General features: G+C 33.7%; 6 protein-coding genes, 2 long non-coding RNA genes and 4 pseudogenes across 22 annotated transcripts; 6 read left to right on the top strand and 6 right to left on the bottom strand.

The window, feature by feature from the left end:
- The first annotated feature begins 3,374 nt into the window (after positions 1–3,374).
- On the top strand, positions 3,375–4,972 carry LOC146904617 (uncharacterized). The gene is made up of 2 exons (XR_015019898.1): positions 3,375–4,070; positions 4,381–4,972. It is a non-coding gene; the product is annotated as an uncharacterized LOC146904617 (long non-coding RNA).
- An 827-nt stretch (positions 4,973–5,799) lies between these two features.
- LOC146904616 (phosphatidylinositol 4-kinase gamma 6 pseudogene) lies at positions 5,800–8,685 on the bottom strand (annotated as a pseudogene). 8 transcript variants are annotated; one of them, XR_015019890.1, is made up of 3 exons: positions 8,578–8,685; positions 8,381–8,429; positions 5,800–8,149 (listed from the first exon to the last, which is right to left on the bottom strand). The product of XR_015019890.1 is annotated as a phosphatidylinositol 4-kinase gamma 6 pseudogene, transcript variant X1 (transcript). The 8 variants fall into 8 exon arrangements; XR_015019897.1 differs by having other exon boundaries at positions 5,800–8,136; XR_015019892.1 differs by having other exon boundaries at positions 5,800–8,136; positions 8,419–8,429.
- A 14,520-nt stretch (positions 8,686–23,205) lies between these two features.
- LOC146904615 (O-fucosyltransferase family protein) lies at positions 23,206–28,918 on the top strand. The gene is made up of 10 exons (XM_085727860.1): positions 23,206–23,592; positions 24,053–24,137; positions 25,545–25,615; positions 25,704–25,792; positions 26,178–26,421; positions 26,611–26,723; positions 26,825–26,915; positions 27,006–27,134; positions 27,249–27,796; positions 27,922–28,918. Exons 1-10 carry the CDS (start codon positions 23,401–23,403, stop codon positions 28,361–28,363), a joined length of 2,004 nt encoding a protein of 667 aa, XP_085583986.1. The 5' UTR covers positions 23,206–23,400; the 3' UTR covers positions 28,364–28,918.
- Positions 28,919–30,104: 1,186 nt separating this feature from the next.
- Positions 30,105–36,113, bottom strand: LOC146904614 (transcription factor BIM3-like). Of its 2 annotated transcripts, none has more exons than XM_085727861.1 (7): positions 35,921–36,113; positions 35,661–35,757; positions 34,985–35,054; positions 34,776–34,871; positions 33,296–33,726; positions 31,541–31,670; positions 30,105–30,432 (listed from the first exon to the last, which is right to left on the bottom strand). In XM_085727861.1, the coding sequence occupies exons 1-7, from the start codon at positions 36,033–36,035 to the stop codon at positions 30,322–30,324; spliced, it is 1,050 nt and encodes a 349-aa protein (XP_085583987.1). In that variant the 5' UTR covers positions 36,036–36,113; the 3' UTR covers positions 30,105–30,321. The 2 variants fall into 2 exon arrangements, with proteins under 2 accessions (XP_085583987.1, XP_085583988.1); XM_085727862.1 differs by having other exon boundaries at positions 35,661–35,758; positions 35,931–36,113.
- An 11,417-nt stretch (positions 36,114–47,530) lies between these two features.
- On the top strand, positions 47,531–48,775 carry LOC146904613 (putative F-box protein At3g16210; annotated as a pseudogene).
- Positions 48,776–52,791: 4,016 nt separating this feature from the next.
- LOC146904612 (uncharacterized) lies at positions 52,792–53,223 on the top strand. Its single transcript, XM_085728327.1, has one exon. It carries the CDS (start codon positions 52,792–52,794, stop codon positions 53,221–53,223), a length of 432 nt encoding a protein of 143 aa, XP_085584453.1.
- A 1,655-nt stretch (positions 53,224–54,878) lies between these two features.
- LOC146904611 (putative F-box protein At3g16210) lies at positions 54,879–56,145 on the top strand (annotated as a pseudogene).
- Positions 56,146–57,790: 1,645 nt separating this feature from the next.
- Positions 57,791–60,898, bottom strand: LOC146904610 (uncharacterized; annotated as a pseudogene).
- A 21,447-nt stretch (positions 60,899–82,345) lies between these two features.
- Positions 82,346–83,398, bottom strand: LOC146904609 (uncharacterized). The gene has a single exon (XM_085728325.1). The coding sequence runs from the start codon at positions 83,396–83,398 to the stop codon at positions 82,346–82,348; it is 1,053 nt and encodes a 350-aa protein (XP_085584451.1).
- Positions 83,399–89,468: 6,070 nt separating this feature from the next.
- LOC146904608 (uncharacterized) lies at positions 89,469–93,316 on the bottom strand. Of its 4 annotated transcripts, none has more exons than XR_015020661.1 (7): positions 92,989–93,316; positions 92,276–92,717; positions 92,020–92,103; positions 91,728–91,921; positions 91,269–91,352; positions 90,604–90,698; positions 89,469–89,870 (listed from the first exon to the last, which is right to left on the bottom strand). It is a non-coding gene; the product is annotated as an uncharacterized LOC146904608 (long non-coding RNA). The 4 variants fall into 4 exon arrangements; XR_015020663.1 differs by having other exon boundaries at positions 92,372–92,717; XR_015020662.1 differs by lacking the exon at positions 92,020–92,103.
- A 1,329-nt stretch (positions 93,317–94,645) lies between these two features.
- LOC146904607 (F-box/FBD/LRR-repeat protein At3g26920-like) lies at positions 94,646–99,602 on the bottom strand. 3 transcript variants are annotated; one of them, XM_085730862.1, is made up of 4 exons: positions 99,426–99,602; positions 97,575–99,000; positions 96,280–96,429; positions 94,646–95,112 (listed from the first exon to the last, which is right to left on the bottom strand). In XM_085730862.1, the coding sequence occupies exons 2-4, from the start codon at positions 98,856–98,858 to the stop codon at positions 95,059–95,061; spliced, it is 1,488 nt and encodes a 495-aa protein (XP_085586988.1). In that variant the 5' UTR covers positions 98,859–99,000; positions 99,426–99,602; the 3' UTR covers positions 94,646–95,058. The 3 variants fall into 3 exon arrangements, with proteins under 3 accessions (XP_085586988.1, XP_085586986.1, XP_085586987.1); XM_085730860.1 differs by lacking the exon at positions 94,646–95,112 and adding an exon at positions 95,444–95,893; XM_085730861.1 differs by lacking the exon at positions 94,646–95,112 and adding an exon at positions 95,444–95,893 and having other exon boundaries at positions 97,575–98,997.
- A 23,369-nt stretch (positions 99,603–122,971) lies between these two features.
- Positions 122,972–124,849, top strand: LOC146904606 (uncharacterized). The gene has a single exon (XM_085728324.1). It carries the CDS (start codon positions 122,972–122,974, stop codon positions 124,847–124,849), a length of 1,878 nt encoding a protein of 625 aa, XP_085584450.1.
- The last annotated feature ends 18,147 nt before the right edge of the window (positions 124,850–142,996 follow it).

Genomic DNA, 142,996 nt, shown 5'->3' with positions numbered 1-142,996 from the left:
TGATTTTTGTGACTGGTGAATGAATGTCGAAGAAGTCTATATTTTTCTCTTTCTAAAACCTTTGACTACAAGGAGAGCCTTGTATTCATCAACCGTTCCATCAAGTTTTAGTTCCTTTTTCCAAAATCCAAATACAACCGATTGATTTTGCAACTATGAGACAAGTCAATCAAGTGTCATGTTTTGTTAGACTCTAGAAGATTCATTTCATCGTTTATTGCTTTTTGCCATAATGCAGCATCCAATGAGGATATAACTTCTTTAAGGCTTAATGAATCTTCTTCCAATGTATAAACCAAGTTCATACTCTTTAGCATTTTTAGCTTTCTTACCTCCTTGAGGTTTTATAACATCTCGTATGATGTTTTCATAACTATTTCTAATTACATGAATGTGATTAGATATAATGCTCCCACTAGTTCTTAGTTTTTAGAAGGGAATTTAGTTTACCCCCACTAGTGCCCCCACTATTCTTTAATTTACAGGGGTACTTACTTCATAGAAATCAGCATCCTTTAATTCTATGATCACTTTAACATTTAGGTCCTAAAACATATATGCTTCGTTATTTATAACATACCTAATGAATACACATTCATAGGCTCTACTAGTGAGTTTAACTCTCTTGGGGTCCTGAAGCCAAATATAGTCCGGACAATCCCAAGTTCAAAAATAAGACAAGTTGGATTGTCTTTTCTTCAAAAATTTCTTAATTGGAATTTTTGTTCTTAGACTTGGGTACTCTATAAATTTCAATTTTCGTTATAAAAATTGAACATTCAAGCATATCAATTTTATTTTCCAAAATTCACAGTCATCAATAAATATGATAAAAACATCATTTTATCATTTCTAATTTATGTGTCATCAAATTCACACATATCATAATTTATTATGTTTAGAGATTCATATTCTCTAAATTCTGATTTAAATGAATTTTTGGTTCATATTTCTTGACTGCAATAAATAAAATTGTCTAATCATATAACGTTGGAATTAAGTCCAAGTTACTCAAGTTTAAAATTAAACGCTTGTTCACACAATAAATTTTGATATGTCAAATATTAAAATCACACAACTAATAAAATAGGAGGAGAGTTTAATTTTGAACATATCATCAAAGGTGCAATCTTTTTGCACAAGAATGTATGGTACACAAGTCTTTCTTTAAGTCTGAGTTAACCCAGTCTTATTCAATAGAAATCTGAAATTCAGATTCTTTCTTATTTTTATACAAAATATTTGGAAAAAATTTCTCAAATAATTTGTTTTAAAAGAAAATTGATCCCTTCTTTGATTTTTGTAACAAATTTAAACTCGTTTGGTTCTGTAACAAATAATTTGTTTTCTAACAAATTATTGTTTCACTATATGGCTTTGATTTCGAAACCATATTTCAAACAAATTCAACGTATTTGAATTTTTTAGTGTTGTTATTTAAAACAACAATCACTTCATCGTTTCAGTCAAAAGATGTAAATCTATAGCTTGATTTATCCTTAATGTATTTAAGGACAATTGAACCTCAATAAGTAACTTCTTCGGTAGACATATCATATCGAAACGTCTTAAAATTGTTGTTTTTGGATTTCCAAACTATTGTATTTGGATTTCCAAATTCTATTATCTACCGAAGTTGTTACTAGGTTGAGTCACTACCAGGTCGCTCTCTTTAAGACGTTTCGTGGTACTACCCAAAGTTGTGCAAGGTAGACTATCAACCACGCCGCCTCCAGGATAAAACAAGCTCAGCTACAACTATTCGATTAACTACTGCACTGTAGAAAAATCGTTCGAGAATTACACCGTCAAATATGGTACTAAGACCACTCTTTAATACTGAAACCACTTTAATATGGTACTTTTACCACTCTATTATGGTGCTAAGACCACTCAAATATGGTGTTTCCACCATTCTAACCTTAATTTCTCCAAAGTATCAATATGGTACTACGACCACTCAAATATGGTGTTACCACCATTTCTCCTCAAATAAAATTATTGAATAATTTTTATATACCGTTAAGATCATTCTTGATTCCGACGGGACATTGTTTATTCCAAATAAGGACTATGATCTTAAAAGTACTCTTTATTCCGAAGGGACATATATTATCGAAGGGACTATGAACTTAATAGTACTCTATATTCCGAAGGGACTATGAACTTAAGACCACTCTTAATTCCGAAGGGACATTAAACCGAAGAAGGGACTATGGTCTTAAGAACACTCTTAATTCCGAAGGGACAGAAAGGAGTAGAAAAAGGAGAAGGACTTGTTAAACAAGTCGAAGGAGGGAGAAGAGATGAAAGACTCGTCAACACAAGTCAAAAAAGGGAGAAGAGAGAAAGAGTTCCCGACAACTCAATGAAACTCTTTGGTGTGTGGAATGTACTGTGTGAGCTCTCTATTTATAGAAAAAATTTACAACTAATAAGTGAGAAACTTTGGGAACAAGTAATACATTACTTTGTCATTAAGTAATTCACATATTAGATCTAGTACAAAAATATCTTAATTGAGTACCAAAATATATTAACTTTAGTACAAAAATATATTATATTATGTACCAAAATATTTTAGCAAAACTTGGGGACTAAGAAAGCACTTTCTAATAATGATTAAATTAATTATTTAATTTATCATTTCCAAATAATAAAATATATATATATATCAATATATATTTTTTCTCTAGTGCTTATGTACCCCCATTAATTAGAGGTACACCCCCACTATATAAACACTACTAATGTGTGTGTTCCATCCGATGTGGGACTTCCACTTTTTTCAATTCACACAACACTAGTTCTACCCAACATGGGAATTTGTGTTTAGTCTTTTTTACTCAATTTCCACACATGTTCCAACACTCTTTGTATGCAACAGGTAGCCAAAAAAAAGTTTACAACCAAAGCAATGCATTTCATATATCCATGTCTTAGCATTTCATGTAATTATCCAATAAATTAAACTAGGGTTAAATAAGTAAATGGTCCCCCTAAATATACTAACATTACATTTTAGCCCCTCTAAAATAATCCTTAGGCTTTTGGTCCCCCCAAAATTTTCCATAAAAAATTAGAATTTTTTTAACAAAACATGAATTTAATATGAATTTTTTAAAAGCCCAAGTAACTACCATGTCAAAAGTGTACAAGAGAAGTTTATGAGTTGGTTACAACAATGATAACTTCATTTTAGAAGTTAGCAAAGACAAAAATTTGAAGATAAGAAACTTGCAACGGAAGTTTTTAAGTAGTTAAGAAGACATGTTTCATTCATACAAAATCTAAAGTTAGTTTCTTCTCTTTTTCTATAAATAGCTAATTGTTCTCCATGGAAAGGAATTCAGTTTTGTTCGATAAATTAGACTATAATAGAATACACATTCTCCCACATAGGATAAAATATCTTACTGGTTGTTCAATCGAACGATGTACATAACTCAATCTTGTTTATAATAGCACCATTATATTTTACTTTTGTTCTTACTTTTATGTACTTTTATGATTCATGTTCTTATTCTTGCATTTTTACGACTTTTGTCCATCATTATATATTCTTGCACAACAAACAAAGACTTGAGACAATAAACCTATCAACTAAGAACTCAATCAGGAATTAACTTGAATCCTAGATTGATCATCGAGTTCATTTGTTGAAGAGATATTTTTCTCCGTCAACACGGTCAAATCATGAAAAGTTAAAAACCAGTTATGGTAGTAAAATTGTACCTCATTTGAATTAAAATGAGATTTCGAGCAACATGATGGCCACGTTCAATCATTGTAGTCCATACCAACCGGTTCCCTGGCATTGTTTTTTCTTTAGTCACTTGATTGTAGTTTAGCATATTCATTTGTAGTTTAACATACCAATTGGAATTATGCCAGGCTAGCTTTAACTAGGTTTTGAACTTTGAACTCTTCTATAAAACTCTAGTTTTTGCTAGTTAATTTCTCATTCTTAGAAAGCACACTCATGAGTAAAAGAAACACTGAGATGAAGCTCATCTTCATATTGCTCTCAAGCCTTTTACTCGGATGTCTCTTGGTCAGAATTGTTTCAGGTAAAATAATATGTAAAATATTTCTTTACTCCCTCCATCTCCTTTTGTAAGACTAGTTTACAAAAATTATGGGTATTAAGAAAAATCGTTGAAGTAATAAATATGTCACGGATATATTTAATGTTAATTTTTTATATTTTAAGACCAGTACTATTAATATTGCATGATCCGGTTAATTTCTTAGGTTGTTCAAAAACTCAAACCAAACTGAACCGCACCAAAAAAGTACCAAACTATGGTAACGGTTCTGTTCAATTTTCTCCTTGAACCGAATCCTAAAAAATTCTAATTACCACAACCATTACTACAGGCCAAGAATGGAACAAAAACGAGCTTGAGGATGATAAAATCAGAGCTAAATTTGCTCAAAAGGTATATATTTATTGGCTTCAGGTCTACTTAATGTCATCGTTGATTTTGATCTTCAACAACTACTAATTGACAATGTTCACAAAGTGTTATCTATGGAGAAGAGTCTCACCACCAACACGAACACAAAGTGTTCAAAAGATTGTGTTGATGCTGTGCCAATTTACAAGGGCAGCTCAGAGAGATCCTATAGGTATAAACAACAAAATTTTAAAGAACCTCAAGGTATTGATCATACTGCCAAAGGGATGGAAAACATGTTTTATAAGGATTACCATCCCACTCATGGATAGTCAACCTGGCAATTGAAATCTCACATGCAATTTGGTACGTTGTTGTTAACAACTAGTAATGGCCTGTAAAAATAATTGTGAGTAAATCGGACACCCTCTGCATATAAATGCTGAGATTAATTCATCAAGTCTTGTAGAATTAAAATGTGCGGTAAATTCTCTAAAAAATTTATCATTGTTGCATGTTTGAACTTGTTCGAGTCCTATATTTTGACCGACAATGGTATAAAATAATGAAGTAAAGCATTATATAAGTTAGTTTTTTTTTTTTATATACTATGCAAAATTGATTAGACAATCGTCTACTATAAAATATAGGGAAAATATTAGGTGTACATCGACATGAGTGTATATACTAAGAGAGAGAGAGAGAGAGAGAGATAAATGATGAGAGAGAGAGAGAGAGATTTGATTAGACAATCGTCTACTATAAAATATAGGGAAAATATTAGGTGTACATCGACATGAGTGTATATACTAAGAGAGAGAGAGAGAGAGAGAGAGATAAATGATGAGAGAGAGAGAGATTTAAATATGAAAATTGTTCTTAGTAACAAAAAAATCATTTTGTTACAACTTTCTCTTTCATACCTACATTATGTTTTTGCTTTCTCTATTGTTTTGGTTTTCGTATCAATAACTACTTTTTTATCTTTGGTTGTCACATTAATTGTCCCATAATTGATTGTTCAAATAACATTCAAAAAATATATGAAATATTATTAACAATTGTCTTTGGGACGGTGTTTAAGGATATAAAATATAGTAAAAAAAGAAATGCTAGCAAGAGCCTCTTTCTAACATACTACTCTAATATATGAAAACAAGAAGCTCCCAAACTTTTTACAACACTAACATGGAGCACTTCAATGTATGAAAAACTGTTTCAATGACAAAAATTTAAAGAACTAATGTAAAAACACACTAGTCTACTGTTTTTTGTTTTTTTTTGGAAACTAGTCTACTGTTTTTATTATACTTAAGATTTATTCATTTCAACTTGCAAGTCTATACAAGGATAAAGTGACAATTCATCAAAAGAGGGAAAAGTGGAAAACAGAAGAATCTAAAGCCAACAAACGAACCACACATAAAATATCATTTAAATCTCCAGAAAAACATTGGTATACACACTTTTATTATGGCATGTAACCTCGATTATTCAACATTCACACTTTCACTTACCAACTATATATCTATATATAATTCAAGGTATACTGTGACACATTGCACAAGCCTCTAAAACTTTATTGTTTCACACAATATTCATTTATAATACCTCTAAAACTGGCATGATGTTCCAAGTCTCTGTCTCTGCCTCTTTCCCACATTCCTTTCTTTGCAATTAACAAAAGCTGGGACCAATAACCTTTGAAAATTCTCAAGAAACTGGTTCCACTTCTCTTCATCCATATCTGTTAGCTTCACAAAACTTGAACTAGTGATCAACTCATTCACACTAGTATTTCCAGATGATGTCCCTACTAATGATCCACTCCTTTGCTTCACACCCGAGTTCTGCAGACTTCTCCCATCGATCGTTGTGTTTTTCACTGACTCAGATAGCTTTGAAATATTAGGCACCAATTTTCCCATGGAGTTAGTATATGCATCACACTCTTCCTCCTCCTCCTCTTCTATCACACTCTCCTCTAGTTTAGAAAGCTTGAGTCTGGAGTTTCCGTTTTTTGTTCTGAATTGAGGAGGTAGCACTACTGTTGGCTTCTCTTCTATATTTGCAGCGAAATCTGAATCCTGATCATGCTCACAATCTAACTGAAAAACGGTCACATCTTTGTCTCCAAATTTCGTCTCAAAAGAGGAGAAATCTTCATGATCAAACAGTTTCTTTGCCTCAATACATATTAGTTCAAGCTCACTGGGCTCTTCACCATGACAGTGAAATTCCCTACTCATCATATCGCCAATTTCTGCTAGACAAAGACCAAAGGCTGCTGCTTCCTTGAGGAACAAAGTGCAAAGAACCAAAACCCGCAAGCATGCTTCACGAATCATGGGAAGCTCCATTCTAAGCATTTCTGATTCACGAAACGGGTCAAGATGAGATATATACTTGAGTTCATCTTCAGAGAAAGGGATCGAAGCCTGAGGCCAATGAATCCATTCAAAATAAGGATCTTCCAAATTTTCAGGTAGACAAAGACCATGATCGATAGGAAAAAGCTCGACCTGATCAAACCTTCCAAGCCCATCAAGTTTCCTGACAAGAAGATTTCCTGCATGTCTGTCCGTGTTTAAGATTCGTACGTCTAAAATTCCGATCCTGTGAACAGAAGCAACAGGGAAACTAGAAGTTCCATGATCACTTGCATCATAATCATGAGGAATGTACTGCTGCAGCGATGCAATCTTGCTTATTTGCTTCTTGTTTGGATGCATATTACCATTGACCCTATCATTAACATTGAAAATAGTGTGCGTAACCTTCACGAGAGCAGTAGAAGGCACGTTTGCAAAATGATCATGGTCAAGAAGGTAAGCTGCAACTTCTCTGAAACCCGTCTCTCCAACCCTCACTGACCTTTTAAGCCCTGGTTGTCCAAGAGCTTTACCGACAAAACCTTTTGGATTGTTTGGTGCATAAGGTTCCTCGTCAGTTGGTTTCACAATAGCGACATTTTCCCCATAGCAGTTTCTAAAATAATATGCACCTCCTAACCCACTCTGAACAGGGATCGGTTCGACGCCGCCTTTTATTGCCACGACAATATCCTTAACCAGTTGTTTAGTTCCAGATAACAAATCTGAGCAACCAATAATCTCAATCGGTCCACTCTGATCCCTATGCTGAAGATCCCTACCGGTCGGAGAAAGGCACGGTGTAGATGAACTCCTGTGCAGAAAGTTCCTGGCGAGAAGAAGTGGAGAATCATTTCTAACCACACTTAGATCATTTTTCAAGACCGTGTCGCCGCAAATAAGTGAACTTTCCTCAGTTGGGACATTGAATGCTACCTGTAATTTCCTCTTCACAGTATGTGCATTGTCACTTCTTTCTAATTCCATGCCTAGAACACACCCGGTTTCAGTCTGTACAAATACACGTCTTCTACCAGAAGGCTTTCTTTCCATTTTCTTATTCCCGAAACATTCACTAGGATGCCCTTTGAAAGTTGCAGCCGCCATCTCGTGATGTAAACAGGTGTCGGAATCAGGATACATGCAAGGAAAAGGAGAAGAGGCAAACTTGAATACCAGCGGCAGAGAGTTTCTCTCTCAAGCAAACGCCCAACTCAGATGCTGGCACTACTTGAGAAGAGTTTTTTCCATGAACAATCATAGTCCTCTACAAAATTGAAAATACTCCAAAGGATCTTACATATGAGCTGGTTACTCGATAAAACAGATGTCACTCGATAAAACCACTACATTGGAGACGCCACCTGACAACAGAAGCTAACCAAAATAAGAAGAAAAACAAATCACTATACGGTTCGAAATAGAGATCGACAAATAAAGGCAAACTCATACAAAATCTTAATGTTTAGTCAAGTATGGGGAAAAGATGTTTAAACTTTACCCTCTATGCAGTCATTTGAATTAGTAACTATAGGATTAAAGGTAGTAACTAAAGGATTAAAGGTATCAAACCAAATTAATAGAAGAAAAGAATTTGATGTATATTACCTCCATCAGTCAAATATGCAAAAAGAGTGACATCTTACCTTAGTTACTCCTAAGAAATGAAATCAGTGTTGATTAGAGACAGTGGAAAACAGATTAGTGTGAGCTTGTTGACAAAAAAAAAAAAAAAAACGATCCAATTGATATTTCAAATACAAATCAGAGGTAAATAATTGAATTCGACGTCTAGGAAACCATACCCTGATTGGATCGACCGAGTTCATCAGTTTCCAAAGGGGTATAAGGTGCCTGAGTTTGTTCTATTCTATAACTGTTGATGAGAAAGCATGATGTAATTTGTGTTTCATAACATTGTTTGGAAAGGGGTCCAATAATTTCTTTCATTTTTCTCACTCAACCTAATCACAACCACGTCATGAAATGTGTATTTATTCAAGCTAACCTTTCCTATATGAAATAATCACCCAGAAATAAACGGTTTTTTATACCATTATTCTAACCCATAATCAATTAATTACTATATTCCCTAACTACTCAACTAAAGACAAACCGACCATCACTATATAGTGACAATAAATCCTAGCAAAGGAATCATTTCATCTCAAGATTCAAGTCCTAAATAAATTGATGTGAAAAAATTAGACTTTAATCCCTTGGTTCCTTTTAAAGGTCTTTTATAAAATAAAAATAAAAAATCATTTTCTATATCGTTTTCAAAGTTCAAAGTAATATTTAACATTGTTTTGTTAAAATTATTTTTAACAACGGAGTTCAAAACCCTTTGGATATAGTTGTAAAATTGTCATTAATATCACTTTTAATAATAATAATGTTTCCTTCCTCAGATTGTAAGTAACAAATAGTTAAAGATATTAGAAAAATAGATAAGTAGTTAGTTACATCATGATTCATTTCAGGATAGGTGTGAATAACCTTAAAAACAAGTAACAACCACTAAAATAGATCATGCAAATTGGTACTATATCCATATGCCAACAAAACTACATAATAATTAATACTAATAGATTTGGACCCTCCTTATCTTCATAATAATATGATCCTAACAAACCCGACAACAATAACTGGCTAGTACTGATTTTAGGACACAATAATGAAATCCACAAAATAATACTAATACTATTATATTATATTATATTACCTGTTACAAAATGTATAAAATAAAGAAGAATTATAAAATTCAGAGATCCATATGACAAAGACAAAGACTTTGCATATATATTGAATAAAAATAAAAATTGTTACTCATATATTTTTTTAAATTAGGAGATACTATATGACAAAAGGATTTCTTTTAAATATTTATAATTTCGTTTTTTTAATCCCTAAAAAAAAAAAATCAAACTTTTACTCCTCTAACTTGTAGTCCTATGGTTGAAGGAAGTTTGCTTCTCTTCCTTTTGTAAATATTGGTTTGACTTTGTTGTTTTTCCATGGTACCAGAGAGGAGGACATTTGTTGTAGTAATATATTTCATTTTAACCTCTTCAAAAAAAACATTTTTCGACCAAAAATGCAAATGGAGAATTTTACTTGACTAAAAATGTTGATCGAAAATTTTACAAGACTACAAATTCTGATGGAAAATTATAGGGATAAAAACATATTTAACCTTTTTTTAAAAGCAAAAAAAGATTTGGTATAATAATAAGGTTAATTAAGTAAATAGTCAATATAAATATCGAGAATTCATTTTTAGTCCTACGAACCCACAACATTTTTAATTAAGGACCAAAGATACCGACGGAAAATTTTACAAACTAAAAAGTGTGATCTTTTGGGGATTAAAAACGAAATTATAAATATTTATAGGAAATTTTACATATAATATTATTTGGGGAATTAGTCACTTTAGTCCCTGAATGGGGAACGATTCGTCAATTTAGTCCCTGAATGCAGATAAATTGCAAAATAGTCCCTGAATGTAGACTTTGTTAGTCAATTTAGTCCCTGAATGCAGACTTCGTTAGTCAATTTAGTCCCTGAATGTAGACTTCGTTAGTCACTTTAGTCCCTGAAATTGACCATGCAGGGACTGTTTTGCATATTATCTGCATTCAGGGACTAAATTGACGAATCGTTCCTCATTCAGGGACTAAAGTGACTAATTCCCCAATATTATTTTCACTACCCATAAGAAAATAATATCAAAAAATAAACAATAATCATAATAATAATAATTAATTGAATAATTGAAATGAGATAGGATTCTCGCCTGCTTCAACCTGCTGAATGATCAAACATACCGCAAACTTCACTCCTGGTGGCTCCGCCCATCGTCAACTTTACCTTTTCAATAATATTTATCTGCAAATCAAATCGATCGATTCATAGAAAACAAAACAAAAATCCGATCCGGTGCAAATTTTAGATTTCAAATTATTCGGGAAATCACATGAAATGAATGAATATTGAAAATAAAAAAGTATAAAAACCTCGTCGGAGAGAAGTTACGGCGGCGCGTAGAGCGGAGGCTCCGCCGTGAAAGGCGGAGGAGAGATCAGTTCCACCTAGATAATTCTTCAGAGATTATTTTTTGTAATTTTTTCTTACCATACGAAAAGGTTTAACTGATTCTTGTATTCTTATAGATTTTTAATTTTAACTATACGGAGTATCAATTATTTCATATATTTTTTGTTGAAAAATAAAATAAAAAATATAGTACACTGTGGTTCAACAAAGTTAGGACACGTGGGGAAGAAAGGGCCCACCCTATAGTCCGTGGCAGTATTTGAGATGGGTTATGTCATTTCATCTTTTCATTTTCCTTCACTTTATTTTAAGGTTTTACTTTTCAATAAGTACCTTGATGCCGACATATGTTAACAGTAACGGGCCATTGGAATGGCAATTAAGGGTAGATAAATACGTCGATCCGAATTCAACAAGAATACAAAAAAAGCCGGCCCTAGTTTTCTAGTGAGAAAAACTCTAACTTCTCTCTAAACTTTCTTTCTCCTTTGTTCATCGAGGAGGGGTGGTTTTAGGTCATTTTTTGACCTAGAATCATCCCTCTACATCTTTTTTCTCTTTTCTTTCAATCTAAATAAGTGGTTTTCACATATACCAAGTTTTTTCTTTTGTGTTTTTTTTTGTGATTTCGTCGTCTAAGTGCGGCGTTGTGTTGTTCGTCGTCTTGTGCGGCGTTTGATTTCGCGTCTTATCGCGGTGTTTGTTTAGTTCCTATTGAAAGATCGACATCAGTCAATTACAAATTCAACCAATGATTTGGGCGTCAACGTTGCAGATCCGGAAGCATGTGAATTTCGGTGACTTGGGTTTTATCATATTATTTGTAGGCATTTTGCCGTTTTATGCTATTAACTTGGGTGCTGTGAGATTGTTCGCAGATTCACCCTTTACGTTTTTAGCGATGTTTGTATCTAATGTACTCTATCGATTTGAATGAATGAATATCGTTTTGTTTTTGTCAAAAAAAAAAATACATCGATCCGAATGAAATTTGTTGTTCACAATCGTTAGATAGCTAAAACACAATATAAAATGATTTTCTCGGCACTTACTACCTTTGGTTTTAAATTTTTCAGCAGTTAACTGTCGATGCGTTCTTAAATCTGTTGATTTTATCAACCTGCTTCCCTACTCGCTATTTTATCAACTTTTACTCCCCTCTTCAATCTATACCCTCAAATAAAAAAATAAAAATTCCACAATCTTTGCCCAAAATCATTGAAGCATCAATCCTAGCAAGTTTCAACATACTTTTGACGTATAAAAACATGTATTGCTTATTTTAATCCATTTATTTTTGTCTATTTTGTTGTCAGTTTTTTGCAAAATGACTGACATGCACGTATCGGCACCTAATTGCCAAAATATTGAGGCATCGACAGTTAACTGCCGATTGAATTCGGTTGTTAACTACCGATGCGGTAGGCAAAATGGAATATTTCTTTCTTAGACTTGGCTGATTTTTGATGATACAAACTCACATCACAAAAGAAGAAAAACTATGGAGGCACAAGATGAAGATGAAGACTTAGGCTATATAGTTAAAATCTTTTTAAGTATGGTCTTTATCTTTAATTTATCGCTTTCAATAGTTATATAACTTAGAATGCTCATAAATTCATTTGAACTTTATCACAAAAAAATTTCTAATTTAAATAAAAGCGTCCACGTGAAGTAAGCTTTTAAATTGATGAAAAATTGATTTTTACAATGATGTAATCTATTACCACAGTGCAGTAATCGATTACCACCGATTACCACCTTTTGTTTTAAACATTTGTTAGAATAGTAAAAAGTTGTAACTGAAGGGATTTAAGAGAGGTTTTTCAAAATTTTATAATCCTTTTATAATTTTTCTTATGTTTAATGAGTCTCACGATTAATTCACACTTAATGTTATTAAACGGACAAATTATTACAGCGACTTTATTATTTTGAAACAAAACAAAATCAATAAAGAAATGTCTTATTATATAAATATATAATAAAGTGATGATACAAAATCAAATCCAATCAATACAAGATGTATATTAGGGCCTAGTCCAATAATTACAGAGTGGTGAAATTATATTCCAAGTCCCAAGACAAGTTTCTAGGACGAAAACACTAAAAAAGACAACAAAAAAAAGTGAAAAAGCATTGAAAATCAGTCGTGCACGCCCCATGTGTGCTGTTGCGTGCCCCAGGTGTGCAAAAGAATGATGAAAAGCACTATTTTTTGCACTGACATGCTAGGCACGTCATTCCACGTGTCTCTCAGAAAAAACAATTTTTTGTTGTTTTTCTTTCGCAGGTTTGAGGAAAAAACTCAGTTTTTTAGCTCAAACCCACTTGTAAATCAACTTATAAATACAACCCTTCTCCTTCAAAATTATTCATTCAAAAGGAAGTGGTTCAAGAGGAAGGCAAGCATTAAGAGTTTCAAGGGAGGAGTCTCTCTCCTCAACCTTAGTCTCTAGCGTATGTTTTACTCTTCTGTAATTTTGTCTTTACTTACCATGAGTAACTAAACCCTAATTGGTAGGATTCTAAGATGGATCTCTATTTGTTTGTTGGATCTTTTTTTATTTAATTATTTTATTCAATTATCTTATAATTTCTATTTAATTTTCTTATGCAAAAGTCTTAGGGTATGTTTGGTTTGGAAAAGAAGTTGTGAAGAGAGAAATGGGTAAGAGAGTGTGAGAAGAGAGAAATATATGAGAAATAGAGTAGATTTGATGCATGGTATAGTTTAAAAGAAAGATAAGAGAAATAGAAGAGAGAGAAATGTGCTTGTTTTTTATAATGACAAAAATACCCTTAAATAAAAAGCTCAATATATTTTTTATTTTGAATTTGATTTCTTATGAAACTTATTCATTTCTTCAGCATTGCTTTGATTCAACCTAACAAAAACCACGTTTTGAGCAACAAAACTGCCTCTAAGAAATCTGGAAAAACATCACCATCACCATGCAATCGAAAATGCCAAAACAGAGTCTCCAAAGTAATAAGTTTTAAACTTTCACCAACTTTACGAGAAAATACATTAAAACATTTATTCTTACTAATCAACAAATTATATAAAAGAAAAGAAAGAAATTTCATAAGGACTATTGAACTTAGTTTGGGAGGTGGAGATTCAACGGGAAGAGAAGAATATTTTGTATAAAAATCATGGAAATGGTACAAGTGTGAAAAATGGAGAGAGGGAGGGGGGGCACTAATGCAAATTGAATGAAAAGAGCAATTTCTTCTCCCTTTCTTCGCTGGGTTGGGGAGATTGAAAAAAGCAGTGGGTCCCACTGAATTTTGTTTCTCTCTTCACAACTTCTCTCCTATCCAAACAAGAGAAATAGACTATCTCTCTTGTATTTCTTTCTTCTCAACTTTTCTCTCACCTATTTCTCTTAAACCAAACAAAGGCTTAATGTTTTCATTAACCTAGGGAGTGTGACATACCTAGGGTTCCCGTCTGAACACAAAAATAGAGCAAACACTGTTTTCCGAATGTTGCATATTAATTTTATTCTTTTTCCCTTGGTAAGGTAGAATATAGGGCTAACCGTTTGTATAACTACTAAGGTAAGAGAGAGTATGTTATGAACTTCTAAGGTTTCTAGATGAAGTTGGAGCCTTTAGATGACAATTTAAGAATCTCAATTCTTTTATGTTTCAATTATCTTTGAGAGAAGAAGGTCCACTCTAATATTATGTATGTTGGCCTACAGACTACTATAGTATTGACAACCCTTCACCCTGTGTTACATATAACCTTAGAGTGACCAACAAATAAAAATTTACAACTACAGGGACATACTACCCCACATACTCATAACTTAAATAGAACCATTGTCTTATAACTGAATGATGACTTGTCTTTTATATCCAATAAGTAAATATAGGGGATTTGAAGAATCCTAACCGTCGTGAACATTCTGCAATCAAACCAGGTTAATATCTCACATTTGCTTTGCAAAATCAAATCAAACTTACAAAACCCCCTTATTTTCCTGCTTTTATTTATTTTATTTTCTGTGCTAAATAAGTAAAGCTAGTTGCCAAGTTGAAACGACAATCCCTATGGAGACGACCTTACTTATCACTTTATTACTTGTGAACGATTTGATACACTTGCTGAAATTGTCCATCACGGTTAAAGATGAAGACTTTTGGAAAACTGTTTATCATCTTGAGGCTCTTCAGAATGATGACGATGTAGCATCCATGTTTTTGTCGATGCTAGAAAGTAATAAGCTTTATCTTTGCATTCGTTCCAACTGTGATTGCCCAAATTGTCATTAGATCTTTGGTGTCATTTTATGAACTTTTAAGATTTTTATGTATTGATGTGTACTATGTTGGCAAAAATCCATAATGTTGCACTTTTTTTAAATTTCAATCTTTTTGGTATTCTTAACATAATGTCGAATTCATGTAATTTTATTTAATCATGATTGATTATATAATGGTGTGGCTTATGAGTGAGTGTTGTTGTCGAACTCATTGTACTGTTTCTGTAAATTGTGTTTATCGATTACATGTCATTTGTGTCATGTATTAGAGGTAATAAATGTTGTCTGGATGCATACCAAAACCCAAAAATAATAATTAAGGTGAAATGAGTAATTTTCAACTAGAAGAGTATGGTTGAAAATCTCACGCCAACGGGCTAGCTTGTCAATATTTTTATAAAATATAAGAAAATTTCTGTTCACACACATGCAAAGGCTGAAACACATATAAATGACTGAAAATGCCCCGACGATAGTTAACTGCCGAGGAAGGGAACCGGCGGCAGTTAACTGTCGAGGTTCCTTCGGTAGTTAACTGTCGACGATCTATTATAAGAACAAAACAGACATAGGAGTTTCCAGAACTCCATTGTTGCGTTTTTGGAATCCATAGGTGCGAATTTCACAAAGTTTAAGCCATTTCAAGCCAATTTCAAGCACAAAATCAAGTAAGTGTTTTGAATCCTATTGCATTGGTTTTTTGTGATTGAATTGTTAGTTTTTTAGGTTAAATTTCGATTATAGAGGTTTTGTTGATTTTATGATTTGATGTTAGATTAGAGTTGAATCTAATATTTTTGTAGAATTGTTAGGAAATTGTGGTAGAATTTTTAGGATTAGTTTAGGTTTTGATGAATTGTTGTAGAATTGTTAGGATTAGTTGCGGTTTTGATGAATAAATCTACTCAAAATCTACTCAAAAACTATAAAAAAAAAAAGGCTTAATGATGTGTTTCGTCCTTGCAATTAGGCGTCATTTAAAAATTGGTCCCTGTTTTTTTTTTTTTTGAAATGGCAGTGATTAACTGGGAAGAGGGACAAAATTTTAAATGATTAAACATTGCAAGGCTAATTTGCCAAGATTAGCGATTACAGGGACCAATTTTTGCCACGTCACTAATCTAATGAGGTGGCAATGCTAATTGATTCATACGCACGCAAAAAGACCAAAATGCCCTTCTTCTTTCTCTTTCACTTCTAGAAATCCAGAAATCACGGTTCATAACAAGAAGCTGCATCCTTCCATACTTTTCCTTTTCATCAACAAGAACAAAATTCCTTATCTTTTCCATAACCTATTCCTTCTTCTCACAACATTACCAAACCCAGCAGATAACAACTCATGCATTTTCCTTTTCCTTCTTCTTTCACACATAGCACGCAACACACGAACCTAACAAATAACACCACCGGTCCTACTACAATTCACCACCACCACCCACCACCGAGTCGTCGGTCGTCGCTCTCTCCACTCCTCTCTCTCAGTCGGTCACGTAATCTGCTATCCTTATTCTTCATCCCTCTTGCAGAACGAAGCGAAACCAACGCGAGTTCAACAACACAACCCCAAATCCAAAAACTCAAAATCGAAACCAAATATCTTACTACCGCGTTTCACTGTTCATTGGTTCAAACACCGCGTGTTTCCCTATCCGCTCCGCCGTTTCCATTTTCGCTCTCACTGTCAATAGCTTCGTTTGGTGTGCGGCTGTTTTCGGTGGAAAGTGTGAAGAATGAGCCGGATTTAGAAGCTTGATTTGGATTCTTGATTTGGATTTAAAAGCTTGGGTTGTTATTGATTTGGATTTTGTAGATTATGATGTTGTTTTGATATTGTTAATGTTGTTAATGACATATTATGATGTTGTTAATGGCACGTTTTGATTTGAGTTTTTAATGTTGTTGATGTTTTAGGAGATATAGATTGAAAATTGTTGAAGGTGTTTAGATCGGGAATGGCAGGAGGAGAAAGATGAAAGCCAGATAAAGTGTTTTGCTTGAAGATGAATATAGGGGTAAAATGGTCATTTTGTGTGCGTATGAATCAATTAGCAGTGCCACCTCATCATATCAGTGACGTGGCGGTGATTAACTGGGTCAAGGGACAAAATTTTAAATGATTAAACATTGCAAGGCTAATTTTCCAGGATTAGCGATTATAGGGACCAATTTTTAAATGACGCCTAATTGCAAGGACGAAACACATCATTAAGCAAAAAAAAAAAACATTTATAACAACTAAAATGTAAGTTAATAGCATTATGATTATCTACTTGTGATTTTGTTGATTAAATTTGGTCGGGATTTTTAGAGAGATTTTGAGAGAGATTTGAGAAATCTTGAGAGATTGAGAGTGATAATGGATGAGAGAGCTTCTGCCAGTTTTGTATCAGGATCGCATCGGCAGTTAACTGCCGAAAGAACTTCGACAGTTAACTACCGCCGGTTCCCTTCCTCGGCAATTAACTGCCGCCAAGGCTTTTCCGTCATTTATAGGTGTTTTACAGCCCTTTACAAAGTGTCAACAACATTTTTCAAAATATTAATTAAAAAGTCCACAAAATCAATGCAAAAAGTGTAAAAATAAATAAAAATAATAACAATACAAGGAACCAAACATGTAACGAATGAGACCACTAAAATTATGAAAATTATCAGTCAAACATTTATGATTCATCATCTAAAATTCAAGAATAAGTAAACAAGAGAACCAAAATAAAAAAGTTAATGAGTTCGCCAATTGACAAACTATTAGAAAGATCAAATTAAAATCACGAAACCAAAATTATTAAATTAAATTACTTTCTTCTCTCTACCCTATGAGCCAAATATAGGAGAAAAGAAGAAAATGTGCGTGTGTTTGTGTTTTTTTTTTTAAAGAAAAAGAAGAAAAATAGTTGTGACTTAAAGAAGTGAAAAATATTTTATTTTATTTTGATCTGAAGGGTCAACCTGCACCGTTGCCATCTCTTTTTTTTTTTAGCAGATTAGACAAGACCGTAAATCATTAATGACCAGTTCAAAATCTCAAATCTCTTGGTAAAAAAATACGTAAATAGACCGACCCAATAAATTTAACCTGTTTAGTCACACTAACCCCAAACATGATTGTATATATGAAAAAGAATATGATAATTATGGTGTAGACAAATGCATTGGTCCAACAAAATAAAGGACTTCTAACCTTTCCTCAAATAAAAGAGAATAATTCTCAATAAATTAAAACGTTGCTTTCATTTCATTTCTCATACAACATTGCCCTGTTTGCATATAAGAAAATAGTATAGCATTAAATCAATTTCCAATATCTCCTTGTAGAAAAAAAGTCTCTCCTGTAATAGAGTTGCTAAAAAGAAACATCTCTTCCATCTATAGAGAGCCTACAAAGAAAAAAACTGTTGCTTAAAATATGAAACCATTCAAAATGAGCAATAAATAACATCCTTATTAGTCTTTTATCAATTTGTCACAGAATCTCTTTAAGTTTTTTCAGGTCCCACCCACATAAGCCATAGATTACATATTTAGAAATGTGCTATTTTTCAACCCTTTTGTCTTAATTAATGTTCAACATCATGTATATACTTTCTCCATTGCAAAAAAGGTTCCTTTCATTAATCATATCATCAGATCTCAAAAACCCTACTTTTCATTAACCTTTATTTGATCATGCATTTGATCGTCTTACAAATTCCTAAGACATCCATTTTTAGAAGACCCTACACACATATAATTAATCCCAAATGCGAAAGCAAGTAATGCTACTTATGTCCTCTAAAGACTACTAAATACTAGTATTAGTATTTCTTTCAGTACTATTTTATTATAAAAACAATAAATAAATAAATAAATAAATATTTCAGTACTATTTTATTATAAAAACAATGAATAAATAAATAAATAAATAAAACGAAATAAGTACATTTAGAAACATAAAAAGTGTCATCGTAAAAAATGTATAAAATATGCAAGGTCCGGGGTTCGAACCTCGGCCACCACAAAAAAAAAACATAGAAAGTATTCATAAGAAAATAAAGATCATTTTTTTTTTTGGTAAAAGTATATTAGATACGAGCAAATATTGGATTTAAAAGTTTTTTTAATGGTAAACCAAACAGTAAATATCAATATTGGATATGTCTATCTATCTATATTTTTAAGTTCTTTTTGACTCAACTATATTTTAAAGATAAATGCTATATAACAAAAAAAAAAAAGATTTTAAACTTCAAAGAGTTGACCTTAAAAAAATAAAAAAAAACTTTGGTTCAGTGGTAAAAGATAGATCTTCAATCTGAGAGATGTTGGGTTCGAGTCTCGCTAGCGTCTTTGAAGAAAATTAAATATAAATACCTTTTTAAGTGCTCTAATTTAAATTCTAATGTCTTCCTTATCTTAGAATGAGGTACCATCGCGGATCCCTTCACACTAAATTTTTATTAGAATACAAAACATGATTGCGAATAAGTTATCTTTTTTTAGAGAAATAAACTTATGTCATGCCAATAGCAATAATTTGTTCAATACAATCAGGAATAACATCAAAATCATGAGCATCAATTGTATATTAGCGGGTCAAGTTGGCTGATGAGCCACTGCATTAGCTTGTCTCTTAGTGAACTCAACAAAATAACTTGGACTAAAAATAGACAACGAAAAACTACGGTTAAGAATAATAAAACTAAAATAAGATTTTTTTATTCAAATAAAACCATCAAAAGTCACTTTTCTCGCATGAATAAAACCCCCTTCATCACCACATAAATAATTCTTTTAGCTTCAGACTTGCCACGTGTTTAACTTTCTCCATCGTTTATCCAAACATGACATTAATTTAAAGGTCTGTGTTTTAAAGACACACATTAAGAAACTCAATAATGAATTTTTTACATTGAAATTTTTGTATTTATAAGAATTTAAAAAAAGACTTTTAAAATAAAATTAGCATATGTAATTCTCTAACTTACTATGCCTAGCATTTTCCAAAATTTAAATCCTAAACCGCATGGGGATGCACTCAAGCAACAATCTCTACACAAAATTACCATTAACAATGTGAGGAAAAAATTATCATTAGAAAATCCACATTTTGTAGTATTATTTGTTTTTGAAAATTGCGCACAATTATCTATCAGTCCTAGAAAAACTAAAAAACAAAGAAATAGTATCTCAATTATACATCTACCTGCTTCTTGTAACATTGGTTCGTACCAACAACAACCATTAACACAGGGAGCACACCTCACCTTCCAACTTCCAAGATGCTATTCAATCTGACAAAATTTTCCTGGTACTCCATCCATTTCATATAAATAAACAGTACTACTACTAGTACCGTCACAATATTCAGAATATTTAATTGTTTGAAATTGTTTATTATTTTAGAAAATGAGTTTTCTTTTTGAACGGAAATTTTAGAAAATGAGTTACTATATTATATATATGCATTTTTATAATCAACGAGGATTAAATCTAATAGAAGAGGGCAGTTTGCGACGAATTAAAATTTAAATCCCAATTTAAAGAGTTAACCACGTTTAGTGTTCAACACGCTTCAAATAAAATTATCTTTAAATATATTTTTTATTATTAGATAATTTTGGGAAGCATATTCTAAATATAACATCGTAGAAGAAAAAGAGTAAATAGTCACTTTAGTCCCTGACTTTGCACCTCGCTGTCACATAGGTCCCTGACTCAGGATTAAATACAAACAAGTCTCTGACTCTACACTTCCGTTATCACTTTAGTCCCTGCCGTTAAAAAAAACTGTTAAGTGATGATGTGGCACGCTGACAAGGAGTATGACGTGTCACAGGGACTAAAGTGAAAGTAAAAAATGGTCACTTTGGTCCTTGAATCGAAAATCAATATCCTTAATTTACTGTTAGATCCCTGACTGTGTATACTTACTGTCAGTTAGGTCCCTGATTCGAAAATCAATATCCTCAACTTACTGTTAGGTCGTTGACTGTGTATACTTACTGTCAATTAGGTCCTTGACAGTAAACACGAAATTTCACTAAGATCCTTGGCAACTTGTTAGTTTAACATGCTACTTACTGACAACACTAAGGTATTTGTGCTAAATACCAAAATATTATTATAACACTTATAAAAATGATTCCATAGTTTAATAATAGATGTTTCCATAAACATAACTATTAATCAAAAGATTGCATCATATTTGGGCATAAAATTCAACAAGTCATTACATAATGATTCAGCAAAATATTAAACAAAATATTGCACCACAGTTGTGCTTATAATTTAGCAATTTCGGTACATAAATAAACTAACAAACATCACATAGTTGACCTCGGACACATAGTTTAACCATTAATATTTCTATGAAATAAGCATAAAATAAGCACTAATAAGTAGTTAAGGATTAATAAGCATAGGATAAAAAGTAACATGCTTTTTTTATAACAAATACTGAAGGTAGTAATACCAAAATCTCATTTCTTGGTATGTAGACTCACTTAAATCAAATAAGCATTAATAGCAAACTTAAAGATGCATAGAACTCAATGAAGAAACTGCTCTGTAACTATCTTAAACATAAAATCCCTTATATTTCTATGAAATCCAATATAGTTTAAGGGATATACAATTTGTTTTTTAACAACAATTGACTTTGTTTTAATACTTTACAAGTCCCTGCATGTGTCTGATATTGTTAGTTTAAACTATGGAATCATTATAAGCACAACTATGTGTCCGAGGCCAACTATGTGATGTTTGTTAGTTTATTTATGTACCGAAATTGCTAAATTATAAGCACAACTGTGGTGCAATATTTTGTTTAATATTTTGCTGAATCATTACGTAATGACTTGTTGAATTATATGCCCAAATATGGTGCAATCTTTTGATTACTCTATAGTTGACATTAATGACTTAATAGTTATGTTATGGAAACATTTGTTATTAAACTGTGGAATCGTTTTTATAAGCATTATAATAATATTTTGGTATTTAGCACATATACCTTAGTGTTGTCAGTAAGTTGCATGTTAAACTAACAACTTGGCAAGGATCTTAGTGAAATTTCGTGTTTATTGTTAGGGACCTAACTGACAGTAAGTATACACAGTCAAGGACCTAACAGTAAGTTGATGATATTGATTTCGATTCAGGGACCTAACTGACAGTAAGTATACACAGTCAGGGATCTAATAGTAAATTGAGGATATTGATTTTCGATTCAGGGACCAAAGTGACCATTTTTTTACTTTCACTTTAGTCTCTGTGACACGTCATACTCCTTGTCAGTGTGCCACATCATCACTTAACAGTTTTTTTAACGGCAGGGACTAAAGTGATAACGGAAGTGTAGAGTCAGTGACTTGTTTGTATTTAATCCTGAGTCAGGGACCTATGTGACAGCGAGGTGCAGAGTCAGGGACTAAAGTAACTATTTGCTCAGAAGAAAAAAGTTGTCCAATACCTTAAAGATTTGTCATATTCTTTTTCATTCGATACTCATCGTTTTGGGAGTCAAACAAATTCAAAATATACACATCATATTATTTTTGAGGGATTGACACATCATACATAAAATGCCAAAATATTATTGAGGGAGTATAACTTTAAATAATATATTATTATCAGATTATTTCAGTAAATAAAAAGTTAATTTACCAACAATCGATGAAAAGTTCCCCTAAAAAACAATTGATGAAAAGTTCTTAAACAAATGGTTAAATGCTAGATTATTGATCATAATGTATGACGAAAACTCGAATGAAAGAAAAAACTTACCTTATATATTCCATAAATTTCTCAACGAGGATTAATTACTATTAAACGATAGTAAAAACTTCGTAATGACAAGTAAGAAGAAAAGTAATTTTTTATCATAAAAAATTCATACATTCAATAACTTTAATTTTTGAACAACTCAATAACTTTTTATTAAAGAAGTGTATAACTGTAAACTATAAATGTTATTATCAAATAATAAAAAGTTGTATCCAAAAAACAAAAACAAATTAAAATGTAAAATAAAAAGATAGTACAAAGATATAGGGTGTGGTCCTTCTCCTAAATCTTGATCCAACTCATAAAAAAACAGTACACTCTCTCTCTATTGTCTTTGTGGTCAGTGTATCTATCTATGAATTGAAAATCAAAGACATGCTTTAACACGTGCTCTCTCTCTCTCTCTCTCTCTCTCTCATTATACTTTCAAAGACTTTTCTCTTGACTCAGTTACACTTCTCAAGAGGGAAGAGAGAGAAAGAGAGTTTCAGTTTCTGTAACATTTTTAGTTTTGTTACTACAACAATGAAAGGGGAAATAAAAATGAAGTCAAAAATGAAATGGGTTGGTTTAGTTGGGATAGTACTTTCAGCTTTTTCAATCTTCATTCATTTTCTATTAGCTAGATTCACTCAACTTAGTGTTTCTGATTTTCAATCTTCAATCACTATCTTCTCTTGGAGACCCATCTTTGATAAACCAGATTTTCCTACTAATGTATGTAAACTACTAAAAGATCTTCACTTTTTTATTACTTTTTGTACCCCCCGATTTTTTGTTTTTGATTTGGTTATGTCTTATGTTTCTTAAAGTTTTGATTTTTATCAAAAACATATCCCTTTTTTTAAGGGGTTTAGTTTTTTTTTGACTTTTTATTGTACCTTAGAAAATGACAAAGTTGTTGCATTCAGTGTGTAGTTTGAGTATTGGTCATATGAATGTTTTTGTTTTGTTTTGTTTTTCTGTTTTTTGTTAGAAATTAACACACCACTGTCTTTGTTCATTGGTTTGGATCTGTTGTTTTTTGTGAGTTTATAAGCTTATGAGATTTTATTCAATGTTTTAATGTTTTAATGTTTTATGTGTTATTGTTTTTTTGTTGTGTGTATTTTAAGGTTGTTTTTTTTTCTCTTTGTTGTGTATTTTAAGGTTGTTTTTTTTATTGTTTGTGATGCAGAGTGGTTCATATAGAAGATTATGGGGACAGGTAAAGAGTCTTGAATCTTTGTACCCAGATTCAAATCCAAGAGGGTATTATCCAGGTTAGTCCAACTTTTCATCTTGATGCTTTTTCTTATTCTACTGATTCAAATTTATGATTTTTATGCTGTTTTATTGACCATTGATTTATCTTTTGACCAAACTTGTGAACTTTTGGTGTGGGGGTTTAAGGAGAGGGTTGACTATCTATTTTTTCTATTTTTGTCGAATCGAGTTGAGTGTTCGATTCTCATCTGTTTCATGTATGTTTGGAATCAAGGTGGCATTGTGATTTTGTTGAAGTTGCAAAGTGTAGCTTTTGCCAAAAGCATTATGTCACATTGTGATTCCACCAATTTCCTATATGTAGCAATTTCCGGGAAGAATCTTTTGTTTTGTTTTCTAGATTCTTTTGAATCACTATAAGGATGAAGATTCGATTATCCGGTTATGATGCTTTTTATATGAAATTAATGATGGGAGATTATGACTGATACATGTGGTTAGCTCTTGGCTCCATCTAATAGGGAAAAACCTTTGACCGAATCACCAATTTAATCTTTGAAATTGAGGGGTCAGCCAATTTGATCATTGAAATTAAAGAAAATTCGTCATTAGTCCCTGAAATTAATAGCATTCTACCACATTAGTTCTTTGCAATAATTGTAGCGACTAAATGTGATCAATGTGATCGATGTTTTTAAATTTAAAAGATAATTTTGAAAATTTGTTAATTTTGCTAATGATGCTTTTTACGACGAAGCAACTATTATGTAAGCATATGCAATGTCATATGAAGCAGCCATACAATACACAGACAACAATAATAATTTGAGAAAATAAATGTGATCAAATGTGAGCACATGTGCCGGTGTCGGTGCCGTACACTGGACATGCTTTCAATCTATAGTGTCAGTGCTTCATAGGCAATTCTCTACCACACTTATCTGCAGTGTCATTTGAATGAAACTTCGATCAGTATGATTATTTGTTGCCCTGATTTTAGTTTGTCTCAACAGTTTTTAAATTAAAATGGGAAAGGGGATATTATTATATATTTAGTGACTCTAATAGTCATTTTACCACCGTCCGATTTGAACTACGTCCCTTGAGATTATAAGGTCAAACTCTTATCACAGAGTTCGCGCCTCACGGACCAACACTTGCACATGTATTTTATGTCATTTTGTGATGTTTTATGTATACAGCATATATGAATAATGTCGGATCTTTGTTGCTCATAAAATTCTCACTAAGAATAGTTGGATCTTCACATTTGCTCACCATTCAGCATATGCATTCGGTCTTATTTTTTGATACAATTTTATGTATGATTTAGCATAACTTAAATACCATTCTTTTATGTCCGTATACTCTGGTTAGATGTAAAACCAGTCAAAGTCTTTATATATAGTCTCTTTCTAATATTCGCCTAAAAGGTTAAAAAAAACTCTTATCTTTCCTGACAGATCCTGGTTCACAATCAAATGGATTTATTTTTGTCCGGATACAAGGTGGTTTTCATGAGATCAGGAATTCGGTGAGGTTATTTATTGTTTAAGGTTCTGTAACATTAGATATTTAAATGACATTCAACTCAATGTGTTTTATCATCTGTTCTTTTTTAGATAAGTGATGTGGTTGTTATTGCTCGACTTCTCAATGCTACATTAGCAATGCCTGAAATCCAATCAACAACCAGCAGCAAGGGAATAAGGTTCGTCATATTTTCTTACAAATAGAAGCTTGCATTTAACTCTGGTCCTTTTTGGATAAACAATTTAATAAACCACTTATGGCATAAGCACTTATCATATAAGCGGTTATGTATAAACTATTTCTATAACTAAAGATAAAACAAAGGCAAACTATTCTCATATGAGCTATAAGTTGTTTTTATTAGCTATCATAGAGAGCCTATGGAAATAAGCTAAAAATAGGTTATAGACATAACTGTCATATGGTGTTTTCATAAGCTGTCCCAAACAGTCTCAGAAGTGCTTATGCCAGTAGATAAACTCAAATAAATCAATTCAAACATGCCCTAAATCTCATATGCTCTATATTTACTTACTCTTTCTTTTTATAATTATTTTATCCAGCTCGCAGTTCAAGAGTTTTGCATACCTATATAATGAGGACCAATTTATATTCTCATTAGCAAAAGATGTCAAAGTAATAAGAACTCTTCCAAAATATCTAAAGGGTGCAAGGAGAAAGAAGGAGATTCCATCGTTTAAAGTGCCGTATTCGGCATCACCTTTTTATTACTTGCATCATGTTCTACCTGTATTAAAGAAGCATTCAGTGGTCGAACTAGTTGTTTCCAACGGCGGATGCTTGCAGGTAAAGACAACATATGGTTCATGTATTAGGTCCATAATTTTTATAGTTATTTTTCCTACCAGAATTCAAATTTTATCTCCGCTTGCTCGACACCATGAAGATTTTTAAATTGGTTCGTATTTTACCTTTATTATATGTACCTATTAATTGTTGTTTCTTTTTGCTTGCCCTTTTCTTTCTTCTTTTCAGGCTACTCTTCCTCCCTCTTTCGAAGAATATCAAAGGCTGAGATGTCGAGTTTCTTTTCATGCTCTTCAGTTCCGACAGGAAGTTCACGAACTTTCTGCTAAAATTTTGCAGAGGCAAGGGAAACTTAATTGTCACATCTTATGATTTTTTTTCTTCTTCACTTCCATAATATTTTATCCCTTTTGGTTTCTGAATTTTCATGACATAATTATAGGTTACGAGCTCCTAGTCGTCCATTCATTGCGTTTGATCCTGGCATGACTAGAGAGTCTTTAGCTTACCACGGCTGTGCTGAACTTTTCCAGGTATGTAATTCTATTTGTGGTAACCGTCTCTCTTAAACTCCTCAGCTTTTCGTATTCGAGCTTCAATAATGGTCTTGGAATCTTTGCTAGGATGTGCATACTGAATTAATTCAACATAAAAGATCATGGATGATAAAACGTGGGATTGTCAAAGGGAAACTTAGAGTCAACTCAGCTGAAGCAAGACTGAATGGATCCTGTCCTTTAATGCCTGAGGAGGTGAGAGAATATGTTTAAACTTCTGACAAGGCTAAAGGCGTGTTTGTTATGGAATATAAAAAAAAAAATGATTTTGACGGTTATCATATAATCCACAATCTTGATTTCTTCCAGATTGGTATACTTCTGCGTGCCTATGGATATTCGAAGGATGCAATTATATATGTATCTGGAGGAGAAGTCTTTGGTGGTCAAAGAACATTGATTCCTCTTCATGCGATGTTTGAAAATGTTGTCGATAGAACTTCTCTTAGTACACCTTGGGAGATGATTAAGATCTATGGACAAGAGGTTAACCTAGTTAATCCTCCTCCCGGACCACCACCTTTCGAGGAAGTTAAAAAACTCGCGGCTTGGAAGAATGCAGGTCCACGTCCTCGTCCACTTCCTCCTCCTCCAGCGAGACCGAAATCGTATAACATAGAGGGTTGGTGGGGCTGGGTAGCCGAAAGTGATAATGAACCTGATAGCACAGTAATGGAACTGAGGACAAATGCTCATAAGTTACTGTGGGAGGCTATTGATTATGCGGTTTGCGTTGAAGCCGATGTGTTCATTCCTGGATTTGACCGTGATGGGAAGGGGCATTCGAATTTTGCTAGCTTGGTGATGGGACACAGGTTATACCAATCGGCTGCGTCAAAGACATTTAGACCTGACAGGTAAATAAACTCTATCCTGATTGATGTTTCTATGTATGTTTTAAATGTGAAGCTGCTAAATTTGTAGACGAGATTCGCGACCACTTGTTTTAATACCTTGCAACCATATACTTCTGCTAATGCAGAAAGGAAGCTGCTAAATTTGTAGACGAGATTCGCGACCACATGTTTCAAGCTAATCGTACGTGGCTAAAATCAGTTCGCAGGCATTTGAGAAAAACATTAATCGATGGAATAATTGAAGCGTCAAGTAAATCAAAACCATTATCCTTTCTCTCTCATCCAGTCCCTGAATGTTCATGTTTGCGGCACGACTCTGAAGCATCAAAGAATTCTTCCATTCCTTTATCTCTTGGTGTTACGCACCAGTGTCCTGCATGGATGGTCACTAGTCCAGTTTCTCAATCGAAAGATAAGGAAAATGAAGATGATGGTGATGACGATGATTCTGTATCTGGTTTATTCTTTAAACAAAGTGGTGGAAATAATGAAGGTGATGCAGAAGTAAACACTAAAGAAGAAAATCAATTCGAGGATCAAGAAGAGCTCGAGGGTGGCGACAGATGACATCCAAGGTAATGTGTTGATGGTTCATCTAACAATCGATAATGGATTCACACTCTCCGGATTCATGTACATAATTGGTTGTTGCTTCCAACCGCTGCATACCGGATTTAGTTTCAGGTGAAGAAAGGAGTAAAGCCTATCCACCTTACTAAGGAACATGGTTTAAATTATGGTTGCAGCTGTGGTTATGCCGCAAATTTTTTAAATGCGGCAAAATGTGGCATGCGGTCGAAATTGTGGTTGCGGTGTTGTTGCAGAGACTTCAAAATCCTTTACATTGCGCCCGCAATTCAAAATCATTTACTAGTAGAGAATAATCTATGTAACATAAAGTCCTTAAATATAAGTTACGTGCTAATTTATTGATAACATATCAGTTTTGGTGTAACCTTGCATGATTCTTCTAGTTAATATTAGGCTTAAGTTCACTTTGGCTGTATTTAAGTGATGTAGCAATGAGAACTTAGCTCCATTTTTGTATCTGATAAGATTAGTAATTCATCCTTTTCATATATTGAATGAAAAGAATTAAGAAATGGCAATGTGGTTTTATAATCGTTCTTCTATCTTTTCTTTTTTTACATGTATTATGATGGAACAAGTAATAATGCTTGTAACAATATCTATACTTTTCATCATGAACATGTAAGAGTCTTTGTGAGTGTCTTATATTCTTTTGGTGGATTCCTTGGTAGCAAACATGAAAAAAGTTTCATATTTGCTGATGCAAGATGTTGAGTAGTATGAAAAGCAATTTGGACCTTTCTCGCTAAAATTATAAATTTAAGTGATATTTTTACTTTTTTTTTCCTTCCTGTTTTCTTACTTACATGATTTGATTTTGGTAAGGAAGTTTTTAAATCACACTCCATATCATGAATCTTACCATACATGCAAGCCCTTATCCAGACTTCATAAATCAGATCACAGAGGGTTCTAAATTAACTAACAAATGGTAAACATAGATTTCACTAACCAAGATAACTGTAAAAAATTGATAGCAAAACATGATCTAAACCATTAATACATGCCCTAAAGTTTTTGTATTTTTTGAAATACCAAAAATATTATTAAAATCCTATCATATTCATGAGAAAAAAAAAAGACTAAGAAATAAAAAAGTATATCCTGGTTTAGATCATGAAGAAGTGCATAATTAAATCACAAATAAAAAACAAATCTGCCCATGCTTAAGGGACACCCCACCCACTGTCAATACACCATAAAGCCTTATAATATCAAGCATACTTTTAGCCATTAAAATAAAAAAAAATAAAAAATGAGTAGAAGCACAAAACCATTTAAAGTTTGTTGAATAATAAATAAATAAGAAATATTAAGCTATTTTCATATATGTTATAGGTTTACTTACTGCCCCTTTGTGACAGATTACTTAAGAAAATAATCACCTTTTGCAACAATTTTTTTTATTTAGTAATAAAAATGACAAGTTTTTCTATTAAAAATGAGAAGTTTTACAACTTTAGAAAAATCAAGTCTGATTTTCATAAATATGATAGATAAGAGGGAAGATTAAAACAATGATTTTCCTTATTATACACAAACAAAAATAAGTTTTTTATTTCAAATAAAAATCTCTGTAAATGATCTAGAGATTATTATTTCTCATAATCACTTTTATTTTAATATTTCTCATAATCACTTTTATTTTAATCTATTTAAAATAAGCTAAAACTATTATAAACATGATAAATTCTCCCAAATACTTACACAAGTTAGGTGTCATAACTCCAAACAAGTTATAAATAAGCTCTTCCAAACGTTTATTCTAAAATGTCCTTGTTTCAAAACCAGAATCATAAAATATACATTTTAATCTAGATCTACCCAGCATGAAAAAAATAACCTGACCTACCCTCAATCCCACTTTCACTTGGCTCAACATCAAAAAATAATAATATTTAAACAGAACAAAATGAACATGAGGAGAAGAATCACTAGCTTGCTTCTCTTCTGAACCTCTTTGGACTTTGTTCAGAATCCTCACTGAAGTAATTCATTCCTGAACATGCCATTGCTTGATTGCTGACAAATTGATTTTCATTACTCTGCAACAAAAAAAAAAAAAAAAAAATTGGTATAAGATGATTTTTAAGGAGAAAAGAAACAATACAAGGCCATGCCAAGTCTGTATCCTTAGAAACGGACTAAAGATCGAACCGGTGAGACTTTCGAGTCGTAGTTCAACCGGTTCAATTGGTTTAACCACGGTTGAACTAGATGACAAATAAATAAATAAAAAGTATTATAAAAGTATAATAATTAATAAAAATTGCTAAGAATAAAAACCGATTGAACCAGCCGCAGTTGAACTGTGGTTTCAACCGCTTTAACCCCGGTTCAATCCAACAACAATATAACTGATCAAAGCAACTGTGAAATGGCCCGTTTCCAGTTAAATTGGTTGAACCGGCCGGTTCAGCTCAGTTTTTAAAACATTGAGTAGAACAGATAATGGTGACATATTTAGGGGTGTTTGGTTAAGTAGCATAATTAAGTGTTTATTATGAGCTATGAGTTTGTGTGATAATCACTTAAATACAATAAGCTATCTGTTTTTGGATAAATAAATCGAAAAGTAATTTGCATTCTCAGACATTAGTTTATTATATGAGAGTTTATGTGATAATTACTTAAATTCAATAAGCTATTTGTATTTGGATATCATGTTGTAAAGTAATTTGCTTTCTCTGACATTTGTTTTCATTGAAAATAAAATTTGAGGCAGATGGAAAACAACGAGGTAATTAAGCTTGTAATCTCTGCATACACTATTTCCATATGCTATCTTGAATAAGTTACAAAAATATACTGAAAAGTGAAAACATCTAATGAAGTATCATAAATTATGTTTATAAGTTCATCCAAAAACTTACATAAGTACTTATATGATTATATCATGTGGCAAACTCAAATAAACTCAACAACGTTTTTCAAACGCCACCATCACCTACTAGTCCTAAACTGACTCTGTCCAAATATAAGGCTTATACATTGGCAATTTCTTCTTCCTACATCCTTTTTAATGCATTCTGGTAACACTAGATCATCTAATTCAATCTCTTCAGTGCAATAAAAAGTCCTCTCAAATAAACATAAAAGAATGAATAAACTTTGCAGGGCCATAGAATGAAGAAAAATGACGCATAAACAAACCTTTGAGCTATATTGACAGGGGGTAAATCCAGTATTTGTTCGTCTACCAACATCAATTTCCACCGAGACATTGGTCTGGGACAAATCTACACCTGAAGATTGTAGCGCTTGGGTGAGAGTACCTAATATTCTGTTTAAACATGAAACCAGTCAACATCATATATTGACATGAATATAATAAAATGTACTCATATTGATTCATGTGTGGAAGAATTAATATCCTGGAAAATGTATTGTTGCACCACTTATTTTGAAAATTATATGATACATGAAGATGTTAAAAGAAAACAATGTCAAATTGTCAACTGCAATAAGACATTCTGGAACGAACCCTTGAACATTTTCTTGTCAATATTTTTTTCTTTATTTCAAGAACCGAATCTTGTGCACGATTGTAAACCAAGTGGCGCTCTAATAATTTTGTCGGATGGGTCATATAATTTTTTTTGGATCAGTGATATGTCATAAGAATTATGAAGAGTAGTTGACAAGACTCAAGCGAGTAAAATGGTGATCGACAAATCATATGAATGTGGAATGGAAAATTTCAGCAGATTTTCGATAGAAGAAACCTTCTGTCAGCTTTAAGTAATAAATTTCTAACACTAATAATACATACAGCTATGTTGTTAATCTCAAACAGTGGTGTAAAGTGACAAACCCCGAAACTGATATAGCGGATAGCCGCTATTGCGAAGACTAAACAACAGTGTACAAACACAGGGTACATATAGATACTAAAAAATTAAAGGAGTATCATAGTCATACTTAATAGTTAATAATTAAAGAGGTAACAATTTTTTTATTGTTAATGTCCTTCAAAGAATTCCATTCCCAAGCCACTTCAAGGTTGTCACCAGTCGGCTTAAATTAACCTTTATTCTTGGAGGTTGGTGTTTCAGACGAGGAGGATGCCATTGTTCTCGCAGAAAACTCAAAGATCAGAGCAAAGGAAGCCAAAAAACAGAGAAGGAATAGTGGAGAAACAGGAGAAACATAGGCTTTCTCCGTTCGCAGGAAGAAGAATGGCTTCCCTTCGCAGTTTGCATGCAGAAGAATGAGAATGGGTATGGAGCTTCACAGAAGAAGAAGAGTTGCACGAAGCATGGGGGAGAAAGAGTCACAGAAAGCAAGCACAAAAATAGAAGACGTGAAGAATAATAAAATATAATGAAATGACCTATATACCCTTAAAAAATAAAACAGTTAAAACTATTGGGTATTCGAGGGATATCACCCATTAAATCCTAATTGCAGATGCGCAGGAGCGACGGGGACGCAATAATGATGTGATAAAGGCATGATTTGCAGCCACGACCGACACAACGGACCACATTGCTGCTACTCGAGTCCGTGATAGCGCGCTATAGTGCTGCAATTGACAACATAGACATACAATATACCAATGCTGTCCATCGCGGATCGCAGAAAACAGATTTGTTCAAATTCCACAATGTTACAATGCTATAGCCTCTATTTGACAACACTGCGGTATACAGCTATGAAGAGACACTCCTACTGGCTACTGCTGCGGCTGTTAACCAATCCAACATTATGATCGAATAACTTAAAAACTCGCAAACATAACTTAAAAGTAGAATTATGATAATCTAAAAATGAATACAAGAACATTATCATTTCATTTTGTAACACACACAAAATGAGTTCACACTCTCTCAATAAAGTAGTTTCAAGCACATAGTTAACATGAAATCAGGCAAGAAATACTGCTCTAAATTTATCAAAAAAACTGACCTTTGAGAGTAGGCACTTGAGATGCTATCTGATTCTGATCCACTATCAATTTTCAAATCCTCTTTTTCTCTCAATGTATTATCTGAAACAATATGATTGTCCTTGTTTGGTTTGCTAAGCCATACTTGAGGCTGGAGATTTGAAGCCATGTCAGGATTAGATACAGGCAACTCCAGCATCTGTTGAGTCACCATACCACCGCTAACAACCGGATCAAACATGTCCAATCGCATTTGCATGGTCAGGGGAACTACTTCTGTGGATGAACCAGGGATGCAACCTTTCTGAATAGTTGTGGAGGGGTCAGACATTATTGGGTTCTGTACATTTTTAGGCAATGATGGAGAGACGTTATTTTTTCCATCAACAGACCCATTTTGAATAGCTCGAGAATGATCTGTAGTATTTTCGGAAGGTCCGTGATGATTTCTCTGAAAAAAAAAAAGTTGAACACAATAAAATTTTAGATGAAGAGCCAGTGCTATTATTCCAAGGCTTTACATTGCAACTAATCATTGTGAGAACTTGCCAAATGCCATAAGATGGTAAAATCTTAAGCACCACAGAATTAAATTCTTGAATGATAAATTTTATGCACTTGACATCATGAAACATGACATACACAATCAAGTATATTGGCATGACAATGACAATATATGCAGCCCTGCTTGGTAGGAATAAGAGTTAGAGGTTGGCGTTGTTTCTTTTGCATTCAAATCAGGAATAGGATAAGACGAGTATGTAAACATAAATTCTCATACAATTAGAGAATCACAAGTTTATGTTATGCAACTTAGTATTTCAAGTTAGAGTGTCATGACAAGATCAAATTTTAGATCAGGTTTGTCGATGGCAAATCGCAAAAAATAGCAATCTGTTCAAATACCAATACGCTACAATGCTATAGCACTATTGTAACTGCTAACTGGCAACACTATATTAAAGCTTGTATCACAAAATAACAGTAGTTTGTTAAAATTCTGCTACGCTATATCACCACTATAGCCGTTATTTAACAACATTGTTTTAGATGAGGTTGCATCACTTGAATCCGAACAGTTTCCCATATATTCATAGAATGGTACAAATATATAACCAGGGGAAACAATGTCGAGATCCCTGAATTTTAGGATCAAGGCTCAAGTTGAGCTGGATTCTAGCTTATAGGAGCTTCTCTACTAAAATAAGTTCTTCACTTACGTAAAAGGCCATATAATCTTACATATGTGTATGGATAACTTAAACGAGTAATTCACTTTACAGGGTAAAATAACTAATCTCAACCCATATACTAATCAATCAACGGTTGATATTTTAATACATTCATAAATTGATATGCACACACACATAATATCATTCATGGCTTTATTCATCAACATTTGCATTTAAATGTACTTCACCCACAAATGCATACTTCTATGGTCATGCATTGGCAATCAAAGTAAAAAATGAACACAAACAATATTCCAAATAACTTTACCCATGGAATTAATTTAGTTGGCTCCTGATTCCATCCTTCATAAGGATGTTCATAAATTTGTAACTTTTCCTGTAAGAAATGAATATACTCAATAACCTGCACATAAGACAAAAACAAAGGACAACAAAGATCAAAATTCCCAATTTAATTTACAAGAATTTAAATAATCATTAAGATGAATACATGAAGCAAATGATGGAATCAAGTACCTCCAATAAAAAGGAAGCTTTATCTCTTTTTGAATCATTTTCAGGAATGAGATCTCTCAGAGCCTGAAATCTGTCACAAAAATATATATTTATTCAAACATCCAATCATCACCTATGAAGCACAAACACCGAACACAACACTAACACGTCGACGTTGATAGTAATTTAAGTGTATATTTGGTTTCACATAAAGAGGGGCCAAAATTGATTCTAGAAGTTTATAATTGATTCTGACATGTTTGGTTGCTCTTGAGTAGAATTAATTTTGCCTCAAAAATTGATTCTACTTGAAGCTAGAAATTGGAGCTTTTGATTATATAATTGATATTAACACTTTTTGTTCAACTATCCGAACATAAATAACTTTACCTTCAACTCACTTTTAACCAGAATCAATTTTACACAATCAATTCACTCAAAACCAATTTTTGTCAACACAAAACCAAACATATACTAAGAAAATGACATAATTGAATGTAATTACATGTGTCGACGTCAGACACAGACACATGTCAGACACCGGACATGCCAAAGTGTCGGTGCTACAAAGATCATAACTAAATATTAATTAATATTAACAAATAAGAAAAACATAATTTGACTCAAAATATAAACATAATACAACAATTAATAAAAAAAATCTTATTTCTTATAACATTTTAACATGAAAATTTACCTCTCATTAATTTTACTTCTTCTACGCTGCTCAGTTTCTGAATGCTTAGAACGATGAGGGTTAGCCCTTTTCCCTCTGATGGGTTCATCCACCTTCACTGCCAAGTCACAACACAAAAATTGCATTTTTTACATAAAATTGAATTGCAGAACACAATTAAAATGGAAAAAGAGAAGAAATTTGAAACACCCATTAATCAAGGAATTGTGAATCATTGTTGGGTATTGTAGAGAGAGAAAAAGAAGAGAGAGAGAGAGTACCATTGTTATTATTGTTGTTGTTGAGAGAGGAAGATGTGTTTGGTGTGAAGATGTCTTGATCGTCATCATCATCAACCAATTCTTCATCTTGATGGCCTTTAGCAGACCTAGCCATTTTCCTTTTCTTCAACAAAATTTTCTCGAGAAAATCCAAAGTTAGAGAAAAAAAATAATAGTGTAAGCTTAGTAATGTGTGCATTTGGTTATTTTTTGTTTATTTTATCATTTTTACAAAAGTTACTATTTGTTTTTTCGCGTTAAGCCTCCTGTTTCCGGTTAAAAAGAGAATAAGTTAGGTTCATTTAACAACATTTTCATTTCTTTCATTTAGAAAGTAAAAGACACAAAAAGGTTTGAAGATAATTATAAGATAATTAATAGTGGTGAGGATTCACTTTTACTTTTGATGAACGAAGATCTGGGAAAAGGATTCGATAGTTCGATCGTGAATTTAGTATAGTCTGACAAAAAATTGTTTCAACCAGTTCTTTTCGAACAATTTGTCATTTGTTGGAACTTATCAATCACCTAGTCTAATGACTTCGTTACAAAAGTTATACGTTGATGACTATAAAAAGTGTTACATTTTGATGGAACTAGACACAAGATTATAGAGTTTTTTTTATGTAAAAATCCGAGGGCTAACCTAAAAGAAATATAAACGCTTTAATGAGATGTAAAAAGAGAGGTCTTGGATCGGGATGTTACGGATCTTGGTCTTGTAGTGTCTTTGAAGAAAGATAAATATAAATATCTTTGTAAGCGTTTTTTGAGTTTGAAGCTTTTTTTTCTACTTTAGACTGTCGTATATTAATATTTCATTACAATCCCATTCATATTGTGGAAGCTCGTGGCCATGTTTGGGAGGTTTTTGGGCTCTTGTGTATACTAGTTATTCTACTCAGATCATATTGTCCATCATGTCTTTATCCCTTATTTGATTACTTTTGATGTTGGAACTAGCAACACTAGATGGTCTTGCACGGCTGTATAATATGCAAGTCATACTCCTACAATTAGCATTGAGTTTGGGAGCATTTGTGCACCTTGAATTCCCTTATCATCATCCCATGGGATGTGTGAGGTAGCATTTTCTCTTACTCTAACCATCATTCACTGCTTCTTAGGATGAATGGGAAACCTAATAGAAGGGCACATCCTTATCCTTTTTGCTTTGAAACTTCCTAGATTGTGCATAAAAATTACCAACAAAATGTGAAAGATGCTTGGATGTTAAGGCATCTTTAGGCTCGTTTGTATGTGTTGTGAAAGTGACTCAAAATTGGAGAAATTGAAGTCTGGAAGCTGTCAACATCGTAGCACGATTTGAAAATCGTAGTACGATTTTTGGACCAGGTTTGGCAATTTCATTCTGGAAAAATCGTAGTACGATGTGGAAAATCGTACTACGATGGTACGCTGATGTATAAAATAAAAACATATTTTTCAGCGTGAGATTTGGTTCCAATTTATGAGGGATTGCTTTTACTATAAATATATGCATTGTATCAGTGTAAACCTTGAGATAGAGGGGGCTGAAACAAGGGTTTAGAAAGGCAACAACAAAACTAGGGTTTGTATAGAGTTTGTCTCTTTGGAACAAACACTAGGTTTTGAGGGTTGATTCACCTTGGGAAACACTATTAGGATTGAGTCTCTTGGTTACGGGAAGAGGCTGGGTTTTGGGTAGAATTAGGCGGGAGACTTATTCTTGTAACCCATTGAAATCTCTTTGTAACGTTACTCATCATATAGTGGAACGGAGGGCTGCTCTCTCCCCCAGACTAGGTCAATTTGGACCGAACTGGGTCAACAAATTCTTTGTGTTCTCTCTTCCTTTTCTCTCGCTGTTGTTTTCTACTTTTGGCTTATGATTATAATTGTTCCATACACTTTGATTTTGGTTGCTTAATTATCCCTTGCTCCACACATCAAGTTGTTATTGGTGTGAGTTTTTCATCGAATTCGACAACAATTGGCGCCCACCGTGGGGCAAAGGGTCAAAGGATAATCTAGTACCATGGGTTCGAAGTGGGATATTGAGAAGTTTACCGGAGATAACGATTTTGGGTTATGGAAGGTAAAGATGGAAGCGGTCTTAATACAGCAGAAGTGTGAGAAAGCTTTGAAGGGTGAAGGTTCGTTACCGGTCACCATGTCACGAGCGGAGAAGAACGAGACGGTGGACAAGGCCAGGAGTGCCATTGTCTTGTGCCTCAGAGATAAAGTTTTGAGAGAAGTAGCAAAGGAACCAACCGCGGCATCAATGTGGGCAAAGTTGGAATCTTTGTATATGACAAAGTCTTTGGCTCATCGGCAATTCCTAAAGCAACTACTCTACTCATTCAAGATGGCGGAGTCAAAGGCCATCATGGAGCAACTTACGGAGTTCAACAAAATCCTTGATGACTTGGAGAATATTGAGGTGCAACTTGAGGATGAAGATAAAGCTATACTCTTGTTGTGTGCTCTACCAAAATCTTATGAATCGTTCAAAGATACCATGCTCTATGGCAAAGAAGGCACTGTTACCTTGGAAGAAGTTCAAGCGGCTTTGAGAACCAAGGAGTTGACCAAGTCCAAGGACTTGAGAGTTCATGAAAACGGTGAAGGCCTAAGTGTCTCAAGAGGGAATGGTGGAGGTAGAGGTAACTGGAGAAAGAGTGGAAAGAAGTCAAAGTCTGAATGATTTAACTGTCATAAGATGGGTCACTTCATTAAGGATTGTCCGGAGATTAATGGTAACTCCGCACAAATTGTCACTGAGGGTTATGAGGATGCAGGTGCTCTGATGGTGTGGTGTTGTTTGGAGGATGAAGGTGATATTGGTTACCTTGGGATTGATGTCTAGTGGAGCGGTGTTCGTCTGGAGAGACGTTAAACACTCAACATCAGCCTGGAGAGGCGGTGGTAAGAATACTCATGATCAGTCTGGAGAGGCGGAGACAACAATACTCATGATCTACTTGTTGAGGTGGAGTTTCAAGGTTGAAGACATAGTGGGATGTACGCATTTGCTAGTTGAGGTAGAGTACGCTCAGCTTGAGGTGGAGTTGAACACACCGGTAATGGTACGACTATGGAGGACCTTGGGTGCTATGCTCTATGGTGAGCAAGGGATTTCTTCATGAAGACGGAAGGCGTTTCGGAGGTTGAAGAATGTATAGCACGGCTTGCGGGATTACCCTAAAAAAAAGGCCAAGGGTGATTGGATGCAAGGTGATCTTCAAGGAAGCGGGAGATGTCCTGTGTTGAAGATGTCATGGTGAATGCTTGTGGAACTACCTAAAACTCCTAGTGTAGTTGGACTGCAAGGACTCTTCGAGAAGACGGAAGACGTTCCGATGGCTGAAGAGGTTGAGGTAAAGGCTTGTGGAACTACCTAAAATTCCTAGCGTAGTTGGACTACAAGTACCTTCGAGAAGGCGGAAGACATTCCGATGGCTGAAGGGGTTAAGGTGTAAACTTGTGGAGCTACTTGGTGTAGTGGGAACAAGGGAAAGAGCAGCATGGTGGTTGATGGTTTGGCATCAGCACTAATTTGGAGTTAAGGTGGAGATTGTTGTGAAAGTGACTCAAAATTGGAGAAATTGAAGTCTGGAAGCTGTCAACATCGTAGCACGATTTGGAAAATCGTAGTACGATTTTTGGACCAGGTTTGGCAATTTCATTCTGGAAAAATCGTAGTACGATGTGGAAAATCGTACTACGATGGTACGCTGATGCATAAAATAAAAACATATTTTTCAGCGTGAGATTTGGTTCCAATTTATGAGGGATTGCTTTTACTATAAATATAGGCATTGTATCAGTGTAAACCTTGAGATAGAGGGGGCTGAAACAAGGGTTTAGAAAGGCAACAACAAAACTAGGGTTTGTATAGAGTTTGTCTCTTTGGAACAAACACTAGGTTTTGAGGGTTGATTCACCTTGGGAAACACTATTTGGATTGAGTCTCTTGGTTACGGGAAGAGGCTGGGTTTTGGGTAGAATTAGGCAGGAGACTTATTCTTGTAACCCATTGAAATCTCTTTGTAACGTTACTCATCATATAGTGGAACGGAGGGCTGCTCTCTCCCCCAGACTAGGTCAATTTGGACCGAACTGGGTCAACAAATTCTTTGTGTTCTCTCTTCCTTTTCTCTCGCTGTTGTTTTCTACTTTTGGCTTATGATTATAATTGTTCCATACACTTTGATTTTGGTTGCTTAATTATCCCTTGCTCCACACATCAAGTTGTTATTGGTGTGAGTTTTTCATCGAATTCGGCAACAGTATGTATTCAAAAGCTTTGGAGAATGTTGATTATGCTTTTCTTGTGAATTTGGAACACTAACTTCAACATGAAATTAATCAAATTCTCTTCCAATATGAGCTCCTTTGTAATAAAAAAACCAAGGGAAAATAGCGTTCAGCTTGGTCATAAGAATACAACATTCTTTCATGCCTAGACAGTGGTGTAGCATAGAAGAAACAAGTTTCCTATATAGGAACCTTGTATAGAAACAAGCATTCCATGAAGCCTTATAAATTTCCTGATCCTTATGTTTTCCATGACATTTTCTTTAAACAATATTAGGACATTGTTGGTGATAATGGGTAGCATCTTCTTCAAATTGCATTTACCTTTGGTACTTTTGATTTTTCTTTATCATAAACTTTGATTGCTGTCATCCTCAAGGTGGACTCTCATACCAATTTTAAGGAATTTAGACACATCAGTTTGTGCAATTCTCTTCTCTATCTATTTTATGGAATGGTAATAGACTTTAATCCAACATGAGGTCCATGCTAAGGGGAGCAGCTGAAACCTTGAGGAGAATCAAACCTTGAAATCTTGAGGAGAAGCACACTCTCAGGTCCCAAACTAATACCATCAGATCAACCCATATGGGTTGTCTAACAGTCATATATGATTTCACTAGTATTCTTGTTCATCAAAAAAAAGATTTCGCAAGTATTTTGAGTACTGTTTTGTTGTATTTGGCTTTGCTGCATTTTTTTTTATCATTGTTTACTTAATATGGCATGTTATGGTTTTCGAAGACGATCATGCACATCCAAACATCATTCCAAATGTAACTATTGAATTAAAAATATTAGTCACAAGAATTGAGGAGTTTGGATTGGACCCTTTGAAATTTTTGGCTACTTCTCAACCTTGAGAAGAGGTTCAAATTTGATAATCTAAAGTATATTAAAATGAATTTGATACAAGAAGAAATTGAGTGATTGTGCTTGCTTCTGGACTATCAAATAAAGAGATAAAGGATGGAGAAGAAGACACATTGAAGTCATCTTGGTTCACCTTTATACATTAAAGAAGATTAGTGAAGCTTTACAAGTGTACGTAATTGTTTTGTGATCTTGATCTAACAATGATCAATTTTATCTCACAATGACATTTCACCCTTTTCTCTCTAAGTTCAATCTGATCACACTAAGGTGAATCTAAAATTTTTAAATACAATTGTTTTTGTCAAAATTTTCAAATACACTTAAATGATATTCCAAAGATACAATGAAAGCTTGAGTGTATTTGTGTTTACTATCTAATGTTTGAGAATGAATCTCAAGTTAAAAGATGATTATGATTTCTTTCAAGCAATTTTTATTTTTCTACTTCCGATCTTTTTCAGATCAACTGATTATGCTGACACAAAAGATTTTGAAGAGTGTGTGTTGTGGAGAGGTGTGTTCTCATTTGACTGATGATTTCCTTTATAGAACTTCATTCATGGTGAACAAGCAAGGAACTAGCCATTAGAAACTAATCGTTGTTTTGTCCTTTTGTGCTTTGCCTTGATGACCAAGAAACTCTTGAAACTATACACTATGCTTTGCTCCTCAGCTTCTGATCTATGATTATGTTGCACACCCGTGGTTATGTTTCTGTCATCATTCCTTTTAGTGTCTTTTAAATTTCTCATTTTGAAGTTCATTATGATCTTTTTAAAAAATATAATATTTCAATTGATTTTTAATTCATTTTCTAAAATGTCAGTTTTAAAACTGTTAAATATGCAACGACATGGTAGAATTTTCCATACACTAAATTCATTCGCTCTGGACAATGTTTTTTGTTTAATAACTAGTGGTAGTTAAAATAACACCAAGGACTTTTTTTTTAGAAATGTTATTTCGACAAACTTTTAGTTGTTTAACAACGTATTTATATATTGTAAATATATGAGTTTGTTTTTTAATTAGTTTGTTCTCTCTCCTCAAGTCAAATTAATAGTTGCAAAGGATGTATTTTCATACAGTTATCAATTATGTTGTCAAGTTTTGGTTTTTAAAAGAAAGTATTGGTTGTTCAAATAACATTCGCTTTTTTCATAAGACACCTACAACAATTAATAGTAGACCTTAGGGTATTGTTTGGCTTGACAAAAACTAGAAGGAAAGATTCAAATATGCGGGTTGTCCGACTTCACATTGATGGATGTGGTGTTTTGAGACACCATTACTGATTACAACAACATCATCAACAAAATCAACGACGACGACAACAACAACAACAACAACAACTCTCTCAGCGTAAGATATAGCCGTGTGAGGATATATATATATATATATATATATATGCCAAAGTACAAGTATCCATTGAATTTCTTTGTCCTTGAAGTGACAGCTCTGAGAGAATCACTTTTTGTACTTTGAAGATCTTAGTAGCTTTCGAGCAAATCAGATCTAGACCCGTGATCTTCGGTACTTGATCCAAATCATGGTATTGGTATTTGAATATACCAATCATCCAGATGATTGCTTGTCCAAATGATGATATAGGCGTAAATGCAATTGACCACACAAATGATCATCAGGTCCAGACGATGGCTTGGACTTCTTGAAACAAATTATGCACTTGTTTACAATGTGTTGATCAAAGGATTTGCTTGCTTGCTTAAGATCTTGATCAACATGTTTTAGACATAATGACCATTTGTCATTACTTCAAAGATAGTTGTACATCTTTCTTTGCTTGGATGTTCAACTGATTACATTAAGACCAAAAGATGACATTATTCTTTCATTTGTCTTATAACATCCTGCATGCTCATAGATACATTAATAGACAAATTATTTCTTTATTATTAGTCTTGTTATCATTAAAATATAATATAGAGGTAAGGTTTTTTGAACCTACTTGGTTCTAACATATATCTAGTTTCTTACTTAGTTTAGTCTCAACCAAAGGTTTCAAAACAAAATCTCAAGCCATTAAGCCTTTCCAAATCCTCCCTTTTATGTTAGTTACATATGTCCTTTATGTGTATGGATGTCTATTTAATTTAATTTCTATTAGTCGATTGACCATGTTCTCATTATTCTCTTGCTACCTTTACTAATGACAATTTTACTTTGTAGGATCAAATTTTGGGAGGGAGAATTGAAGTCAGATGTGAATCTAATAATCTTTATTATGTCATAAACCCATCAGAAAATTCTCGTCTTACAATACATGCTCAGTTGGGTCACCCAAGTCTTCTCAAAATTCAAAAGTTGGTCCCTAGTCTTTACGATTTATCAGGTTTGCACTTTGATTTGTATCATCTAGGTAAAAACACTCATAGCCATTTTCTATACTCAGTCAATAAACGAGCTTCTATCTCCCTTTTCCTAATTTTATTGTTGATTTTTTCCCCATTGCACGTGGTTATTTGTTGTGAAGATGAATAAATTTGGGGCCTTGCTAACCAGTGCCCTAAGGGTAATGATTAAGGATTCTATTAATAGAAACTTTGCCTTGAAATTACAAGTCTTTACTTTTTTCTTAACAATAATTACACCACCCTCGATGCAAACTTACTTATTTTAGTACTTTAACCAATGTCTCAAGGGTAATGGTTAGCATGTCCCAAGGTTAATGGTTAGCATTCTCCATAAATTTGGGGTTATGAGAACTAAAAAGGTTATCAATTGTATACTCAATGATCTTTCCTTGTTTTGTTAATATTTTATTCACAAAATTACACAATCGTCCCTTAACTTAATTTTAGGTAACACTTTCGTCCTTTATTTTTTTCTTCGATTTAATCTTTTATGTTATAAAATGTCAACATATTTATCCTTTTTTATCATAAAATAATAAAAAACTCCAAAAAAAAATTCATCAAACTCATAAACAAACTCAAATCTTCATCATACAAACCTAGAATATCAGATTTCATTTAAAAAATCTCATAAAAAATAATAATATATTGTCCTTTTATAACATAAAGGACTAAATGAGAATAAAAAAAGATAAAAGATGGAAGTCTTTCATAAAATTAAGTTAAGGGACGGATTGTGTAATTTTTCCTTTTTTTTTATTTTTTTATTTTTTACGTTTAGATTGTTTGTATAATATATTTGTTTGTAAATGAGTTATATCAAAATATTACTTTTATATATTCATAAATTTTGTTTTTTTACCCCTATAATTTATTCCTTATTTCTACCGGAGTTTATCCTTTGAAAATTGTTGTTCACACTTCTTAAAAGGCTGAAAAGCACCGTAAAAGACACAAATGCTCCGACGACAGTTAACTACCGATGCAATGAACCGGCGGCAGTTAACTGCCGATGATCTGTTATAAGAATAGAACTTACATAGAATAATTTATTCCTTATTTCTACCGGAGTTTATCCTTTGAAAATTGTTGTTCACACTTCTTAAAAGGCTGAAAAACACCGTAAAAGACGCAAATGCTCTGACGACAGTTAACTACCGATGCAATGAACCGGCGGTAGTTAACTGCCAATGATCTGTTATAAGAACATAACATACATAGAAATTTCAAAACTCTATTGTTGCGGTTTTGAGATTCTTAAGTGCGATTTTCTCCAAGCTAAAGCCATTCAACGACAATTACAAACACAAAATCAAGTAAGTGCTTATTATCCTATTGCATTGGCTGTTTTTGATTGAATTGTTAGATATTTTTGGATAAATTGTCACATAGTTAGGTTTTGTTTATTTTTGAATTTTGATTTTATGATGTTAGATGTTTATGATTTAATTGATTTGTTAGATGTTGATTAGAGTAGAATTGATTGACATGTGTTAGGAAATGTTAGAAATTGTCAGGTATTGTTGGAAATTGTTAGGAATTGTTAGAAATTGTAAACATTGTTAGGAATTTGTGGTATAATTTTTAGGATTAGAGTAAGTTTTGATTCGATTTTTGCATTGTGTAGATATGTCTAAGAAACAGGGCGATGCTGCTCAATTAAAAAAAGAGGGTGAGAAGAAGAAAGTAAATTTGACATTGACATGGCAAGGAATCGAAGGCGATGGTTCCATTAAAAAATGTTATTCGAAGGTGTCGGTGTACAATCACTCCACGTTGAGGAGCAGCGGAAGGACTTATTTCTTCGGTCCTAAACCAAAAGCAGGTTTCAAAGGGACTGTCGAGGACAACCCAATTTACTTATGTGACGAGGAAGATGATTAAATGTAAATGCTTGTAATGTCTAATTGTTTTGGATGTTTTTTTTAAATTTTTTTTTTTGATATGTTGCGCATTTTGGTACATTTTGGTTTACATTTTGGTACTTTGAATAAAATTGGGTATTGAATAATTTTGAGTAAAGTTGGGTATTGAATAAATTTGATTAAAGTTGCGTATTGAATAATTTTGATTAAAGTTGCGTATTGAATAAATTTGATTAAAGTTGCATATTGAATAAATTCGAATAAAGTTGCACAAATACACAAAATCAATTAAAAAATACACAATTTTATTTAGTTTTATTTTCATCTACATTACATTACATTCCCCCTAAATATGTGGTATCATCATGATGTTGAATTTAAGTTTAATTTTTAGAAGTTTAGTGAAAATATTGGCATTGAAGTGTCGTATACTTCAGGTAGAGATTTGCAGCTTTCTTTGAAAAGTCAAAAAAATGAAGAGAACACAACACATGTATTCTAGCAAATCAACTTTATAGGGTTTCACATCGAATTTCCTCGTATAAGATGAGTCATCACAGAAAGGAATGCATTCCAAGAGGTTGCTTTGAACTTAATTTTACTGCCCTGCCAACTGACAAGTTTCAATTGACAGAGGAGCATGATCAAGCTCAAAAGAACCTCTAAGAGGTGCATTCCCGTCATCACAGAAAATAATGCATTCCAAGAGGTTGCTTTAAATTGAATCTTACTACCCTGCCAACTGACGAGTTTCAATTGACAGAGGAGCACAATCCAATTCAAAGAAACCTCTTAGAGGTGCATTCCCTTCTGTGACACTCATCCTATACGAATGAATTCAATGTGAAAACCTATAAAGTTGATTTGCTAGAATACATGTTGTTTTCTCTTCTTTAACTTTTCAAAGAATCTACAAATCTCTACCCTAAGTATACGACATTTCAATACCAACATCTTCAACAAACTAATAAGAATTAAACTTAAATTCCAACAAAATAAAGACAGTACATAATAAAGATGCTATCTAAACATAATTTTCTGGCAAAATCAAACTCTTGAGAATATCTTTAGGCGATCTCAGCAACGTAACTTCCATCTCAATCCTCGGGAACATGCGTTCTTGATAATATCTGGAGAACATGTTCCTCACGTAGTCATTGTCTGTCAGCATTATCTTTTTTGTCTGCAAATAACCGGGACATGCATACGAAATGTCCTCCACCTTCCTTGTGTCTCCGGGGGTTGAGTCCTTGATTGATTTCGTTCAGTTGATCCTTCAGATCCTTTAGCGTGATATCAACCCGGACCTTGAACAAATGAGTGCTTCCATCGTTGAAACGTACTTGAGCTTTGAACAAATTGTCCATTGTTTCAGATCTACACCATAAGAAATTAAATAGTCAATGAAAAACTCATTCAAACATTTCATCAAACACTTGGAGTGCAAATTATACGTAAACCCTAAAACTTATAACTATAACATAAACATGCAAACATTTTAATTAATCAACTTAAATCTACTTTTTTTTTGTGGTGGCCGAGGTTTGAACCCCGGACCTTGCATATATTATGCATTGTCCCTACCAACTGAGCTAAGCTCACGAGGACACTTAAATCTACTCTAAAAATGAATCATAATATCTTACTTGTAAATATACTAAAACTAAAATTATAAAAAAAAAAGAAAAACGACAAAATCTAAATCAACCTAAAACTAAAATTATAAAAAGGAAAAACAATTATAACAACTAAAATGTATGTTAATAGAACTATGATTAATTACTTGTGATTTTGTTGAATAAATTTGGATGAGATTTTTAGAGAGATTTTGATAGAGATTTTGAGTTGAGAGTAATAATGAATGAGAGAACAATGCTAGTTCTTCCTAGATTTGTATCAGGATCGCAGCGGCAGTTAATTGCCGATGGATGCCGCGGCAATTAACTACCGTCGGTTCTTTGCATCAGCACTTGACTGCCGTCAGGGCATTTGGGTCTTTTGTGGTGTTTTTCAACCTTAACACAAGTGTGAACAACAATTTTCTTATCCTTTTTTATTACTTAAGATGGCCCAACCCAACTTAGCCCAACCCACAATTACAACCCTAATTTTTTATCCGACTTCATTTCTTCTTGTTGCATTAGCCGCCTCCTAATATCTTATCGTTCTCCTCTTATTATTCAAGTGCGAAGATGGCGAAATTTGTGATTGCAAAAAATAAAAAGGTTAGTAATTCTATACCTAATGATCTTGTCCCGTCAATTTTGTCAAATCTATCTATAAAATCTTTGAAACGCTTTGAGTGTGTTTGCAAATCGTGGAGCCTTTTGTTGGAAAACCCTTATTTTAAAAGCTTGTTCCACAAAAGATTTTCCAATAATCATTCTTACTATGATGATATGTCTGTCCTCCTATATCAAGCTATGAATGATAACAAGCTTGAATTGTATTCTCTTTCTGGTGACAAATTTGAGAATAGGGTCAAACTAGATTGGCCAAACCCATTTCAAGAGGATGTTCCTAAATTTCAAATTTCGGGTTCTAGTAGCATTAATGGGATTTTTTGTCTAACTAGTTTTTTCCTACCCATTGTAAGAGTTGTATTGTGGAATCCAGCTATAGAAGAATTCAAGGTTGTTCCTACCAGCCCTATTGAGTCTGTAGCATATGTATCGCTAAATATGGTTTTGGTTATGATTGTGTTATAGATGACTATAAAGTGATTCGACATGTATTCTGTTTTCCGAAAAATGATATTGATGTGATGTTGTTAGAGGATGCAACTTACTACACTTTTTGGGAGATATACAGCTTAAAAAGTAACTCATGGAGGGAACTTGAAGTTGATGTCCCTATCGGTATAGAAGAAAAAGGAGTGTATCTAGATGGAGTGTTTCACTGGTGGGGTCAAAATGAATTTATTGATGATGAAGATGATAAAGCATATCTTTTGTCCTTTGAACTAAGCACCGAGGAGTTCGTTGTAACACCCATACTCTTAGGAGAAGATAGTTTAGACTTTGAATTTTTTTGGAGAGATTTGATGGTGTTAAATGGATCAATTGCTTTGATTACAAATTATTCAAATGTGGATACTTTCCATATATGTATTTTGGGGGAACTTGGTGTGAAGGAATCATGGTATAAACTCTTTATTGTTCGACCATTATCATGTATTGAGTGTCCTATTGGAGTGGGAAAGAAGGCAGACATATTCTTTACAAAAGAAGATGGAAAACTAGTCTATTTTGATTTAAACACTCAGGTGATTGAAGAACTCAGCTTTACAGCAGATGGATTTTGGGACAAGCCTATAATTTACAAAGAAAGTCTTCTTCCAATTGGAGAAATAAATATGTAATTCTTTTCTTGTTTCCACCCAAGAGTCATATGATAGTGGTTATTATGAATTTACCTTGTACTCAAAGAGGCCGGTCTTTCAGTTGTGCATGTCATAATTATTATTGTAGTCTGAAACAAATAAACTTTGTTCATTCATGGTTTATTTTGAATTTTTGTATGAATGGAAAAAAGGGTTTTGTGGACTTATTTATATTTTGTGTAATTTAGGATGTGCTTTTATTAATATAATTATTTGCAATCTTGTATTACAAGAGTAAGTAACCATTATTTGTGTTATATTTTACCATTGTTGGATGAGATGAGTCAAAACTGAAAAAGGTTATGTAACAAGTTAATCAAGAAACTTTTACATTCGTTTGAGTACATTGTAGTGAAATATTGTATCATTAAATATCCTTTATGATGGCATGTGAATTTTTTATTAAAGGATGAGAAAGGTTGATGGTTATTAATTTCTTAATTTCTCTATATAACCACCCATTTGATTTTATATTTGTCCTTAAATGTAAACTCCTTTTCAAATTACTAGATACATTTATTATTATTTTCCTAAACATGCCCCTAATTAATACTACTAACTTGTCTTGAAATATGTAAAGTCAAATTTAATACACATACAAACAAAGAACATTTTGGTAATATTAACACACAAAATAGACACATTAATTATACTAACAACTTTTCTTAAGAAATGTGAAAAAGACAAAGGAGGCTTACATATAGGGACGGAGGGAGTAGTTATTTGATAAATGAAATATTTTGGCATGTTTGTGTCGATGTCTTTTGAATTTTAGAAAATATTGTTTCCTCAATATGTGAAATACTTGGTTTGATACTTCCTAATGCCAACCTGAATATTTTTAGCGATTATCATTACGCATGTAACACCCCAATTTTTGAGATTATGTCGTAGTCTAATCATCCATTAGAGAGATACCTTATCTTGCTTGTAAATAATTATTAATAGTCTTATTTAATTGATATGGTGTGCCTATGGTGTGGATCTAGGTGATTTTGTATTATACTTGGATGTCTTTTTCATTTTTCTGAATTTCTCAAGTGACCTTTGTGTAGTATTAGGATCATATCTCAAGTTCTATTTATCCAATCAATCTGATTATTGTACATTTAGAAATATAATTCAATTCCTTAAAAAAAGAAAGAAATATAATTCAATTATGTACAACTAAGGTCAGAATAGCATTATTACCACCAACCCATAAAGCACGAACATCAAGAATAGCATACAAACTTTCAGAAAACTCTTAAATCCCTTAAAATAGAATTAAAAAAACTTGTTAACTCCACTCCTTGAACCCCCTCCAAACCTTGTTTACCCAAATCGAACGAAGATGGAGAAAACAAATAGATATGGGTTCAATAGTTGTATTAACAGATATGGGTGTTTGATGAATCCTTTATCTAGTTTATAGAATGGCTTGAGGGTATTAGCAGTGGGTGGAATCTCTTGCAAGTTGTAGCATTGAAAACTATAAATTATAAGGTTGAATTTTTGAAGTTATAGTGAAGAACAGTGAAGAGAAAAAAAGAATGTTAAAGATGAATATTGAACGTAGAGAGAAATAAGGAAGAGAAAGAATGGTTGAAACTGATCACATGTCTATTCCTTTTCCATTTCTTTTTATTTATTTTTATATATCAAAAAATACACATGTGGATTTTATATATTTTTTAAATTTGAAAATTACACATGTGGCATCCAACTCACATAAGTGAGGTGCCACCTATGCGTTGACCGGGTCAAAATCAGAAGGGAGCTATCAGTTGCAAAAAAAGGGTAAATTTAGGAGGTTGGAAAGTGATTTTTCTAATAAGGGCCAAAATCGCAACTATGTCAAACATAGGAGGCCAAAAGTGCGTTTTAGTCTTTGTAAAATTTTCATCATTGTTTGAGGATTCTTATTAAAGATAGTGGCATGTTATCTTGTGTTGTATAGAAAATTGTTAGGGAGCCTAGGGGGAGGCTTGCTTGTAACAAAGATTCTAACATAGTGAAATCCTTCAGGGGGTGTGAAGGGACTGGACTACCTTTAGGTTAGAAGGGGAACCAATATACGTCTTCGTGAAGGGATTATGACATCTTTAAAATAACCGAAATGTCCTAAAACCTAATTCACCCTCGCACCCCCTCTTAGATTGCACTCTAAACTTACATAATGTACAAATCCACATACAACATGAGAAGTCCCACCTCTAAAGAAGAACTCTGCCAACAATGTTTGGTCCCATGAGAAGAAAAAATAAGAAAACCTCAAGAATTTCCTAGTGGCCGTCATAGTGTCCGAAAGAAAATTATGTAAATGGGAAGACATATTTCTGTGGTAGAGAAAACCGAAAGTTTGACCGTAGGATGTGATAATATTCTTGCCATCGCAACCGAAAATGAATTAGCACTAAGAGAAAATTATGACTAGTTGTAGATCGCCATTACAACAATTTCCAAACTTTAAAATAAATTTTATTTGGAGACAAGAAAATTATGTCGCCTATACTTTAGCAAGGGTGCCAAAATTGTATGCTAGTTACCATGTTTTTGATTTGATTCCATCTTGTATTACCTCTATTATGTTGAATGAAATAAGAGATATAAGTTACCTTTTGTAAAAAAAAAAAAACTAGAAAGTTATTTTGTTTAACTTATATAAATTCAATGATAAAATAGTTTTCTCACCCTCAGAATTGAAAACAATGCTTAGTTTGAGCAGTCTTATTTTCACTACGTTGGCTATAGTTGCAAGCCAAAATTTAAAGTTTTTGAACATGGAGAAATTTGTGGTTGCGAGAAATAAAAAGGTTATCAATTGTATACTCGATGTTCTTTCCTGGTTTTGTTTACTTTTTATTTATTTATTTTTAATTTTAGATTGATTGCATATATATTTTTTTTTGTTGTAAATGAGTTATATAAAAAATGTTACATTTATATATGTATTGATTTTTTTTCTTCTATACCACCATAGTTTAGTCCTTATTTCGACTATAGTTTATCAGAGATTTACTTTTCCCACCCTATGGATTTCTACCGTGCCCTATTTTTTTTCTTCCAAAAATACCCTTGTTTGGATTATTGGTTCCGAACAGAATTGTTAGACTTTTTCAGATTTATCCGAATTTTAAACTCCAGAATGGTCTTTTTCCAGAACTTTTTTAATTTTAAGCTTTGAAATTCGTAAAATAAATGCAAATAAACATATAAAACAGAAAGAAAAAGACAAAAAGATAAAAAAAACTCATTTTATTGATATATGAATAATACATTACAATAATGTTGAAGCTTTTTAAGCTTATTACATAAGAATCTAAAATTATTTCTAATCTTATTACATAAGAACCTAAAACTATTTATAGGGGGTAAGCTATACCAGTGGTTCCGGCTGATAGGACATACCAGTAGCTTCACTGTTGGAGGGGAGACAGAGGGGGCACAAGGGCCTCTAGGGAGCAAGAGACCATGATGATCAAACTTACGCCCAGACAAACCAACCTCATACCCGGACTGACCCCTTCCCTGTTGACCGATCATATAACCCCTGATGGATTTCCAAAGAGGCATCTTTTTATGAAAGGCCAACGATGGAAACACATTGTTTGTAAGAGGAAGAAGAGGAGAGGGTGGGAGAGGTTTGTGTGAGAAATATTGGAGGTTTAGAGGGTATTCATATAAAGGGAGTGTCAACATAGGTAGCATCTACCATTAATAGGGTCAAAAAACGTGTATTTTACACGTTTTTTAAGTTGACCACCTCCCAAAACGTTTGCAAAACATTTTCTGTGGTGTAGACCACCGTCCAAAAGAAACTGATGCAGTCCGGATTATATAATCTGGAGTATACATGGTTTCCGGATTATATAATCCTGAAAAATACGATACTGGTGAAACTACGGGAAACTTTGTTCTTCATGTAGGGTGATGGATTGTTCAGATTTTGAAATCCGGAAAGCTTCAGCATTGGATTCTTTTGTGTGATCCACATTGCACCAAGAGTTTATGTGGTCCACAACGGCCAGATAACTCTATAAATAGGGGTCCTTGTTTTCATTACAAGTAAACTACGTCTGAAAAAATATCATGGAATTCCCTGGCTTTGATCCGAACATAAAGCTAGCAGCAGTCTACTACATCGAGGGAAAGCAACACCATCTGTTTAGGATTCGCAACAATGTCACCCTCTCCGGGCTGAAGGATAAGCTGGATCAAATCAACCGTCAACTCAACCACAGAGACACATGGAGGGTGGTCGGTGTTGAATATCGATGTCCATTGTCCGACTCAGCCAGATCTCTTCGGTTCAGTCGGATGAAACACACAAACGACGACGACGTGAGAACCATGTTCTCTGTCTTTGGTCTGCACAGTACTAAAGGACCGATCGAGTTGGACGCTTTGTTGGTTAGATCTACTGAACAAATTCTGAAAAGTTCGAACCGGCCCAGGAACTACGAAGAGATCATGGCTCTGCTGGAGGGACCAGATGAAGAAATTAGTTTAGGTGATCCATGATAATGTGTCATGTTTTAATTAATCACGTGTTTTATGTTATTTAATTGCGTGTTAGTTATGTATTGTTGAATTAAGTTGTTGCATTATGTTTTGAATAATATATATATTATTTAAACTTTCATTATGTTTTAATTTACGTCAATGATGTTCATTTAATCGAAAAAATAACCAAACCTATGCGTTCTGGATTACGAAATCCGGATTCACGTATGGCGTAAGTGTATTCCGGAAAACTAAATCTTTAATACTTTAGCATAGGATCCTTTTGTATAGACCACATTGCACCAGGAGTTTATGTGGTCCACAACATCCAAGGACCTCTATAAATAAGTGCTCTCCGGTTTTCAGCTTTAATACCAGCAAAACACACAAACACACCAAAGAAAACCATACAAATTTTTGTCATTAAGCTGAGGATCTTTCTCACGTTGTTGCAAATAGATAGCTCTCTATTTGACAGCGTGATGAAGATCTTCAGCATGCTGTCAAAAATACAAACAAACACACCAAAGAGACCATGCAAATTTTTGTCATTGTGCTGATGATCTTTGTCTTGCTGCCGCAAAATAGATAGCTCTCTATTTGACAAATAGATTGCTCTCTATGTGCCAGCATTATGAAGATCCTCAACATACTTTCAAAAATATATAGATACTTCTTGCTGCCTCCTTGATAGATAGATAACTCAAAAATACCAAGAGGTTGCTATGAGTTAGATCTTGCTGTCTGCCAGATGAATATGTCATTTGGCAAGGCAACAAGATTTAACTCAAAGAAATCATCTTGAAACACCTTCCCAAAAGATTCATCATTTCTGTTATTATGGTTTTTTTAGCTTTTTATTTGTCTTATGTTGCTTCTATTGATGTTATGTACCTTTGTTCTATTTTTTTCCAAGCCATTTGCCACGAAAAACAAGGGCCTGATGCAGTCCGGATAATAAAATCCTGACAAACTTCATGAATTCCGGAATATAAAATCCGGAACACCTCAGTTTTGTTTTGGTTGGTGACGTTTCTCCAAAGGTTTGGACGGTTAGTGGGGTGTTTAATGATTTTTGCACGGTTTAGGTTGTTTAACACGTTTTATTTGACTGTAATTAAGACCTATGACTGTTTTGAGGCTATAAAAAGGCTTGGATATTCACCAATTTCCTTCATTCTTCTTCACCTCTTTCTTACATTATCTTCAATTTTATTTATTTTTAGTTTTCTAGGTAGCTTTTAGGTGTGTCTGTGGTGTCATGGTCATTGTTGACCGTTCATACGACCCCTGCAATTGCATTGCAGCTTATGCGGGGGTTGTATAACGGTCAACAGAGACCCTTGACGTCAAAGAAAGACACAAAATATTCATGTCGTATTTGTCCGGATTTTATTTTTCGGAAAAAGTAACAACCTGGTTCGAATTTTATTTTCCGGACCAGGGGTATTATTGGTATTTTTGCAGGGCGCGCGAGAACGCAGCAGGGTGGGAAAAGTAAAACTCCATTTTTTATTACTTAAGAAGGCCCAACTGAATCCAGCCCAACCCACTATTACAAACCCTAAGTTTTTACATGACTTCCTTTCTTCTTGTTCCATCAGCTGCATCCTTATTTTCTCATCTTTCTCCTCTTATTATTTCCACAGGCGCCTCCTTATTCCAATGTGTAGATGGATACATTTTTGATTGGAAGAAATAAAAAGGTTAGTAATTCTATACATGATCATCTTGCCCCGTCAATTTTGTCAAATCTATCAATAAATCTTTAAAGCGTTTTGAGTGTGTGTGTAAATCTTGGACCCTTTTGTTTCAAACCCCTTATTTCATAAGCTTGTTCCATAGAAGATTCTTTTCCAATAATCATTCTTATTATGATGATACATCTATCCTCCTATATCAAGCTATAAATGATAATAAACCTGTTTTGTATTCTCTTTCTGGTGAGAGATTTGAGAATAGGGCCAAACTCGATTGGCCAAATCCATTTCACGAGGATAATCCTAGATTTCAAATTTCGGGTTCTAGTAGCATCAATGGGATTTTTTGTCTAATCAGTTACTTCCAACCTAATATAAGAGTTATATTGTGGAATCCAGCTACACAAGAATTCAAAGTTGTTCCTACCAGCCCTATTGAGTTTGAATCAGATATGAATGTTGAAATCGCTAAACATGGTTTTGGTTATGATTGTGTTAGAGATGACTATAAAGTGATTCGACGTGTATTATGTTTTCAAAAAAGCGATATTAACGTGATGTTGCCAGAAGATACAACTTACGACCCTTTCTGGGAGATATACAGCTTAAGAAGTAACTCATGAAGCAAAATTGAATTTAATTTTCCTGTTGATTTTGAAGAAAAAGGAGTTTTCCTAAATGGAGTGTTTCACTGGTGGGGTTTAAATGAAATTATTGATGATGAAGCATATCTTTTGTCATTTGACCTAAGCATTGAGGTATTCTATGTAACACCTATACTCTTAGGAGAAGATAGTTTTGATTTTGAGGATGTTTGGAGAGACTTGATGGTGTTAAATGGATCAATTGCTTTGATTTCAAATTATTCAAATGTGGATACTTTCCATATATCTATTTTAGGGGAACTTGGTGTGAAAGAATCGTGGTTTAAACTCTTTATAGTTCGACCATTAGCTTGCATTGAGTGTCCTATTGGTGTAGGAAAGAACAGAAGTATTTTTTTTACAAAAAAAGAGGAAAACTAGTCTATTTTGATTTAAGTACTCAAGTTATTGAGGAGCTTAATTTTACAGGATTTGAATTTTGGGACAAGTCTTCTTTCAATTGGAGAAAGGAATATGTAATTCTTTTCTTGTTTCCACCCATTATTTGTCTCTCCAATTGGAAATATGAAGGAATCATATCACATGCATGTGTATATTACCAAGATCTTGTGCTATATTTTACCATTGTTGGATGAGTTAACTGAAAAAAGATTATGTAACTAGTTAGTTATACTAAAAACTTTTACTTTCGTTTATGTATATTGTAGTGAAATATTATACCGTTCAATGTTTTTTTTGATTGTAAGTCAACTTTTTGATGAAAGGATGAGGAAGGTTGATAATTATTAATTTCTTAACGTATTTTGTGTCGTAATGCATTATTTTTTATTTTTTATGAAAGGGAGGGTCGAAGTACGGAGAAAGAAGTTGTCTATTTTTTTGAATAAGACTCCTACCACTCGCAGTGCTTTCCTTACCACTCGTAATAATATTCACAACCACCAAAGAATCCGCATTTAATTCTACTGCAGTGAACCCAATACGTTTCGAACACCAGCTAGAGACCTTCCAAAACTCCCCATAGCTCTGCAACAAAAGCATTACACTTCCACTAAAATGTGGAGAACCCGACTAATCACTCACCTTCCGAACCTCTAATAAGTCCTCCACACCCCACGATACTACCATCCTTACAAGCACCGTCAATATTGATCTTGACCCACCCAATTTGTGGTTCCTTCCATCCTACTTCCTCCAAATGTCTCGGCTGAGATGCCATAATAACACACTTTGCTATTGCATTGTGATAATCATTAACATAACTCATAATAATATTTTTAGCATGTAAAGGTCTTTGGTAATTATCATTATGAGTTTCCTTGTTTCTTCAATCCCAAATAGCGTGGCAAGTAGTGGCCCAAAAGTCTCCACTCTATATTATGCTTCCACTGGACATTAGTAAACAAATTAAATTTAATCCAACGAGATAAATCACCTTAAAAAAACTTGTTCTTGCAGCAAAGTCCACTACACACAACGAAAGTGCCATGACTTTTGGACAGTCCCTCAATACATGAATTTTAGACTCAATCTCATCAAGATAGAACCTACACATGGGATTACCAATCCCCATCTTATGCTTCCTCAAATTTGTTAACAATCTTCCATGATAGAGCATCCACATAAAATGTTTTATACATGAACTTTAACCAAGTCTCATCTTGTGCAGCATTGTCAAAATTTGACAGCATATGATAAGCTGATGCAATTATGAATTTACCATTTGAAGAAACCGACCACATTTGCTTACCATTACCATCATTATCATCAGGCACCGCAATGGTCATGATCCTCTGTCTGAACTATCATTAAAATCCATTGGTTCAACATTTCAAACATTTCGAAATTCCAATTATCATTAAAATCAACCAGATCTGCAACCTTCATCTCTTTACACTATTGCGGAATATCAATTTCTACCTCGGGCACACAAAACCTCGCCTTGATCCACATTTGACTCCAAGCTCCAACACTTTTTCCATCGCCTATCGACCAAAAAATATTTCGCTCTAACGCAAGCCAAAGCTTTACTAAAGCCTTCCAGAGGCGTGAGTCCGATTGTTTTGCTATAAATAACTCAGCATGAATATCACTTTGCTGTGTAATGGTTCTACTCAATTGGAATTGAAATGCAAACAATATTGTATTAATTCACCAAAAAGCATTGCAACCTTTGTAATTGCAATCTTAGAGAACAATAGGTGAATAAGAAAATGCAGCAACAATAAGAAGAAGAAGAATATAATAGATAGTACAAGGAATAAGAGAGGGACTTGAGAATTAGGGAGAGAAGAAGAATTTCATCATTCATTTCATGCCTTATTTGTTTTGCTTTCTCTTATTTATAAGTGTCCATATTCATATTTACCATATTACCCCTTTCAACCGTTTGACTCATTACATTACCATCCCCTTTAAAATCAACCTTGTCCTCAAGGTTAAAGCCAAGATAATAATGTTGAAGAGTAGTAGTACCAATGACTTTCAAGTAACTGTTAAAGTCACATAAACCTTGCCCTCGAACAAGAGAACATCCACCCGGATCCCATTGTTGGAATTGTTGAGACCCTTTGGTATAGAAAAAATAGCCATTACCATCTATATCCCATTTCTTGGAGTGCTTTGAAAGGATGGTTATATGTTGTAGTATTAACGAATCAGTGGTTTTAGGCCACCAATGGGAAATTTCAATGTTATAGATGTCAGTAACTTCTTTCCTAATTTCCATACTAATAAGAACACTTTAAGGTACATCAAAACATATTCCATCCAAGATGTAACCACAGGGACCAAAGCTTGGCTCACTATAAGGAAATTGAGAAATTGGTACTGAATGTAGAATCCCAAGAAGCACCAAATGCATGTTATAAATACTGATATTGCATAAGTGCAAGCATTGGCAATTCAAGTACCATTGCCAATTAGGAGTAACAACACAATATAATAAGCCCAATCTTGCAATAATGGCAGAAAAATCATCATTGGCTAAGATGCAACTAGACTTAATACCATCACACAATATAGGGAAAGATTGCACATAATGGAGAAATGCAACACTTGTTGTCTCTGTAGCAAAAATCAAGTTCCTAAACCAATCCATATCTAGATAGTTCCTAGTGCATTAAGGTAAATGTATCTCGAAGGCAATAACTGCAGGATACTCAAATAACACCTTCTCATTCTCACATGTTAAATTGAGGACAACCCCAAGGTATACATTCTCAACAAATGAAACAATTAATGTACCACTACTACTGCAATGCATTAGTTTCTGACTCTCTGTGAAACTATTGGCAGCTTCCTCTAGCACTTGGTGGCTGAAAAATTCATCGCTACAAGCACCAAATGTAGCAGCCAACACTATTGATATACTGATGCTACAATCATTGGTTTGGTATGGGCTTGCAACAACGAAATGGAGACGGAAATTCTGCGCAAAGCGTGCAACATCATAAAAAAATAATGTGTAGATACATCAGTCTTAACACATCCATCAGCCCACTCATCTCTTTTCAATTCATGTAAAAACATAAGCTCAAAACCATTCCAACACTTGAAAATTGGGAAACCTTTGAGGTTGCCAAGGCTATAAGCACTAGTAAGGTCATAATCATCACAAGGATCTCCTTGGTTATTGAGGCCACAGAACCAACTAGAGTGATGAGCATTCCATGAGAACTTTGAATTCAAGACAAATTGACTAAGCACCAACTTAAAGCAAGGGAAGAAGCTTCTTTTCTTAGATATCAACCCACATAAAACACAGCCACAACGAGTAATCCATCTCCATTGATCATAAACCTCATATATAAATTGAATAACCACAACAGCAGAACAATTGACGAAAAACTCACATGACACCAATTCTTTCACATTCAATATACCTACTATTTTAAATTCCACACACAGAGAATTAAAACAGTGCACAATCATCTTAGGCATTTCATCAAACATTTGTTGTGCAGTCCCAACATGAGAATTTTTAGAGTCAAAGGCAATGGAAATGACACCCTTTTCGTGGGAGACGAAGGGGTTTAAATTTGTAATTGATTGAATAGAAAAATCATGTGCTTCTAAGATTAAGACATGAGGAACACCTTTTGAAAATGAGATCAGAGCTACACAAGCAATCAGTGAGAGATAAACCCTGAAGATGAAAACTTCACTACACAGAATAAATCTCCAACAGTAACAGATAGCATTCAGAATTACCACTTTGTGACCAATGTTGGGAGGTTCTGGAGGTGGTGGAGCTATAGTGGGGTTCCCGGTCACTTGAAATTCCACAACAATCTTTTGAAAAGCTTCGATCCGGAGGTTTCGGAGGCGGCGGTAGAGTCGGAGTGAAAACACATGGATGTGAAGGTTTCAGCAGTAGTGAATCAAAATTCAAAGATGAAGATGTGATTAATATACTAGAAAGAGGAATCAAAGTTCCTTTGCATCTCCTTAAATCGACAACCTGAAGCACTAAATTCGTCATCTCGGCAAAACGAGTGATAAATTTAGGGATCACACTTACGCTTGGATACCAATAGCTTGCATCTTGGTTGAGAAGAGGCGTACAAACAATTGGTGTCACTGATTCCACCATTGTTGTTCTCGCACCAACCGAATCATCAACTAATTGTTCATCGAATGGTTCCATGGATGGAAAAGTTTCTTCCGAAGTCGGAAGCTCATCCTTTTTGGATTCGGTAGCATCAATCTCCTCTTGCAACAACTCTAGAATTCTTGCAAATGACTCTCGGATTTCTCGTGTGTTTTCAGCCATACGCGAATTGTGTCGTCGGTTCAATTCAGCTTTACCATGATCAAGCTCTCGCGATGATTCAACCCTGGGAGATGTGAATTGTGACTCAACTGGTTGTGTTAAGGTCTCTACCGGCGAGTTCACAGCACCATGGCAAGAGCTCCGTGAGAAGTATCATCGATGCAGATTTGATTTTGCTTCAATTCGGTCCCATACGGTGTATCCCGGTCCGTCTAGATACACCAATTTTGGCCATTCATCGTTATACTCTTCTTCTATTTTTTCCCAATGAGCTCCTACTGATTCAGCCCATGCCATGGTGACAATGAAAGAACCAATGTAATGGTTCTATTCAATTGGAATTGAAATGCAAACAATATTGTATTAATTCACCAAAAAGCATTGCAACCTTTGTAATTACAATCTTAGAGAACAATAGGTGAATAAGAAAATGCAGCAACAATAAGAAGAAGAAGAATAGAACAGAGAGTACAAGGAATAAGAGAGGGACTAGAGAATTAGGGAGAGAAGAAGAATTTCATAATTCATTTCATGCCTTATTTGTTTTGCTTTCTCTTATTTATAAGTGTCCATATTCATATTTACCATATTACCCCTTTCAACCATTTGACTCATTACATGCTGATATTTACCCCTCATAACCTCAACCAATAGAGAAGTTGATCCAGAAATATATACTCCAACCCAGTTTCATTATGCACGCCTTATTACATTGAGTCTCCTTAAGCCTAGACCACCAACGACTTTTGGTTTTGAAACCGTTTCCCAACTAACATCATGGTATCTCTTGCTGTTCTCGTTGTCGCCCCATATGAAATGCCATTGGATTTTATGAATCTCGTCAATACACGCCTTAGGAATAATATTAGTCATAATGGGATATATTGGAACAGCTTCAATTACACTCTTAGCTAGTGTTACCCTCCCAGCAAACGAGAGTTGGTTAGCTTTCCACGCCGCAAGCTTACCAATCACTTGATCAATAACATATTGAAAATCTGCTCGTTTTGGCACTCTTGCAAGCAACGGCACACCTAAATATTTCTCTAAGGGTGTGTTTGGATGGATGGTTTAGGAGGAGACGGGAGGGGATGACTTACTTTTCTTTTTTAAATTACGTACACTATAAAATGATTTTTAGAAAATTGAATTAACAACATGATAAATGATTATATAATACTTCAAAAACACTTAATTTATTTTAAAAAAACATTTTACGTTGTTCGTAATTTAAAAATTAAAAGTGAACCCTCCCCTCCCTTCCCCTTTGTAACGACCCAATTTTTCGGACGTTAATTACCGAAGTTCTTAGTAAAAAGATTAATAATTTTTTAAAAAAATAAAATCTGTAACGTGAAACTCATCAACTCTAAAATAAAACAATAAATAATTTTCTCTTTGAATTTCCAAAATAGTAAATTTTACATAAAAAAATATAATATTCCTAATAACAAGACGCTTAGCCTTTTTCTACCCAAGACTACACTTTTTCTACCCAAGACTACACTAGCTTGTCAAAATTCTGATGCTTGTGAAAAGTTTTCTCGAGGCTAATACCAGTGTCGGAATATGTCAAGCCTCCAAATGTGCACCGTCGTTTTACTTGCGTCTTCTTCTACTAGATCACTTTGCCTCTCTGACGTCACTGTCAAGGAGGAAAGACGGATAAACTGTCATCTGTACAAAAATAAGGGTCATCTCCAACTAACAAACACGATACAAATAGGCATGAAACATAGATTTCATAACAAAAAAAAAAATGAAACATACATGACACATTGCTCCAGTTCCTAATTATCACCCCAAGCACCAAGTTACAATTTGACTAAAATGCGTTAGTCCCTATTGGTCAATCTATATGCAAATGCTTATGATCCGGATTTCACCTCTATACGGAGCCAAATGTCCCACCATTGGACAATATACCCCACCATTGGGCAATACCCCACCGTTGGGTAATAACTCCTAAAAATTCGATGTTCAGTACCCCACCGTTGGACATTATTCTGAAACACCTAATGCATATGAATCGTCACTCCCCCACCGTTGGGTAATAACTCCTAAAACTTGATGTTAAGTACCCCACCATTGAGCATTTGTCTGAGTCATCTAATGCATGATTGTCTCCGTAAATACCCCATCATTGGGTAATCTCCTCAAATCTAGAGTCTAGAATCCCACCTTTGGATATAGTTTTGAATCACCATTTTAGTTAGTTAAGGTTATTCACCCATGCATAAACAAATAATATTTATGTTAAAACATCACCACAAAAACAATGACACGTAATATTCATGCCAAAACAAAACCACCAAGATAACAATCACAACACCAATACATAACAAATAATCATTCATTTCAAAACAACACCACTACCATAATGATCACAACATAAAATATATATACACATATACACGTACCGAAGCGCGTGGATCCTTCACACAGTTTATCAATTCTTCAGCCTTACCTTGTCTCTAGCATTCAAGATTCACACAGTTTGTCTCTAGCATTCTATTATCATCCAATCATTTTATACCTAATCTTCAAACCAATAATTTGTTTTCTAATCATTCCACTATTATAAAATCATTTGAACCATTAAATCATCATAAACAATTTCGATACATTTATATACTCTAAAAATAATCATTTACGTCTATATTCTTTCAAGAATCTATCTACATATTTAGGGAGAGTTTTCAATTGAAAGTTAACATAAGAACGTAAACTCACTTGTTTCTAACAATAGGTTAATAATGAGAAAGAATGACGAGAAAATAGTCTTACTTGGTGATGAAGTCTAATTGCTAGTCCTTAAGGTTGATCCTTCGTCCTCTTTTCTACCTCATCCGAGACTCTCTCTAATGTTTCATTTCTCTCTCAGTTTCAAATACATGTCCCCATTTCTTTTCTACAATTTTGGACCGGTCATTATATTTAATATTAGTTTAATAGTAACAAGTGATAAAGATGAAAATTGGTTTTGCTACACGTACATGCATTGAAAAACAAATGGAACTCAAACCTAGTAACTACCAGTACATAAGACAATTAGGTATCAAGACCAAGTCATTTCCCCTTACCATAATAACATGCATATAAATGGTACACGGTACATTATTTAATAATCAGTGGAATGAATTTAGCTATATAATTTGATGATGGTAATAATAATAGTAGTACCAATACTATCAGATAATAAATCATTTTATTTTTGAGAGAATCAGATAATAAATCATGAAGATAACATATTTTAATGTCGAATTACGATAAAATAATATAGAATAAAAATGGATAAAATATCCGGATACAACACTTGTAACCATGCATGATTAAATCAATCAAAACATCTGGAAAACCAATCTCCTTCATGGTCCTCCAAATAAAATCCCAGTTAATCATGTCATATGCTTTTGCTAAATCAACTTTGATTACAAAATAACATGTTCTTCCTCTCATCCGATTCATGCTATGCGCCAACTCTTGAGCCACAACGATATTCACATGTATACTACGTCACGGAACAAAACCAGTCTGATGCGGTGACACAATATGAGGAATATATTCTTTAAGCCTCCCAACAACAACCTTACTCACTATCTTGTAAATAGTGTTGCAAAGCGATATCGGACGAAATTGATTCACAAATTCCGGTTGATTGATCTTCGGAATGAAGCAAATATCTGTTTTGTTTACCATGCTTGTTTTATTAGGCTCTCTCCACGCATCTCTAACAAACTAACAAATATTCTTTCCTACAATATCCCAAGATTGTTGAAAGAAACCCGTTAGAACACCATCGGGGCCCCGTGCCTTCCAAGGGTTCATACTAAAAAAACGTTCTTTTGACTTCCTCGTCGCCAATTGGAAGCACAAGTTTCTCCATAGCAACAACATCAATTTGATGATACGTAACATCCGTTTGAAACCATCGACCTCCTATTATTATTAGTAAATAAATTCTTATAGAAATCATTTACCAATTTTTGAAGAATAATCGGATTATCAATCCATTCCCCTTCACTGTTTCGCAGCATAATAACATTTTTTCTTCTTCTATTCACAGTCTTCAAGTGATAATAGCGAGTATTAATGCGGTCCCCATCAGCTAGCCATTTCGCTCTTGAACATTGAAACCACATCAGCTCCTCCGTTTTTAAAATTTCTGCTAGTTCATCTTGCAACTTTTTCTCAAGACTAATCAATCCACGATTGTAAGACCCTGGTACCCTCAATCCGCATCATAAATGTTTTTTACGAGAAAGGAGGACATCCAGCGTGTTCCATTTCCACTCCTTAACTTCTCTTTGAAAATTCACAAGATTTTGAGAAATATCACTATTAATATTCCAACAACCAACTAGCATATCATTGTATGAATTTTCCAACAACCATGCACTTTCAAACCTAAAGTGTCTGGGAGCAACATATTGAATATCACCCTTCAGGTAAATAAGCAATAGATGGTGATCTGAAAAATTCACTCTATCGAGAACACGCACATACGCCTAATGCCAATCTGAACATTTTTAATCCAATTTGCCATCTACAACTGGTAGTATTTTTAGAGACTCATTAGGCATGTAACACCCCAATTTTTTAGATTCCGCCACAGTTTAATCATCCAGTAGAGAGATATCTTATGTTGCTAGTAAATAATTATTATTAGTCTTATTTAATTGCTAGGGTGTACCTTTAGATCTATGTGATTTTGTATTATATTTGGATGTCTTTTTTATTTTTCTGAATCTCTCTAGTGACCTTTTTGTATAGTGTTAGGAAATATAATTTAATGTCCACGTGAGCTTAGCTCAGTTGGTATAGACAATGTATAAAATATGCAAGATCTGGGTTTCAATGCCCTGCCACCACAAAAAAAGGAAATATAATTCAATTATCTACGAGTAATGTTTAGGTCAAAATATTTTTCATTTTTGGTTTTAAAACTAAGCGTGCTCTCTGTAAAAAAAAAAAAAAAAAAAAAACTAAGCGGTCATCTGTAGCTTTGACATCCTAGTGTGAGTCTATTACAATTTTTACTTGAGATGCGAGTGGCTCCACTATGGTCCGAAACTTGGTTTCCAAGGTCCTCCTCCTTATGGGACTGATTTTATTTTTGTCGCACTAAATAAGGCTTTTGTTGCTCTTTATCATGCTTGAGAATTGTATATTGTGTTGGAATTTAAGGTCTCCTATCAAATATGGTAGGTCTCCTACCACATAGGCTGGAGCCTCCGGAGGACCAAGGAATCGAAGCTTGGAACTTCAAGGTTCAACAACTCTTTGATGTTGCTTATCTAATAAATGTGTAATTAAACTCTCTCTTATGTTGGGATTAGATGTAAATAGTTAGGAATCTATGTAATACTAGTCTGCCTGTTGTATATTGTTTATATTCTCTATATAATTTTAGTCTAAATCTTTACTTAATGCCTTCGTCAATGTAGTGTGTCACAATTGATCATTTCATTTAGTCAGACCCTTGTAAGGTTGATTATCTAAGAGACATGGTTTACATTATGTATAGGTGCTATCACTTAAGAGATTGAGGGTAGGTCTATATTCATGTATAACTTTTCGAGCATAGGCCATAGAAACAATCGGCTATTTTGCCACCGAGGAACCATATGAGGAATAGTTATTGAGATTCAATCCGAGCATAACTATATCTATATATATTCAATTTAATTTGATTCAAACCACCAAAATCTTTTCTAAAAACTTTTTTGTCAATATAAACTTAAATTAGCTAAGCGCGGTCTTTGTGGATACGATATTTCACTTGTTTGATAAAAACCGACATACTTACCACTGAGCTGGAAAAATACAAAACCAGTTTTTTCCTTTTATCAAAATTTCGCCGTTGTCGGGGACTGCGTCTAATTAGTTTGATTTGAGTTTGTAAAAACAGAGTTTTGTTCAATTCTGTTATGTGATGTTCGTTAAGCATAACTTTTGTGCTTAGTGAACCAGACATAACCTGTATACTATGAAGCCCGGATACGAGATACGATACTGCACCGATACAGAAAAATTTCAAAAATCAAGATACGATACGGCTAGGATACGTTAATAAAAAAAATTATAATTAAATATACAATTTAATTATAACCATTTTTTTAATATGCAAATATAATCTGAAATATGTCAGTATAAATATAAATAATATTGATGATTAAGAGAGTGATGATTAGTCAATTACATACAGAATACACCCTCCGGTCACTATTATAAACAAAACTTTAGATTCATTCATTAAATGATGTATGTGGTTTACAATAAAGACTATATACATCATTAATTGAATGAATCTAAAATGTAAAGTTTTACTTATAATAGTGACCGGAGGGTGTATATCCCAAAAAGAGCATCATCAATGCTATATTAAATGTATATCCAAAAGGAACATTGTTAGTGTTATACTATATCGATCCAAAAAAAGAAACACTATATCCAAAAAAGAACACATCAGTACTCAATAGTTAACTTATTTTGGTTAACATTAATTGGGAAATATTGGGGCCGGTATCGGTGCAGGATAATTATCAGACACTCTCCTGATACGTATCGGGAAGTATCAGATAATTATTTTTTAAAAAATTAAAATTTAATCTTCGATACTCTTCTTATACGTATCGGAAAGTATCAGACAGGTATCAGTGCAGGATACGCAGGAGATACGGTACATAATCCATTTCGAAATATCGGGGCTTCACAGCCTGTATATATAGACTCTTTCCCTAATCGATTCACTAAGCACAACTAGCGTGTTTAGCGAATTCTTCACACTCGTGAATATTTTGTTTTTTTTCTTCTTTTCTTATTTTTAAGTTTTTATTTTCTTTTTACTTAATTTTATAATGCACTTGGCTACTTTAATTTTATTACCGGAAAGTCAGTTGCTTTAGGATTCGAGATCGATAGGACCAGAAGGAAAAATCGAGACAAACTCAAAAACCAAATTCTTCTATTTTTACCGGTCCCAACTCTTGCTTGCTTGCTTCTAGTTGCTTGACACAGTCACTTACTTCAAGATCTTCCTCATCATCACAACTTGCTATAGAATTCACAATTACACGTTCAAGAGGTTGTGTTGGTTGATGTTCGCAAGAGTCATCTTCAACTATTTCTTCAACAACATCAATCCGGTAGCACTTGGGGTTTTCATCTTTATGCTTTATGGCCTCAAATATATTAAACACTACTTGCTCCTTGTGGAATCTCAACATTAGCTCTCCTTTTTCAATATCAATCAAAGCACGACCAGTTGCAAGGAAAGGTCTTCCTAGAATGAGTGGCATTTCTTCATCTTCAGCTATATCTAAGATCACAAAATCTGCTGGAAACACCAAGTCATTAACCTTGACTAGCACATCTTCAAGCACACCGAAAGGATAAGAGATTGACCGATCAGCTAAAGTAATGGTCATTCTTGTTGGTTTTGGTTCCCCACACTCAAGCTTCTTCATCATTGAAAGAGGCATCAAGTTGATACTTGCCCCCAAATCACATAAAGCTCTACCAATGTCTACCGGTCCAATGGAACAAGGGATAGTGAAAGCTCCAGGATCCTTCAGCTTAGGTGGCAGCTTCTTTTGAAGAATAGCACTACAATTCTTAGAAAGTGCTATGTTCTCATCATCCTTAGGCTTCCTTCGTTTAGTTAACAAGTCCTTCATGAACTTAGCATACAACGACATTTGATCGAGAGCTTCACCGAAAGGAATATTCACCTGAAGTTGTGAGAAAAGTTGCATGAACTTCTTGAATTGACCTTCATCCTTTTCTTTCTTCTTTGAAAGGTGAGGGTATGGAAGCTTAACATATGATGGAACAACTTGTGGTTTATCTCCATCTTTCAAGATTTGACTCTTCGACTTCCTCAAGATTGAATCCTCATCAATTAACTTCTCACTTTTCTCTCCCTCTATTTTTTTCTTCCTTTCATTTTCAACTACTTCATGATCACTTTCTTTTTCAACTACACCCTCATCATTCTTTTCAACTTCACCATCTTCCTCCTCCTCAACTACTACATCATCAACCTTCTTTGGAGCTTTTGGAACTAAAGGTGTCAAAACCTTTTTGCTCCTCAATTCAATAGCATTACAAGACTCATTCTTAGGGTTGTCTTTAGTGTTACCTGAGAATCCGCCTTTGTTTTGTTCAGCCAATTGCTTAGCTAATTGCCCCAGTTGAGTTTCAAGCATCTTTCTGGAAGCTTCATTGTTCTTTCTTTCAGCCTCTTGACTCTTCTTCATCTCTTCAAAGTTGCCTTGAGTTATCTTCATAAAGTTCATCATAGTTTCCTCAAGAGCTGATGGCTTTCTTTGTTGTTGTTGTGGAGGGACAAGCATATGAGAATTCAAAGCGTTGTTATTTGAGTAGCTTAGATTGGGATGCTTGTTGATTCCTGGAGTGTAGTATTGATTTTGCCTTTGATATCCTCCCATGTAGTTAGCTTCTTCACTAGACCCTTCTGGTACACATTCACCATTGGGATGTTCTTCACCACATAAGTCACACTTGATTGCAGCCACTTGTTCTTGCTTATGAGCCAAAGTGAAGCCTTAAAACTCCTTAGTTAGAGCCTCGATTTGTTTGTTCATGGCTGCTTGGTTAGCAAGGATAGCAGTTTGTTCACTCACCCCAAACACTCCTCTTTCCTTCTTCTTAGCTTCAGCACGATACTCATTTCCAGCCATGTTTTCTATTAAAGCTTGGACTTCATGATCAGTTTTGCTCTTGAGACTACCTCCCACGGAAGCATCTAAGAACATCCTAGTGTTTGGTGTTACCCCCTCAGTGAATATTTGGAGATATTGTTTCTCGGTGAACTCATGATTAGGGCATCTCTTAAGAAGCAAGTTGAATCGCTCCCAGGCATCATATAATGACTCACCTTCTCCTTGTTTGAAGTTAGAGATCTCCATCTTCTTTTCCCAATACTTAGACATAGGGAAATATTTCTCAAGGAACTTCAGCTCTAACTCTTCCCATGTTTGGACAGTCCCGTTGGGTATTGTTAACAACCAATCTTTTGCTCTTCACGTCAAGGTGAAAGGAAATAGCCTTAGTTTCTTTTGTGCTTCAGTCACGGTGGCTGGCTGCACACAAAACAAGCAAGTTTCAGCAAAGCGGCTCAAGTGTTCATGAGGACTCATAGCTTCAGTCCCATCAAATTGTTTGTCCCTCAAACCGTTGAGGACAGTTGTCTTGATGTCAAAAGCAACGGGGTTAGCTGGTTGAAAAGTGTGGGTCAGTTGACCGCGATGAGTTGCTAACCCATAGTCTCCTAGCTTTGGTCTTGGTGCAGGGTCTCCCATGGTTTCAGCTTCAGTTGAGAGTGGCTCCGGTATTTGTTCTCGAACACCTGGTGGAACGAAATGAGCTAACCTTTGCGACCGGACAGTTTTCCGGAGTGCTCTAGCAGTCCTTTCAATTTCTGAATCGAATTCGAGATCGTCGGCGCTCACTTTACCTCGCATAAACGGCAAAATACCTTAGTAGCACTGCACAACGCAAAGTAATCAAATGAATATTAAAACAGAAAAATAAAAATTAAAAACAGAAAATTAAATTGCAGAAATCCTAAATTATAACGTAATTGCCTTGTTGAAATAAATCAACAGTCCCCGGCAACGGCGCCAAAAACTTGATAGAAGTTTGGCAAGTGCACCAAATACTATCGAAGTAGTAAAAATATCGATCCCACGAGGACTGTTTTTAACTTCAATAATTCAACCGCGTTATAAAAATAGGATGTATAAAAGTTTATTTTAGTTTTCCACTAGGCAGTAGATTTGGTTTGATTTTATGAAATCAAATAAAAGAATTAGATTTGATTAAGAAAATATGAGAGAGATGAAATCAGGTCTTCGAATCCTCTATGTTTCCCTTAATTGGTTACTGCACCTATTGTTACTAATGATCTTCTAGTTTCACGATAGTTAACAAATTAGCCCTAATCAATCCCTTGAGTTAGGACCCTCTTCTTAAACTACAGCCCCTAATTCCTTAGGTGGTCTAATAATCCTTGAAGGTTTTATGAACGTTAACCTAATATCACTAACAAACGATTATCCATTCCTAGACTAACCATGTTTATTAGAACAATTCAATTAGGTCTAAGTCGAAAGCTATGGTCAGTAGTCATTCGTTCTCACAAAATCATGTTTATATTTGATCAGGATATAAAAAGCATTAAGAACAATTGAATTGAATAAAGACTAGAAATTCATTAATAAACAATAGAGTTTCACAGCAACATATGATCAATTAGGGTTACATAAGTTCATCTCCGACCTAATCTCTAAGAGATTTAGCTACTCATAATTGAGTTTACAAATAGCATAATCAATGAAAGAATTAAAACATACATAAACTGGGTTAGAGATGAAGAAATCCTCTCCGCTTCAGCCTTCTGGGTGTTAAAATCGCACTTTAGCTCTCCAAAATCGTAATCCTTTGTGTTTGAGACTGACTTCAGCTTAAATAGGCAAGTTCTGATCGCCCAAAATCGTACCACGATTAGAGAAATCGTACCACGATTGCATCTTTGAACCCTAATTTCCTTTAAAGCCCTTCTTGAAATCGTATCACGATTATATGGATCGTATTACGATCCAGCTTCTTCAAAAACATGTCTTCTGACTTCAAGAAATCGCATTGCGATTGTAGAATCGCAGTACGATTGGCTGTTTTCCAGTTCTTCCAAATTTGTTGCTTTTAACTGCTCCTGGACACTTATTGTTGCTTAGAACTCTATCAAAATGTCAAAATAAGTCCTAAAAATTACGTAATGACAGCATGTCATCACTGAATAATGCCCATTTTTCTCCGCCCTCCAGATTATTTTGTCCGTCTGAACATTAAGATATTTTGGGCCGTTTCGTTTGCAAATAACTAACGGACTAACGGATCATTCCAGACTTTAACCTCTTGATCAATTAGATGACCTACGGAGTATGGTTGAAGAGCTAACATGTCATCACCAACAGGAGGAATACTGGATCCCGACCCAATCCATGGTTCACTAATAATAGGATTGTTGAAGCCATCACCAATTTTCCATCGAGCTCCTTGTCGAACCACCACCTTGGCGTTGAGAATACTTCGCCAAACAAAACTTGGATTGTGTCCCAACTTAGCATCTAGACAGTTACTATTCGGATAGTATCTAGCTTTAAAGATTTTTGAGACGAGGCTTTCCGAGTTTGTTTGTAGCTGCCACCCCTATTTACCAAGCATTGCCACATTAAAAGCTGCCAAGTCTTTGAAACCCATGCCTCCACTATTTTGGTGAACAGAAAGTTTTTCCCAGGATAGCCAGTTTAAACCTTTGTTGCTTGAACCTCCATGACCCCACAAGAAAGCATTCATCATCTTTTCTATTTCATCTAACAGTGTATTTGGTAACCTGAAGATGCTCATAACATAAAACGGAATAGCTTGAAGAACGAATTTGATCATAACCTCCCTACCTGCTTTGGACAAACATTTGCTGCTCCAACTACTAATTTTTTGTCACACTCTATCCTTGATGAAGCTGAAGGTTGCTTTTTTGATGTGTCCTACCATTGAAGGTAAACCAAGATATTTGCCACCCCTGTTTACCAAGCATTGCCACATTAAAAGCTACAAAGTCTTTGAAACCCATGCCTCCATTATTTTTGTGAATAGAAAGTTTTTCCCAGGATAGCCAGTTTAAACCTTTTGTTGCTTGAACCTCCATGACCCCACCAGAAAGCATTCATCATCTTTTCTATTTCATCTAACAGTGTATTTGGTAACCTGAAGATGCTCATAACATAAGACGGAATAACTTGAAGAACGGATTTGATCATAACCTCCCTACCTGCTTTGGATAAACATTTGCTGCTCCAACTACTAATTTTTTGTCACACTTTATCCTTGATGAAGCTGAAGGTTGCTTTTTTGATGCGTCCTACCATTGAAGGTAAACCAAGATATTTGCCACCCTTGTTTACCAAGCATTTCCACATTAAAGCTGCCAAGTCTTTGAAACCTATGCCTCCATTATTTTTGTGAACAGAAAGTTTTTCCCAGGATAGCCAGTTTAAACCTTTGTTTCTTGAACCTCCATGACCCCACTAGAAAGCATTGATCATCTTTTCTATTTCTTCTAACAGTGTATTTGGTAACCTGAAGATGCTCATAACATAAGACGGAATAGCTTGAAGAATAGATTTGATCATAACCTCCCTACCTTCTTTGGACAAACATTTGCTGCTCCAACTACTAATTTTTTTGTCACACTCTATCCTTGATGAAGCTGAAGGTTGCTTTTTTGATGTGTCCTACCATTGAAGGTAAACCAAGATATTTACCAGTCCCTAAGACCGCTCTAACTCCCAATATGTTAGTGATGGATTGTTGTAATGGTTCTTCAACGTTTCTGTTGTAAAAGATTTCAGATTTAGGAAGACTAATAGCTTGACCTGAAGCTTCCTCATATTGGTTCAAAATCTGCTTCATTATGTTTGCCTGACCCTCCTCTGCTTGAAAGAACAAGAAGCAATCATCAGCAAACAGTAAATGGGATAATCTTGGAGAAATACGACAAACACAAACACCTTGAAGGTCCCCTCTGTTTTCAGCATTTCTGATTAACGCAGATAAGCCTTCGGCGCAAAGAATAAAGAGATAAGGTGACAACGGATCACCTTGTCTTAGATCGCGACCTGGAATGATAGGGCCAACCTTCTCTTTGTTCAAAATGACAGAATAGTCAACTGTGTCAACACACATCATAATCCATTGGATCCATTTACCTGAGAACCCCATTTTAATCATAACATCTTTAAGATAAGCCCAATCAATTCTATCATATGCCTTTCTTATGTCTAACTTCAGTGCCACACTTTTTTCTTTACCATTCGTTTTTGTCTTCATGTAATAAACCAATTCAATAGCAACTAATGCGTTATCCAGAATGGATCTACCAGAAACAAAAGCTGACTTTGAATCAAGAGATTTACCAGTCCCTAAGACCGCTCTAACTCCTAATATGTTAGTGATGGATTGTTGTAATGGTTCTTCAACGTTTCTGCTGTAAAAGATTTCAGATTTAGGAAGACTAATAGCTTGCCCTGAAGCTTCCTCGTATTGGTTCAAAATCTGCTTCATTATGTTCGCCTGACCCTCCTCCGCTTGAAAGAACAAGAAACAATCATTAGCAAACAGTAAATTGGATACTCTTGGAGCAATACGACAAACACGAAAACCTTGAAGTACCATCTGTTTTTAGCATTTCTGATTAACGCAGATAAGCCTTCGGCGCAAAGAATGAAGAGATAAGGTGATAATGGATTACCTTGTCTTAGACCGCGACCTGGAATGATTGGGCCAACCTTCTCTTTGTTCAAAATGACAGAATAGTCAACTGTGTCAACATACATCATAATCCATTGGATCCATTTCCCTGAGAAACCCATTTTAATCATAACATCTTTAAGATAAGCCCAATCAATTCTATCATATGTCTTGCTTATGTCTAACTTCAACTCCACACTTTTTTCTTTACCCTTCGTTTTAGTCTTCATGTAATGAACCAATTCAATAGAAACTAATGCGTTATCCAGAATGGATCTACAAGGAACAAAAGTTGAGTGTGAATCGGCAATACATTTGTGTAAGTTTTCTTCAGGCGATTTTCTAGGACCTTTGACAAAAGTTTGTATAGGACATTACGCGAAGCTATGGGTCTCCAGTCCTTCATTGTTTTTTGTTCTATACCTTTTGGAATCAGAGCTATGTTTTTGGAGTTCAAAGATGGAGGAAATTGTCCTTCATTCATCCACTGGCAACACTCATTAAAGATGTCATCAATGCAAACTGACCAAAAATGTTGATAAAACCCGGGATTGAAACCGTCAGGCGCCGGACACTTGTCAGGTTGCATGGAAAACATTGCTTCTTTGAATTCTTCTCTACATAAAGGAGCGGTTAATTGTGCATTGTCCTCACTATCAACCACCTAATTCAGCAAATTAATCACAGGAGAACGAACACTATCATGACCTTCAAACAATTCTTCAAAGTAATTCTTTGTTATAGATCGCATACCGATATCATCTGTAACACGAAATCCTTCATTGGTTTCAAGAGATAGGATTTTATTTACTTTCCTTCTAGAAGTTGCTGCCGCATGAAAGAATTTCGTGTTCAGGTCTCCATCGCGATACCAGTGAGTTTTAGCTCTCTGTTTCCAATACATATCCTCTTGAACAAGCAAATGATTGAGTTTTTGCCTCATATTGTCGAAATGAACCTCATCCTGGATTCCATGAGTGGTGCGGCTTCTACTGAGTTGTTTCCTGCAATGATCAATATCTTTTTGAATCTTATTGCAATGGGTTTTACTCCAGTGCGTTAGATCTTTTGCACAATTTGATAACTTGTTGATGACATTACTTCCTGCACTCCCAAACCAGCTATCTCGAACTACATCATTCACCCCATCCTCAATTCTCCACACATTTTCAAACTTGAAGGACCTTTCTACTCTATGACTTCGAGCCACCGGGGTTCTGTCTAGCAAGATAGGAAAATGATGTCATGGTTGACAGCATAGGATAGAAGTAACCTGATTGCTTCCAATCTTGCAACTGGAGCAAATGTTTCTTTATAGTCAATGTCTTCTTGTTGACTGTATCCTTGTGCGACAAGTCTTGCCTTGTTTCTCACTACTTCTCCTTGTTCATTCAGCTTGTTTCTGAATACCCATTTTGTTCCAAAAATGTTCTTATGCTGAGGTTTGGGTACCAATCCCACACTTCATTTCTCTAAAACTGATTGAGTTCTTCTTGCATAGCTATAATCCATCCATCATCTGAAAGTGCTTCATCAACAGTAGTAGGCTCTATAACTGATAATAATCCCATCATTGACTCTTCTTGTCTGAAGTGTGATCTTGTTCTTCTGGGACTATCTCTGTTTCCAATGATCAGATCTGCTGGATGTGAAGACTTGTACATAAAAGTATGCTTGGACTGGATTGCTTGCTGAGAACCATCTTGAGCTTCATCAGAAGCTTCTGCATTTTGACCTTCTGACATGAATTCTTCTTCTAGACTCTCTTCAGAAGCACGTTCTTCAAAAGCAGGTAACTGCTCAGGTTCTGAACTCTCTTCTTGTATCTGTAACTCTGCAAAACTTTCACCTATAGCTCTGAAGTTTTATCTCCAGGCTCTTTGTCATCAAACCTAATGTGCATTGATTCTTAAACACATTGTGTTTCTGAATTATACACCTTGTATGCCTTTGACCTTTCAGAGTAACCTAAAAAGATTCCTCTTTGGGCCTTGACATGAAATTTTTTTAGGTAGGTCTTATTGTTTAAGATATAACAAGTACATCCAAACTGATGAAAGTAAGATACATTGGGCTTTCTTCCCTTAAAGAGTTCATATGCAGTTTTCTCCAAAATAGGTCTAATATAGATTCTATTCTGAACATAACATGCTGTGTTTACTGCTTCTACCCAAAAATGTTTAGCCAAATTGTTTTCATGGATCATGGTTCTTGTCATTTCTTGCAAAGTTCTATTCTTTTTTTCTACAACCCCAATTTGTTGTGGAGTTCTAGGAGAAGAGAATTCATGGATAATTCCATGTTTTTGACAAAAAGTCTCAAAAGGTTCATTTTCAAATTCTCCACCATGATCACTTCTTACTTTCAAAATCTTTAGCTCTTTTTCAGACTGAATTTGAGTGCAGAAGACACTAAACACCTCATAAGCATAATCCTTGCTTTTTAGGAATTTCACCCAAGTCCATCTACTGTAATCATCAACAATGACTAAGCCATATTTGCTTCCATATAAAGATGCAGTAGTCACAGGACCAAACAAATCAATATGGAGCAATCCCAAAGGTCTGGAGGTTGAGACAATGTCTTTAGTTTTAAAAGATGATTTCACAATCTTTCCTTTCTGGCATGCACCACAAAGTGAATCTGAATGATATTCAATCTTAGGCAAGCCTCTGACAAGTTGTAACTTACCAAGCTTAGAGATTAATCTCCAGTTAGCATGTCCCAACCTTCTGTGCCACACCCATTTCTTATCATTCACAGATAGAAGGAAAACTACCTTCTGATCTGCCAGATCAGAGAAATTGATTTTATAGACATTCTCAACTCTCTTTCCTTTGAAAATTTTGGTGTTTCATCCTTGTTGATTACAGTGCAACTGGTCTTATCAAACATCACATCATAACCGTTATCACAGAACTGACTAATACTTAGTAGGTTATGTTTAAGACCATCTACCAGCCACACATTATTGATTGAGATAGAAGAGTTACCAATAGTTCCTGTGCCAATGATCTTGCCAGTTTGATTGCCTCCAAACTTCACTTCCTCATTCCTTCACAGTCAATGTAGGGAACATAGACTTGTCTCCTGTCATATGTCTTGAACACCCGTTGTCTAGGTACCATGAGCTTTGTTTTTCCTTTGCTTTCATACACACCTGCATTGTTCACAATTTCAGATTTAGGTACCCATATCTTTGTGGGTCCTTAGGGGTTAGTTCTGGAAGGTTTACTTTGCTTCTGGTGTTCCTTCAGAGGCAGGTCAGAATGCTTCTGATTACTCAACACCTTAGGTTTAATACCTTTATGTATTGGTTCCCAAGAAGCAACTACTGTTTTCTTCCTCTGAAACTTAGGCTTTAAGACCCCAGAAGCTGGGTTCATCAGACTCTTAGGGAGAGGTTATGACCTCTTTAGAATCTTGATCTTTGAAGCTTTAGAATCAGAAGCATTCTTTACCTTAGATTCAGAGTTCTTTGACTTAGAAATATTCTTTGTCTTAGAGCTAGAAGCTTCAGGTTCAGACTTAACAGCAGCTTCTGACTTAGCACCTTCAGGAACAAAGAATGTTTTCAACCATTCCTTTATGCCATTCATACAAGACTTAAGGTTGATTTCATTAGGTTTCCCTTCTGAGAATCCAATCCCTTTTCCATTATTCTTGTATATGCCATAGATCATAGAAGCCACTTTGCTTCTGTCAATATCAGATATGATAAAATCCTCAAGAGCAATTTGTTGGTTACTTAAAGACTTTCCAGCACAAGTTTCTTGGAGCTTCTGACAAAGATATCTGAGTTTGTCTTCATATGTTTTACATATGAGATCAAATCCTCTGAGTCCTTCTTCAGAAGCTTTCAGATCCAATAGAGTTGATTCTTGTTGCTTTAAAAGCTCAACATATTTTTCTTTCAAATCTTTCAACTCATTGGTTCTATGTTCAAAATGTGCTACATGTTCTTTAAGGTTTTCAATAAGATGTTTTCTAGAGATTTTAGAGAATACCTCATTTTCTTCTTCAGAATCTGATTCAGCTTCTGGAGTGACAGTAGCTACTAACCCAACAACTACTTTTGCATCTTCTTCAGTAGACTCCTTTTCAGAACCAAATTCACTATCAAGATCTTCCCAAGTAGTCATCAAGCTCTGTTGAATCTGCTTCTTGAACTTGCTGGTCATGAATGCTGGCTTTTTGTACTTGTTGCTTGATTTTTCCTTCTGAAGATCATGGCAGTCAGCAATGAAATGTCCAGGCTTCTTGCAGTTGAAGCATCCCTACTGATATTCTTTCTTGGAGCTTCTGAAACCACTCCTTCTGCTTGTAGATTTTCTGCTCTTTCTTGCAAGATATTGAAGCCTGTTTGAGAGCAATCCCATTTCCTCAACAATAGCAAGATCTACATCAGAATCTCCTTCTGGTGATTCTTCTTCAGACTCAACTACTCTCAAAGCTTTGGAAGCTTTTCCTTTAGATGGAAGAGCAATAGATTTCACCTTTCTGACAGGTTCATGCTCATTCAGACTTAATTCATGCACCTTGAGAGAGCTTATAAGATCTTCAACACTTAAAGTGTTTAAATCTTTAGCTTCCTCAATTGCAGTGACCTTAGGTCTCCAGCTTGCAGGTAAGCTTCTTAGGATCTTGCTCACATGATCAGAAGCAACATAGCTTTTCTTCAATATTTTAAGTCCAGAGACTAGAGTCTGAAACCTTGAATACATCTGATCAATAGTTTCATCATCTTTCATCTTGAACAACTCATATTGATGAACCAAAATGAGAGCTCTTGCTTCTTTGACCTTCTTGCTTCCTTCAAAGTTTGAACAGAGAGAAGCAAACATAGCTTTTGCAGTGGACTTATCACTCATCTTCATATACACATCCTTTGGTATAACATTGATAAGTGTTCCTCTGATATCATGATGCTTCTTGTAAATCTTCTTCTGAGCAGGAGTATGTTTTCTTCTATCAACAACAGCTTCTTCTTCATCAAGAACCAAGTCACCAACACCATCTTCAAGTATATTCCAGAGTTCTTCATCCATGCTTATGACATAACTATAGAAGTTGGTTTTCCACCAAGAGAAGTCTTCAGGATCTCCATTAAATAATGGAAGCTTTTTGGAATTGGCTTTCTTCTCTCCTGAAGTTCCATAGTCATATCCAACAGCATTGTTGTTCTTCTTACCACCGGAGAAGGATTCATCACCAGACATGTTTTCTCAGGAACTTTGATTTTTACACTGTTAAGTGTTGAAATAACAGACCAAGGCTCTAGATACCAATTGAAGGTGAGAAAACACAAGAAGGGGGGGTTGAATTGTGTGTGATTTTTCTTCTTTTTCTCTTAACAGATTCTGATTGCACTGACCAGAAGCACTTAGAGCAGTTGCTTCTGGTGTGATCAGAAGCACAATTACGCAGCGAAAATAAAAGAGATAGAGAGAGAAGAGAGACACAAGCAATTATACAGGTTCCTTCCACAATCCGGAAGTAGTCCTGTCCCCCTTGCACTTCCAAGAGGAGTTCACTAAAATCAATATCTGATTACAATTGCTAAAGCACACAAGCAAGAGACTTCAAACTACTCAAGCACACACGCAAGAGTTTTCCTATGCTCAAGCACACAAGCAAGAGACTTCCTATGCTCAAGCACAAAAGCAAGAGACTTCTAATCAAACAGAATTACAAATAAAAATGTTTGAGGTTGAACACTTGATATACAATCAGTGGTGTTCACAATACAAATCAGATACGACTCTTAAGACTCTAGAATTTCTAAGATATGAACTTTCAAACAGAAATTCTATGTGAACTGTGTGCATTGATTTTGACAGAGTTTTGACACTTGTAAAAATGTTGTAGAGTCTTGTTAATCTTCAAGTCTTCACTCCTTTATATAGAGGTGTGAAAGAGACGTTGCAAAACATGACAGCACACCAAAACAGAGTCTTCTAGTCGTTGTATATATCTTGATCAAATCACCAATGATTTCTTCCTTGATATGGGTATTGTCCTAAGCAGGAACAATTTCAAATCCATTCCCATATTGGTAGAATAATCAGAAGATTATGCAGAATATGCCTTGTACTATAGCAGACACAAAACAGAGTGGTGGAGAACGTGATTGTACTATTTTGTCTTGTACTGAAGCTTTTCAAAAACAATAGTACAATGCTCTTCAATTCTTCAAATTAGTCGTTGCTCCAGGCTGTAATCTTCTTTTTGAACGTTGAGGAGTGAATTCCAACTTAAATCTTCAATCTTCAACAATTATGCAACTTCTGGTGATATGTGGCTTCTGATGAGTTCAGCTTCTGATGAGGTTGCTTCTGGCGTTGAGTCCTTCTGATGATGACGTCAGCTTCTGCTCTTCAGAATCTCATTGTCTTCAGAACCTACAAGCTATCAGAACTTCCACTCTTCAGATGCCTTGTTGATCAAGCTTTCTTTTAAACTTCAATTGCTCTTCATTTGTTCTCAGAGCCTATGTAATAAAATTTTTGTCTATGGTCCTGCACACTTGAACAAATATTAGCATATTCAATTGACAACTTTTAATACCTTGTTATCATCAAAACCAATAGGGTAACGTTAAACACATTTTGTTCCAACATTTTTTACCCTTGACGAGTTGAACCAGTTGCCAGAGAGAACATGTTTTAAGTTTAGCATAGAGGAGGTGGAATATCTGGTGCAGAAGAAGAGTTGTGACTTGATTGAGTTCTTGTTTGTTCTTTGATGATTCATATTGAATAGCAGTTTGCCACAATCAATTCCCTAAAACCTTTTCCCAAACTTTACAGTCCAACTCCAAATCTCTTAGTAACTGAAAAGTTAACAATGTTTATGCATAAATATCGTTAGTTTTCTAAAGAGTTTTTAATTATTTTACAATTTTTTATCAATATTAAATAAAATAACATTAATCCTATATAAGTGGAGTCACAATTTTTGTACAATTTTTAAAACCAAAAAGTTAACAAAAGGTTGCAAGTGATCCATCTCAACCATTGAATATTTTTATTAATATATCAAGGGTCAAAAATCATCTTTTCCATGATGGGAAAGGATTCACCTTTCCCATGTTAAACTCCACCTTACATCGATGGTTGATATTCAAGTGGGGTGACATTTAGGGTGGGTGAGGGAAATATTTTCCCACTATGGGTCAGTTAATTTTAGCCATTAGATTTAAGAGGAGTATTTATTTTATTATGGACCGCCTCCACCATATTTTCTTTTGAACAGTGATACGTTGACAACATCTATAGTGTACAATTAATGTACACTACATTAATTGTGGGTAAAGTGTGAGAGAAGAGTAAAGTGAATTAAAGTGTGGGTCCCAGTGCCACATGGGGGGGGGGGGGGGGGGGGTTGTACAAGTGTATAGGCAAATACATTGTCAATTGATCATTTTCCATTTCTTTTAACCACAATTAAAACACCATGTGACATTCATCTTCTCCTATTTTCTTTAACCATGGCAATTGGCAACAGTCACCTTCGAATATTCAGAACTCTCCAACGATGGCTTTTCTTTCCTGGATCTCTCTATTTCAATCACTTTTTTGTGTTGATATGGGATTCAATCTCCCTGTTATATGGTTCCTCCGTTTTTTATGTATTTTTATATTGTGTTGAACTGTGATTTGGATCGTTGAAAAAATGTATATATCCCTTTCTCTTTTCTTCAATTGGATATTAGCTGATAAAGTTTATTGGCCCCAATTTCATATAATTTTTTTAATTTAGCATAAAAATGCATTGATCCCTTTCTCTCTCATGGACGATCTGCCACACCCATTTGCATATCACGACCGCTTCAATCTTTTGTTCATATTCCGTTCCTGGTACTAGAAATAAATTAATGGATTCAAAAGCTAGTTCTTATAAATCAAATATGATATACCATATTCAAGATTCACAAAAAAAAAAAAAATCCAAAAAAAAAGTGGAGTTGTAACTAGGTAGAGTTGCCAAAAAAAAAAAAAAGTGGAGTTTTAATCCATGGTGGTAACTAGATGGATTTTAACTTTTGAGAGGTTGCTGTTGGCGGTGGTGGGTGAAGAAGGACAGTGAGGAGAGAGAAAGATGGTGAAAGAAGGAGAACACTTCAGTGACATTAGTAAAATAATGTCATGGTGACATTCACCAATGGGTGACTGCCACGTGGAACCTACCAATTAAAATAAAAAATAAAACAAAAAAGGCCATTTAAATGAAAAGTCATCTTCTCCCTGATGTTCTTTGTCATCCCCTTCCCATAGATTTCTACATCTTCGCAGATCCCAAAAGCCACCACCGCCACCGGTTTTCATCGTCGTCCGCCGCAATAACGTTCTACCACCACCCTCCGCCGCACCGTCGAACACAATCTGTCACAGCCGTCGGCGAGTCTATCCCTGCTTCTCAATCTCATATTTCATGAATCTCTCCTTCTCAATCTCATATTTGATGAATCCTTGTTGTTGAATAAGATATTTGGCTTATTAAGATGATTTTTGGTATAGGCTAAAAGTTAATGTCAGGTTCTTCTATGACCATTAACTATCAAACTGACAAGGAATATTTTCACTCAGAAATGAAATCAAGTTTTTTTTTGAAGAAATCAAAATGGTATATATTAACAACGGCGGTGGTAACACCTCAGTACAAGATGTACTAAAGGCTCCACCCCGGCAAGCAGACAGTTACAAAGTTATAAATACAAGATAAGGTCAGTCGATACCCAGACAATGAAAAGGGTTCGACCACCAACTTTGAGAGCCGTACACAAAAGTGGTTTTATTGGCTTTAAGCCACCACAACGAATGAAACTTAACTTTATCTAAGAGCTGCTCAATAGGTGTTTCAGTGTTATTGAACAGTCTATTATTACGTTCATTCCACACCAGCCAAATACAAAGAAGCCATAATAATTGTAAGAATGAACTGCGAGCCCTTGAGTAACCGGAACAATGAATAAATTGAAGAAAATGCTCACGAAGATTTTCAGCATCTACACCAGACACACCAATCCAGGACCTGATTTGCTGCCAAAGCGAGCCAAAAACATGACAATGAAGGAACAAATGGGATGCCGACTCAATGTTACCGCACCCTGAAACGCACATAGTATCTGTAGTCTGAACAATGCCACACCTTTTTTGGTTAACTTTGGTTGGTAACCTGTCTTGCATCAAGCGCCACGCAACTATGGAGACTTTCAAAGGAACCTGCTTATGCCAAACCAAATTTAGTGTTGTGTCCACCGTATGAGAGACCATAGATGTCAGAGCTTTGTATGCGCCTCTGACTGTGTATCCATCATGGATATCCGGATCCCATTGCCACTTGTCAGATACATTAGACGGAACAACAACATTTGCTAATAAAGTCCTACACTCCTCTACCAACTCCTCCTCCCACGCCCACAACCGTCTCCTCCAACACCACGCCTCTCCACCTTCCTCCCAACCAAGTGTTAACATCTCCGCCACTGTAATAAACTTATTTATGGTTAGATCAAATAAGCGAGCGAACCTCCTACACAAAGGAACATTTCCTACCCATCTATCCAGCCAAAAATAGGTATTAGTCCCATCACCTAGAACTTTCGATACCCTCTCTGCAAACCAACCGCCTTCAGTATCTCCTACTCCATCCCTAATCTTCACTATCTCCCTCCACCAAGGTGAAATACTCCGGCCCCCAACCTCCAACCTCCCTCCCTCCTCACCATATCTTGCCACCAAAACCCTATACCAAAAACCCCCTCTGTCCACCAACATCCTCCAACACCATTTGCCTAACAAAGCTATATTAAACTCCTTCAACTGCCTCACCCCCAAACCTCCCTCTTCCTTTTGTAAACAAATAGAGCTCCAAGCAATCTGAAATCAAGTTTAATTACCTACGCATAGATCCAAGTACACATTCTACCATAAAAGCATCTGCCTATTAAAATGTGAACTTTCATCCAAATAAGTCGTTTAATGCAAATTTGAATAAGTGCCAAGGGACTAATTTAACAACAAAATACCAAGCGCCTGAACAACAGACAATTATGAGCAGATACATAACTCGTCAATATTATAAGTGTAGGTTTCAGAGTTGATGCCAAGGATTGAAGGAGGGTTGGATATCTTTGAAGGATTAGATTAAGTTAAATTTGAACAAGAAAAACTGATATAATGATACTGATATAATTCTATGGGAAGGGGACGACAAACAACAACAGGGAGAGGATGACTTTTGTGAGGACGTGTTTGTTTCTGTTTCATTTAAATGGCATTTTTTGTTTTATTTTTTATTTTAATAGGTAGGTTCCACGTGGCAGTAATCCATTGGTGAATGTCACCATGACATTATTTTACTAATGTCACTGAAGTGCTCTCCGTGAAAGATGGTGTGAAAAAAAAAATATAGTATTGATAAAGCGGTGGCATTTAGGGTGGGTGAGGGAAAGAATTTCCCATCATGGGAAAGTTGTTTGTTTACCATTGGATTAAAGTGGAGCACTGATTTTATCATGGTCTATCCACACCAAATCTTTTTTAGTTTGTCTTCAACCTTAATGACATCACTTGAATACCAATTCAGATTTTCCATTTCAGTCGAGCTTCTTGACAGCTTTAAAAATATTAGTTAAATTGTATTCCTACTATTTAATCTTCTTGATGTCCATAGACTACAATATTATTTTAATGAGTTATTATGATTCAGCTACATGATGAAATTGTTTGAAAATACATTCTCTGACTATACTCTTCAAAATAAGACAAGAATAGATCTTTAACAATAAATTTTAATATGCATTTAGACGAATCGATTGGAACTTTACTAAATATGATAACTGAAATTTTAATGCGTTATTCTGATTTGCTGAAAATATCAACAAAAGAAAACATTAGCCGGAGAAGATGACCAGAAACTCGTCGGCGGTGGCTCTCCGGCGATGTGTTCAAAATGAAAGAATAAATGGTTCAATAGAGAGAACTCACGACGAGGATCATAGATCCGGTTTTTTTTTTCCTTCAACAAGTTTATGGTTGCCAGAAATGGCCTCTGAAGGGGATAATGGTGGGTTTTTTTGTAGATAAGACAGAAAACAGGATTGAAGAAGTGGAATAGAAGCAGAGTAAAGTTAGAGTTAGATGAACAAGTCAAAAGTGTGGTGATGCTGTTAGAAGTGAAAAAGAAAACAAAAATTAAAGAACATGAAAATGAAGGCAAGAAAAAGGTGCGGTGGTGCTGTTAAAGTGGTGGTGGAAGATGGTGTGAGAAAAAAAATCTAGTGTTTATAGAGTATAGTATTACTATGTTATTCATTTGATCTAAAGGTCAAAATCAACTTTCCCACGGTGGGAAACTCTTTCCCCTACCCACCCTAAATGCCACCTGATAAAGCATGATAATATGGTGCAGGTTATGGGGTGGCATTTACCATGGGAATGGTGATTCCTTTCCCACCATGAGAAAGGTGGATTTTAACCTTCAAATGTCAGTCAACAAGTTGTAAAAGGTTTTTTTTTTTTGGTTTGATGGTTTTAACAAAAAAATTGATTGGAATATTAAATTAAACAAGAAAAAAAAAAAGCTAGTTCATCGAGAGAGAAAAGAGAGGCGAGAAACAGTGTCCCCCCTTCACCCTTCTTCTCCCTTTGAAAACAAAAACCCACCACCATGGTACCCTTTCCATTCGCTGCCGTCGTTGGTGTGTGTTTTCATTTCATTTTGTCTGTTTTATGGCTGTGTTCAACAGAGCTGGAATTTAGAAGGGCTACAGTTATATATTCTAATAATTCATGATGTTCAACCATATATCAATGTGATAAGACAACTGTAATAAAAAGATAATTGCATCTCAATTTATTATGTGCAAAAAAAGTTACAGAATTGTGATGGAACAATGAACTATAATAGAGTAATTTACAATGGTATCTATATATCTTTGAATTAGAAGCTTGAGCTATTCTTAGGCCTCCATTGTGATGATGTGGCATCTCTAAAAAAGCATCTTACTCTATGCTAAAACCTTACACTATCATCTCTTATAAGTATTAATTATAAGCCCCACTACATTACACATATTCTTTACTGTTACATTCTCCCGGTTTAAATAAAAAAAAAAAAAACTACACATGCTAACATGGACAAAATGCATTGTGTCCAATTTATTCCTTTGGCTAATTTATGAGTTACCATTTTTATTAATTAGCAATCCAAGTCCAACACTTCATTTTAACGTACAAGTAGACTAATTGCATCCTAGACTTTTCAATTTCCAAAAGCTACAACGTATAAGCATCATTGTTTTGATAAAAATGAATTAAGTGATATTTATTCATTAAATAAGAAATCTCTCACTCTTCCACTGTCCCGGTTTTAATTTGTGTCCATATATCTTTCCTCAAATATATTCATTCATTTCTAATTCACATCCTTGATCACACATAAATAATATCATTCCTGAGTTAGATATCTCATCTTTCATTCATAACCTTGATATCACACACACATCATTCTTGATTTTGATATCTCATTTTTTAGTCATGGTATTTTTTTTGTATGTATCATAGTATTATATATGTATAATATATAATATTTGTGTCTGATAATTTATTTTCTCCCATTATCATATTTGCCTAATACTTTATGTATCAAGTATCAATTGTCGAAATCCATTCCTTCAAAAAAAAAAAGTATCAATTGTCGAAATCCATAACAATGTTTTTTTCCCTAAATTTCCATGATCATGAATCACCGAGTCAACATATGAATAGTGGAAATTATCAACCAAGGAGAAAGAAATTAATAGAGAGAGTTGCGTTGATGACAATCAAGCTATGTCATCCGTACACAAATTGGCCTCAATACTTCATCAACCATGATGAGTGAAAGAGCAACACCATGTATCTCCAATACCAAGAATTGGGTGAGACACTACTAACTATGAAGAAGAAAAAAAAAAAAACACAGAATACATATTAGAATCTATTTTTTTAGTGATCATATATCTATAATCAAATTAATAAAGTTGTTAAGCTTGAGTTAAAAAAAATTCACCCTTTATCTTTATTCTATTTGGTGTGCTTAATTGAGTGAATTCAATTGTGTTGCCATTCTCATAACCCATTGTATCAGCATCTAATCTTAATTGATATAAGCATCTAATCTTAATTAATATATATATTTTAACGTATTTTGAACTTAATTTGGACAAATGTGTTTCTAATTGTTTGCTGGACTGGTGTACGGTATTTTCAACTTTTATTTGCTTATTGCTCTATATGTAGATTCATATTCAATTTTTACTATGGAGCCATTGTATTATATTTTTGCAATAATTTATCAAATTTATCTAATGATATTCAATATAAGGAAGCCTGTGAGGTTCCTCAAAGCTCTTTGATGCCATCAAAGAAAAACACAAATAAGCCATTGTAGCACTTACTTTCAGCAAATTGTCCTACTCAGATTTTTCTTCATGAAACTATATGTTGCATCAATTTAATTAATATTTGATCCGAAATGAAATATTAGAAAAAATAGTAGTTAAAAAGTCTATGTATATGGACTAACAAAGTATAAGAGACTTGAGCTTTTATAGACTAATACTATTATAGCATTAGTATATCCAAAAATATTATCTTTTTCTTAACAAATTATAATAAACTTAAGTTTTGCCTGTTCAAAAAAATAAACTTAAGTTTTGTTAGAATTAAAAGAAAAAATAAAATGAAATAATATGTTAATTTGATTCTTTACTAGATTTTTTCTTGAAATGTTACTATAAAGCATTCATTTAAGTTAGTGTCTTAGGTTGAACATGTATCTGTGATTTTAAAGCATATTAATATTGAAATGTGTCTTTGGAATTTTAAAAGCTTTGATGTTTTTTTAAGCTAGAACCGCACTGATATGACACACACAAAAAAAGTCTCACTCTTTTTGATACTATCTAATTTTAAGTTAGAATTGTGCAACTCTTAAAAAAACTTTCCACTCTTATTCTATCTAATAATCACTAATATTGATGTAATTAAGCATAATTTAAAAAAAATATCACCCTTTATTATTCTATAGTGTCTATATATGATTAAATAAACCTGGGAATATAAACATTAATTGGAAGAAAAAAATAGACAAACAAAAATACACCCTCCGGTCACAAATATAAGCAAAAATTTACTTTTTAGATTCATTCAATAAATGATAAGGTAAACCAAACCGTTGGTTAAAATAATTTGGACCAATAAAAGTCAGAATAAAAATCCAGAAATGGAGGTTTGACAGAAAAGTCCAAAATAAGCTAATTTATCACCATAATGATTATCTTTTCAATAAATATAGGAAACCTTAAATAAGAAATAGGAACATAAAAATAAGTAGTTATGTCACATTGCGTAATTTAGAAGATCATGGTTAAAAGATGAAAAAGACAAAACCACCAAAGATTAATCATATCCTAACTTGAACCTATTGCAACATTTCTTATGAGTAATACTGACATCAAGCATAAATGACTAACTTTAATAGAAAAGAATGTGAGATTTCAAGATAAAAAAAAAAAAAAAAAACAAAGCAACATATTATTACACCACTACGATACCATAAAAGAATTTTCTTATATGATTGCATTAAGGTAAACTAAACTATGATATATGCCTTTTAAATTATTAAATATTATAGAATCCACCAAAAACTGTATTATTTGTCCTTAAAATATTTACACAAATCTACGATACAAATCAATATAAATTCTCATATGTTTTAAAAAATACTCCTATTTTAGTATAAATTAATATTAAAATAATCATATCACTACATTTTAAAATATTATAAATCAGCAAAATACATTTTATTATACCTATCACAATTTTATTTTCTCAAATACAAGTTATAATCCAACCCGTGCAACACACGAGTTAATTCATTATTACTAGAACGCCGACCCGTGCGCCGCACGGGTCTTATGAGTTGGGAAACATACGCTAACAATTAAAATGCAATAATTTAAATAAATAAATAAAACATTACATTATATAATATTGTATGAAATAATTGTAACCAAAAAAAAATATATTGTATGAAATACTAAAATGCAACAAACTGTCGATGTAGTTTGATCATCACCTACATGATATCATTTATATCAAACATTACGAAATACTTCTTCATAAACGACGTTAGACGTAAACAACATTACGAAAGACTTTTGACCCATGCGTCGCACTCATCAACTATAATAGAGACCAATAAGTTATATTTTGCATTTACATTGATGTTAGATATTATATAGGGAAAAAAATTGTATTAAAATTAAATATAGTACGATAAACATTCATTTTTTTTGAAATGAGGTGCATACAACATTAGTTATTATAAATTACGAAATATTTCTCTATATATCACATTTGAAGTTAACACAGTATCTTCATCCATTATCAATATCTTCAACATGACTATTAAAAAACATAAAGTACAACTATAACTTAATTTGCTCAACATTAATAATGCATGCTACGCACCCCTAAAAAAAATTAATAATGCTACGCATAATATAGGAAACTTGTTGAGATAAAAATAAGTTGCTACTTAAAATAATACAACCACATAAACTAAGTTGCACCTCTAGTTGTCCCTCAAAATTTATAAAGATCCTCTCTATTCGGGTTTCTCTATCTATTAGGATCTCATTAGGATTTTCCTAATTAATCTTTAGCCTCACTTCAATTGGTATCTTCAAGAACATGGTGATATTCACAAAAATCAAAAAGAAACTTTGCAGGTTGCTACGCAATAATCATTCTAATACATATAACCATCTAATAAGTTTCACATGCCTACTTTGAGCTATTTACTAATAAATCCAATATCTTCATTCTTCTATGGAATGTATTAGAATTTACTTCATTATTTACATCATACCAAAGCCTATAAGGCTTATATTGACACACAAAGCAATTGAAAAATGAATAAAAATATCACAGTAAGCTTGCAGGTCCTGTACTTTTGATAAAACTCGATTAGCTTACATCAACAAAGCCTCGCCAAATATACCTCTCAACTAATAAAATATTCATTTGGATAAATTTAAAACATCACACATATTGCCTGCCACAACTCGATAACCAAGGCTATACCAAACAATACAAATTGCACCCCCATAAAACTGTAAGTATCCAATCTGCTCTCCAATTAAGAGAGACTGCAACTTGTAAAAAGATGCAGAAAAATGCAACACTTCATTCCAGCCTGCTATAAAAATAACAAAAAAGAATCTCAACAACATAAATTACAGCCAGGAAATAAAAATTGAGATCGATACAAAACTGTCAGAAAACAATTGCACCATTCATGAAAGACTCAAATAATAAACTGTTATTGATGAGTAATCTACCTGAAAAACCTGAGCCTCTATAGCAAAGGACAACTCCAAACAAAAACTAATTCGGGCTCAAAATACAAACACTTGTATCTGCTAAACCATCAACATTATGAAGGACTTTCGAACAGTTCTATTTAGTTGTTGGTTCAAGGGTAGATAACAAATAAGCACAAATACACCCAATAACAAACCTCAAGTGACCAAAAAACCATTGACCTTTCTCGCCTTTATTCTCGACAATTTATAAACTTGTTACATGTACAAAGACATTGCAAGCAAAATAAAGTTTAAATTATGAAAGACTAATTATATAACAACATAAACAAAAAAAAAGTCACTCGTAGAAGAAGGGGATGATGATAAAGCAACCAAGTTTCCTTCAGAATTCAAAGTAGTCAAGTTTCTTGATAACAATGGAAACATAGCAATAAACAAAAACAGTAGTGTTGATTAAAACGGGAGCAAAAACTGTTCAGCTCAAAGCCAACGAAATCAACAAAAAACACATGACAACCAAAATGAGCAAAATTTGACCAAATCAAGGACTTTTTAGAAATATTCATAAATGTATCGACTTTATGAATTCTAGTTAAGATGAATTACCAGCCACTTAGTACTGCCGAGGGTAGTATGAAGGTCTCTGAAGTTCATCAAAGTTCCAAGGGCTGGACACATCTTTCATTGAATGAATCCATGTCCTATACGAAGATGAATATCCTTCATCAAATACACAATAATAGCAAACCAAATAATGACAAAAACTTGAAACTTTTCAAGTTTACGAAAACTCATTGAAAAATTGAAAATGAAAACTCATTGAAAAATTGAAGTAACAAAAATTATATCAAATTATAAAATCAAAAACCTTTTCTCAAGACAAATGAACCATTAGAGTGTTGTCTTCTATTAATGTGTTATTCTTCCAAAATAGGCTCAAATAACAAATACAAATAATTTCAATTATATAATGATTCATGTAATAGAAAAGAAAACAGAACATATGTTGTCAGTTACTTGTTTACTCTAATAATAAAAAATATTAATAAAGGAGTTGCATCAGTGTCTTCGAAGCAGTTCTAAAAACTATACGTCTCTCCCTAACCAAATCAAATGGCAAATTCATTGGACCATTAAATTCAATAGTTGGTGTTGTCACTACTAAACAAAAGTGCAATTTTTAAAATAATCAAACAGCTAACAAATTGCAATTTTTAGAAGATTAATGTGTCATTGAAGCCGCAAAAATGCATGCAAGTGTAGTGGTGCACCTAAAAATATCATCTGTCACCGCCATCCTATTAGCTCTTGTGTTGCCTGAGCTCCCTCAATTGCACTGTTCATAGATTCAAGCCCTGTGATGGCAAAAGCAAAGTCAGCCCCAATTGTGTTAGATTGCTAAGCTTATCTAGTTGCTCATATGGACTATGGAAAAAACAAACTATACTGTTTAGCTTTGTGGTTGCTTGTTTTCTAAATTCACTACTCGTTCATTTATGGTCACAGTAGAATCAATTTATAGAAACATGTTGAGAAGGAAAATATGGAGAAATCATATTCAATTTACATTGAAATCAATCGATGAAATTTAAAAGTTGGAAAAATTTCATGGTTCATGTTATTTAGCAACTCACTTGTTCCATATAGAAAAATTTGTTATATCATGGTAGTAAGCAAAATTTCTTCAAAAAAATCAAAGCAATTATAATAGTACGATTATAGGTACTCACATGTCAACTCTTTTTCCGCTGCCTCTTCTAGCGATGGAGCACATGGATAATAAACTCAAATGCAAATTCTCAACAGCCAGCCTCCATGACACTTTCTGCTAAAAGAAGTATCAGCTATTAGATCAATCCTATGAAGCTACTTCTGTTTGTTGATGTCAGAGCACCAACAAAACACAATACATATTTGGATTGATCTGCATCCAATAAAAAAGTATCAGTTATCTGGATCAATCTTACAAACCTATTCTTTAAAAAGATAATTCAGAGCAGTGTATATCTAAAAAAACGTTACGTAGATAAAGAAAATAAAATCAAGGTCCATATTTTATCTCTTCTCAATCTCTCGCATGGCAGTGCTGAGAGTTGAATTCAAAACCTACATAAAAGAAAAGAATTCTTTGAATAATGTAGCAGAAGTGGACACAATTTCAAAGCCTAAATCTAAAACACACATTTGTAACCCAAAAAGAAATGAATTATAAATGTAAAATTCAATGATGCATTCAATCAAACATGTAAAAGAAGAAGTAACTAAAGCTGGAAACAGCCTGTATGGAAACAAACACTGAACAAACAAAGTTATGTTTAAAGGACCTGCAAACAAAAATCTGACACAAATAAGTGGCAGATTAAAAGTGAAGTACCTTGTTCACCCTCCACTCACACATTACACCAGCACAAAAACATCATCCCTATGGACCTTTTACCATCAGAACCGAAACATATTATTTAGCATTGTAACATCAACAGAGCAGCCATGGCAGCCAATGCAGGGAATATACAACAACACATACAAATGGTAGATTAAAACAAATAGATATGGAAACGGATAAAGAAGAAATCAATATCTGGAATTTGATGAACCAAATAGTAGAAGAAGTGAATTTATGAAAGAAGACCCTATTTAACAGTCTCTAATGGCCACACTCCTTTCTCAGATATCTCTATCCATTCCTCCATATATTATCAAACACAAAATTACATACCATCCTGCACAATCACAAAGATCTATGAATCCTTACAACCCTAGAATAGTTTCTTCAAAAAATTCAAAACTTCAACAAAATCATATAAAACTAAAGCAAAAAAAAAGGACGTTTATTCAGTTCAATCTAAATACATAAACAATCAAAATCGAAAATAAAAAAATTGAAAAAAATATATCTGAATTGAAGCTACATGAAGAACACGTATATTCAGTTCAATCTAAATGCATAAACAATAAAACTTGACCAACATAAAATATGAGAATTGAAGGAACCTGAAGATTATTCGAACTGCACCAGTATGATTTTTCGGAAGAAATCACGAAATTGACCGAAAGCGAATAGCAAACCGTAACTGAAATATGTTGTGAGTGCAGTGAGATACGAAATTGCTATCATCTTCGCCCTAGGCGGTGGTTCACGGCGGCGGTGAGGGATCGGAGACCCGAACTCGAATCGCGGTGAGATGGTGGGAATGATGTGGTTGATTTCATGCAGAGAGAGAGAGAGGAAGTGAAGAGAGAAATTGGGATGGAAAGATGGAGCGATCGGTTTTTCTTTTTTGAGAGAAGATGGAGGCGATAGCTTTGTTTGCTAATATTTGATGTGAGAGAAAACCAAACAGAAGAGATAATAGGGCAATTGTTTCGGAAGTAGAGATAAATATAAAATAGTTATTTCGGAAAACGGAAGAGATAAATATGAAATAGTTGTTTCAGAAAAATAGGGCTATAGATGAATATGAAATAGTTGTTTCGGAAAACAAAAGAGATAAATATGAAATATTTGTTTCAGAAAAATAGGGCTATAAATAAATATGAAATAGTTGTAGGGCCAATTTGTTTCGGAAGTAGAGATAAATATGAAATAGTTGTTTCGGAAAATAGAAGAGATAAATATGAAATAGTTGTTTCGGAAAATAGAAGAGATAAATATGAAATATGATCGATGGCTAAAATTGAATGGCGCCTAAATGCGCAAGATCCAATGGCTTAGAAAAGTGGAGGAAAAAATGGGGGGAAAAAATTAGGTTTAGGTTTAGCTTTACGGGTTAAGCTTTAGTAAATAAGATGTACATTATTATGTACGCATTGATTTTTTTGTCTCTTTTATAAGAATCTTTTTCTATTTCCAAGTACATTGATTAATTCTTTACCAACATACCCCAATTTATTTTATATCTTTTTCTTCAATCAACATTAAATACTACATTGAAAACACACACTGACTCTCTCTTAAAGGACAAACTTATTAAAACAATAATAATTACAAACAAATTTATTATCAATTTTAATTTTCTTAATTCCCGTTATTTTTCCAAAAGTACCCTATAATTAGGGACGGAAGTAGTAATATTTATAGTTTGAACTACCTCATGATAAAAAAATAATTATAATATTTTAGTTTTTTTTTTTTGAGAAAATGTTTTAGTTAGTATTTGTCCCTCCCTCTAATTTTTTTGGCAAGATCCGCCACTCAAGATGATTCCATTAAATTTGGGGTTTTCTTTCCTTTTTTGGTCAGACTATTTTTAATTTTTAAACAGTATTACCGTTTTTTAGTGAAATAAAGGGCCCGTTTAATACGGATTAAAATAAAAATAATTTTGCCATAAAATATTATTTTATAGAGATTTTATGAAAAATCAAAACCTATTTTGCCTTTGTTTATCCTAATAAAAATCAATTTTTTTAAACAAATAATATAGTTTGTTTTTCCTTCAAACAAAAAATATAGTTTGTTTTGATGCAACTATATAAAAGCGATTTTTTTTTTCCAAATTACTTCAATCTTTGAATCCATATTTTTTCTCACCTATAAAAAATTTCTATTTTTAAAAAAAAAAGCTTTTAGCATATTCTTATTTGAAGGTGTTTTAGATTCTGATTTTTTGAAAAAACTGTAACAAACGGATGAAATACTCTTAAAGATGATTACTTTAAAAAAATAATTTTTTTATTAAAAAACCTATAACATTATTTAACCGTGTTTTAACGAACCCGTGCAACGCACGGGTTGAATTCCTAGTATATATTACTTAAATCTAATTACAATTCCAAAATTACATCTTTCACAAATGCTTATGCAGTAACACACCAAAATACATCTGAACTTCTTCTTCTTCCTTATAGGGTCCCCATTTATATTCATTCCATTCCACTGCAAACATTAAGAACACTTTTAAAATCCAAGCTCCATATCAAATCCAAGCTTCATTTGCCATAAAGTCCAATAGCAACCGGAAATAAAGAAATCAAAATCTGGAAAACCCAAACTTGCTTCTTCCATATCTTCTTCTCTAAACAAATTCGTGATATGGGTCTAAGATGATCTGAGCAGAGTCATCAGAGAGAAGGGTGGTGGTGGATCGAAGTTTTTGCAAGACGGTGGTCGTTGTTCTGATGAAAGAAAAGAAGAGTTGTGAATAAAATAAGATTTAACCTTACAATGTGGGGTCACAATTTTGTACAATTTTTAAAACCAAAAAGTTGACAATAAGTTGCAGGTAATCCATCTCAACCATTGGATTTTTTTATTAATATATCAATGGTCAAAACATCACCTTTTCCATGGTGGGAAAGGAATCACCCTTCCTATGGTAAATGCCACCAGGTTATGGTGGGAAAACTTATTAATTTTCCCATGATGGGAGAAGCTAAAGTGACCCGTAATAGCAAGTACTCGCCATTAGGACAGGAAAACTCGCAAAATGAGAGTGTAAAATTTGAATTCAATCACAACAATAATGGTAGTTCTCGCCATTATAAATAAAATAACTAAAAAGATAGTTAATATAATTCATATCAAAATAAATTATTCAATGTTTATCGCAATGAATTAACTGATAATAACAGTATAATAAATAAAATAACACTACAAAGTTATAAGTTGGCATTGTTCATCTACTTCATCTTTAAGCACCTCATGAATAAGGTTACGATCATAGCAACAATATTTTGAGGTTTTAGTCCATCTTTCGGCACCTATATAGAATTTGTCACAAGAACTGAAAGTAATTTGCTTGAGTGAATTCACATTCCTCAATAGATGACTGGCTAACTCAATCACATCCATGGTGCAAACACAACCACGTAACTCGACATATTTCAAATGATTATGAAAAAACTTTCCATGTTCTCTTCTTTGCCTATGAGATCCATCCACATGTGAATTTCTAATCTGAAAATTGAAAATACAGATATCATGATTTTACATATATAAATTTTTTAAAATTCCATCAGACATATACCAACTCTTAAAAATCATGGCTGGGCCTAACAGAACCCCACAAAACTGGATTGTGCGGTGAAGATTCCCCCGACTTATAAACACATGTTCAGGTCATCGTTTATCCGAAGTGGAACTCTTTAAAGTAAATAAGTTTTAATTTGTAAATTTCTTGATATATGTAAAAAAACACATTGTGAACATTAAATAAGGTAAACAAAATTTATAATTTCATAATATTTAGATATAACTATTGAAAAAACTAATATCCATAAAAAAATAGGTTATAACTTTTTATAAAATGAAAATCCTAAAAAATAAAAGTTTGAATAACTTACCGTTAGAGAAAGTTTTCTGAGATGCTGAGAAGCCATTATAATATCTAAAATCCAAAAGTAGTCCATATTAGGATCAGATGCTCCCTCGATTAATAACTCCAATTGTTGAAGGTTTTGAAATTGAACCAAGACCTTCGTTAAGTTCGCTATCTGTTTACACCAGTAATATTTAAAGTAAATTAAAAAAAAAACTAATGACACGATTAATTAAAAGAAACCAAGGCAACCAATAGCAGAAAAAAAAAATAAGAAAAAGCTTGTGGCGAAAGATGCAACATGACTTCTGAGTATGTTGAATGCAATGCAATGAAAACAAGAGAAAACTAAGAACACGAATAAAAGAGCATTAGAGAATTAGAAGAAACATAAAAACAAAAACACATCATTCTCTTAAAACCCAGTATCATCACCCCAGACATTGCCACTCGGTTGTATTGCCATGTTGGGATTGAGAATTTCAGTTCTCACCAAAATCCATCACTTTGTTGCAGCAATGAAACAGTAATGTGAAGGCTCATTGCAAGACCCAAATTTGAAGGAAAAAAAAAACATATCTAAAAAAACCCAACTCTAGACTTCCGATTCTCTCTTTCCCTCTGTGTTTGTTAGGCGTTTGTAGGTAATGGTTGCATCTCTACAATCAAAACAATTTCATCATGAATCAATTCTTATCCACAACCAGAAGAATATTATTCCAAAAAATTTGCATCTGGATTGGGGGTTAAGGTTTGTGTTTTTTCAGATTTAGTTTTTTTTAGGTTCAAAAGAAGTTGATATAAATTTGTGGGTTTCAAAAAAAAAATTATGGGTTTTTATAATTATGGAGGACTAAAACTTCATTTAAATTTTTACAAAAAAAAAAAAAAAAAAAAAAAAAAAAGGATTCCAAAAGAGCATTTAAACATATGTATGTTTGGATAAACAGTATGCAGCTTATAGCACAAGCACTTGTCATGATAAACACTTACACATAAGCTATTTTTATAGAAATAGATAAAATAAAGTTAAATTGTTTGTGTATATGTTATAAGCTATTTTTATAAGTTATATTAGAGAAAGCTCATAAAAATTGTCATAAGTTGTTTTCATAGGTTCTCACAAACAGTCTCGTAAAACTTATGCCAGTAGATAAGCTCAAATAAACCAATCCAAACATGCCTATATATTCGAATGGAAGCAGTGCCACAATGCAATATACCACTATGTCGATTTTGGGACAAAATGTTACGCGCCACTATCAAAGGTTGACAACATGCATATAAACAATAAACATAAGTAGGTTTTGACTGACTCACCTGTGAAGGCATCATGATCATAGCTAAATTCTCGACATGACGTGATCTTGGAATTGCACCAAAGAGATGATGTGGATATCTTTCTTCCTTAGTTGCATTCCAAAAAACCTTCAATAACCTTGGAGCTTTAACATGAAGTTTCCTTGTGTAGCCACTATATTCAAAGGATGAGAGATTCAATGCAACAACAGTTATCTCATCTGGAGTGAGATGTTTATAGCCACAGTCAATTATTTTCAAATGACGCAGCTTTCGGCTTTTAATAGTCAAATTATGAATGATTCTGCAATTCTTGAAGGTGACATCCTCAAGTTGGTAACATTTAGAAAACAAGTTAGGCACAATGAATTCAGATAAACATTCAAGAAGTCCATCCAACACAATTGTTGTCACATTTTTTAATCCAGAAAATCCAACCGGTTTAAAAATTCTAAAAAGTTTACGACCGGTGAAGCTAAATTTGGACAACATATGAGCCTCAATTTTTATTGGGTGTTCTTCAAAATCAATACTAGAATACTGAAAGGATGAGAGATTTGGTGCAGAGATGTATATTTTCTTCCTATCCTGAATGCTAATCCCACAGTTAACAATGTTCAAATGAAACAATGTTGAACTGGTTATTTGTATGTCAGAGATGAAGTTACAGTCATCAAGGGTGAAGTCTTGAAGATGGATGCAGTTGGAAAATAGGCCCCGAAACATATCTTGATTCACATCAATTATATGCAACACAAGAGTTCTCAAATTCTTGAATCCAGAGAAGTCCATTGGTGCTACTAGGAGGCATTTCTCTAGGTGCAGATGTGTGAGAGAGTATGTGTCAGATAAGAGAGCAAAGGGAAATTTGTATGGCTCAATTTCCAAAATAAAATTAGTTTCATTCGAGAATAGCAGTTCAATACGTTTGGCACCCTTAGCAATTCCTTTGGAAATCAATTTGTCAATGACATCCCTATGTTGGTCACCTAATGGAAAATTTACTCGGATAGAATGGATCATGGGACCTTGGTAATGCATCATGAATTGATCCAATATTGTGGCAAATTGAGATTGGACGAGTTGAAAGAGTCGAAAGTTTTTTGGCAACTCTTGAATTGTATTATAGTCAAACATGTTTTGGAGATCAAAGTTGAGGTCTGTCCTGAAACCCCATTCGTGAAGCCATTGTTTCGACAATGTGCTAGTTTTTACCAAATCTTTCATACTTAACTTGGAAAAGATGTAAGATACAATACAATCAGGCAACTCAGTCTCACTCTTGAGATTTTCACACCTCTTCATTGCTGCAAATAAATCATAGCATAAATAAAATTCCCTCCCGCATGGATTTTTACCAAATCTTTCATACTTAACTTGGAAAAGATGTAAGATACAATACAATCAGGCAACTCACTCTTGAGATTTTCACACCTCTTCATTGCTGCTGCACACGATAATGAACACACACGCACAAGCATTAGAATTAATAGCATAATCAATCCAACGGAACTATACTTCATTTTTTTAGGAGTACTCTTACTAATATTTAGTTTTTTTTTTCTTTCACAAAAATAGCATAACCAATCAAACGGAACTATATTTCATTTTTTGCCGCGGTGGTTCATTTTTTGCCGCTCCACGCTGCGATAGCGCCGGGAGCGGCCGCTATTGACAACAGAGGTTGTAATTCTTAACAAATATATATATATATATATATATATATATATATATATATATATATATATATATATATATATATATATATAGCATACAAGGTAGTGTCGTATCAAGCTAAAAGCTTTAGTTATACCAAATAAATCATAGCATAAAATTCCCGCATGTTACAAAACAACAGATCCAGGCACTTACCGGGTAGATGAACGGACTTTAGAGAAAACGCTGATTGTGAAGCTTCGTTCCGAGTTTTGGATCTAGAAGTCAGTTGTGTTCTGTTCTGGGACGAGAGGACGGGAAGTTAGTTGAGGATCGAGAGGCTTGATAGTGACGGCTTGGATGGATGGAGAGTTAGGTTTTCTTTTTCTAGATAGTGACGGCTATTATATTAAAATGAATGAATGAAAAAAACTCTTTTTTTGTGACAAAATTAAAAAATAACTTTAATAAGTGCATTTCATTTTTTAATTTTAAAGTGATTTTCAAAACCAAAAATAATTTTTTTAATAATTGTATACAATTAGATTTAATTTTTATTACTCAATATAGGTTCAAATAATTATCTAAAATGAGAAAAGATTATCTAGTTTTAACGTAAAGAAAGAGAAAATTTAGAGAGAGAATGAGCTATGAATTTGTCTTCTCTAACAAAGAAACCACTCGACCCCCATAAGCCAACGATAACCAAGCCTTCTTTTCGAGATAAACTATTAGGATCTGCCCAAGAAATACCAATCCGTGAAAAAGAGGATATGATAGAGAAAAACTTGTCCGAATTGAGCTAGAAAATGGCAACCGACTCCTCCCCCTGATAGGTGAATCCGCAAGTGCACGGTTTACCGCTGTAGTAATAAAGAGTATCGATCCACAGGGAGTTGGTTAAATTCTGACTAACTTTTACGAATGATTAGATGAAAGATTTGGTTTTGAATTCTCCCTAACAACAGTGTTTTGTTTTTGAAAGTATCGATCCACAGGGAGTTGGTTAAATTCTTCAACAATGGCACCTTTTACCGATACGAATGCGAATTTTCAGAATTGGCTGTACAAATCTATGCCTAAACCATGAAATCCCATTAGGAAGAAACAGTTAGCCGACCTAGGGTGTACGTCGAGCTTTTGGTGACCTTTGCCAGTGGCAACTCCGCGACGACGTTGGAACCGGAAACAACCCTAACATCGGTTGTGTTTTGTTCTGTTTGTTTCTATATTTGTTGTTGTTGTAAGTTGAACCGGTTTAATAAAACGAACTCGGCTTTCGGTTTGAGGTGTTTGAACCGTGAATTGTTGAAGAACCGGTGGGTGGTTGCAGTGAGTGAAGTTTTATGTTGGTGGTTGCTAAGGAGACAAGTTTTGCAACGATGTAGGAAATAAAAAGTGCTATAATTGCAGTGAGTGAAAGATCCATTGCGGTTACAAGCTCCATAAAACTTTAGAATTTCTTCTATTTTTGCTATCAAAATCAAAATCTAAATGAAATATTTGATATGTAAAGTGAGAAGGATGTGTTAAAAGGTGGAGGGAGAATTTAGGGAGAATTTTGGATTTTTTTTTTTATGATGAATGTATGAAGAACTATGATGATGCAGATAAAGATATGAAGAAGAGGATGATTTTAAAAATAAAAATCCTGGGTTTTAAAAAATATTATTTTTTAATTTATTTATTTACTAGTGGCCAGTCTGTGTGCTTTTTCGTATGTATATACTTCACTTTTTTTTGTATAAGTTTGTTATTCACAAATATAAGAACCACAAACCTGGTGAATAGAGATTTATTGGTGTCCTTTAATCCCCCCTTTTGTTTGGATATGGCGATAACTTATGTATACAATATATTTACTATTTTTTGTATAATTTAATATCTACAGAACTATGTAGATATTGGTTCCCTTTTTATCTTCCCTTTTTCTTTTGCGCTAAAGTATGAAAGTACCTGACTATGTTTGTTTTTGTGTGTGCGCGTATATATAGATATATAGTATAGAACTTACTTGACTATGAAAATACTTGAATTTTACAAATATAATTTATTTAACACCATGTAGAAGAGGAATATATAAAACTTATGATATAAGAAATAAAAACCTGATGAATGATCTCTTATTGCGGTTCTATCCTCTCTTTTTGCTTTTGGTATTGCGCTAACATATATATACACTATTTATTTATTTTTTTGGCTTAAATGCATTTTTGACCTGTTAACTTTTAAAAAGTTGCAATTTTGACTTCCTAATAAAATAAATAGCAATTTAGCCACCTAACTTCCAAAACGTTGCGAAATAAAAAAAAATAGCAATTTTGGCTCTCAATCTTTTTAAAAAATGCACTTTTGAACTCTTATCTTTAAAAAATAGCAATTATGGCCCCTTCTTTAGAGACACGTGATGTCTTCTCAGCAATTTTGCAACCTTTTGTATTTAGGGGACTAAATTGTTTTTTTTTTATTTGGAAGTCAAAATCGCAATTTTTAAAAGTTAAAGGGCCTAAATGCATTTAGAACTTTTTTTTTGTTTTGGTATTGAAGAGGCTAAAGTACATACTAATGAAAATTTGAATGCATTCATTCATGACTCAATAAGACACTAATAAAACCAAGTACAACAAACCAACCCCAAGTTACCAAAATATAGAAACGAAAATTAAAGTTTAAAATCAATTTTAGCAAGAAAAGGATGGAATATAAATTTGCTAATAAGCGTCGAATAGGTTAAATAAAAACCAAACATAGAAAAACTATTGAATCTCCACCATAAAAACATACATTACATCCCTTTGTACGAATCAAGTAATCAACCCCGATCTCATGTGATTGTCTTCCCTCAGTACCCCTTATGCCAAGATACCTATCTCATTACACTTTTAATATTGATTTCTTAATGAAGGCCTGCCACATTTCCTAAAAAAAATAATCAAAATGAAAGACAAAAAATGATGGATATATTAGAAACAAAAATTGATCAATAAAATCGCAAATTAATTGACTTTTGCAATGAAGCTGAAACCCAAGGAAAAAAAAGGTAAATGAAAGCATGTACCATTGAACATTCAATAACACTTAGTGTTGTGTAAGTTCATCTTGACCGCAAGAGCATTTGTAAATCTATAAAATCTGAATTGAATGAATGATAAAAGAAAGAAGCGTGTGAGAAGAATTTCAGGAAAGAATTAGAAAATAAAGAAATCGAGTCATAGTAAAAAACTAAATAATTAGAAATCATTGTATTTAGTGGTGGAGAAGATGACCATTTGAGTTTGGCATCAACATTAAAAGAAAATATTAAGTATTGAAGTTTAAAGTTCAAACATTATGTACAGAAAAGTGTGTGAGAAGAAGTTAGAAACTTTGAAGCAAATAAACAGATCACAAATTACATTACCATCAAGTTTCATATTTGATTTTCCTTTTGGTTTATGTGTAAACTGCAAAGTTGGAAAAGAAGTTATGTAACCGTGTATATTTGGTGTGGTGTTTGTAATTATAAGTTCTAACCCACAATCAAAAAGGTAAATCGGATATAAAATTGTAAAATCAATTCGTCTCATATATATGACAGTGAAATTAAAGATAAAAATGAAAACTTTTAAGAGTGAATTCACCATATTTCTTTCCTTACGAAACTTATCATTACCATCGTTGTTCCCCATGCCCTTCAACCAAATCACTAAAATTCTATAGCCCATCTCATTCTCTCTTTTTCTTTAAATTGTTCTTGTAGCACATGATAAAAAGACTTGGCCTTCCTAAAAACAAACACACACAAAAAAAAAAAAAAAAACGATGAAAATTTATCAAAAGAAAAATTAAATAAATCAAACAACATCAATTTAGTTTTGTCCTTTTGCTTTTTTTTTTTTTTTAAAAAAAAATTAATTTTGTTTTTCAATAGCTCTAATTATTGTTTTTAACAATCACAATCTCTTAACAATTTTTGCTAAATATTTGGTACCCGAACTACTTTCAAATAAGATGAAAAAAATAAAAATCATGTTAGACTAAAAGATAAACAAAAACAAACACACAAATTGGCACTTAAATCAAATAACTCCCTAAATTTGACGTTTTCTCTAAAATCTCATCTTCATCACGTGACCATTGATTTAAAATTTAAAATGATGAACAAAATCTGAAATTAAAAATAATCTGTCAAACAAATAAATTAATTTTAGCATTAGTCTCTTAAGTTTGATAAAACAAAAATAAATTGAATAAGAACAATACCATGACTGCTGCTTCGACAAAACATAAACTCCAAATTCAATTTAAGATGACAAAATATTAGAGATTAGAAGTAGAAATATTGAAGGTAGCGGGTCAGTCCTCCTATATTCTTCTAATTCTATTATTAGTTTTTTTAATAAAATAAAATAAAATGTGGCGATGTATTTAATTACCAAGTGTGTCCTGTCCTGTATTGTATATTAGAGAGAGTGAGTAGGATTACCAAATCCAAGGAAGAAGAATGTCCTTACCCGTGTAAATTAAAATGTAGATACCGATATTTGTTTGTTAATAATGGAAACAACAAAGAACATGCATGGCAATAACAAAAACAAAAGAAAACATTGAACTTTAGAAATAAACCGAAGAAACAATATCTTTCCATGACCCTTCTTCTATACACGGAAGAGAAGATATGCATCTGCTCATTTCCAAATATCCTACAAAATTAAATTAAATTCACTAATGACGAATATAACAAATCAGACTAACAATTAAATTAAATCCGCCTTCTTTACTATATATATATTTTCTCTTTCTTCCTCTCCATATTCTCTACTTTTTAAATCTTTTCTAATTTTCTTCTTCTTCTTATAAAAAAAACATAGTTATAGTAATAGTATTAAGGAGTAGTAGGAAACTCATGAATGTAGATAGAACTGTCCCAAGATTTGTATTCCTAGCTATCATCATGAGTTTTATCATCTTCAATTCAAGTGGAAAATAAAAAACCTATAATCAAGAATCAATAACAAAACAGTACATAATTAAATTTCTTGTCAACAAAACAAAAGACCTTAATTGGAAGGATGTAACATTGGTTTTTACAAAAAAGCCTTGAAGATTTTTTTAGAAGATACTGATACCCTTTTGAAAAGACATTTATTTCCTTCCTTGGCATGTTGGATACACAATGTCTTGGTGATTCGTGATCGTGACGTAGAACCTCTGTCGTGTAGGTTCTTTGCCTACTCCAATGGGATATCATGGTAGCATCTGTGAGTGAGATATCACATCTTCACTTTCAGAAATATGCAATGTCGATATTACAAAATTGTGAAGAGAACTCGAACATTGCATCAATCTTTGCACTTCTTCACCTTCCCAAATATCGGTCGATCACAAGTTTTTGGCAAAAGGTGGTCACCAAGATATGATTCAGGGAGCACAATTCACATTACTTTGTTAGCTCTTTTTGCATCCATCTAACCAAAAAATACAAACAACAGATAACTAGCCAATGGCGTGAGGTAGGTAGTGATAATGGTGGCTCGGTCGAGATTGTTAGAGCAAATTCACTTTTACACATTTACTGATATTGGTGCAATTCACTTTTGCACATTCAGTCACTTATGTATGTTTATTAGAGAAGAAGAAGAAGAAGAAGAAAACAGAAAAACAGAAAAGAGAGAAAAAGGAGAGAAAATTGAGAGAGTTTTTGATAGAGATCAAAGAGAGTTCAATTAACACTTCACTTCTTTATTTCTCATTCACGTATTGCTATTTATACATCATACAATGAAGCTACGTACCTTGAACTGAAATTGAGTTAGCTTCAGAATTTACACATACAGCCAATCTATCAACTAGCTAGCTTTAATAACTTATATTTTTTGTTGTCAAACAAGTATCATCCGCACGCAACTGTGGAGACTAATCCCTCGAGTTTTGTGAAATTTAAATGGGCAACATACTCTCCCAAGGGTTGTTGCATGCCCTAACTTATATTCGAACTCGAGACCTTGTTTAAGTTAGAAGAGACATATGTCATCTCATCTAAGTGGATAAATATAGAGAGAATTTTGCACTTAAACACTATTATCTAAGTTGTACAAAGGATAAATAAATATCAATATAGCATTTTATTTACATGAGAAGTTTCTACTTGTGTTATGATTCAAGTAAAGCTCTTATCTTTTAGTTTTATTAAGTGATGGAACATATATTTCTTAATGACTTTTTCTTATTACTCATCATTAGTAAGATATCAATTAATCTTTCAAAAAAAAGAGAGTAAGATATCAATTAAAATTCAATATGGAAGGTTCTACATTTAGGATTACATTGGTCTTTCTCAACCAATTTTGACTACTATTTTTTTGAGACAAGATCTGTTGTTTTTTCATATGACAAGTTGATACAGTAATTCAGATCACCCAACCAAATTATTCTTCTGCTAATAAATTAGAATTGATTAAATGATACATTATAATTATTTCAAACAGAACTATTACATACGCTATAATTCAAGAATATAAACAAATGGAAAATACATTAATGCTTATACTTGATTCATAACTTGTAAATATACATACCATAGATATTATTTTTCTACAAGAGCAGTTATTGAGTCAGCTATATTATCAAGCCTGAGTAATATTGGCAGACGAACTAGTCCACACAGAACAATATGGCAGAAAAAAATGAGAAGTTAATCATCCCAATAATACTCCATTAGCTATGATAATTTGATAGCTATCGAAATCATCAATGTTCCGAAATGCTGCTCATGAAAATTAGACGAAAATAACTAACAGGGCGACCTACAACAATCTTAACAAGCCAAAAGTGTTATGGTGATCAACCAAAAAGGTGTTTACGAAACACATTGCTTTTGACAACTAATTAGTTCTCTAACATATTGAATGGAGTTATGAAGTATTCTCGAATCTGAACATTAGAGCATCCATAACAATCAGGTAATAACAATTTGATGTACAAATCCAAATACAGAAGAGAATTCATGTATTTACAATGTGTACAATCACAATTTGATGTACAAATCCAAATACAGAAGGGAAATCTAAATCCAACCCAGTGCATGCAATAAACAATAATCAATACATCTTCACTCGAATTAACCATCTCTCCATAAAAGCTAATAACATCAAACTACAACGCAACTGATAGATAATGAATATTTGAAGTAAAATTTGAAACAAATAGAAAATTCAGGTGTTGCAAAGCTGAATTATAATGCTATGTACCTTGAACTGAAACTGAGATAACATTTTCCAACTTATATGACAAGCAACTTATACTCTTACAAACCGAGTTGTATTATATGACAAGCACTTATGCTATAAACGCTTAATTAAGCTGGTTTTCCAAATAAGGTTGTACTTCACAATAAAGAATCTGCAAAGTATCTGAACGATTTGAGTGAAGAAGAATTGATGGAATTGATCGAACTCAACCTTTTATTAGATGAATTGGGTTTGCTGCCCTTCAAAGATTGGACATGTTGTGAACCTTTACCCGTTGATGCAGACCAGTTACCTGCTGTGGTTCCAAGGTACAAAACTTCATTCAAACTTCTTCCGTATGAGGTGAATTCTTGTTTATCCAACAAAAGTGACTGGTGCGTAGAATTGCTAGAAAAACGGCTCTGCACACCCTTGGTATGCCAGAAGCTTTCTAGTTACATTCATGTCTTCATATTTTTCTTTCCAAAAGATTTAATATTGTTTACTTGATGGTATGGCTAGATTCTACCGAGACATTCATTTCTTGTAAATGATATTAGGAATTCAAACCCATTAAACTTTTCTCTGGTGCACCGATTGAAACATTCGCATATAGGTAGATGAATAAATAAAAATGAGAACTGTCTGTGTAAAGTGTATGTCTATCTGCATTTTATCGTTTTTATCTGAAAACCAAGTGTTTCTTTTGTCTTTTATCTTTGCTGTTCGCTCGGGCAACAACTGAGATTAAAGTTTTCATGGAATTGCTAAAGTTTGCCTAAGCCCCCGACCTGAAAAGTTAATAGCAAACAAATATAACCATGATATATTATCCCAGATGAAAAAGCAAACATATTTTATATCATAAGACCAACAAGTTTCCTGACCTTCACCTCAACTAGGACGACTATCGGTGTAAAGTATTAGATGAACTGTAAAAAAACACAGCACAGCCGAAAGACATTAAATCCCATCCTACAAAACCATCCTAGCTAATAAAAACAATTACAAAGTCTTCTTTCCAATTCATAGGATCGATTCCAAAAAATTTCACCATAAAAAATAGGCGCGGGTCTTGTTTTGGTTATATTGGCCATACTATGTGCAAGAGCGAATGTATTAGTGAACCTGTCACCATGTCTCGACTAAGTCTTCAACACCAACTTCAGGGTGTTGTACACAACTTGCCAATATTGTGAAATCACAACCACAATTAGGCATGGCAACAGAACCCGTACTCGCGGGTACCAACCCGAATCCACCCCGATTTTGACGGGGAAAATCCGCTTTGACTGGGTTTGGGTTTTCCCTGATTTTAAAGGGTGGGGGTGGGGCGGGTAATGGGGACACATGTACCCACCCCGAACCCGCCCCGATTATATTAAATTACATAATTACCTCTATTTGATATCTATATAATATAAATTTACCACCTATTCCAAGGCCTCTTCTCTTCTTTTCTTGACAAGTGTCACCATTTTTAAAGGTTTTAAAGTTTCATTCAACTAACGACATGTGGCGCTCTAATCTTCTTCTATTCTAATGTTTTATTTATGGAAATGTTATAATTCAATGTTTTTTTTTTGGAAGACCAATTATATTGTGTTATTATATGTTTTTTTTATGGAAATGATACAATTCAATGTTTTTTTTTGAAAGACCAATGATATTGTATTATTATATTATTTGTATAATCGTGTAATGTAGTGTTTAGTTATCATATATTTTATAGTTGGTATTAAGGAATGAAATTTTAACGAGATTATTTTATATAATATGATATTTCAATTATAACATGAAAATACGTGCAGAATAAATAAAAAATATCGTTGAAAATAAAAGGTTAACCCACGCTGATATTTATCCCTATGCTAAAAATATGAATATTGTTTTACTTTAATAATAATAATAATATTGTGAATTGTGAGACAATCTCTATCTCTATCTCTATTATAAACATTTCCCCTATTTTATTTTGATAGTACACGTGACAACTTTATATTGAAAGGTGTATTTAATATTTTCTTTCATATACACACCAAAATGTTATGTGCTAAAATTTGGAGGAGTATTTAATGTATCAGGATTGCAACCGAAAATTTACATATGAAATTACTCTGATGAGCTAACCGAAAATTTTGGCAACCAAAGGGTAATGAGTTTCTTGATTTTTTTTTCAGTAAACATTGTGTCCTTATTGTGACTAATCAATTAAAAATTCTATTGACAATTATAATCGACTTTAAAAATTGTTGTTTTGTTATTGGAAAATTTTAGTATTTATAAAATAAAATTGTTGCTTCATTGTTTAAAATTTTTAGTGTTCGAGCTTATAATTTGACGCCACGATATTTGATAGTCACAATAAAAAAAAAATTTAAGGGATGTTTATTTGCCTTAACTACTAAGGATGCATTGAAAAAAAAAACAAAAAATTATTTGGAATTCATTGATATGTTTTATTTGCCTTAATTGCGGTGGAAATTCTATGCCTCAAATTGTATTTCCATAACCGAATTGTAAGGATTCATAGATAGAAAAAACAAAAAAAATGCGCACAATTCATTGTTTTTTTTAAGGAAAAAAGTTAGAATTCAATGGTATTTTTTTAAGGAAAAAGTTAGAATTCAATGGTATGCTTGATTCACGTGTAATTAGCCTTAACTGGTGAGAAAATCCTAAGCCTATAATGATATTTCCATAACCGAGTTTTTTTTTTTTTGAGGGAATTTCCATAACCGAGTTGTAGTGATGAATTGACGGAAATAATTAAAAAATTATTAAAATTAATTCATGTCATTTGTAAATATTCCTCCAATAATACATTGACATGTGTCAATGTCTTTTTTTAAACCAATCATATTGCAACAATTTGATGTTATTTTGTCATATTTTTTATTTTCACATTGCTTCCAATAATATTTTATTTATACAATTAGCCTATTTATTTTTGTTACACGTTTGGATTTAAATAAAAAAATACATATCTGTGTTTGATAAAAAAAATAAGATGTGTAGATGTCCCTCTAAAAAAAAGTGTGTAAATGTCAAATAAATAGTATCAATAAGAGAAAATCATGGGTTTGAAATTTGGTAATTTTGTTTCTAATTTCATATGTATGAATTGATGAACATTAAAGTACGATATTATTTTTCACTTTATCATGATGAATCAAGGGAATGATTATTTTAATTTTGATGTTTTTTACTATAAATATTGGTTTTAGTTCTCACACTTTTCACAACACACTTTCGATCCATAATTCATATTATTGGAAGTTTTCTCTAAAATTCTATTTTTTTCTCTCTTTGTTTCATTGTCGTTTTATTTCTTTCAATTCTCTTATTTTATTTGGTTATTGTCTTCCATTGATTTAAGCCGGAACTACACATGTTTTGCACTTCTATGAGTATCTCTCTTGCATTTGCATTCCAACCCTTATCTGTTATTTCATTTTGACTTACGTTTTTTTTAGCTTTATTATAAAAAATATCATCTCCCTCAAGTGTTCCTTTAATTATTTTTGAATCACATCAAAATGATGCACTAGATGTTGTTGGTTCATAATTTCTTAATAAATTGTGGTTTTTGTCATTTTGTTGCATTCATTGATTAAATTTAGTGATTTTTTTTTTTGTAGGAATGTTGGATACAAGTGATAAACCAAATATACTCCTTGAAGCATCTTAGAAAAGAAGGAAAGAAGGAATGTTATTTTTGTGAGAATATGATACAAGATTATAGATAAGAATAGTCATATCATTAGTTATTATTGAGAAATACATTATTAAGTGAATGAAAGAAGGGAAAAAGAAATGTTATTAGTGTGTGACATATGTAGAGATCTAAGTGGGGGAGTTCCTTTGTATATGCTTTTAAGGTATCTTTCAATTTTAATCATATTATTGGTGTGAACTACATTTAGTGAAGCCTTCATAGTTTTTTTTTTCATTCACTAGGTTCAAAACTTACTTAAGAAAACCGAATCCAATTCCCCTCAAATAAACTTAATGTCAATGACATCTCTGCCATTGAATACCTACATTAATGAAATAAACAATTTCATATCTACATTTGAATTGCTTTAACATTGGATTTCTTTGCACGCATTAAGTTAATCTATAGTTCATTTGTAAATATAATCAAAATTGATATCTTTATCTAATAAACATTTTCCTTGCAAAAAAATTAAAGTACACATGGCATGTTTATTTTCAAAAGATCATTAATTGATCAAGGATGTATGTATCATATATGAATATGTTCTTTTTTATTTTACATCAAGAAAAAATGTTCTTTTTTTTGACAAAAAAATCTATTCCTTTTGTCAAATAAAGAAACCACCGTATAGTCCACAAGTCTTAACTTAACTAGCAAAAATGTTGAAATTGTTAGGGAATAATGTGATCAAGGTTTAAACTCTGGCTCCTCCAAATACGTGTTTGAGTTTCTAATGGCTATTGTCATTTCGTCTATCTAAAAAAGCACGGTGTATTCTTTTAATGAGATTATTTCTTTAAATGAGATTTTCCCATAATTATAGGCCTTCATTTTATGAGGAACGTTGATGGCAATTTATTGGTCTATTTTATTTTTAGAGGAAAAAAAAAGGAAAAGTATGTCATTTAATTTGTTTGTTTCATTGCTACTTGAAATTATATACTGAATATCTTTATATAATACAAAAGCTTACTTCTACGGGCAATAGTACATGTGGCGTCTCATGTTTCTTCTAGCATTTAATGCTTCTCACACATAAATTGTTGCAATGCATTTTACCTTTGATCAAGAAAGTTGCCTTAATTACATTTTGGTTATATTACATTCATTCCATTTATTTAAACGTTTAAATCGAACTTTATTGCTTTATCACCGTAAACTAAATTATTATAAAAGATTAGAACAAAAAGAAAAAACCACCTTTGCATGTGATCAGACCAAACTAAAGTTTTTATTTCTTTTCCACTCTAATTTTGACTCTAAAATTTTACATATTAGTTAGCCGATGTTTTTTATAATTACTCGGAAATAACTTAATTATTGTATTATCTTTGTGAATTTTTTTAATCTCCGAAAATATAGGAAAAATCGTTTTTAAGTTGTAAACCAAACTGACAAATAAATTAGTTTCTTTTTCTACTAAATTTTCAACCATATTTTAATATCCTACCTATCTTAAAAGAAATAATTTTCTAATTTTTCTTGGAGAAGAAGAGATAAATATCATCTACGGATACACTATTTTGAATCAGAAAAAAATAGCAATTAGTGGTGTCATTTTATTTTTTAGCAATTACACTCTTTGGACTCCAATTTTTTTTTTTAACCAAAAAATGTTTTTTTGTTTTTATCATATTTTTATTTTTATTTCCGTTTTTTGTACACCATCATGGTATTGCGGTAATCAAGTCATAATTAATTTGGTCAACAAATGATCAATATAGTAACTTATTTTTTATTTTATTTCCGTTATTTTGTACACCATCATGGTATTGCCGCACTCAAGGCATAATTAAGTTGGTCAAATGAGTGGAAATAGTAACTTTTTTTTTGTAGTATGAGGTTGTAGTACCATTTTTTTTTAGAGAGAGGTTTTAGTACCATGTATAAAAGGAATATGTATTCTTGATTGGAAATAGTTAATTAATATGAGGTTGTAGTAGTAGTACAATGTATAAAAGGAAATAGTTAATTAATAGTTAATTTGCAATCAAATGCTACATTAACGTATTAACGTATATAGGTCCATCCGTTTTTTTATATAATTGACGTATTATGTTGTTGGCCGATCCAATTGTTGTATGACAAGTGTCCAATTTACTTTGGCGGCCAATCGAATTGCAACAGACTTTTTATTTTTTGTTTATTCTTTTAGTTTCTTCACATAATAATTAATTTAGTAGTTACCGCCTATAAAAAGTCCATGTTTCATTTGATCATTTTATATGCCATTTTCTTTCTTTTTCACATATTGTTGTTGGTATTAACAAAAGGAAGTGTTGCAATGGCTTCGAGATTGTCTGATAACATCTCTGAGATCAACCCGATGAAGGAATCATGAACCATAAAAGGCGCTAATTAATTTCATATTATTTAGTGCTTCAATTTGTTAAAAAAAATGTTTAGTGCTTAAAAAAAAGTCACATATTATTCATCGAAAAAAAAAGTTAAAACAATTGTGATAAAAATAATTTTTTTTTCCAAAGGAAGTGATAAGAATGAACTTTTTTTGAAGGATATTAAAATGAACTTAATTAATTTTAATTTACTCATATACTTTCTTAAAATGTTGTCATTACTTACGCATTTTTATATGAGCAATGCTATATCTCTAGAAAAAAAAACATCAAGAATTCTTCAAGAATAAAAAGCAACCAATCACAATGCACTATTTGCCACAATTCAAGGAGGTGTGGCTGAAAAATAGGAAGTGGACAAATAAATCATGCAATTAAAACTTGCCACATGTGTCTTGAAAAATTCTTGATACTATTTTATATTTATATTTATTTTGCACAAGAAGTAATAAATTAAAAATTATACTTAATTTTTTCATCTTTACATTAATAGTGGTGATTTGCTTGAATTGTTTTTCTATAACTATCGGTTTCCATTTAACCATACCTCACACCACTTCTTTGACATTCAGTCAAAGAATTCAAAGTTCTTTCAAAATTTTCTATTTTTTTGTGTTTCAACAATTTTCATTTTTTTTCTCATTTTTTTCAAAGGCTCCAAAACCAAAAATTGGTTTAATTTACGAGATTAATTCGTTGACAGAATCATAGAGTGTGGTTTGTATTGTTCACCTTTGGTTTGTATTGTTCACCTATTATAAAAGAAAAAAAGGTTAATAAAAAATGATTTGAATTAAACTTGATCATGATGGGTGTGTTCATTCTCGAATTGTTTCTCTTAGTGAAATTTCATTCTTTTAATGACGAGCTATGGGTACTCAAGTCCAAACCGAGCTATGGGTACTCAAATTCCACAGATTGTTTCACTAATGACGAGTTATGGGGTACTCAAATCCAAACCAATCTAGAATAAAACCACACATGTGATAAAAAAACAGAAAACCACACAAAATCTACACAAAACGATCTAAACTGCATGTAATTTTAATTTTAAATCGATGGGTTGTTGCCTCAAAACTAATTTAAAACACACAACAAGCAGCCTATTGACGAGCCACTTTTTTATTTCCTTACATAGAAATGTATGTTGTAAATTTGACTATGTTGGTGGGTTCAATTTTCAATTGAAGTAGAATTTTCATTTATTTTTACCTTCTTTTTTCTCTTGATTATTTTTCCTTTTTGCTTTACACTTGCACAATATATTAAACGAAAATGATTTTTGGACACCCAAACCTCAACCAACCACTAAAGAGAGAAAGAAATAAAGAGTGAAGTGATAGATATTGATAAGTTGGTGATTTACAAAAAGACAGATATAAAGATAAAATAAGACGTTAAATAAGTGTAAAAAAGTTTAGCATAATTATTCGCATTCCTTTAAAAATATACTATTTTATATAATTTTAATAATTTTTCAATTTTTTTGTCAGGTAATAATATCTCATAATTATAATTTGCTTTAAAATAATTTTGAAATATTAATATTATTTTAAAAAGTGAATATAAAATTAGTTAACATTATTGAAATTGATTTCTCTCACGTGAAATCAATTTTTTTTTATATGATTTTGTTTTTTGCTAGCAAAAATTTAGGGTAGGTGGTAGGTGTCCTTGTCTAAAGTTTCTATATGATTTAGTAAATTTGTTTGCCAATAATTGTATTGGCTTTTTGTTATTCTATAATTTGAATCTTAAATATTGATAGCTTAAATAATATTACATTAGTGATGTTAAAAAAAAATTCCATTTCGATTGGAAGCTTTCTATTTTGTCAAACAGTTTCGACCGAAAACTATTCATTATTAATGTAACATTAATTTTTTAAAATATAATTATGATTTCATTAGTTACTCAACTAATCATAATTATATTTTCACAACTTTAAAGACTTAACTGTTCATTTTTTGTTTTTGTTTTGACAAAAGTTCCAATTACTTTTTATAATTGAATAAAGTTTTTGTGTTTGGGATTAAATTGGATAGCCCAGTTTTTTTATGGGCTAAAATAGATCTTTACTCTCTTTTATTATGTATTATTATTCTTATATCAAAAAGATAATAGTAATCGTGAAGGTAATCATCACGGGTTGGATTGCTCATTAGTGAAATTGACGCCAAATCATCATCCAAAACACTACAACATTATGTATATTGGTCACTTCACTTACATATTTATCAACACCTATTCTTGGATCATATGTGGAAATGTAAGCCATAATTGACACATTAACATAGTCATAATTGACACATTAACATATCTCTTTTAAATTTGAGACACTCTGCGTCTGTGATTTGGTGACATAGCCAAATAAGTTGAGACGAAGAAACAATATAGTAAAAATTATGGGTTGATGGTAGTTTCACACATGGCACATTAACATACATCACTCTGTAACTGTGAGACTTTATGTGTGTATGATCTGGTGAGATAGTCAAATAAGGCGAGAGACACAATATTGTAGAAAATATGGGTTAGTAGTGGTTTCATAGAGATACATTTTTGTTCATTTCTTTCACGAGAAGAGAGACAACAAATTAGAAAAAGAAAGAAGATGAAAAAGGAATTTGAGCATGAGAGAAATGATAAGGGAAAAAAACTAATAAGTGTGTTTTATAAACATGTATTTTATAAAAATGTCACATCAATTAAAAATGTCTAACAAACATGTATTTGATAAACACATCAGAACACATCAAAAAAATTTCATTGTCACATGGTGTTCGCGGTGCGGTTTGGTTCCGTTTTGAGGCTAAAAGTCATCCGAACCGCAAGATAAAAATGCATGCGGTTTGGTTTGGTTCGGTTGACTTCTAAAATACAATCCGAACCAAACCAAACCAAATCAATGCGGTTTGGGTTGGATCGGCTGGTGCGGTTTTTTCGAGACAATTCAATTTTTTTTTCCGATATTAAAATCAAGTTAAAAAGTTAAAACGCAACATATTTTCGTTAATGTTACCAACAATGTTTTAAATTTCATCTAACATTACAATTTTATTTTATTCAACAATGTTCACAACTGCATAAATCAAATTAAAAATGTGGACAAAAGTAATCTTATTTTGTAAGAAATAAAAAAAAACGAAGATTTTATCGTTTTTTAAAAGTTCAAATAGGACATAAATACATTTTTGAAATAAAAAGCAAAGAATTAACTTAACAAGAGAAAATATATGTCATTTTATAAATTTGTCCATTGAGTTTATTTGAGTATTGGTTTAGGTAACATATATTTAATTAATGTTTTTCATATGTTGCGGTTTGATTTGAATTGGTTTGGTTGGTAAGATAAAAACCGCAAACCAAACCAAACCATACGGTTGAGTAGAAAAATGATCCAAATACATCCGAACCAAATGTGGTTTTTTGCGGTTTCGGTTTGTGTTGGTTCGGTTTGCGGTTTTTCTATTGGATTGGTTCGGTTTTGAACACCTCACATTCCACCAAATAACAAAAGTGTAGAAATTTTGTCAAAAAAAAAAGTAGGTTAAATTTAAAATAATAAAAGTCGAATAAAAAACTACATGAAAGCGAATGACATTCAAAAATTAAAATTTAAGATAAAAATATAAACAAATGACAAACAAACAAATAATCATAATGTTAGAACTTTCGTGGGAGCCTGCATTGTGATGTATCATCACATTAGACTAAGAACAACCACCCAAGTGAGATTGATATTACATCTCCCACCAAAGCCTTAAGACATTAGGTATATGTGTCATCTCATTTATATGTTTCTTCAACATCTACTATCTATGTACATGATCCACCACTAAGACCCACTCCCGCTCCCCCACAATGTTGACTCGGGATATGATACCATCATTAGACCTTTTGTAGAAGCCAACACTGGTGTGGATCAACACATTAAAGAAAGAGAAACCACACAAGTGATAACCTCACATTTTCATCCAAAAGTTTAAGGCTTGAGCATATGAATTTTTTCACTTATTTGTTGATGGACTTTCACTCTGTTATTCAAGGTTCGTCTTTAATTGACACTTGATACATCACAATATTATTTCTCTCAATTATGGCGAAATTCTAGCCCGTCCTTGGCACGGGTGTCCAAACTAGTTGATCTATATCTATATCTATATTATATAAATTTGAGACCTATTTTTCAAGTTTCAATATTGTAGTGACATGTGGCGCTCTTGAGAAACACTCTTGAAAAACCAAGCATCCTCAAGCATTTGGATTTCAATAACCTTCTATATAGCATTCTCAAGCATTTGAATTTCAATAACTTTCCATATTTATATTTATAACCATATATATATAATTTATATTATAATTTAATGCAATATTAGTATTAATAATAATTTTTTTTTCTAATACAAAATATTATTGTAACATTGACCGATTGATACCCTATTAAATTTTTTTTTGCCAATCCATGAATTTTTTTTATGCGGTAATAAAATTAATAAAATGAACTAACTTTTATTCTTATTTTCATATTGATACCCTATTAGATTTTTTTTTGCCAATCCATGAATTTTTTTTTATGCGGTAATGAATTGAACTAACTTTTATTGTTATTTTCATGATGAAAATGTACTAATATTATTGTGAGACAATTTTATTATTGTATATTTTATAATTGATATCAAGGTATCTCTATTATAAACATTTTCCCTATTTTATTTTGATAGTACATGTAACACCCACGTCGTGGCTTTCGATATCCCGCTAGGTGGATACGAAAGGTTCCCGACCTAAGGGGAACGGTTTAAGCCGCAAGGGACCCCCACGACAATAGTAGGAACCGAAACACATCGGAATGAGAGGGATCCGGAGGCCGTGTAGGTATGGGACTACATGGTTGAAGGAAGGCTTATAAGAATTGTTAGGTACTACCCATATCAACAAGATGCATCTTCTTTTCGGGAGCTCAATCCATAGGAACTCCACAGTTAAGCGTGCTTGGCTTGGAATAGTACTAGGATGGGTGACCTACCGGGAAGTTTCCCGGTAAGCATGTGAGTGAGGACAAAGCATGCTGAAAAGACTCGTGTTGGTTTGTGGGGTTAGTCGGCAATCCTGTAAGCAGTCTGGGATGTTACACTTGGTATCAGAGCAGACCTCTCCCAGTACGGTGTGGTTCGGGGACGAACCAGGCGGAAGCTGGTGGGCATGTAACACCCACGTCGTGGCTTTCGATATCCCGCTAGGTGGATACGAAAGGTTCCCGACCTAAGGGGAACGGTTTAAGCCGCAAGGGACCCCCACGACAATAGTAGGAACCGAAACACATCGGAATGAGAGGGATCCGGAGGCCGTGTAGGTATGGGACTACATGGTTGAAGGAAGGCTTATAAGAATTGTTAGGTACTACCCATATCAACAAGATGCATCTTCTTTTCGGGAGCTCAATCCATAGGAACTCCACAGTTAAGCGTGCTTGGCTTGGAATAGTACTAGGATGGGTGACCTACCGGGAAGTTTCCCGGTAAGCATGTGAGTGAGGACAAAGCATGCTGAAAAGACTCGTGTTGGTTTGTGGGGTTAGTCGGCAATCCTGTAAGCAGTCTGGGATGTTACAGTACACGTGACAACCTTATATTGAAAGATGCATTTAATTTCATATACACATCAAAATGTTATTTGCTAAAATTCAGAGGAGTATTTAATGTACCAGAATGACAACCGAAAATTTACATATGAAATTACTCTGATGAACCGAAAATTTTGGAGAAGGAGTATTTAAACTTCTATTTTTATTTTTTAAAAAAATATCCCCACTCTAATATATTTTCCAAGAATTTTTTTAAAAAAAAGTGTTCAGTATGAAAAAATAATGTTTTTATTTTGATATTAGAAATTTATATTTTATACACATTTAAATTTTCTGGGCATTAATAATAATTGATTAAGACTTTGATGATAATTAATTGCATAAAAATTGATTTAAATTTTAGTTAAAAAAACAACCGTAAATATGGCTATAGTAAAAAAAGTCTTAACAAAAAAACATAAATCACTCTCTCAAAAAAAAAAACTTAAATCATGGAATTTGTTTTTATAAAAAATAATTTGTTTTTATTATTTTTTTGAAGGAATTTGTTTTTATTGTGTACACTTTATGTGGAAAAAAAATATGTGCTTTATAAAAATAATTGTACATATTTAATTAAATAATTATTCATTTGATTTTTAACACATTTAAATTATAAGTTTAAATCTAGATCGACACAGGGTTAAAAAAAAGATACGTAAATAAGAAAAAATTTATTATATGTTTTTCGTTTTTCGCAATCAATATATTGTTATTAATAAAAAAAATTGTGACTTTGATTATTTCAAATTAAAAGACTAATATATCATGAGTATGTGTATGAGTTTGTTTCAAAAATTAATGTATAATTTATTCTCAATTATTGCATCCATTAATCAGTGGAATAATTGTTGTGGTAATTATTTGGTGTTTTTTGGCTATAAATATTGCTTTTGAAGCTCATGTTTCCCACATCATTTTTCAGATCATCTCTAATTTCATACAAAAAATTTAAAATTGTTTTCGAAATTCATCTTTCAATGTATTGATTTTTTTCTTATTTTCATATATCTGTCTCCAAAAACTGATTCTATTTTTTATATTTTCCACGGGTACAACAATTAAACTTATTTCACTCTGATTTTCTTTCTTTCAGCTGAACATATGGAATTTCAGCATATGGAAACCTATTTCACCTTCTCTTTAAGTGTTCAAAATGTGGATCTCGAAGAACGGATTTGATGAAATATGATGCACACGATGACTACTGTTTTTTTTTTTTAAAAAAAACTATTCATGTACTTAATTTTAGAGCTACGATTTGTATTGTAGATCATATTTTACATTTCAAATAGCAGTGTTTCTTTTGCTCGCCGACTATGTTATGATTATAATATTGATTAAAATCATATTGAATATTATAGATAGTTGTTGTTAACTTGCTTTGTGTAATTGGGAAATTAGAGTGGACACTATTCTTTTTTATTGATTTAATTTCTTTGATGAGTGTTGTATCATATATATGACTTTTTTTTTCCTATTATCTTCATCCCTTTACCACAACAATGTTGCTAAAATTAAATATACAGATAAATATTAACACCTAAAAAGATAAATATAATATCCCTAAAAAAAGAGATAAATATAGTAGGCCATCATGATTAAAAAAAAACAAATTATATATATGTAAAAAAGGTTTTTTGAAGTAATATATGTAAAAAAAAGTTACTTTCTTAATTTCCGATAATCTAAACTCTCAAATAATAATTTTGAATGATAATGATTTTTTGTGCTGACCCTCCAATTTCTATGGAAGGTCTATGATAGTATGGAGTTTGACCTGAGTCTAAGTAAAATTTCTATCTCTATCTCTATCTCTATTATAAACATTTCCCTTGCTTAAAAACAATAGTACACGTGTCACTTAAGAATGCAATGACTCATTTAATGATTTTTTAAGAGCATATTCCTTTCATAAAAAAATGTTCCTTCTCATTTTACACATTAATTGAAATGTATTTGCGGAGTAAAAAAAATAAATGAATGTTTTTATGGTGTATAAATGCTATTAACTTGAGCTGCTTTTTTTATTTGTTTCAAAGTTAAACCTGACAAAGGCATATATGTTCTATCCTCCTTCTTTTGCCATTTTTATCTTCCAAATTTTGACACTGTTTCCTTTTTCACGTTTTTAGGGAGAATGTTTTTCAATCCAAAAAAATTAAGAGCAAAAATCTTTAGTTGATAATTGCCTTCTTCCTGATCGAAACAAGGTAAACACATTCAAATATTTCTTTTTCTCAAATTATTGAAGGTTTTGATCGTAACAAGGTTTTGATGTTAATGTCTTATAGTTGTATTCCAATAGCTTCTGCACTGGTATTTATGTATATTTGAATATCTCTAAGGCTAACTACAATGTCTCTTCGTGGTATATAGGTTTATTAGCTTCTTTTCTGAATCATTTTCATGAGGTGTGTTATTGTGTAACAGGTTAATCACGAGACCTCGGCAGGGGAAAATAATATAAGGATATAGCACAATAGAAATAGCTTACAATAGTCAATAAAAGGAAAAACTGAATATCTAATCCAATGCCTATAAAACTATCAGTGCCAAAAGAAAATCCACGAAGGTATAGAAAGCCAAAAATCCATAACAAACAACTACACAAACATATAAAACAGGGAAATCCTAACAAAGACCGTTGCAACTCCAAATACCTTGATTATAAGTCTGAACCAAAATAAACTTTCAAAATATTATTATGCAATATTCAAATTCAACAACATGATCATTGGATGGTGAAATATTATGATAATCGTGTCAATTATCATGCTGCAAAATAGAAAGTGATGGAAAAAAAACAAATAAAATGAATATTCAAATTCAAACACCAGTTTTCAATATATTAAAAAAAATCATTTTTCTATCAATATTCCAATTTATCTATAACTATAAACGATTAAGAGTTTTTCTAGAATCACAATAATGACTATTGATTTTTATTTTTGGGTGCATATTGATTTTTTCTATGATTCATGTTTAAGATCTTTAAACTTTCACTCATTTTTCAAAGGAGAATCGATTAACAAATTACTATAGTAATTAATTTGAAATTATGTTGTCATTATGATTTGTCATTTTTTAGATGATCCTCTTATTAATTTACATAACTACTATTAAAAAAACTGATTTGATTTATGATACTAATTAGGAAAATGTTGGAGAAACCTGGAGCTAGGTAGTACTATTGTTAGGCTTTGTTCTATATGTGATGTGAAAAATGACAATCGATCATTTTGACTATGCATTGTGTTGATAGATGCATATGGATATTTTTATTAGGATGAATATATAGTAAGAATCACATTTTATAGTTACTCTAAATCTTAATGTTTAATTTTAATATCAATAGTGGATATGATTTTTTTTTAAGAATATAAACTTGGCAACTGAAATTAGCAATCGCGAGAATCAAAGTTAGGGGATTAAGTTGCACTAAGGAACCAAATTTACCGGTATTAAAATTAAGGGACGAAATGAATTTTTAAAATAGGTTAAAAGGTCGAGTTGACCAGTTTTAAAGTTAAGGGACCAATTGAACCTTTAAAATAGGTTAAGGGATCAAAGTGATATTGAAGCCAAAGAAAAAAATTATTCAAGATCACATGAAAAAATCATATAATTGTAGAAATAGAAATAAGAGCAACATTTTGAAGGTTCCTTCACAAAAAAAAAAGCAACATTTTGAAGGAGAATTGAATGATATTAATAATATTAATAGGTTTTTGTCAAAAATAAATAATATTAATAGGTCTATCCTGTTATTTTTTTTTAAAGTATGGTAACATGTCTTTGATTCACTCCTTTTGCTATTAATACTAATAATAACATTGTCAATGAAGATTGACTCAATTAGTAATGAATTGACTCAACTGCAAGATCGTGGATTCAATTTCCCATTGTGTGTGATGACCTCTTTGATGGGTGATCAATAAGCACCTTTGTAAGCGTTATTTGAGTCATGAGGCATTTCAAATCCTAACGAGATCCTAACGAGATGCTGAATTATTTTCAGACTCAATAATGTACGTTTTTTTTTTTGTTGAAAAAGACTCAATAATGTAGTTGTTTGGTGTGTGTGTAGTATACTTTTAATTTAGACAAATTATCTTTCAAATCGTTTCAAATTTCAATGGCTCCTATATGGAATTCCATCTATGTAATCAATCCTGTCAAAGCATAATTTTTCAATCACAAAGATACGTGAAAGGTGACTGCATAAAATTTAAATTGCAAACCATTTTATTAGTATTAGACCATCAGCAATAGTATGCAATAGATACCTCGATTGAGGAGAAAACGGGAATGGTGTTTGTGAAGTTTAAAAGCTCAACTAAACTCTCCTTTTCACGATTTTATATACTTATTATTATTACTATTACTGTTATTGTTGTTGTTATTATTATTATTATTATTATTATTATTATTATTATTATTATTATTATTGGAGTTTCTTTTAATACACGGGGAGTAGGAGCTGCCGTGAGCTAGGGTTCTGCCGTGAGCATCCAATTTTCCGGCCTAGGGTTACAGTTTGCTTTCGAACACCGAAATTCTTCCCATTGGATGCACGCAATCGTGATGATACCGTTTGGTGTTGCAAAGATTGATACACGTGACTTCCATATCTAGAATTTCGTTGTTCTTGTAGCTGTTTTCCCTTCTGTTAGATTTATATACGTATACTTTCTTTTGTTTCCCTGCACATCCTGACACTGCTTTCACCTTCACTGGTTCTTCCAATTGGAGTCACGCAACCGCGTTAATGCCTTTGGGCATTACAAAGGTTGATACACGTGTGCACCATAATTAGAATCGGTTCAGGGAGGATTTGCACCAGGAGAATGGCGTTCGAAAGCCATTGGCCGAAGGTTTCAGAGGCCATAAATTCTGCAGCTTTGGTGCCCTTTGTAACAAACACTACTCAGGTTCTTGGACCAACAACGACGCCTCAAGCTACAGGACCAGCAATTACTTTTGCTTCAGCTCTTGCGGGAACACATAATAATGAGGATCTGCCTTTCCCTGCTCCCTGTATTAAGGGAGATGCTCTGAGTATCAAAATAGGCCAGGAAGAATATCAGAAAGGGGTTGAGGATTGTAGGAAGGTGTTGAGAGCTCGACTGACTCTTAACAAAGGAGAAAAGTCTTATTCTGCACGGGACCTTAACGCTAAAATTGGAAATCTATGGAAGACTTCAGCAGGATGGAAAATGGTACCGCTTGGCAAAGGGTTTTATGACTTTCATTTTGAGTCGGCGGAGGACTTGAAGAAAATTTGGGCAGTGGGTACCGTCAATCTCAAGCCCGGTTTATTGCGGTTCTCCCAATGGACAAAGGATTTTAAACTTTTGACTCAGAAACAAACTCATGTCTCGCTATGGATTCGGTTAGTGGAGCTACCTCAGGAGTATTGGAGGGAGAGAACTCTGAAGGAAATTGCCAGTGCAGTTGGGACACCAATTGACATAGATGGTCCCACTCGTAACCGTACCTTTGGGCACTATGCTCGTATACTCGTTGACATTGATCTATCGAAGAAGGCTTATGATGAGGTCCTTGTGGAAAGAGAGGGTTATGCATTTAAGGTAGAGATTCAATACGAAAGGCGGCCTCTATTTTGTCACCACTGTTATTCTATTGGACATAACATCACTACTTGTCGTTGGTTGCACCCACAAGCTGCCAAGGAAAAGGTCGACCGAGGGAAACAACCGGCCAAGGAAGCACCCGCTTCCAAAGCTGGAGGTGCTTCAACTTCGGCCACTGGAGGGAATGTTTCTTGGGTTCCCACTTCTGTTTACTCTACAGTTACAACCATTGCCAGGACTTCTGTCCCAGTTCCGCAGATGACACAGGTTGCCCCTGTCACCACTCCTGCTCCATCGATTCCGGCTTCTCAAGCAGTGCCGGTCTCGGATTTCGCATCAAACTCGTTCAGTATCCCGTTACATAATGTTTTTGATCGTATTGAGCGTACTGATGAGTTGAACTCTGCTGCACCTGTGTTGGAGGTTGTTTCCACTGATGCGCACGATGTCGTGCAAATTGTAGAAGAGAGGAGGTCACCTCAGATATCACAGGAGGAGTTGGAGAACCCTGTGGTGGATGTTGTTTCCAAGTCTCTTCTGGATAATGTGGGTTCTAATCATGTAAGCCAAAGGGAGCTGGAGGAGAGTCCCACTGGTTTCCATGAGACTGTCTCACATTCATCCCCTCTTGGGCGTGAGGACGTACTGCCTAGGGAAGAGGTTCCGACAATTCAGGCATCGACGGAGGGGGTGGAGGTTCCCGCGGTGACTGATGGTTCTGAATCTCTTCAGGATGGAGTGGAACATGATCATGTGAGCCCACGGGAGCTGGAGGAGAGTCCCATGGGTGCTCGTGAGATTGTTGCACGTCCATCCATTGATGCACATGTTGATGTGACGGTTGCAGAGAATTTGATGAGGCCACCGAATATTTTTGTACCGCATGATGGAGGTAATCTACCGCAACATGATGGGGTGGACCTGCAACAACAACATGTTCATCCTGGCAAAAATATTCAACATGGCTTGGATTTGTGGGAAAAAGTTCGTGAATATGATGCTAGAGCGGCATCGGAGGGTTTTATGCCGGTGCTTAAAAAGAGTCAGAAACAGAAAGTCAAAGTTCAGCAGATAATGCCAAAGCCGCCGAAAACCCGTTCTAGGGGTGAAAATTCCAAGACTGATCAATGAATGCTATTTATTGGAATGTTAGAGGTATTGGTAATCCGGACACTCGTCTTGCTTTAAAAAAATTTTATTTGTCTCACAAACCAAGTCTGATATTTATTGCTGAGCCTATGATTAACTTTCATCAAGTTCCTGCTTGGTATTGGCCGTCTATAGGTGTTTCTAAATTTTGTATTAATAATAGAGGTTCCTTGCTGCCTAATCTTTGGGCTCTCTGGGGGAATGACTTACATGCTATTGTTATTTTCGTTTCGGATCAATGTATAGCTTTGGAAATTTCTTGTTTTTAGTCTACTGTATATATTGCTGGGATCTATACTAGTAATTATTATTTGAAGCGTCGACAACTTTGGGCTGATCTCACTCATCTTCAAGGTTGTTTTCAAGGGCCTTGGTTGTTTATTGGTGAATTTAATGCTATTTTGGGGGCACATGAGAAAAGGGGTAAGAGACCGCCACCAAATTTGTCTTGTGAGGATTTTTTAAATTGGTCCAATGCTAATATTTTACATCATTTATCTACTGGGGGTTCTTTCTTCACGTGGACTAATGGTCGTTTTGGTAATGAAAATGTGGCTTTAAGGCTTGATAGGGCAGTGTGTAATGAGGATTGGATTAATTTTTGGCGCAATTCTTCCTGTTCCGCCTTGGTGCGTCATCAATCGGATCATAATCCACTTTTGCTTTCATTGGTATACTCTACAGTTAAACACGCCACTCCTTTTAAGTTCTTTAAGGTGTGGACGTCTCATGAGGATTGCCGTTCGTTGGTGATTGAGAATTGGGCAAGGAGTGTCAGAGGTCAGGGTATGTCTCGATTCCAAGCTAAGCTTCGTAACTTGAAAAATGCTTTTAAGCTTTGGAATCGTAATGTCTTTGGAGATGCAGAAAATCAAGTTAAACTTGCTATGGATGAAGTGCAACGAATACAACTGTTAATTGATTCTCAGGGATTTTCTGATCAGCTCTATGTTCAGGAACTGGAGGCTCAGTTATTACTAACCAAAGCTTTAAATTTTCAGGAACAGTTGTGGAAAGAAAAGGCCAGAGATCAGAATTTTATAAATGGGGACCGAAACACGGCATACTTTCACAGGGTCTCTAATATACGGGCAGCGACTAAGTCTATCTCTTTTCTGCAGGATGGTGACAATGTTTTGACAGATGCAACGGCAATAGAGCAACATATTATTTCTTATTTTCAGGCAATTTTCAGCATGAATAATAATTGTTCGCCGAACACATTGATTGATGAGACTATCCCTTTATTAGTTTCGGAGGAGGAAAATCAAAGGTTGACACGCCTTCCATTGATAGATGAGATTAAAGAAGCGGTGTTTGATCTTAATGGTGATGGTGCTCCTGGCCCGGATGGTTTTGGTGGCCATTTTTATCAAACTTTTTGGGACATCATTGGCGTCGATGTAGTGCAGTCGGTCCAAGAATTTTTCTTCGGTGGTAGTTTGCCTACTAATTTTAATTCTAACCTGATTGTGCTTATTCCAAAGGTTTCAGGTGCACGATCTATGGCTGATTACCGTCCTATAGCCCTTGCAAATTTTCAATTTAAAATTGTGACTAAAATTTTGGCGGATAGATTGGCTGTTATTACTTCACGCATAATTTCATTGGAGCAAAGGGGTTTTATTCGTGACCGTCACATCTCGGATTGTGTTATTCTGGCTTCGGAGGCTATCAACTCCATAGACAAACGTCAATATGGGGGAAACATTGCTATTAAAGTCGACATCTCCAAGGCTTTTGACACGTTGGATTGGAATTTTTTAATCATGGTGCTAAATAACTTCGGTTTTTCTTCCACGCTCATTAATTGGATTCTTGTTATTCTCCAATCTGCAAGGTTGTCTATTTTTGTCAATGGAAAGGCGGTTGGTTTCTTTTCTTGCTCTCGCGGGGTTCGTCAGGGTGATCCTCTTTCACCACTTTTATTTTGTCTGGCGGAGGAAGTTCTCAGCAGGGCGATTTCTGCATCCCGAGAGAAAGGACGGCTCATTCCTATGTCATATTGTCGTGGCACTTATCTTCCTACCCATGTGTTGTATGCTGATGATATTATGATTTTTTGCACAGGTTTGAAGTCTAATATTAGGGAGCTTCTTAATATTTTTAAAAAGTATTCGGAGGTTTCGGGACAAGTGATCAATAATGCCAAAAGCCGCTTTTATACGGGTTCTATGTCGGTTGCTCGTGTGAACATGATCTCTGATATGTTAGGGTTCAATGTGGGGGCTGTTCCTTTTATGTATCTTGGCTGCCCTATTTTTCAAGGGAAGCCGAAGGTTATTCATTTCAGATCCATTACAGACAAAATTAAGAGTAAACTTGCTACGTGGAAGGGTTCAGTTCTTTCAATCATGGGCAGGGTGCAGTTGGTTAAATCTATTGTTCATGGGATGCTTGTTTATTCCTTTCATATATATTTGTGGCCCACAAGATTGCTGAGATTGCTTGATACTTGGATAAAAAATTTCATTTGGAGCGGGGATGTTTTAATGCGGAAGGTGTGCACGGTTTCTTGGAGTACTATGTGCCGGTCGTGGGATGAAGGTGGGTTGAATCTCAAGCCTACACGTCTACTTAATGAGGCTTTAATTCTGAAATTGGCATGGGACCTTCAAACAAAGAAAAATCAATGGACGTCCATTTTCAAGAGAAGATATTTCACGAATGGCATACCAAATATGCGATATTGCAAGTCCTCGGTATGGGCTGGAATTAAATCGCACATTGTTACTGTCATAGGTAATTCAATGTGGGTTGTTGGATCAGGAGAGAGTATTCATTTTTGGACGGATAATTGGCTTGGAGAACCATTGGTTGATGTAATGCACCTTGATCCTAAATTTCATGCGCAGCTTACCGGTACGGTGTCGGAAGTGATAGATAATGGCACCTTGAGGCTTCCTGCGGCTCTTACAGCTGATGCAACCATTCAAAATTATGTCAACAACATTATTTTACCAAGAAGTCCGCTCCCTGATGTGTTGGTGTGGCGCCATACCTCAGATGGGAAACTAAATTCGAAGCAAGCTTTTGAATTTCTGCGGCCTAGCGCTACTGTTTTGTCTTGGGCAGAAAATATTTGGAGCACCGCTATTCCTCCCTCGCATTCTTGTCTTTACTGGAGGCTGCATCATAATAAAATGCCAACGGATGAGAATCTCAGACGTCGAGGATGTATTGTAGTTTCGGTTTGTAGCTTGTGTATGTCAACAGACGAGTCCTCGGAGCATCTCTTTCTTCGGTGTCACTTTGCCAATCAGCTGTGGGACTGGATAGGTATGAAACTTAACTATATTATTGATCGTTCTACTGCTGGTTCTCTTCTCTCTTGTAGACCAGCTAGATGTTCTTCGCAAATCTCTGATATATATCTGGCTGCGGTCTTGCACACCATTCATTCAATTTGGTGGGCACGAAATGCTTTGCGGTTTTCAAATGTGGTGCCTACTTTGCATGCAGCTAAGGTTCGTATACAGTCCTTTATAGCAATGTCAGGTAATGTTTCTAAGGGGTTTTGCCTTCCTTCTGATTCTGTGTTACTAGACTCCTTTACGGTTGCTCCTCATTGCCGTAAGATTAGAGATATTGTGCCGGTTGTGTGGAAGTCTCCCACTGCTCCGTGGTTGAAAGTTAATACGGATGGTTCGGTGATTGGTGGGAATGCAGCCTGTGGGGGCCTGTTTCGTGACCACCGCGGGACGTTCTGTGGTGCTTTTGCTGGTAATATTGGAGTGCAGTCTGTTTTTTATGCAGAAGTATTGGCCATTATTATTGCTATTGAGTGTGCTGCCCGTAACGGTTGGAGGAATATATGGTTGGAGAGTGATTCAACAAGCGCTATCATGATTTTTTCCCGTCCTCATTTGGTACCTGTTTGGCTTCGTAACAGATGGCAAAATGCTCGCAATCTTGGAATTCAGGTGATTGCTTCTCATATTTTTCGAGAAGGTAATACCTGTGCTGATTTTTTTGCGAATATGGGTCACTCGGTGGTCGGGGTGGTTTGGATAGACTCTCTCCCTCGTGCTATATCTATGGATTTCTTTCGGGACAGATGCGGTTTACCTAACTACAGATTTCCTTAGTCTGTTTGTGGTTTGTTTATTTTTATTCCGTTTTTTTTATCAGCTGTTCCTTTCGGAGGGTTTTGGCCTAGTCCCCCCTTCTTTGTAATTATTTTTTCATTTTTTTAATAAAATTTATTTGAGTTAGGCGGCAGAGGATGGTGGTGTCTCGGGGTGCCAACCTAGTTGGGATGTCGACGATGTCTCCTGATGCCTGTCCTCGCTCCTTGCTTATCAAAAAAAAAAAAAAAAATTATTATTATTATTATTATTATTATTATTATTATTATTATTATTATTATTATTATTATTATTATTATTATTATTATTATTATTAGTATAATTGTTAAAAAAAAGTTTAATAGAAATCCTATTTTGTTTACACATTTGAGGATGGTAAAATCTATTTTTAAAATTGAAAGTTCCACACTGGTATCCGTTATCTTTAAGGAAAACAAAAATTACAATGATTTTTTTGTTTGGAAAAATAAAGTTTTGGCGAGGGAATGCTGATTTTATACAACCAGGGGTTGCCCTGAGCATGGGCGGGAGGAGCGGGCCGCCCAAGACACCATTTTTTTAGGGGCATCAAAATTATTAGTTTACTTAGTAGTTAGTAGTGCATACATATTTTTCTCTTTAAATAGCTTTGATTAATTTTATTGAAAATAAGTTTTAGAGAATCTTATTTATAAACAAATTTTTATTTTTGTAAGAAGAAAGATATTTGAATAATTAAAAGGACACAACTTTATTTATTCGCACAGGGCACCAAAAATATTAAGATCGGCCATGTATACAAGGTAGGGAAGAATTTAACAATAAAAGAGCACTCACAAAGACATCTATATTTACCTATCTCTAAAGATACTAAGAGGGCTCAAAACCCGTAATCTCTAAATCCATAGTCTATCTTTTTTTACTACTAGACTAAAACTTTAAAGTTGGAAAATTACAAAGAACTATAAAATATATTGTTTCTCAAACTAATCATGATAGATGACATAGTCATGATAGATGACATATTCATCTTGATTTTTTATTAATTGTTGTTGTTAGGATTGCCCAATCAAACATATTTTTCAAAAGATGCTGGTAATTTTATGCGTTCTTTGAAGGAGTTGTAAATTTTTGGATAATTAATTTACCAAAAAATTAGACTCAAGTAAAAAAACACCACATCATTTAAAAGTGTCGAATAAGCATGCAATATTTTAACTCAGCATAACACATCAACATTTTTCTATGGTTAAATCTCACCGAAGATCAAAAGTGAAGGAATTTAAAATAATGCAGGTTGACAAAAAAAATGGTATGAACATGAACAACATAGAAAAACTTCAATTTAATATAAAATAAAATAAACGACATCAAAAACTAAGAAAAAAATTCATAATAATGTTTGACTTCCGAGAAAGCCCACAATGGGTTAAATCTTTATATTAGGCTAAGAGCAACCACATAAGTGATATTGACACTACATATCCAACCAAAATTTTAAGGCCTTAGGTATATTTATCGTCTACAGCTTCCTCTTTTGCCAAGCTACCCCAACCGAAGTTAATTGCCTCAAAGATATTCTCATGTGTTACGAAAATGCATCTGGCCAAGCTCTAAACTTCGGTAAGTCCGCCATAGCTTTCAGCAAAAACACGGCAACTGGCATGATTAATCATATTACAACCTGCCTTGGGGTGACAAGAAGCATAGGTAGTGGTACTTACTTGGGGCTCCCTTCCATGGTCGGTCGAAGCAAAAAATCTGTTTTTAATTATCTCAAAGACCGTATTTGGAAAAAGTGCCAATCTTGGAGTGCTAAATCCCTATCGAGAGCAGGCAAAGAGGTGCTCATCAAATCCGTTGCTCAAGCAATTCCTTCATATTGTATGGGAGCCTTCCTTATTCCCACCTCTCTATGTGAAGAAATTGAAAGAATCATGAATTCTTTCTATTGGGGCTCTAAAAAAGATGGCAGCCGTGGTATAAATTGGATGAGATGGAACAAATTGTCTCTTCACAAAAGTCATGGTGGACTTGGATTTAGGGATATGGAAGCCTTTAATCTATCCATGCTCGGTAAGCAAGGCTAGAAACTCCTTACAGAACCTAGCTCCTTACTCACTCGCATTCTCAAAGCCAAATATTTCCCTCGACGGGACTTCTTGGATACCAACATTGGTCATAACCCAAGTTATACATGGAGGAGCATATGGAGTTCTCAAGACCTTATCAAATCGGGCTATAGATGGAAGATCGGTGATGGTTCCCTTATCAATGTTTGGAACGATCCTTGGATACGTTCCCTCCCTACTCATAAACCTTCCACTACTCCTCCTCCTAGTATGGCTGAGCTGTTTGTCAACAATCTTCTTAATCCGGATCTGTCCTCTTGGAATAATGATCTTATTCATTCAATTTTTAACTACCAAGATGCTACAGAAATCCTTTCTATCCCTCTTAGGAACAGAACTATGGTGGATACTTATGTTTGGCAATACACGGTTGATGGTTCCTACTCCGTTAAATCGGCCTACACACATTGTATGACACTTGCAGCCAATATGTCGAACATTGCTGGTCCGGATCTGAACTGGAACATTATTTGGAAGCAAAAAGTCCCCCCCAAGGTGCGTTCCTTTATGTGGCGTGCAGCACATAACTGTCTTCCCACCCGTTCCGGCCTAATTCAAAAAGGTGTCCCTTGCTCCGATACATGTGTGCATTGTGATGTTCAAGCAGAAACGCAGACACATCTCTTCTTTGTATGTCCTAAGGCTGTTACTTGTTGGGAGCTGCTGCAACTTGACACAATCATTCGTGACTTGCTTCCTACTTCGTATGATTTTTCCACTCTTTTATTTAATCTCTTTGATAGGTTGACAACCGAGCAACAATCTATGGTGTCAATGGTTTTATGGAGCTTGTGGAAAAACCGTAACTCTAAGCTATGGGAGAACTCAGATTCAGCCCCCACCTTCATTGTGCAAAGTGCGAAGGACTCTCTTAATGAATGGCGGTATATGCAACAACATAAGATTCAGGGACAGCAGGCACACAGCACGGTTCTGTGGTCAAAGCCGCCACCTCCATTCTTGAAATGCAATGTTGATTGTGCGTTATTCAACAACAACTCAGTGGCAGGTTACGGACTGTGCATCCGCAACTCAACAGGCCAATTTATAGTCGGTATGTCGAACTTTTCGCACTGCTCCCTCATGCCTGTCGAAGCTGAAGCATGGGGTCTTTTAGAGGCTATTAAATTTGCTGTTGCTAACGACATGTCCTCTGTGATCTTCGAATCTGATTGCAAAGTCATTGTTGATATAGTAAACTCATCTCATTTGCCACAAAATGAACTTGGAGACATTCTATCTACTTGTAAGGATTTATTATCCATTCACACTAGTTTTATTGTGAACTATGTTAGGAGGCAAGCAAATGAGGTTGCTCATTCCATAGCGAGAGCATCCTTATCCAACTTTAGCCCCCATGTGTTCTATGATGTATCTTCTCATTTGTACTCTTTAATATTTAATGAAATGGCCTAAGCTTGCCTTTGCTAAAAAAAAAAGGTATATTTATCGTCTCACTTATATGTTGCTCAACATCTACTTTTACATCTAATATGGAACTTTAACTCATATTTGACACAATAATATGTCTCCCTTAAATGTGAGACTCTTTCCGTCTATGATATAGAAACATAGTCAAATAAAATCATATTGGGGCACAACATGTTAAAAGAGTTGGGCTGGTGGCAATATCATACAATGAGGTTTTTGTTAATTTCTTTCATGAAAAGAGAGAAAGGAAATTAGAAAAATGAAAAAGATGAAAAACAAATATGAACTTTATATACTCCCTCCGTCCTATTTTAAATGACCTACTTAAAAAAAAAAATTAGTGTTCACATAATATATTTTGATCTTATTTTTCTACTAATAAATAAAAACAAAATATAGCATATAAGATGTTGGATTCGTCTCGATAAATATTTTCAAAATATCAAATTTTCATAATTTTTTCTAATAAATTATTAAAGATATTTAAGTTCAAAATTGTGCATTGGCATGCATGACAAAGTCAACTAGGTTACATAATATGGGACGGAGGGAGTAAATGATAATGGAACAAATAAGGAGTGTGTGGTTTGTCCGTGAAAGTGTAAGAAATAGAGTGAGCTGTTGGTAATTTTATGAATTTGTTGAAGGATTTAGAGATTTTTTGGTATTTATTTTATCAAAAAGTTGTACTCAAATAAAAAATGTCACACATTTTAAAATGTTTGATAACCATGTATTTCGTCAACTCATCACAACGCGTTTGGGGGGTACCTAAACTGGGTTGGGTCATCATAATAGACTAAGAGCAACCACACAAGCGAGATTGATACTATATCTTCACTTAAAAAAAATTAATAAAGTTCTATATTAGATGGAAGCATAGATTTTGAGCAACATATAACTGATATGATCCATATACCCAGTTCTTTAAGGTTGAGGGTGAAGATGTGGTATCAACTCAATTATGTAAATTCTCTTAGTCTAATGGATGATCAAACTCAATATAGGATGGATCCATATACTCTGATAAACAAAATGCACAATACTTAGTAGTTTTTTCCTTATCTTCTCTCATTTGCAAATTCCTTATTCAAATATGTTTTTTCATTTTATTTCTTCTCTGGAAAGAATTGAATGTAAACCTTCCTCCATGCAACCACCACCAACCAACCTTTGTGAATATATTATGCATTTGTTTGAGCCTAATTGACTATACCACATAATTACGGACGTGGATAGTTGCACATTTGGTTGTGTGAGTTAGAGCATCCACAATGGAGACCCTCAATTTTGAGGTCTTAAACGGGTCTCACATGGACACATCACTTTTTTTATTTTAATAATAGTACCTAGTAGGTACTCAACCATTCCAATGTAGACCCTCTAACAAAAGGTCTATATAGGTCCCACCTATACCTATTTATTTAAGATACTATTATCTATTTTATAATATTAAATTGATTAAATTGCAATTGAAAAGCAATAGTACAATGACAATGATTATTTTAAGAAAAAGTAATGTGGGGACCACTTAAGCATTAGAGTCTTAAGTGAGACCCTGATTCCTAGAAGACCCTAAAAAAATTTCCACATTAAGGGTACCTATTAGGTACCAGGTCTTAAATGGTGAAGACCTCACTAATGCGGATGCTCTAAGTTCTATATTGGAATGAAAGTAGGTTTTGACTACATATAAGTGAGATGACCCATAAATGTGATGTCTTAAGGTTTTTGATGGAGATGTGATATCAATCTCACTTGTATGATTTCTCCTAGTCTAATACGGTGATCAAACATATTGTAGGATCTCCAGAAGTTCCAAAATTATGATGAACTATTTTGTTAGTATTTTGATGTCATTTGTTTAATTTTTTTTATCTTAGAGTCTAGTTATTGGATATCATTCACTTTCATGTTTTTTTATTCAACTTCCATTATATTAAATCCATTGACTTTGATCTTTGGTGAAATCTGACAATGAAAAAATTAATATGTGTTCTGCTGAGTTGACAAAATATATATTATTATAAATTTTAAAATGATGTGTGTTTTTTTTTTAATAATTTAGTCTAATTTTTTAGTAAAATAACTATCCCAAAACTCTAATTCCTTCAACAAACCCAAAAAATTATCAGCAACTCACTTTGTTCTCTATGCTCTCATAGTTAAAGCACACTATCTTATTGTTTTCCTTACCATTTCTCTCATGTCGAAATTTCTTTTTCATCTTTTTTTTGTTTTGACAAACAAGCATATAATTTATTAACTCGGCATAACAAATCTATATTTTACCATTGTCAGATCCAACCAAGGATCAAATGTGAAGGAATTTGAATTATTGAAGATTGGATAAAAAAATAGCATCAAAGCGAATGACATCCAAAAACTAAAATTTAAGCTAAAAGAATTAAACAAATGATATATAAAAAAAATCATCATAATGTTGTGACTTCTGAGGAGCCTAAACTGGATTGGATAATCATAAAAGAAGATCAACCACAAAAGTGAGTTTAACACCACATCTTCACCCAAAATCTTAAGGCATTAGGTATTTGAGTCATCTCACTTTTATTTTTCGCATCGCCTACTCTTTCATTTAATGCGGAACTTTAACTCACATATGACACATTAACATCTATCTCTTAAGTTTAAAACTCTTTGCATCAGTAATCTTGTGACCTAGCTAAATAAGGTTAGACTAAGGCACAACATGGTAAAAAAAGGTGGGTTGGTGTTGGTTTCTTGGAGGTTTTTTTTTTTTGTTATTTTCTTTCATGAGACAGAAAAAAAAGATGAAAAAGAAATTTCGACATGAGAGAAATGGTAAGGAAAACAATAAGATAGTGTGCTTTAACTATGAGAGCATAGAGAACAAAGTGAGTTGCTGATAATTTTTTGGGTTTGTTGAAGGAATTAGAGTTTTGGGATAGTTATTTTACTAAAAAATTAGACTAAATTATTAAAAAAAAAACACACATCATTTTAAAATTTATAATAATATATATTTTGTCAACTCAGCAGAACACATATTAATTTTTTCATTGTCAGATTTCACCAAAGATCAAAGTCAATGGATTTAATATAATGGAAGTTGAATAAAAAAACATGAAAGTGAATGATATCCAATAACTAGACTCTAAGATAAAAAAAATTAAACAAATGACATCAAAATACTAACAAAATAGTTCATCATAATTTTGGAACTTCTGGAGATCCTACAATATGTTTGATCACCGTATTAGACTAGGAGAAATCATACAAGTGAGATTGATATCACATCTCCATCAAAAACCTTAAGACATCACATTTATGGGTCATCTCACTTATATGTAGTCAAAACCTACTTTCATTCCAATATAGAACTTAGAGCATCCGCATTAGTGAGGTCTTCACCATTTAAGACCTGGTACCTAATAGGTACCCTTAATGTGGAAATTTTTTTTTAGGGTCTTCTAGGAATCAGGGTCTCACTTAAGACTCTAATGCTTAAGTGGTCCCCACATTACTTTTTCTTAAAATAATCATTGTCATTGTACTATTGCTTTTCAATTGCAATTTAATCAATTTAATATTATAAAATAGATAATAGTATCTTAAATAAATAGGTATAGGTGGGACCTATATAGACCTTTTGTTAGAGGGTCTACATTGGAATGGTTGAGTACCTACTAGGTACTATTATTAAAATAAAAAAAGTGATGTGTCCATGTGAGACCCGTTTAAGACCTCAAAATTGAGGGTCTCCATTGTGGATGCTCTAACTCACACAACCAAATGTGCAACTATCCACGTCCGTAATTATGTGGTATAGTCAATTAGGCTCAAACAAATGCATAATATATTCACAAAGGTTGGTTGGTGGTGGTTGCATGGAGGAAGGTTTACATTCAATTCTTTCCAGAGAAGAAATAAAATGAAAAAACATATTTGAATAAGGAATTTGCAAATGAGAGAAGATAAGGAAAAAATTACTAAGTATTGTGCATTTTGTTTATCAGAGTATATGGATCCATCCTATATTGAGTTTGATCATCCATTAGACTAAGAGAATTTACATAATTGAGTTGATACCACATCTTCACCCTCAACCTTAAAGAACTGGGTATATGGATCATATCAGTTATATGTTGCTCAAAATCTACGCTTCCATCTAATATAGAACTTTAACTGACACACGATATATTAACAACCCTCCCTTAAGTATAAAATTCTTTGCATTCGAGATCTACGACTGGAAAGAACTTTAACTGAGAATATAGAACTTCCATCCAACATAGAACTTTAACTGACACTCGATATATTAACATCCCTCCCTTAAGAACAACTCATGCTTCCCTCACAAAGTCGAACCGGGCAATGATAACATTGTTGGACCTCATGGGGGGAGCTAACTTGTGTGGGTCGACACATTAAACATAGAGCAGTCACATAAATAAGAATGGTACGACATCTTCACTCAATATTTTAAGTAAGACGAAGTTCTAACCCGTGCTTGGCACGAGTGTGCATACTAGTTATATAAATTTAAGGGTTTTTCTTGGAATTATTTAAGGAAAGTTTTCACTCCCTGTTTTGATGACAAGTGGCGATGTGAACATCTTTTTTCTATCATCATATTCTTATGACACGTGGCACTCTTAAGAAACCAAGCATTCTCATGCATTTGGTATTTATGGCTATTGTTTTATGTTTATTCTTTTATAAAACTATTCTAAATTGATTCATTGTTTTTCTAAAATAATATTAATATGACAGGGACCGAAAATGGGAATAGTTATTCTAAATTGAGTAAGAATGTTATTAGTATGATTTGGTCAAAGAAATATGCACGGAAACAATCTTAATATAAAATGTTACCAAAAAAAAACAATCTTAATATAATATGATTTTTTTATAGGACCTCTATTTAATTTTTCTTCTTCTAAAAATTGAGTTAAAAATTATAACTAAAAAAAGAAAGAAACATATACCTCTATTTTTTTATAACCGAGTTAAAAATTATAATAAAAAAAAATAACGATTTTCAAAATTAATGGATACCAGGTAGTTTAAGAAAATTATCTTAAAAGAAATAATTTTCCAATTTCTTTTTCTTTTATAAAAATGAATACCCGGTAGTTTTAATCAGAAAAATGAACACCAATTAGTGGTACCATTTTTTTTTGACATAGTGGTACCGTATTTTTATTTCCGTTTTTCATGAGAGAAAATAGGAAGGTTTGGAGCCATCTATCAAGGAATCAGGAATGTAAATTGAAAATGATCAATGTGGTAGTTAATGATAATTAGTACAAATAATGTTAATAACCTTTTGCATACGTTAGGAAGTTTTGGAAATATGCACGGAAACAATCTTAATATAACATGATTTTTTTTTTATAGGACCTCTATTTATTTTTTCTTCTTCTAAAAATTGAGTTAAAAATTATAACTAAAAAAAGAAAGAAACATAGACCTCTATTTTTTTTTAGAACTGAGTTAAAAATTATAATACAAAAATAACGATTTTCAAAATTAATGGATATCAGGTAGTTTAAGTTATCTTAAAAGAAATAATTTTCCAATTTATTTTTCTTTTAAAAAAATGAATGAATACCAGGTAGTTTTAATAAGAAAAATGAACACCAATTAGTGGTACCATTTTTTTTTTGACAGTGTGGTACCATATTTTTATTTCGGTTTTTTGAACAAAATCATGAAAGAAAATAGGAAGGTTTGGAGTCATATATCAAGGAATCATGAATGTAAATAGAAAATGATCAATGTGGTAGTTAATGATAATTAGTAGAAATAATGTTAATAACCTTTTTGCATACGTTCGGAAGTTTTGGAAATATGCACGGAAACAATCTTAATATAATATGATTTTTTTATAGGACCTCTATTTATTTTTTTCTTCTTCTAAAAATTGAGTTAAAAATTATAACTAAAAAAAGAAAGAAACATAGACCTCTATTTTTTTAGAACCACATTTATTTTTTTTAGAACCACGTTTATTATAACTAAATGTGATTTTTTTTTTTGGCCAATCCATGAATTTTTTATGAATTAATGAAATTAATTTTTTTTGAAGAAATGAATTAATGAAATTAATGAAATGAACTCACTTTTATTTTTATTTTCATCGTGATAATGTACTAATAATATTGTGAGACAATTTTATTATCATATAATATCATATTTTATAATTGATATTAAAGAGTGAATTTTTTTTTTTGGAAATTAAAGAATGAAATTTTAACGAGATTGTTATATATAATATCATATTTCAATTATAATATATTTAAATATGCATGAAAAATTGAATATATTTTTAACCTATTAAAACTATTATCATATTTATAATTTATCACAGAGCATAAAAAAATCACATTTTTATATTGTTAATCATATATTTTTTAACCTATTGGAAATATTCCCAACACTTTTTTTACCTCCTATTGTTAATCACATTTTTTTTGAGGTAGTAATCACATTTTAATACTGTTAATAATATATTTTTAATCAATATTTTAATTTTTATTTTTAATTTCGTAATAATAGTATAATAATAATATTGTGAGACTGTAATATCCCGCCTGTCAGTATCGGTATATTACCCGTGATCGTGGCAGAGGAACTAAATTCATGGAAAAGTAAGTTAATGGAAAATATTTTACGAGATGTCAGCTTTTTACGGGAAAAGTATCAGAGTTGCTTTTAAAACGCTTGAGGCAGGGGCAAAAAGGTAATTGCATGGGAAAAGATATTTATTTGGCAAAGGCACCAAAAATATCCCATTTCTTATCTTCTTTCTCTCTCTAGATTGGGGAACACATTTTTCTCTTCCTTCTCTCCTTTCCATCGGTTCCCTCCTTCTCTTCCCATCTCATCATCTCATCAAATCCTCTTCCTTTAAGATTCAAGATCAAGAATTGGTTCCTCCATCACCCTTCATGAGATTGGTAAATAAGATTGATGCTTGATTCCAACTCTTCTCCTCTTTTCAAGTCATTCAAAATCTAGGGTTTGGATGTTGGCAAGAAACTAAGGCTTTTGGATAGTTGGTTTGGAACTTAAGTTGGTTATATTTCATGGAATTAGAGAGTTTAGCAAGATACAACCTTGAGGTAGAGTTCATCATGGAGACAAGAGTTAGGGTTTGTGTTTGGTAAGCTTAAAGATGGTTCAAGTGATGATTTCTTCATGGATATGGAACAAGGTATCCTAGTTTGCAAGAAAGGATAACAAGATGTTATGTTTTGATCAAGGATTGCAAGTGGGACAAAAGCTAGAGTTTTGGCTTTGCTTGAGCTTGAGGCTTGAAGATGTTGCAAGAAAATTTCTAGGTGAGTTCCATAGATAGATATCCTACGCTTGGGATTATGTTTATGTCATGTAAGATTAACATGAAAATTCCAGGTTCCAAATATTATGTTTAGTACCCCTTTTGTACCATTTATGATCAAATATTGTTAATTGATGCCATGCACAAGTTATAAGCTGTTTTTATGATGTTTTGGATGATTAGAATGAAATAGAACACTTGAATTGAGGTTTTTATGCAAAATCACGTTTTCTGCAAAATTCTGGACTGCTACAGTTCGCCAGGCGGAATTTAGCTCGCCATGGCGAGCTGGGGATCAGGGCTCTCTGGAGTAGCTCGCCATTTAGCTAGCCATGGCGAAATTTTTCGCCATGGCGGAGAGAATTTAGCCTGGCGAAATTGACTGCACAGCATGTGTTGTCAATTCATTTTGTGGCCAGCATGGGCTATCCGAGGCTCGATCTTGCAGTATCTTTTTAAACTATGAAACCTGTAACATCCCAGACTGCTTACAGGATTGCCGACTAACCCCACAAACCAACACGAGTCTTTTCAGCATGCTTTGTCCTCACTCACATGCTTACCGGGAAACTTCCCGGTAGGTCACCCATCCTAGTACTACTCCAAGCCAAGCACGCTTAACTGTGGAGTTCCTATGGATTGAGCTCCCGAAAAGAAGATGCATCTTGTTGATATGGGTAGTACCTAACAGTTCTTATAAGCCTTCCTTCAACCATGTAGTCCCATACCTACACGGCCTCCGGATCCCTCTTATTCCGATGTGATTCGGTTCCTCCTATCAACGTGGGGTCATCCTGTAACAGCCCGGTGGTCCGACTCATCCCGCTTAAGTCCGGGGCCGGCCTGGCTCCGCCACTGTTACTGTGCCACGTTGTGGGTGTTACAAAACCCCTCAATTCCAAGTGTCTAAAGTACAATTCCAAACAAGGTTTGAACAAGAGTAAGGCATGGCAAAACACTAACAATGTTTGATGATAAATGATATGTGAGAGATATATCAAGTCATGTTCGGGTAGCAAGTTATACTTTAAGTAAGGGAAACCTAGAGCCTCGACGTAGTTGTTGAGAACTAGCAAGTTAAGCAAGAATCTCTAGAATGTTAAGACGCGAAGTGTAATCTCTTCGCATAAGAGTTAAGTGCCATACGAGTATGGCAAGACGTGAATCGATTCCATATCCATTCACGAAGTAAGTTAAGCAAGCATTAAGCTTACCTCTAGTGGGATCGTTTAAGGGTCCGAGGTAAAAGAGAAGGCATGTTTAAGTTTATTTTTCATGCATAAGACTAAGACTTATAAGAAAGAGTGTCATGTCTCTTGTTATCCAAATTGGATTCAAGGGGTTCCCCAAGGGGAATGGTTAAGCCGCAAGGGAGCTGCATTTCACTAAGCTAAGGTGCCGTGTCTTTTGTATTCCATCCAAGGGTGGGTACAAAAGGTTCTCCAAGGGGAACGGGGTAAGCCGTAAGGGACCCGCACGTTCACTAAGGGAGTCCGGTGCGCTCTTGCTAAGCATTTCACCGGTAGTAAGGGATTATCTTCCGGGGTTACTCCACTCGGGACTAATCCATAAAATGAACCGAGATAATTGTTTGTTACACAATAACATAATCAATGAAGCTGACTATGCATATTCATCATACATTTATGTGTTATGTCATAGAGCCTTGGCATAGACTGTCAAGAACTAGAAAGAATATAGAAGTAAGTAGTCAAGAACTAGTAAGCTAGGAAGAGTCACTGTTGTGGCAAGAGATGATATGTTGTTAGATGCAACATAATCAAGTAAGCAAGTTAAGAGAGTTATACCGACGTCGATCATAGGTTTCCCTAATCGTCCGGTTTAGAGTTGTGTCATGACTTTAGCAAGTGAAGGCCTTGATGCGTAGATCGTATCTTGGCATTGCGGTTTTAGTTTTCCCCTTAACCGCCATGACACGTGTAAGATGAGAAGCCTATAACAAGTAAGATAAGCCTATGACGGGTTTAGCATGCACTACCGACTAGGAAAGCAAGACTCCACACACGTATAATCAACCGCCAGGTTGTATTGTAGACACGTGGCGACTATAGGTTTTCCCCCGAGGTTGCCTATAGTCTAGGGTTAGGTGGAACTCACTGAGACATTATGTCTCATCCCAATCCTTATTTGTTTCAGATATCAGAATGGTTTGCAAGCTAGTAGCCGAATGGATGCTGCGACAAGTGTTGGTTCGTACCCGATGCCGGATGATGTGGATCTTCAAGGATGTATACATTATGTATTAGGAAAGTTAAGATGTAATCTCTCGTACGAACGCATGTTGTTGTATAAACATTCATTCGAAGTTTTATTGTTGTAAATTTTAATGTATCCAGTACTAAAGCTAACGCACGTGCTAGACTTTCTAGATACGTCTAGTATGGGTGTTACAATTGGTATCAGAGCAGGTCGATTCAGACCGTGCCTTGGGTCATTAAGTTACAACTAAGGTAGTGGGACCATTGGGTTCCTGGTAAATGTTCTAGTTGTTGATGTTAGTTGAACCTGATCAACTCAATTTAGCATTCGACAATTAGAACGGATGCCTGAGAGCTGAATAGGACCCGGGAGGAACGAAGTATGTGATGAAGAGGTTTGATCGTGCCAAAACGCTGGTGAACTAATTAAGTAGAAGTGTGAATCCTCCGGGAATATAAGGCCATGTTAAGAAGGAACGTTCCGACAATGTCAGGTAAGATGTTAGCGATACTTGATGTATCCGTAAGTGAAGAAATTGGATATGTATATAAGTATGACCAAAAGTTCGGTAAGATTTGTTGTTGGAATGGGTTTATGATATTTTGGAATGCCAGAACAAGGCTACAAGATAGTGGGAAGTCGACATATGTTGACGGAGTCAGCAGGCTCTCAGGAATAGCAATATGTGAATGAAGTTAAGGACATGTATGCTCAGAAAGTTGCGTAAGTGGCAATGTAACGAGGTAAGTTATTCGTAGTGGAGGAAGTTAAGGATTCAAGAGAAAGTTTTATGTTATCAGGAGTAAGGCATTGATTTCCGGCATGCCAAGAATTGTATCGAAAAAGGTTGACGTTGCCATGCATATGTTATAGAATATTTTATGATGATAGGAATGAATGATGTGCATTGTATACTTGAGAATAAGAATTTTATGCAATAAATGTTTTCTGA

Source organism: Medicago sativa, chromosome 7, assembly GCF_051527215.1.
Source record: "Medicago sativa cultivar Bolivia chromosome 7, Bolivia_mono, whole genome shotgun sequence".
Lineage (NCBI taxonomy): Eukaryota > Viridiplantae > Streptophyta > Magnoliopsida > Fabales > Fabaceae > Medicago > Medicago sativa.
The sequence above is the reverse complement of the archived record's forward strand: the minus strand, read 5'-3'. Positions and strand labels throughout refer to the sequence as shown.

Bases quoted from the DNA above. Each gene is read 5' to 3' on its own strand.
- LOC146904615 (XM_085727860.1), top strand. From the start codon at position 23,401: ATGAAAGGGGAAATAAAAATGAAGTCAAAAATGAAATGGGTTGGTTTA. The intron at 24,138-25,544 runs GTTAGTCCAACT...CTTTCCTGACAG, and splicing joins TCCAAGAGGGTATTATCCAG to ATCCTGGTTCACAATCAAAT. The intron at 26,724-26,824 runs GCAAGGGAAACT...ACATAATTATAG, and splicing joins TCTGCTAAAATTTTGCAGAG to GTTACGAGCTCCTAGTCGTC.
- LOC146904614 (XM_085727861.1), bottom strand. From the start codon at position 36,035: ATGGCTAGGTCTGCTAAAGGCCATCAAGATGAAGAATTGGTTGATGAT. The intron at 35,055-35,660 runs GTAAATTTTCAT...TTTTTGTGACAG, and splicing joins AGAAGTAAAATTAATGAGAG to ATTTCAGGCTCTGAGAGATC. The intron at 31,671-33,295 runs GTCAGTTTTTTT...ATGTTTAAACAG, and splicing joins TCAAGTGCCTACTCTCAAAG to AATATTAGGTACTCTCACCC.
- LOC146904612 (XM_085728327.1), top strand. From the start codon at position 52,792: ATGGAATTCCCTGGCTTTGATCCGAACATAAAGCTAGCAGCAGTCTAC.
- LOC146904609 (XM_085728325.1), bottom strand. From the start codon at position 83,398: ATGTTGGTGGACAGAGGGGGTTTTTGGTATAGGGTTTTGGTGGCAAGA.
- LOC146904607 (XM_085730860.1), bottom strand. From the start codon at position 98,858: ATGAAGAGGTGTGAAAATCTCAAGAGTGAGACTGAGTTGCCTGATTGT. The intron at 96,430-97,574 runs GTGAGTCAGTCA...TGGTGTAAACAG, and splicing joins TGATCATGATGCCTTCACAG to ATAGCGAACTTAACGAAGGT. The intron at 95,894-96,279 runs GTAAGTTATTCA...TTCAATTTTCAG, and splicing joins TCAGAAAACTTTCTCTAACG to ATTAGAAATTCACATGTGGA.
- LOC146904606 (XM_085728324.1), top strand. From the start codon at position 122,972: ATGGCGTTCGAAAGCCATTGGCCGAAGGTTTCAGAGGCCATAAATTCT.